This window comes from Lagenorhynchus albirostris, chromosome 11 (genome assembly GCF_949774975.1).
Source record: "Lagenorhynchus albirostris chromosome 11, mLagAlb1.1, whole genome shotgun sequence".
Lineage (NCBI taxonomy): Eukaryota > Metazoa > Chordata > Mammalia > Artiodactyla > Delphinidae > Lagenorhynchus > Lagenorhynchus albirostris.
Window position 1 is genome coordinate 75,708,876 of NC_083105.1, and position 144,179 is coordinate 75,853,054.

The 144,179-nt window shown below is 40.2% G+C and overlaps 1 protein-coding gene, 1 long non-coding RNA gene, 1 other non-coding gene and 1 pseudogene across 6 annotated transcripts; all 4 read right to left on the reverse strand.

The window, feature by feature from the left end:
* Window positions 1–36,554: 36,554 nt before the first annotated feature.
* Window positions 36,555–37,375, reverse strand: LOC132528956 (serine/arginine-rich splicing factor 3-like; annotated as a pseudogene).
* A 2,329-nt stretch (window positions 37,376–39,704) lies between these two features.
* On the reverse strand, window positions 39,705–47,701 carry LOC132529703 (uncharacterized). 3 transcript variants are annotated; one of them, XM_060166561.1, is made up of 7 exons: window positions 47,621–47,701; window positions 43,546–43,745; window positions 42,942–43,074; window positions 41,973–42,513; window positions 41,803–41,886; window positions 41,215–41,377; window positions 39,705–41,099 (listed from the first exon to the last, which is right to left on the reverse strand). In XM_060166561.1, exons 4-7 carry the CDS (start codon window positions 42,330–42,332, stop codon window positions 40,582–40,584), a joined length of 1,125 nt encoding a protein of 374 aa, XP_060022544.1. In that variant the 5' UTR covers window positions 42,333–42,513; window positions 42,942–43,074; window positions 43,546–43,745; window positions 47,621–47,701; the 3' UTR covers window positions 39,705–40,581. The 3 variants fall into 3 exon arrangements, with proteins under 3 accessions (XP_060022544.1, XP_060022545.1, XP_060022543.1); XM_060166562.1 differs by lacking the exon at window positions 47,621–47,701 and adding an exon at window positions 46,392–46,682 and having other exon boundaries at window positions 41,973–42,445; window positions 43,546–44,893; XM_060166560.1 differs by lacking the exon at window positions 47,621–47,701 and adding an exon at window positions 46,392–46,682 and having other exon boundaries at window positions 43,546–44,893.
* A 2,724-nt stretch (window positions 47,702–50,425) lies between these two features.
* LOC132529053 (uncharacterized) lies at window positions 50,426–82,909 on the reverse strand. 2 transcript variants are annotated; one of them, XR_009543365.1, is made up of 5 exons: window positions 82,568–82,909; window positions 66,244–66,371; window positions 63,103–63,178; window positions 59,770–59,891; window positions 50,426–50,828 (listed from the first exon to the last, which is right to left on the reverse strand). It is a non-coding gene; the product is annotated as an uncharacterized LOC132529053 (long non-coding RNA). The 2 variants fall into 2 exon arrangements; XR_009543364.1 differs by lacking the exon at window positions 63,103–63,178 and having other exon boundaries at window positions 82,568–82,904.
* A 23,341-nt stretch (window positions 82,910–106,250) lies between these two features.
* On the reverse strand, window positions 106,251–106,355 carry LOC132530169 (U6 spliceosomal RNA). The gene has a single exon (XR_009543721.1). It is a non-coding gene; the product is annotated as a U6 spliceosomal RNA (small nuclear RNA).
* Window positions 106,356–144,179: the final 37,824 nt, after the last annotated feature.

Below are 144,179 nucleotides of genomic sequence, written 5' to 3' on the forward strand. Positions count from 1 at the left end.
ACTCATCCACATTTCCATGTCCAGCTCCCAAATCTGCTTCTCCCCAACTTGTCTTATAAGCAGATTGAAAAGGAATTCCTTGATACTCCTATAAAACTCAGCAGTTTCCTCTAGGTTGCAACAAGATGTGTTGTATTTCCTGTTTTTTGGCTTCATCACACTAAGCTCCTTGACCTTATTTATACTTTGCAACCCAAGCACATCCTTAGGTAAGAATTCTTACTCAATAAACTATGGTTGAATAATAAATGATAGGATGAACACATTATCAAATTTTATTGAACATCTGCTATGTACTGGGCATGATCTAGATACAGTGAAAGCAGTATTAAACAAAAAACTAGCAAAATATTTTGTTGCCATGGAGATTATAATTGTTCCAAAGGTCTTAAACAGCTTCATATGATCCTGAAAGACTAAATCCTATTTCAAATTAGTTGAGTTTCCTGGCATCTGAGGCTGAAATAGACAATATTTACTAGTTTCAAAATGATGCAAATGTCAGTTCATTTAATTTTTTTAAAGGTCTAAACCTGTGAACCAAGCTTGTCAAGATGGTGCAACATAAGTCTTTCTCCATGCAGTTTAATTAGACTTTGTTAAGTAGAGTCATCTGTGCTTTTACTTACCACTTTTTTTTATCCCACATTAAATAGGGCTACTCTGCTGTCCTTATCTACTTTTTCTTTCTGTATTTTGTTTCCACTCTGTATAAACACCTAGTCTTTGACTATTTCAAGTCAATCATAAATTTAGTTTAAAAAAATCTTCTTCTGCATGATCAAACCTATTTGAAGTGCAGGAATCAGAAATCATCCTGGTCGATCTTATAGTTTTTGTCAGAACTGAATTTACCTCTGAGAAGGGAGCTAAGTGATTCATTGAAATATTATAGAGTTGTCTCCTAAAAACCTCAGTATACTTGTGTGATTCAACTCATCACAAAAATCATCTATTATTTTAAAAATATATGTACTTACCAAAGGAAATAATTTATTATATCATCTCTGAATAGATAAGTTCAGTTTTTACTACCTTTAATATCACTTGTATATATATGAACGTTTGCTAATTTATTTATAAAAATACATTTTAAAAATGCTTTAATTTTTCTATGCTTTGTCATTTTACGTTCTATAGCAATAGGGTGCTACAAACTACGAGCCAAATTATGTGTCTGAATTTACTTAGAGTTTGTGTACTTTCTGTGATACCTTGTGTTTTCTTTCTTTTTAAAGTTATCTAGTTGATTCCCGTTGGTGTGTTGAAAGACTTGCCATTTCTCAACCATATAATTTTAGGCCTTTTACTTAATATTGTAATGGCTTATTCCCTACTACCACCACTAATGTAGAGATAATAATACTTGCCTCAAAAGGTTATGGAAAATGAGTCATAATATTAAACAACTAAATGTGTGAAGTATTGCCTAACATGTAGTTAAGTATTTATTAAATCTAGTTTTATTTTCATATCCTGATTTCATTCATTCATTCATGAAATCTTTTTGGATAACTTTTCATGCCAAGAACTGCATAATGGTTGGAAATTTAAAAAATATATATATATATAATAAAACATTCTCTACTTCATGGTGCTCCCTGGGTATCATAGGCGTTTAAGATGATGACACAATACAATATGTTGAATGTCAGAAGTGGAATTATCTGCAGTCCCAAAGTATGCCATTCCATGTGTATGGGCACACAAAGAAGGGGCATTGATCCCAGTTAGAGAACTAGAGGGAAAGGAAGGAGAAGAATTGGGATTGGTAGGAAAGAACAAGAAAAGCAGGTACGTAGGATGAAAATGTGGTGACCACTAAAATCGCTGATGTAAATAGAGAAATCTAGAAAGCAGTTGAGATACATGTCAGAATCTAGAGAATTATTCTAAGCATGAAATATACTTGGAGATGTAATCAACATCTAGAGTGAATAATAGCATCAGGGGAGGAGGGCAAGTAGAGTGAAACAGCCAGTTAGTGGCTAGCGAAGGGAATGCTAGGGAACCCTAGCCTTTAAGGAGCATGGAGAGGAACTCTTGAAGAGTGAGAGGAGGCAGCCAGAGCTGTCTCAAAACTACATGATGGGGCTTCCCTGGTGGCACAGTGGTTGAGAGTCCGCCTACCGATGCTGGGGACACGGGTTTGTGCCCTGGTCCGGGAAGATCCCACATGCTGCGGAGTGGCTGCGCCCGTGAGCCATGGCCGCTGAGCCTGCGTGTCCGGAGCCTGTGCTCCGCAATGGGAGAGGCCACAACAGTGAGAGGTCTGTGTACTGCAAAACAAAAAACAAACAACAAACAAACAAGAAAACTACATGATGGGTATAAAGTTTCCAAATGCATAAGAACTGAGGAGCAAAAAATTTTGCAAAAAGGTCAGTCGATTTATATAAGGATTGAAAACCTTTTCAGATTTAGAATTAGAAGTTCCCCAGAGACTTCATTTTTTTTAGTAGTAATTTTAAAAAATTTTATTGGAGTATAGTTAATTTACAGTGTTGTGTTGGTTTCAGGTATACAGCAGAGTGATTCAGTTATACGTATGTTCATTCTTTTTCAAATTCTTTTCTCATATAGGTTATCACAAAATATTGAGTAGAGCTCCTTGTGCTATACAGGAGGTCCTTGTTAGTTATCTATTTTATATTTAGTAGTGTGTGTATGATAATCCCAAGCTCCTGATTTATCCCCCCCCCCCATTTTTCCCCTTTGGTAAACATAAGTCTGTTTTCAATATCTGTAAGTCTGTTTCTGCTTTGTAAATAAGTTATTTTGTGTCATTTTTTAAAAATTAGATTCCTTATATAAGTGATATCACATGATATTCGTCTTTGTCTGACATACTTCACTTAGTATGATAATCTCTAGGTCCATCCATGTTGCTGTAAATGGCATTATTTTGTTCCTTTTTATAGCTGAGCAATATTCCATTGCATACATGTACCACACCTTCTTTATCCATTCCTCTGTCAATGGACATTTAAGTTGCTTCCCTGTCTTGACTAGTGTAAATAGTGCTGCAACGAACACTGAGGTGCATGTATCTTTTCGAGTTATGGTTTTCTCCAGATATATGCCCAAGAGTGGGATTGCTGGCTCACACATTAGTTCTATTTTTAGTTTTTAAAGGAACTTCCATACTGTTCTCCATAGTAGTTGTACCAACTTACGTTCCCACCAACAATGTAGGAGGATTCCCTTTTCTCCACACCCTCTCCAGCATTTATTGTTTGTAGACTTTTTGGTGATGGCTGTTGATTTTACGTTTCTCTGATAATTAGTGATGTTGATCATCTTTTCGTGTACTTTTTGGCCATCTATATGTCTTCTTTGTAGAAATTCCATAATGATGAATATAAAAGCATCAAATCTCTTTGGACAAAAAAGTGTAGAGACTGTGAATGGCCTGTGTAGTGGAAAATACAAAACAGTGGAGGAAAGTGTAAGATACGGCATTCACAAAAACTGATCTAATTATATGCATAGAAGGATGGTTTATTATTGCCAAGTAAAGGACCTGACAATTATCATCCTGTTTTTCTTTCTTTTTATCCTCTCTCCAGAGACTTTAAAATTAGAAAATTTCAGTAGATTATTCCAGTAAGATTATTTTATAGATTATTTCAGTAGAGTAAATGTAAACTACTCTCTCAAAACACAAGATAAAAAGAGAACATATAGGTAAATTTTTCCATTTGGATTATCAGTCAATATTATCACTAAATATTGACCACATGCAATTTAAAAGCCTGTTTCTATATTTTTTCTATTTAATGTTTCTAAATATGAAAATGTATATATAAATGTAAATTTTAAAAAATTGTTATTAAATCTAAATATTTTCTGAAAAATGAAGATATTCCTTTTAAGTTCTTTGCTCAAACTCTCCTATTTGATAAATTCTCTAGTTGGATTTTAATGGGATTTTTCTTCCAAATTGTGCATTTATCCTATATAAAATTCAGGTTATTATCATTCATTTCTGCATTAAATTTCTTAATCTTTGAAAAATTTTTCATTTAAAAATTAATAACCTATATTCTGTATAAAATTCATATTCAATTTTTCAGAATAAAGAAAAAATTGAGTATTAGGACTTCAAATTGTAAAAATTTACATATACATTTTAAAATGTTTATCTTTGCTCTGATTTTTTCATAATCTATTGTTTTTTTCTTTACATGTACCCACTTACTTCCTGACCTAGTAAGGCAGCTATTCTATTTCATATACAAATGAAGAGAGGAAGGATGAGCAAATCTGAAATTTTAATTGTATGTGCTTTAAAAAGTCAAACAAAAACCCTTAAATGATCTTGGTGCTTAGACTATAAATTCAGTGACCCTATTTTGGTCTTTTTGGTGGTTAGTTTCTTAAAGTCTGAATATCATGTATGCTGAGTTGATAGTTATGGATTTTTTAAAAATCATAAACCACTCAGGTGATTGTGGGCTTCTATACTTTTTCTGCACCTATTATTCCTATATTCTACCCTGTCTTAATTTTTTTTTAAGTTATAAAAGGAATTCTTTGTATCATCTTTTTGTATTCTCTCTCCCACGTCTGCCTCTAACTGTAACCCATTCTCTCTCTATTATCACTCAATTTTAGCCTCTAATTATGTCCCTGTTGTCTTTTTATTTCTCCCTCTTTGTCCATATTAGCCCTTTGAACCATAACTTTCTGAGAAAATGGAAATGCCCTCCATCTGCACTGTTCAATATGGTAATGAGTAGCCATATGTAAATACTGAGCACTTGAAATGAGGCTAGCAAGTCTGAGGAAGTGAATTTTAAATTTTATTTAATTTTAATTAATTGAAATTTGAATAACTTCACATGGCTAATGGTTACCATATAGGACAGTGTAGCTTTATACCCCTTATTCGTTCTCATTTTCTCATTCTTTCTCCTCTGCCTTGGTATATATTTCTTCTTTGTCTCTGTCTCTAATTCTAACTGTAGTTATTTTTTTTTTCAGAACTTAGGGTCACTTGCTTAACCCAAATGAAAGGCAGAAGCTATACTTCAAGTGCAACCACAAGGCAATGATCCTGTTCATAACATTAACTCCTCTTCCAGCACCTCCAGGGGCTGCTGACTGGAGCTGTTTGAATCTTGCTGGTTCAGTTGTGATAAACTCTGAGGGGGTTTATCATACACTACTTTTTTTTTTGGTTATTGTTCTTGAACTCCACAAAAATCAGAAGCCATTAGGACACTTTCAAGTTTATGATTCTTGAAGTGAGTTGAAGGCAAGGAAATGTTGCAAACGACTTTAAGCTTGAACAATGTAGGCCTTTACTCTCATGATCTTTTACTCTTTCCAACATTGTTCCTCGCATTATTTGCCCTAACTCACTTATCGATCTTATACATTTTGCATCTTCTTTCAGATACTACTCTATTAAAATACATCTTCAGTCTATTCTTTCAATACTTAAGCCATGTCCAAAATTTGATATATCCCATATTTTAGAGATCAGGTGAAGCCTCAACTGAAGCAAAGACCATTCAATTTTAACTTTTACAGCATTATTTCTAAAACCACTGTATTATAAAGCTGTTTACTTTTCAAATGCTTAGATCCATGGGAAATTTTATTTTTGCTTATACACATTGTAGGATTTACTGCTTCGTTTAAGAAAAGTTAACTTACTAATCAGGAAAATGAATCAAAAGCCTTTAAGTATTTTGTATAACACTAGTAAGAACAGGCTAAGGATTTTTAAAAAGGGCTAGCTAAGCTTGGTCCCAGAAAACTTGTGAGCACATTACAATTGCATGTTAAGTTGTAATCTCTCAGTAAACTGATTATGTCATTTTAAATTGTGTGAATCTGTGCCTTCCTAATGATTTTATTTTTCTTTGTGATAGAATGCCTCCTTTTCCCTTTCTGTCACATATACATGTGCAGACACACACACAAAGGTTTTCAAATTCTTGTGCTGGATTTGAAAAGCTCTGAAAGCCAACCAAACTAGTTTCACTCCCTTTGAAATAAAATAAGCAACCTGTCATCTACTGAGTTTAAAGCACTATTCCAAAAATATGTTCAATAAAATTTATATGTTTTAAAGTTTAACTTTGGAGTTTTTTTCTTTTTGTTTCGTTGCTTTTTAAAAATGGAGACATTCATATTTCATGGCTATTTTTTTGGAAGAATTTTCAGAAACATTTTAAAGAAGAAACTTTAAATTTAATTCAAAATTAATTTATTTATACATTCACATTTATAGACAAGTTTTAAGATTCCTGAGAAGCCCCAGTTTCCCAAACAATACTAACGTATTTATTTTCACCACAAAATGAAATCGATCCAAAAAAATGACTTTTATGATTCTATAAAACCAATGCTTATCATCTTATCAACAATGACCAAAACTATATTTGCCTCTGAGGGGTGGATAGGGAGGGTGGGAGGGAGGTGCAAGAGGGAGAAGATATAGGGATATATGTATATGTATAGCTGATTCACTTTGTTATACAGCAGAAACTAACACACCATTGTAAAGCAATCATACTCCAATAAAGATGTTAAAAATAATAAAAGCTAAAGTGATATACACAGTGTTTCACTGCTCCAACTTCAGGTAGTGGGTAAATAAGAATGACAATAAAATACAGTGTGTGACAGGATGAAGTCAGGTAACAGGAATCCAGTAGATCTTACTGAAGTCACCATTCATCCTGCTTATACAGGTAACAAAGCTTGGGTGACATGCAGGTGATAGATGGCTGGCTCTATCCACTCACTGAGTGGAACATGTAGATGAATAATCATGATTCAGATCTGTGCCTTAGTTATTCAACAAGTTACTCTGTATAGTGAATTTGGGGGGTATCTTGTGAGTATCACAAGAATAAACACAAAAGTAAAATCTGCCAATATTAAACATGCAAATTCTAATTTTTTCTTATCTGGACTATTGTCTCCTGTAAATAAGAAAATTTAAAAACTGTCAGTGTTGGCTAAGAGAGTTTCATATATACTGTATCCATACTTTTTGTGCTCTTACTGTTGTTTTAAGATTTTATGATTTTTCTTGTTTCTGTTAACTCAGGCCAATTAAAGCAATTCCTTTTGTGGGCATTTGGGTCATTGTTTTCAAGTTTATTGATTCAATTGCATTCTATAAATATTTGTGAAAAATCACTTCTTGTCATACTCCATGCCAGATGCTGGCAAAATAAAGATAAATGAGGCACAATTACTATGGTGAAGGAAGTAACTAGATACCATAGTAGTTGATGGAGTTCTACAACTTGAGTACGGAAGAGGGCTGCAGTCTGTAGTACCTCATTACCCACAGAATTATGAAGACAGAACACATCAGAGCACACCTCCAGAAAGAATTGCAGTCTTTTTTTCCAGTTTGCCTGGTGCTATTAAGAAAGTACAAATCCACTGAATTCTGAATACTAATCTTGTGACAAGTACTTTCAAATGTATGACAACTATAGGTTTCATGTTGTGGACAGCTTGGCTACAAAACACTAAATAAATGGAGAGCCTAAGTATAGTGACACTAGGTGGGAACACTTAGGCTTTCCTGAGAGTAGAGTGATGAGTATCCACACAGATCTGCATTGGTATCAAGGAGCAAGGCTAACAGTTTGATTGATGTCACTCCCCACTCCTTGATTGCAAGTCTGTTAAATAAAACAATGTAGACTGTCTTGGACACATCATGTGCTATGTAAGATATTAAGTTTCAATTCCTTTTCCCATAAAGTTGACAAGTTCTTATATCATACCATAAAAAATCCTCTGTCTCTAGCAGAAACCAATCAACATATAGGAAAGAGAAGATACTTAATATTATAAAAAGAATGTAAAGTTAAAGGCAATGTAGTAAAGAATTATTGGTAAACAGTTGCTATTTGTGTTGATCTTTCTTTCCAAGTTTTGATTTTAGATTTTAAGGAGTTTTAGGTTAGCAACATCATATCTAGGTTTTCTCATATTTTTGTATATCAGCAAGATTTCACACTTCTTGATATGTTATGATTTTTGATGTTTGTGCTTTAAGAGTCCCCCCAAAATGTATCTTGGGTATTGAAATTCTAGACTTCAAATTCACAGAACAGGAACCATATCTTATTTTTTTTGTATCCCTCACAGATTGCTTTGTAAATAACTATTTATTTACTAAGATATAGGGTTTACTAAATAATATCTGAATGACAAGTCAAAAATCAGTAGTTTTTTTTTCTAATTTGTCCAGGCACTTAGGAAAAATTCTCGCTAACAATTTATAGCATAACACCAAATGTAACACGTAGGGAACATAATGCATATAAAAGGCGTGGAACATATTTAAATGCTATGTAAGCGGGATTAGACATGAATTATCTGTGGAAAGATCATGTTTTCCTTAATTTACAATCTCTAGGTACATATTATTTATTATATATGAAACATAGTGTTCTAACACACTGTTTTTCCAAATAGTCTGAGTCTTGGTAGGTAAATTAAATTTCACTGGTGCTACTTTCACTGGCCTAAGTCATTCCTAGTGATGGCTCACACTCTTGTTTCTTGAATTCAATGCTGCCCACAACCTGGGGGTTATGCTTTTGTTATTTGATAAAGCAATGACCATGTTATTGAGGAATAAACATCTAAGTCCCTAAAATAAGCTCATATTTTTCTCCACTTACCCCAAACATAACTACCGTGTAATATAATAGATGCTGAAGAGCTGAACATTTCCCACTGACCCTTGCTAAACACTTGCCCCAACTATTCCTCACTACCCCTCTTTTTTAAAATTATTTTTTTATACTGGAGTATAGTTGATTTACAATGTTGCATTAGTCTCAGGTGTATACGTATTCAGTTATACAAATACATATATCCATTCTTTTTCAGATTCTTTTCCCATATAGGTTATTACAGAATATTGAGTAGAGTTCCCTGTGCTATACAGGAGGTCCTTGTTGGTTATCTATTTTATATATAGTAGTGTGTATATGTTAATCCCAAACTCCTAATTTATCCCTACCCCACCATGTTTCTCCTTTGGTAAGCATAAGTTTTCAAAGCCTGTGAGTCTGTTTCTGTTTTGTAAATAAGTTAATTTTTATCATTTTTTTAAGATTCCACATATAAGTGATATCAAATGATATTTGTCTTTATCTGACTGACTTCACTTAATATGATAATCTCTAGGTCTATCCATGTTGCTGCAAATGGCATAATTTTGTTCTATTCTATGGCTAATATTCCATTGTATATATATACCACATCTTCTTTATCCATTCTTCTGTCAGTGGACATTTAAGTTGCTTCCATGTCTTGACTATTGTAAATAGTGCTGCAGTGAACACTGGGGTGCATGTATCTTTTCGAATGATGTTTTTCTCCAGATATATGCCCAAGAGTGGGATTGCTGGCTCACACGTTAGTTCTATTTTTAGTCTTTTAAGGAACTTCCATACTGTTCTCCATAGTGGTTGTACCAATTTACATTCCCACCAACAGTATAGGAGGATTCCCTTTTCTCCACACCCTCTCCAGCATTTATTTTTTGTTTGTAGAACTTTTGATGATGGCCATTCTGACCAGTGTGAGGTGATACCTCATTGTAGTTTTCATTTGACCACTCCTCTTGTTATACCCAAATTGACTCACCAACGGAGGCTAAGCCCGGCTTCAGACATAATGTCTTTATATATGATCCTGTATTTGTCATAGCCACATACAAATACGCAGAAAAAACAAATCTGACTGATCATCTTCAATCTAAGGTATATAGATTTGGCTGAGAATCAGAGGATGGCCAAGGAAGACAGAAGGAGAAACCAGAAAGTAGTTAGCTGAAATACAGGGCAAAGCTGATGAAATTGGAAACTTGAATTTATGTGGTTTTCAAGGTCACATATAATCTTTATCAAAATTGTCTATATTGGTTGCTGAGAAGTTATCAACAAAGATTGAAATCAGATATATATATATATTAATCTATATTTATCCCCTTTTCTATAAGTTATTTACATGTTAAAATGACCAAAAATTTTTGTTATATAAAGGAATGATCAGGGTTGAATCTGGAAACAATTTTAACTTTTATCTTTTGCACTCTCCTATATAGTAATATACACATATGTATATCTATATTTTAATGTGTATATGTTTATATACATATATGTACATATATAAAATATATCCATATGTGTGTCTATATACACACACATATATGCAAAGATGCACATTTTCTAGAAATATATCCCAAAATTTCTATCCCTGTGCTTCTCCTAAGTGTATAGTACCCCAAGTTAGTTTTCTTTGACTCTTAGAAGCATGTAATCTGTTGGAAGAGAAGATATTGCATTAATAAGTAATTTTTATCTTTAAATGTCTAACTTCCTATGGATACTTATGTTTGTATACTCAAAAATAGTTCAAGTCAACAAAACCCAGTAGCAAAAACTACAGTTGATGGCCAGATCTTGTTTTGTAATACCATTCTCCAAAATGCAACCAGTACTCTTTGGAGAAATGGCTGTTTCTAGGACTGGGACAGAAAATGTGTATGATGATTGTAGAGTATTTTGTAGTGCCAGAAAGTAAGGAAGTCTCACACACACACACACACACACACACACACACACACACACACACACACACACACACACACACAATGATGAAGAAATACAAAAGTGATACAGGGGCCAGCCAAAAGACCTGACACAATTTGAGAAACAAAATAGAATACTTTTAGATTATAAGGTATAAAATATCCATGCATTCATGTCGATATAAAGAAATGATTGAATAAATGAGGAATAATAGACAAATTTCCTGCACAGAAGAATTTAAAACCATTTATGTAGATATGCTACCCTTCAGAAGGTACAGATTAACTCCCCACACCTTAAGTGTGAGCTGTGCGTAGTGACTGTTTTCAGGAGTACAGTATTGGAAAGGGAAGAAAGTTACTTGACAGTGGAGAAACCTAATAAACACTACCTCAAGTTACATGAACAAGGTTAGCATCAAAAATGGTGTCATACTGACAGTATATACTCATGAAGCAATGTGCTAAGAATGGCATTTTACTTCTGAGATCTTCCTCCAAAAAATACACAACCCCAGTCTAATCATGGGACAAAAATCAGACAAATCCCAATTGAGAGACATTCTACAAAATGGTGAACAGTAATAAAAACTGTTAAGATCATCAAAACCAAGGAATGTCTGAGAAACTGTCATAGGCAAGAAGAGTCTAAAGAAACAACAGTTAGATGCAAGATGGTATCCTGGATGAAATCCTGAAACTGAAATGGGGCATTAAGAAAAAAATGAGGAAATCATAATAAAGCATGAACTTCAGTTAATAAAATATATCAATATTAATTGTGACAAATGTATCATACTAATATAAGATTTTAATAATATGGGGGACTGGGCATGGGGTATATGGGAACTCTTTATTTTCACAATAATTCTGTAAATCTAAAATTGTTCTAAGTTTATTAACATAAATAACTCAATTTACCAGAAAAATTATATTTATATCAGTCCTTAAAGCATATTTTTGTGTATATGTATTAGTTCATAATATTTTTTGCTTTCACCCACTATTCCATATCCCTTGGGGTATAGTATGCTTTTCTTCTGCACAGATTATGGATTTGCCTTTGACTTGGTTTGTTCAATGATCTGTGAGTGGTTTTGGTTCTTGTGTGGTTTGGCTTGAACTCTTTTACTCCTGGGTCGACCATGAAAGTCATATCCCTGGGTAGTGCTTGCCCACGGAGAATGTGAACACATGTGGAATATATCTGAACCCTACTCAAATCCCAGAGCCAAGTTGAGCTCACTGAAATATGATGCAGTGTCACCCAGTTGTTAAACAGACCATGAGTAGAAGAATAAATGCTTGCTAGATAGGCCACTGAATTTTCTGGTGGCCTGCTAGTTTATTGCAACAATAGCAGAATAATTTAGTGTGTAACACAAATCTTCATGGAGATGACCGTTGCTCTTTGCTGTAATGTATGTGCATCCCTATTAATTGTGTGTGTTCAGTATGAGCACAAGTCAACTTTCTAAAAAACTTGTTCTACTGGGAAAATGCCAGCTAAGTGTATAATACTATTTTAACTAGTATTCAATAAATCAGTAAAACCATATGTAACTGACATACTTTGATTATAGTCTTTTATTTAGGAAATAATTTTAGTTCATCATAGTTACGTGGTTTTTTTATTCAAGATTTTGTGAAGCAGACCCAGTCCAATTTCACAGTCATGCCATTTGTAAACTGGTGTAATCCAGTGAATTATGAATGTTGGAATGGACTCATATATTAGGGGCTCTCTCTCTCTGCGAATATTGAAATGTATTTTGCTGATATAAGTGATAATTGTTTAAAAAGAAATTTAACAGCATCAGCAGTAAATGAAGTACTATTTGAATATATGTATATGTCTTGATTTTTTAAATACATGGTGCATACTCACGATATGTTTTTGTGCATATATAACGTCATGCATTTAACACACAGAGATATATAAAATCTCATGTACGCCCCCCTCCAAATATGTGTAAATGAGTAAATACCTAGGCAGGGAGCTAGATGGCGATATAGCATATAAAAATGTAATTTTACTTTAGAATCCATGGATTATGACCCCACAGGTCTAGGTCTTGAGAAACTCTAGCAACAATAGTCTGTATGAAATGCATTAAGTATTATTTTTCTCTTATTGAATAGAATTTAATTGTAAATATATGGAATATAATCTTCCTGAGTCACATAAAAATGGCACTGATAGTAAAGGAAAAAGTTTTAGCAAAGAATATTTCTGTTATGCTCCTTATATGTTGAAACATTTTTCATAAGAGTTTATATAGTTAAATACTGAACTATCAAAATGTGTTATTTTTGGCAATGTGCTTTGCTGACGAGATAAGCATATGTTTATTGTTTTAATTTATATATTTTACTTTTTATTTTTACAAGCTTCTTTCTTTGAATAATGAAAAATATTTGGGGCATAATATTTAACTTAATATATGATATTACGTTGAATGGCAAGTAAAATGTTTAAAAGTTTTTCTTACTGTGGCTATTATATTAGCCATAATTTCAGGTTTCAGGGCCAAAAGAAGGATATCCTAAAAAGCACAGAATGTTTCATAGCTTTTCATCCTTCTTAACCTTCTACATTGTCCTCCTGGTAACGCATCACATACCAGGAGATCATTAGGCAAATGCAGATAATTGGCAATTTTGATTAAACGTGAAAAAAACTATTTTGTAAAGAAATAAAAACATGTATCATAGTGGACTAAGTGTCCCTAATAACTGTGAGTAGGTTGACACATATAGTAATTAAAATAAGACATTCTGTACACACACAGACACACACCCATAATTCCATTGATTTTTAAGTTACATGTAGCATCCTGAAGGAAAACTAACAAGAATAGTAAGTCAATACTTTTACAAAGGTCTGAAAATTTAAGGGACAAACTTAACAGTAATATCCAACATCAAATGTATGTGTGCAAAGCATTTCCTGAACAGAAAGGAAAGAAAAGGCATGGTGAGAATAGGTTGAGGATGGAATAATAATATTTGTGGACAGGGAAATTATTTGTCCAGTACTGTGTTAGTTTTCTTAATATTGATTATAATTATATCAAAACTCCTTTCATATTTATTTTCTAGGCATCTTTCAAATATGCCACTGAGAATTATTCTATTCCCAAAGTGATTTTCAATGTGTTTATTGAGATGTCAAATACCATAAAATTCGTGGCCCTTGTTTTCTAACAGTCACCATCGTGGAGGGTAAAAGTAGTTGGCTCTGTACTTTCATGATGCTGGATGTCAGCAGTGGAGGATTCCATGCTTTATAGTAGGAGATATGAACCTCCCTCCCCATTTTTTAAAAAATATTTATTTATTTATTTTTGGCTGCGTTGGGTCTTCATTGCTGCACGCAGGCTTTCTCTACTTGCGGCAAGAGGGGGCTACTGTTCGTTGCGGTGCACTGGCTTCTGATTGCGGTGGCTTCTCTTGTTGTGGAGCACAGGCTGTAGGTGCACAGGCTTCAGTAGTTGTGGCATGTGGGCTCAGTAGTTGTGGCTCGCGGGCTCTAGGGCGCAGGCTTAGCAGTTGTGGTGCACGGGCTTAGTTGCTCCGTGGCATGTGGGATCTTCCTGGACCAGGGCTTGAACCCGTGTCCCCTGCATTGGCAGGCGGATTCTTAACCACTGCGCCACCAGGGAAGCTCTCCCTCCCCATTTTTTTTACCCACTCTGTTATCTTAACACTCTTAGTCTTCAGTTGGCTCTATACTTAGGGCCACACGGAGACAATTCAGGTATCCCTTTTAAGTTGCACCCTATTAACAGAGCCTACTGAATTGAGAAGTAGGAGTGTAAGGCCAATTAATAATCAAATGCTTTTGCTTTTTGTTTTTGTTCATGTTTGATGTTTTTCTCTGTTGAGAATCTCAGGAGAAGGAGTGTTGTCTTATCTGGTAACAATCCAGTATTCAGTAGTCTTAGGATCATCATATCTTATATTACATTTTGCTTAAAATGTATAATTGTGGGCTCTAAAAATAAATCTAAGATTAAAATATGATTGAAGTAAAAAAAATATATAAACATTTTTGAATGCTGTCAGAGACAATTTTCTTAAATAATTTTCTCTAAAAGAGAATAATAATGATGGTTGAAAATGTTGTTTCATGATACAGGCAACGCAGGAAAGCAAAATTTTAGAATTGCTTAGAAAATAACACATTGATTAGAATTAAAAGTTTTATTTTCTGCTTTTTAAAAAAATTTTTGGTTTTATTGTCTTCACTCCTTTATGTCTTGCCTACTTTTGACTTTTTCTTTTTACCTGGATTCAGTTGTCATCTCCTAGATGAACCAATCTTGATTACCTAAACAAGTTATACTTAATTAATTGTAATATTTGTATTAGTGTTATAAGCTGAACTGTGTTCCTCCAAATTCATATGTTCAAGTCCTAACCTCCAGTACCTCAGAAAATGACTATATATGGAGGTAGGGTCTTTAAAGAGGTAGTTAAGTTAAAAATGAGGCTGGTTTGGTGGGCCCTAATCTATTCTGACTTGTGTCTTTATAAAAAGAGGAGATTATAACATACAGAGAGACACCAGGGGCACATGTGCACAAAGGGAAGACCAGGTGAAGACACAGAGAGAAGGTGGCTATTTGCAAGCCAAGGAAAGAGACCTCAGAAGAAATAACACCTGACCATATATTGATCATGGACTTCTGGCCTCCAGGATAGTGAAAAAATAAATTAGTCTTCTTTAAGCCACCTAGTCGGTGGTATGTTATTATGGCAGCCCTTGCAAACTAATACAAATAGTAAGCATTAACCTTAACATTTTGGAATGTTGACTGATACTTTATGCATTTTACGAGTCAATGCTCATGTGAAAAGTAGTTTTTCAATCACATAGCACATTTTTCTTCTTAGGAAATAGTAAGATGGGCTGTTTTGCCCAAGAATCATAGTAGTTCAATATTACTGGCATGGTGCACATTTGATCATGCTCGAGTTTCCTCCAGTTAAATATTATGAAAATGTAGATGTCGAACATGACTAATGATATCACTAGTTTATTCCTTTTGTATGTCCTGAATTTACATTTTACAATTTGATTATATTAATCAGTAAAAAAAAATATATATATTTTAAAAATTCTCTCTCTATATATAGATATATATAGATAGAGTTTTAATACTTTCAAAGCAAATGAAAACCCTGCCGCCCTCCACATAAAAGAGTTAGTTTCCTTATTGAACAATTTGTTTTCTGCTTTGTTTACTAAGTTCTTAAAATATCACAATAATATAAGGCAGGTCATAGAGGAATTAATTTCTAATATAGCAAAATTAACTTTAGTGTTAAATAAAACCCACCAATATTCATTCATTTATTCAAAAACATACTCAACACCTCTTAGGTACTAAGCACTGTGTTTTACATTGCAGATACAATTTTGAACCAGACAGAAATGGCCCCTAATCCCCTAGAGTACAAACCATATTGACTGAATAGAGCGTGTGATTTTCTTTTCCTGACACTGATAAGTAAAAAAGTTTTGAAACAGTGCCATTTATTAATATTCTTTTATACCTAATGATTATCTAATTTATACTTATACCTCAGAAAACCAAATATTAATAATGTAACCTGTTATTATGATTTAATAGAAGAGATTGCAAAATTTGGAACGAAGACATTCCTTAGTTTACAACCTAGCTTTGCTGTGTCATAGTTTTATTATTTTGGGCAAATTACTTAAACTATTCAAACCTGTTTGCTTATGTGTAAGCCCCCATTATTAATATTTACTTTGAAGCTTGACTTAAAGTCAGAGATCATAAGAAGTACATGGTGGGCATATAATAATTATTACCTTTATTTTTATATTAAAATTAATAGTATTAGGTTTAATCAGATAAAATTATGTCAGAACACATATGTCAGAATTACTTTCAAAGCAATCTTGGGTTCCAGATCAAGCTACTTGTTTTTTGATGGTCAGGCTTTTAACCATTGTGCATTTTACTTAGCAAATATATAAACTTTTTAAGAGACAAACAAAAAAACCTTTTATTATATTCACCAGAATTAAACACAGTATCCGATATGGCAATATGGTTCCAGTTTTTCATTTCCAAGTGTCATTCTAACAAGATTCAAATATAATATTTTTTAGTGAGGTTCTATATAAATTCACTAATGAGAACAGTTGTGTTGTTTTAGCTTAATTTTTTTTCTGCCTCACATTGTGCCTGAGAATTCTTGTTTTATTCTTATGGTGTGTGTGTGTGTGTGTGTGTGTGTGTGTGTGTGTATGTATGTATGTGTGTGTATGCATGCATGTGTTTGTGTGTGTTTAAAGTGTCCTGTTCTGTTTCTATTACCCTAGGGCTTGATTTTCTTTTGTGAGTTTTGAGATTCCGTAGAAAGAAGACTGCTTTCAACATGTAAATGCTTCTGCCACTTTACATTTAGTGAAGCAGGTCGTTTTAGCTTCCTTCCAGCAGTAAGATTCATTATTTTAGTGAGTTTTGACATAGGCTCTGATTGGTTAAAAAACCCATGTTCATCATTTGCAGTTTTACTTTTGTTTTGGTATTAGGAAGAATATAGAACATATTCAGCAGTAAAACCCTAGTCAAGTGATTTAATCTGTAAGAAAAATAAGCCTTACCTTGAAATGCTTTTAAATATGTTTTTTGTTTATTTAGGGGTTGGAGGAGGGAAAGGTCACTGTTAATAGAGAGCTTTAACCAATTCTGACAAATCTGTAAACTAAAATGATGGTTCATCATAAGATTATGAAAACTCCTAAAAAGGGCATAATGGAAATATTTAAACTTTCTACTTTAGGATAAATGGTATTAAATCATGACCCTCATAGTCATCCTACATAAAGTTATGCTGCGATCACTGATCTTTCCTCAATCTCCTCTGGAAAGTGGTATCAACAACATTGACACATTAAAAAAGGAAAGATAAACCCACTAGCATTTGATGAGTTAATGTGATAATAATTGGCATTGTGCTATTCATTTAGAAGTATTTAGAAAAAGAGTAAAAACCTGCAGAAACCTATCACCTTTATATGAGGCTCCCAAGCTGTCTCTAAGCAGACTGGCTGTACCTCAGTGGTCACATGAAGCCCCCTTTGTCATATGACTTTAGGGGCATGAACATATAACTACCCTCTTGAAAACTCTATCTGAATTTAAGTTTTAAATGATACTAATTAAAATGGTACTAATTAAACATAAATGGTACAATTACTCTCACAAGAATAGGTACAAAATATTTTTGAAGTAATCTGCACTTCTCAAATTTAGGACTATGTTTCTAATTATTTTTGTATATTTTCTTGAACATTCTTGTTTTTCCTATCTTCCAAATGATGCGCCACTGGTTCTTTTTTTTTTTTTTAAATCTTTATTTTTGGCTGCGTTGGGTCTTTGTTGTTGCGCGTGGGCTTTCTCTAGTTGCAGCGAGCGGAGGCTACTCTTTGTTGTGGTCCGCAGGCTTCTCATTGCGGTGGCTTCTCTTGTTGCAGACCATGGGCTCTAGGCATGCGGGCTTCAGTAATTGTGGCATGGGGGCTCAGTAGTTGTGGCACATGGGCTTAGTTGCTCCGTGGCATGGGAGATCTTCCCAGACCAGGGCTCAAACCCATGTCCCCTGCATTGGCAGGTGGATTCTTAACCACTGTGCCACCAGGGAAGTCCCATTCCACTGGTTCTTGTTTTGGATTTTCATATTACCATTACTCGTTTTAGTGACTCTAATTCTTATTGAAAAAATAAAAAAGCTACATACCCATTCCTAACAAAAACAATTGGACTTCCTAAAAAACATAAATGGACTCCATAGATCAAGAATCCCAACTTTGACAACCTTTAATAAACTTAGAAAATGATAACCCATTTGTCTTAATATATTTATTCTAATATTTTCTACAATATACATTTTTGAGGCTGCTAAATACTAAATACATATATATTTCTGAGATTAAATTTGACCAGCTCCTAAATCGGAGACTTGGAAGATTTGGATATACTTTTCTCTCTTTTTTTTTTTTTTTTGCGGTATGCGGGCCTCTCACTGCTGTGGCCTGGCCTCTCCCGTTGTGGAGCACAGGCTCCGGACGTGCAGACTCAGTGGCCATGGCTCATGGGCCCAGCCGCTCCGCGGCATGTGGGATCCTCCCGGACCGGGGCACAAACCCGTGTCCCCTGCATCGGCAGGCGGACTCTCAACCACTGCGCCACCAGGGAAGACCCTACTTTTCTCTTTATGTTAGAAAATGAAAGTCCCTTTGCACGCCGTGGAAAAATACACAATTCCCAGGCTTTTAAAATACTATATCCCATATAGTAGTATTTATTGATTTATTACAATATAACACAATTTCCACTTCATTGAGTGGACATTTATTACTATCTAGCCTTCAAGTTAATTTCAGTGATATTATTAGGTCAGTTTTAACATTTTGCACAAAATGTGAGCCCATATCCATTATTGGATGTCATTAACGTATCTAAAGGTGTAATCTGGCCATTGAATGTGAAAATAGGTATGCTTTTCATCGCCTGTCAGTGCTATTAAACTACAGTATTTTTCACTTCCATAGGAATTTAACTGTATGTTTTTAACTTGATGTTTCTACTATGATTTTTTTTAATTGAGCTTCATATTATGTCTGCCATCAAATTTCATCCAAAAACCTATCTCTGCCAGACTCAAATGGATACAATTATTTTCCTAGAAAAAATGTGAGCCTGGAATATGTCCACTTTGCTTCCGTTTGAACTAATCTAAGCTTTTATGATTTTAAAGTTCTCCATGGATATTCTTGGGCATGTCAGAGATCTTTTACCTTTGTTCATCAGTATATGTTGCTGTGAGTTGGTTCTGGTTTGTTAAGCACTTTAAAGAAATGGAAAACTTTAAATTCTACAGGGTTAAGAAAGGGAATCTTATAGAAGAAAATGTGCTTTACTGTTATCCATGAATTTAATCTTTATCTTTTAAATATTTATGATTTATACTAAGTGAATTTAACAATATATGTGATCAATAATGAACTTTTTAAGTATAGAAAGATGTGTGGAGAACATGAACTGAACGTTTTATGACTATTTGACCAATGTGAAACTACCCCTGGCTAAAGAAATTTCATTTTCTGGCTCCTAAATCTTGAAATAAAGAATGTTTAACATAAAAACATCTTTATAATTGGCTCTAATATAGGCAGAAGGAGACCGAACACACAATTAATACATAATCTCAATTTAGGAATGATTTCAGAAATTTCTGGAAAAACAAGTGATTTCACAAGAAAAATAATAGTTGTAGAGCATCTTGGTCTGATTTCTCTGAGCTTTATTTGCAAAGGAAAGAAGTTATGAATGACTGTTGAAAGAAGGTAAAGTCCTATCTGATCCAAAAAGACTAAGCTTCCTGAAACACTATTTTTTATAATACAGTCAGGCCACCATTCAGTATGGTGTTAAAATAACAATCTGAACTCTTTTATTTAACTGAATATTCGCAAATAATAGATTTTCCTGTGACCTCACCAAGCTCTACAATGTCAAGGCTACCTCCTTAAGAAAGGAGGCAGAATTAATGCCCAAGCATGCCTTCCAATTATATCTCACTTTGGCTTTCCTGTGTCCAAGGAAATACATTTCTGTCTCTTGTACCCTGCTTTGAGTGGCATTAATTTCTATTGATTGATTATTCCATTTCTAATTATTTCCATAAATGATACAGGGGAAAACATTAAATACATTTTATCTTCTAATTTGTGTCTGTAAGATATTTCGAGTAATCCACCTATTTGTTATTTGTGTTAAAATTTGACAGGTCAATTTGCCCAAATAAGGGTAACCTGGATGCCTCAGGATCTGAAAATAATATCAAATGAAAAATGATTTAAGAGTTGGAAAAGGCATTTAATCAAAAATCATGTGACATAAAAACCATGAATTTTTATCATCTGGAATCCTAAATTCCTGCTTCCAGCTCCACTATCTAGAGCCAAACCTGGCTAGTTCAAATCAGACAGGTTTAATTTTTCCCATATTGTGGAAGAGATACTCATATGCCTAAGAAGTTCAGTAAAAGACTGATGCAAAATAAAATCTTACCACATGGTGAGGGACATGAATATATCCTGATAAATTGTGGGAAGAAGGCAGAGGTTAAGCAAACAGTGAAATAGTGACCCCGTCTGCTCATATTACCTATGTAACTTGGAAGAGAATTAAAAGTTATCAAATGCTTTACAGAACATTGTCTTTAATATCCTATTCAAAATCAGTGCTTCAACTTGTCTTGGTAACAGAATATCTATTCCCATTTCCCAAATCTATGTTATAGAAAGGCAGGGCTCCATGCACTTAAACACAGCTGTACAATAATACTTATTGGTTTACTATTCAGTATTAGCCACCTGAATAATAGTTGGGATTTCTTAGAAGCTCTATTTGGTTTTAGTATATATTACACTAAAGACACAGAGTTAAAATGTTGTATTCTAAAGTCATTTGAAATAATTATCTTTTGTGCATGTATGTTTAGGTCCCCAATATGATATGTGGTTGGATTAATTTATTTTAGTTAGTTTTCAATTAGAGGAAATTGCTTTTGTAATTAATTTGGTTTTAATTTTTTTAATTGAAATACATTTGACATACATTGTTTAAGATGTACTACATATTAAATATGTATTGTAATATGACTGACATTGTAGTGATAATTAGTAGCTCTTTCACATCACATAAGTATTTCTTTAGTTGGAATAATTAAGATAAGTTTGATGATTATAATACAGTATTGTTGTCTATATTGACTATACTGTGCACTAGATCTCTAGGGCTTATCTACTGCTGGTTGCAAGTTTGTACCTTTCAACAACATCTATCCTATCCCTCCCACCTCCATTCTTAGCCCCATCCCCTGGTAACCACCATTTCACTCTCTGTTTTTACAAGTTTGGCTTTTTTAGATTCCACATATAAGTGATATCATATGGTATTTATCTTTGTTTGACTTGTTTCACTTAGCATAACATTCTCAAAGTCTATCCATGTCACACATGGCAGAATATTCTTATTTCTCATGGCTGAATAATATTATACACACACACACACACACACACTCACACCCCACATCTTCTTTATTCATTCTTCCATCGATGGACACATAGGTAGTTTCTGTATCTTGGCTATTGTGAATACTGCTGCAATAACATGGGAATGCATATATCTCTTCAATGTCATGTTTTTATTTGGGTATTTACCCAGGAGTGGAATTGCTGGATCATATGGTAGATCTATTTAATTTTTGGATAAACCTCCATATTGTTTTCCATAGTGGTTGAACCACTTTATATTCCCACCAACAGTGCAGAAGGGTTTCCTTTTCTCTATATCCTTGCCAACATTTGTTATCTCTTGTCATTTTGATGATAACCATTCTAACAGGTGTGAGGTGATATCTTACTGGGTTTTGATTTGCATTTCCTTGATGATTAGTGATGCTGAGCATACTTTCATGTACCTGTTGGTCATTTGGATGTCTTCTTTGGAAAATGTCTATTTAGTTCTTCAGGGCATTAAAATTTTTTTTGTTGTTATAGAGGTGTATGAGTTCTTTTTATATTTTGGATATTAATTCCTTATTGGATATACAGTTTACAAACATTTTCTTCCATTCTGTATGTTGCCTTTTTATTTTATTGTTTCTTTTGCTGTGCAGAAGTTTTTGGTTTTATATAGTCCCATTTGTTGAATTTTGCTTTTGTTTGTGTTTTTGGTGTCATATCCAAAAACTCATTGCCAAGATCAATTATTTTCTTCTAGGAGTTTTGTGGTATCAGGTGTTATGTTTAAGTTTTTGAAATTTCAAGTTAATTTTTGTGAGTGGTGTAATACAGGGGTCCAATTTTATTTTTCTGCATGTGTTTATCCAGTTTTCCCAGCACCATTTGAGGAAGAGACTATCCATTCCACAATGGGTGTTCTTGGTTCTCTTGTCATATATGAGTTGACTATATATATGGGGGTTTAATTCTGGGTTCTCTGTTCTGTTTATTTGTCTATGTCTATTTTTATGTCAGCATCATACTGTTATAATCACTATAGCTTTATAGTATAGTTTGAAATCAGAAAGTGTGATACCATAATTTGGTTTTTAAATATGTAAAATTATACCATTCCAAAGGCAAAACTATAAAATGATAAATATTTAGAAAAACAAACACCAAATTTCTCTTCCTATTCTCTCCAATCTATGCCTTTCACTCTTTAAAAGAAACAATTTGTATTATAATTGTGGTTATTTCAGTGTTTCCTTTTTTAAATATATATTTGCATATTTTCCTTCATTTCTTTCATAAAATGCAGCTAATATGTGTACATACACATACAAACTCTCTTGCACCTTTTCCTTGTCTTCTTAAGAATATTTGCATGAAGGTATGACTCCATACCAATGTATAAAAATTTTCCCCATTCATTTTTATGGATTCTTTGTATTCAATTGGGCAGGTATAACAAAACTTATTCATTCAAGCCCTTCCATTAATTTGGGGTTGTTTTAAAATTTTAATGTCATAAATAACGCCAAAATGAACATATTTGTGTATAAGTCATTCTTGGAGAAGAGATCATATTATCTTTTACAGCTTAAAATTTTTAATGTATTTTAGGTTTGAGAAGAGAAAATAAAATTTATATATTTGAGGTCAGTGTGTACAGACAAAAATGGTTAACAGGCTGATTTTATCTCTTGCAGCCTAGGTTAAGTTGGAGGTCCAATATTTAGGTGGACACTGTGATAATGCTTTTCTTGCGTTAGACTTGTGTCTCCATTGTTACACTGTAGTATTCATATATTGAGTAGAAGTACCCATATAATAGTCATATACTGAGTATAAGTACCATAGAATAACTAGTCCAAAGATAGAAGTTATACAGTGTTCAATTGCCAAAGACACTCCAAAAGTAAGCATTAAATGCCCTAACATAAGAAGAATGAGGTCATGTTGTTGAGTCCAGAAATTCCCTATGCACTAAATCACTTACAAGATTGTATTGAGTGAATTCTTAATTTTATAAAAGGAAGTTTTCAAGAAAAGATGAAGAAACTGTTGCACAAATATATATCTCATTATAAAAAGCAGAATGAGTAGATTCTTAGAATTGAAATTGCTAGGTGAAAGGGTAAATGTATATATTGTTGATATCATCAAAGGAATATAACATTTTTCATTTTATTGTGGAAAAATGCCTGTTTTCCCATAGCCTTGTCATTACAGTATATTCTCAAACTTGGATTTTTCCAGTCAGATAGGTAAGTAAATTTAATATTTATATGAGTTTAATATTTTTAAATTCTATATTCAGTTCTAAATATATACTTAATTTACATAATCTCATTTTCTTTATTGATATTACAGATTCTAAGTGTGTGACATAAATTACAAATACTTTTCCTTTGTTTCCTATTTGTGATTTCCTTTTTGATTTTTATTTTTAATGCATGTAAAGTCTGATTTGGTTTGTTTGTTTGCTTTTTAAATGAGTTGTATTTATCAATCACTATTACTATTGCTTTGGAATTTTACAATGGTATTACGCATTCCAAGATTACAAAGGAATTTAACCATTTTTAACATCTGTATTATTTCACTGTTTACTATTTAGATCACTCATCCATCTGGAATTTATCCTTTATACAATACCATACAGGTTCAATTCTATACTCATCTGAATATCTATTAAATAATTTATTTAAAAAGTTAACCTTCTTTCATTGTAATGTGATGCCAAGTTTATCAGCTAGCAAATTTTACTATCTTCTGTGTATATTCCTGGTATTTTAAATTTTGATATGTTGCTCTTATATTTGTGCATTAATACCACACACAATTAATTATAGAAGCTATACGTTTAAATAGCTGGAAGAACAACCCCTAATATTGCTTTTCTACTTTTTCTTTGTCTATTTATTTTGCTTACTCATGTTTTCCAAATGAACATCATAATCAAGTTAGCTGGCTCCATGAAAAGCAATTGTTGGAAATTTTATTTTATATGAATTTAATTAAATCTATAAATTAGGTTATGGAAAATTGACAGTTTATGAAGTTACAACTTCCTATTCAAGAGCATAGACATTTCTTTCTGTTTAATAATATATACTCTGTGCGTTCCAGTTTTGCACATTACTATTTAGGTTTGTACTGAGGCACTTTTCTGTAACTGTTTTTTGTTGTTAACTCAAATTGAATCTTCTCTCTCATTATATCCCGTATTTACTGTTTTACTTTTATTGTCACATTTCTGGTAGTTATTGTGTTGATATTGGTTTTATCCTAATATTCAGTCATATACTCTGATGATGAATGTAGTTTTATTTCCTTTCTAATTATTTAGATTAGAACTGAATTTTCTTACCTAATTGCATTAGTTAATACCTCGAATGCTGAGTAAAACTGTACTAGTCATAGTGAACATCTTTGTCTTATTCTTTAGTGAGGTAAGGGTTTTGTTTCTGACACTTGAAAAACAAAACAAGTATTTTCCTTTTCTTTTGACAAAAATAGTAATTACATTTTTATTGACAGATGTTGGAAGGAGCAAAGAAAAAGGCTTTATTAAAGAAACCAGTGAGCTTTACCAAGGAATTTTATTATATACAGGAATTTATCTCTCCCTATCAGAATCCATTTCAAATGGCAGAACAAATATAAAAATATTAAATCTGCAATAGTTCTAGAATTAAAAATCAGAACCCATTTGTTCTTGCTTTTAGCAGTACTTCATTTCTGTTAAGTTCTACAGCAAATTGGATCAGAAGGTGTTCAAATCCAAAGACCTATAAAATCTACCACTCAACACCAATAAGAATAAGTCCATCAAAAAAAATACTTAGTATAATTCCTCATTATTAGCAAAATATATGTGGGAGAGTTGAGAGCTGGGCGATGGAATGAGCCTTGGATTTTCATTCCCAAACAATTGACTAAAGAACAATGAAACCACTCTGATATAATGAATGTGAGAGTAGGATTAAAAAGTAGCTCCCCCTCTTTAAACAAAAGGGAGAGAGAATTCAATGGAAGAACCTGTTCAAATGTGAGTCCTCTCAACTCTCATGTAGAATCATGGAGCAAAGACATTTTATTTCTAGCAAAAAGATTACAACTTGTTGAAGGCTCAGATTATGTTTAGCATTTCTTAGCAATAAAGTATTTTTCAATTAAGGTATGTACATTGTCTTTTTAGACATAATGCTACTGCAATTTAACAGATTATAGTGTAAAAATAACTTTTATATGAACTGGGAATTTTTTTAAAATTTGGGACTCATTTTATCGTGGTATTTTCTTTATTGCAGTGGTCTGAAACCAAACCACAATACCTCCGAGGTATGCCTGTACATGTTCCATTCTCTTTGATCTAAAGACAAGCAATCACAAACTCTAAACCGCAGAACCACATATACCTCTTTAGCTCAAATCTAACTTGCTGAAAGCATTGTTTCCATTTAGGGTTCTGACTGCCGACTGCCTAACCTCCCATTTAGTAGTTCCACCCTCCTCTCCATTTTTCCCCGTCTCTCCAATTAAAATATCTACATCCCTTCCTTCAAATAATTGCTCCCTCTTTCAATCCTTTCTTCCCTTGACTTATATAGCACTAGAGTCTCTCACTTCTCCTACAAATGTTTTGTCTGAACTTTCTATCTGATAGATTTCTTCTCCATGATCTTATTTTGTAAATTGAGATTCTCATCTCACCAAAAATAGTTCAATGTTGACAGAATGCCCAGATATTATGTACAGCATCTGGCAGAGTATAGATGAGAAATATTTGTTGAAAGAGTAAAAGAAAAAATAAGGCAGGCAGGCAGGCAGACAGGTGAAGGAGAGGAAGAATTAATGAAGCTAATTTCCTAATTTTCCCATCAAAAGATAAAGTTTATTTCCTTTTAAGTAAAAGTAAGTCTCTTTTTCTATTAATTACTCTGACTGAATGTGCATATTGTCATTGCATTGAACCAAGCACTAGTTAGGACACAAGATTTTGTTTCCTAACATTGACAAATGGAAAATTTTAACTATTAGTGGCATATTTACTAAAGTCAGACATACAGAGTTCACAAATTGTATATTTTCACAAGGAAGGACACCCATCTAGCTATCAATAGATGGAGAAATTCGTCATAACTAGCATACCAGATTCTTCTCATATGAACCCTCCTGTGAACTAAACCTCATTCTCTTTAAAATAATTACTCCTACCAACAAAAAATCCTTTAAATTTATATAAGTGTACTCATGCCTTATGTGTTCTTTTTTCTCTAGCTTCTTTGGTCAACATTTAATTGGCTATGGTGGTGAGATAGATCTATATTACCGTGTTTTGATAATTTGGCTTATGAATTGGCAGTTACCTAAGTGAAAAAGTGGTGCAGAGTATCAGACTCACAATGATGCATTTCCTTCTTTTAGGACTTAGTCCATCAAATCTACTCTAGCTTTGTATCTCTCTGATGCCCACAAATAATATTCTTTTAATTTAACGAACTTACCTATTTTTTTTCCAGCAGTTGAATTAATCTGTTACAAGCTATTCCAGTATTGTAAAAAGCAGAAAATACCTAAATCCATTCTTACCTCCACAATTTTGCTATGTATCTTCCTCCCTGAAATGTTTCTTATGCAAGTCTTCAAATGCTTTCTGAAGTGACATCATTCAGTATGAGTAAAGGAAAGGCTGGTGTCAGATTTAATATAAAAGACATTCTTAGAAATAATACAGTGATGTATTCTTGCCCTTTGAGAAAGAAAAGCACAGCTCATACCAAAGAGGATTCAAACTTGCAGTAGGTTTAAGTCTAGAAAACACAATATGTCAGAGGCAGCTTGCCCAGTGAAATGTTGTGAGTTTTATCATTGTCATAAATATTTCTAAGAAACACTGAAGGATTTGAACCAAAAAGGATAAGCTCTCTATTTATAATAGTAATATGATAAAGTTAAAGAGGATATTGTATTGAAAACCTGGCTTTGCTCCAGTCATTAGAAAAAGAAGTTGCAGACAGAAATACAGAATGACTGAGAGAACCCCCACGAATATTATTGTTTTCTTTTTACTTTTATTGAGCATGCCACTCACTCTTATAAGGATATTACTTGTATTAACACCTTTGCATGCATTAACCTTCTACAGTAGTTGTCCCCATTTTGCAGATAGAAAAAAATGGCACAGAGACAGACAAAGTCAGAGCTGGGGTTAAAACCAATCTCAGGGATTGTAACAGCTCTGACATACTAAAGCTGGCATTGCATTGAGACAAAACTCAACCAGTAAACTGACCCTTTGAGAGAAGATCTAACAAATGAAGTAATGAAACTAGAAAAGTAATGACCCAGTGGGGCCATAACACCAACATACACACACCTCCAGTAATATCAATCCTAAGGGAGAATTCAGGAAGCATGAAGATTATCTACCTTGTCATCAAGTGGAAAAGGGGTTCCACTTATTTGCTGAATTTAATGAATATCTTTATTTACTAGCTCTTCAGTGCCAAGTTTTAGACTACTAAATTCAGTTGAAACATTTCAAAGGCTAGAAGGAAATAAAATAATATTTCTTAGTTTATGTTGCATTAAACTCCCTTCCCCAACAGTTATCAACTTGCAAGTCAAGTTCAAAGTAATTCTTTCTCAAAATGTCTCCCCTCCTTGCATTGGCCTCCATGGAACTCGCTCTATAAAAATCTATGTCTACACATTTTTTTGTTTCCATTTTAATGTTAATTCCAATCTTATAAAATAATATTCAAATAAATAAAAGGTATGGCTGGTAACTTTCAGGCACATACCAACTATGAGATTTTAAAAATTATTGGCATTTATATGCCTATAAAAAGAAAAGGAAGAAAAATTAGAGTTAGCAATTACAGTTCCTTTCGCCTCATAGATTTTAGATAACTACTCCTCTACAATTCCCCTCATTTCTATAAATTTCCATGTTTTTCATCTTCTTGGGAATTCACCCAGACCATTTATATATTGTTATTACTATAAACATATATAAATGTATATAAATATTAATAAAGAGTAACTTAATGAACTCATATATAAATAATATTAATTAAAATACATAGTAGGCTTCTATTAATTTATAAACTTTATATGAATAATATATTGTTGATATCCTTCTGGAACATGGGGTTTTTTTCGGTATTTTAATGTCAAGATGTGTATGTTTTATTTTTTTTAAAGGAATCTCATTATCTTTTTAATTTTTATTTATATTGGAGTATCATTGATTAACAATGTGGTGTTAGTTTCAGGTGTACAGCAAAGTGACTCAGTTATACATATACATGTATAAGTACTTATTCAAATTCCTTTCCCATTTAGGTTATTACGGAATATTGAGCAGAGTTCCCTGTGCTATACAGTAGGTCCTTGTTAGTTATGTATTTTAAATACAGCAGTGTGTACGTGTCAATCTCAAACTCCCTATCTATCCCTCCCCCCACCCCTCCCTCCCCAGTAACCAAAAGTTCATGCTCTAAGTCTGTCAGTCTGTTTGTTTTGTAAATAAGTTCATTTGTATCATTATTTTAAGATTCCACATATAAGCGATATCATATTATATTTGACTTTGACTTACTTCATTTAGTATGATAATCTACAGGTCCATCTATATTGCTGCAAATGGCATTATTTCATTCATTTTTTATGGCTGGGTAATATACCATTGTATATATGTACCACTTCATCTTTATCCATTCCTCTTTTGGTGGACATTTAGGTTGCTTCCATGTCTTGGATATTGTGGACAGTGCTGCCATGAACATTGGGTGCATGTATAATTTCGAACCATGTTTTTCTCCAGACATATGCCCAGGAGTGGGATTGCTGGATCATATGGTAGCTCCATTTTTAGTTTCTTAAGGAACCTCCATACTGTTCTCCATAGTGGCTGTACCAATTTACATTCCCACCAACAGTGTAGAAAGTTCCCTTTTCTTCACACCCTCTCCAGCATTTATTGTTTGCAGATTTTTTGATGATGGCCTTTCTGACTGCTGTGAGGTGATATCTCACTGTAGTTTGCTTTGCCTTTTTCTAATACTTAGCAATGTTGAGCAAATTTCATGTGACTCTTGGCCATCTGCATGTCTTCTTTGCAGAAATGTCAGTTTAGGTCTTCTGCCCATTTTTTGATTGGGTTGTTTGCTTTTTGATATTGAGCCACACGAGCTGCTTGTAAATTCTGGAGATTAATCCCTTGTTGGTCACATTGTTTGCAAATATTTTCTCCCATTCTATGGGTTGTCTGTTCATTTTGTTTATGGTTTCCATTGATGTGCAAAAGCTTTTGAGTCTAATTAGGCCCCATTTGTTTATTTTTGTTTTTATTTCCATTACTCTAGGAGATAAGGAAAAATATTACTGAAATTTATGTCGCAAAGCATTCTGCCTATGTTTTCCCCTAAGAGTTATATAGTATCTGGTCCTACATTTAGGTCTTTTATCCATGTTGAGTTTTTTTTTTTTAATTTACATGAAGCTGTCCAGTTTTCCCAGCACCATTTATTGAAGAGACTGTCTTTTCTCCATTGTATAGTCTTGCCTTCTTTGTCATAGATTAGGTGACGATAGGTGTGTGGCTTTATCTCTGGACTTTCTATCCTGTTCCATTGATCTATATTTCTGTTTTTGTGCCACTACCATACTGTTTTGATGACTGTGGCTTTGTAGTATAGTTAGAAATCAGGGAGCCTGATTGCTCCATCTCTGTTTCTCTTTCTCAAGGTTGCTTGGGTTATTCAGGATCTTTTGTGTCTCCATACAGATTTTAAGACTTTTTTGTTCTAGCTCTGTGAAAAGTGCCATTGGTAATTTGATAGGGATTACATTGAATCTGCAGATTGCCTTGGGTAATATAGTCATTTTGATAATATTCTTCCAATCCAAGAACATGGAATATCTTTCCATCCGTTTGTGTCACCTTTGATTTCTTTCATCAGTGTCTTATAGTTTTTGGACTACAGGTCTTTTGTCTTCTTAGGTAGGTTTATTCCTAGGTATTTTATTCTTTTTGAGGTGATGGTAAATGGGATTGTTTCTTTAATTTCTCTTTTCAATCTTTCATTGTTAGTATGTAGAAATGCAACAGACTTCTGGGTATCCTGCAACTTTACTGAGTCATTGATAAGCTCTAGTAGTTTTCTGGTAGCATCTTTACAATTTTCTATGTATAGTATCATGTCATCTGCAAACAGTGATAGTTTTACTTCTTCTTTTATAATTTGGGTCCATTTATTTGTTTTTTCTTTTCTGATTGCTGTGGCTAGGACTTCCAAAACTATGTTACATAAAAGTGGCAGGAGTGGACATCCTTGCCTTGTTCCTGATCTTAGAGGAAATGATACACACTTGCCTATGTATTTATATGTGTATGTACATGCACATATTTACATATAGGTGTGTATGTGTGTGTATACATTGTATATATGTATGTGTATGTATCCTATATGTGTATGTATATATACGATGAATTTATAGATGCAGTACATATATGTTTTTATTCTACATGCTTTTATATGTAGGTGTATATGTGTCTATATGTATGTACATGTATGTATTGCATATATTATATGTGTATGTATGTATACTGTATATATACACACCTAAATATCTTTGTATGTGTGTATATATGTATGATATAGACGTACCTAGGTGTGTATATTGCATATGTTATATGTATGTGAACATACTTTATATATAAACTATGCATTTCATATGTGTGTATGTATAGTGTATATGTATGTGTCTATTGTAAATATTATGTGTATATGTGTGTAGACATACTGTATATATACAAACTATGCATTATATATATGTGTGTATATATGTATTTGCGTATTGCATATACTATATGTGTATATGTCTGTATGCGTACTGCATATATACACAGCTGTATATTTTTGTATGCGTGTACATATGTACATGTGTGTGTATATACACACACACCCTATGGATTCTGTTTGTCTGGAGAACCCTCAATGATACGGACACTTATGACAATTGAGCACCTGCTCTTTGCCAGCCAGGGAGCCAAACGCTTGTCCTTTCTGTGTCTCCCTTAAGTGTCACAAGTCCCGGGAGGGAAGGTGATGCCGCTCCTACCAGTTGAGGTGCCTCAGGGTCACAGAGGTGCACAGGGCAGGGGGCTGGAGCCTGGTGGAGCCCAGGTGGAGTTCTAGCAGCAGTACAGCCTAGCAGTCCCACTTCCTCGGGTGCCTCTCACAAAGACGCCGAGGGAGAGACGGGGTCTGAAGGAGGGGATGAGGAAGCTTCCGTGGGTCTGCAAGCCCAGACCAAGGCTGACTCGTCAAGGGTGTTAGAGGTCAGGACTCTGGTTACCCTGGGGATGGGGTTACACAGAGCCATTCCCATTCTGAAAAAGTATCCATTCTGCTCTTGTTTGTATGTTTACCCCCCTCCCCCAAATCTTTTAAAAACAGATTCTCTTGGTTGCTGGGAGCGCACAAGGGGAAGTTGTGTGTGAGGGGGTGTGATCCAGGGGACAGGGAGGATAAGTCCCCCACTCGTAGGGCCAGGAGTGGCTCAGCTTTGTGAGCTAAGGATGGCCCGCGAGGTCCCAGAGAGAAGGATCCCTTCTCCGTCCCTGCTCCGTGCACCCCATTCCCAGCCTGAGAAGTCCAGAGCCCACCCCCCCCCCACCCCACACACAGACACCAGGGAGGAGAGCCAGTCATCCTGGCTCCCAGGCTCCGGCTCCAAGGCTCCCGGCACTAGGAGCTATTTCCAGCTTTCATGCCCTAGGACACGGCCAGAGCTAGTGTCTCCGGAAACTCTCTGTCTGTCTCTCGCCCGCCCGCCATCCCTCCCTCCCTCCTCCGCCTCTTCCCCTCCCGCTCCAGCTGTCCTGCCCTCCACCCTGCATTTCTACACAGGATGGCTCACAGACAGCTGCTCCCCGTGCCCACCCGCCACCATTCGATGGATGTCAAAGCAAGCCCTGGGGACTTCCCTGGAGGTCCAGCGATTATGACCCTGAGCTTCCACTGCAAGCGGTGTGGGTTCGATCCCTTGTCAGGGAAATAAGATCCCACATGCCGCCCGGCACTGCCAAAGAAATAAATGAATAAAAAATAAAGTTATAGTGATGAAACAGCTCTAGTGGTGCAAGGATGGGATGTATAGCTCTATGGTAGAGAATAAAGGTCCAGAAACAGATGAGAACTTGATATGACAGAAAGTGGGGAAATTAAGGAGTTTTCAATAAATGGCATTAGGACAATTGCATATCCATGTGGGAAAAAGTAAATTAGAAAAAAAGAAAGCAAGCCCTGAACAGGTGTGACCTTGGGCCCAGGGCCATTGGCACACGTTGTCGTGTGGGATGTTCTTCCTTAGACTCCTCCCTCCCTCCTGTGTCACTGTCACTTCCTCCAGAACCTTCCTGGACTCCCCTACACAAGCCCGGGGTGTGCCCTCACCCGCCCACCCTGGATCACCGGAATTCCAATCCCGGCCCACCCTTCCCCGCCAGTTAAAGAACTGGGCCTGGTCAATAAGACCGTAGAGGTCCTTGGCCATTGCTATTGCAGTTGGAATTGTTACTGTGTTTACACAGGGTGACCAACACCCGCCCCCAGTTTGCCCAGGACTGCTCAGGTTTGAGCACTGGAACTGTGGGGAAACCCTCATTTCCGGGGAACCCCAGAAGGCTGGTCAGCCTATTTAGGATGGATCTTTCACTTGATATCCCAACCCCCGAGAGCCAGAAAGGGAATCTCCCCCCTCCTTCCATGGTAACCTTCATTCATTCATCCACTCATCCCTTTATTCAACTCCTTTATTCAGCAAGTATTTATGAAGCATCTACTGCATAGCAGACACTCTTCTAGGTGCTGGGGACAGTAAACTGAGAAGGTGTGATTTGTTACGTGGGGATGATGTCTCAGAGACCACTGCAGGGCATGGGAGGTGGGAGAGGGAAGGAGCAGTTCTAAACGCAGGCTCTGACAGGATTGGGGCAGACCTTGCCCTAAGCCAGGCTGGTTGCTTCAACACAGCTGTCCTCACCCAGGGCCATCCTGCTTCCGCCTCACCCAGTTCTTCGGTGATGTCTGGGGAAAATCTGTGGTTGTCACAACTGGGGGGGAGGGGCCCCTGGAATCAAATGGGTGGGGACAGGGATGCTGCTGAACCCCACACAGTGCCCAGGAGGGGCCCCCAGCAGAGAATGACCCACCCCGAATAACCCCAGTGCCATGGGGGAGACCCTGCACTAATATTATTCAGACCCGCTGGTGCCCCTAGATTCCTGCACAGGCTGGGACTCTAACCGGGTCACCTCTGTATCCCGAGGTGACCTAGAGTGGGGCAGCCAGGAGGGCTGAGTATCAGGGATGAAATGACAAATCTCTGTGCCCACTCTCCCCGCCGCACCCCAGGGTCGATGGCCTCTATCTCCTCCCTGTGCAGGTAGCTTTTCCCTGAGCCATTTCTTGTCAAGGTCCCTGTCGCAGGTTGTGTTCCCCGAAGATGACGTTGAGAGCAAGGATTGGAGTGCAGGTGGTTGATATGAGACGTGCAGAGAACAGACACAGCTGCCATAGGCTCCCGCAATTCCACTCCTGGGTATAGATCTGGAGAAAACTCTAATTCAAAAATATACATACACCCCTGGGATTTCCCTGGTGGTCTAGTGGTTAAGACTCTGTGCTTCCGGTGCAGGGAGCATGGGTTCCATCTCTGGCCGGGGAACTAAGATCCCACATGCTGTGTGACAAAAAAAATAAAAGAAAGAAAGAAAAGGAAAGAAAGAAAGAAAGAAAAGATACATGCACCCCAATGTTCATTGCATCACTATTTATAATAGGCAAGATGTGGGAGCTACCTAAATGTCCACTGATGGATGAATGGATAAAGAAGATGTGGTACATATATACAATGGAATATATTCAGCCATAAAAAGAATGAAATAATGCTATTTGCAGCAACGTCGTGGATGGACCTAGAGATTATCATACTAAGTGAAGTAAGTCAGAAGAGAAAGACACATATATGATCTCTCTTATATGTGAAATCTAAAATACGACACAAATGAACTTGTCTACGAAACAAAAACAGACTCACAGACATAGAGAACAGACTTGTGGTTGCCAAGGGGGAGAAAGAGGGAGGGAGGGTTGGATTGGGAGTTTGGGGTTAGCAGACGCAAACTATTAAATATAGGATGGATAAGCTACAAGGTCCTACTGTCTAGCACAGGGAACTCTATTCAATATCCTGTGATAAGCCATAATGGAAAAGAAAAAGAGTTTTATTTATAGGTTCCATCCCTAACTGAGCTGGCCCATCCCCTCCCATGGTTCTAAGTGCAGCCCGAGGCTGCAGACTTCCCACCGTGGTCTTCAGCTCCAGAGCAAGCCACCTGCAAACCAGCCGCATCTTCCCAGGGGCTGGCAACTCTCCTTTGCTACTGATTCCAAGACATATCCAGATAGCACAAATGTGACCATGAAAACAAACTCAGGCATGTTCAAATCAGGGAAATAACATTCTTATCTCTGTTTAGTAGTTGCTTAATTTTAGAATAGTTTAGAGTTACAAAGAAGTTGCAAAGATCTGTACAGAGTGTACAGAGTGCTGTGGACCCCCGACCCAGTACCCCTATTTCCAACACGTTAGTACTTTAGTACGTTAGTACGACATGCTTATCCAACTAAGGAACCGAGATGGATATGTTATTATTAACTAAAGTCCACACTTTATTAGAATTTCCCTAGCTTTCCCCTAACAGCCTTTTTCTGTCCCAGTCTCCTCTGGGCTGTGACATTTCTCAGACGTCCCTGGGTTTTGATACCTTGAAAGTTTTGAGGAGGACTGGTCAGGTATTTTGTCCCTCAATTTGTTTGTCTGTTGGTTTTCTGATGTTTTTCTTATGGTTGGGCTGGAGTTATGGGGTTTGGGGCGGAAGATCCAGACACATAAAAATGTCATTCTCCTCAGGTCACATCATCAAGGATACACACCATCAAGGATACACACATCAAGGATACACACCATCAACGGGACTTGTGACAAACAATTTTACCCTTGATCACCTGGCCAGTATCGTCTTTTTTTTTTTTTTTTTTGCTGCGTTGGGTCTTCATTGCTGCACACAGGCTTTCTCTAGTTGCGGCGAGCAGGGGCTCCTCTTTGTTGCGGGCACGTGCTTCTCATTACAGTGGCTTCTTTCGGAGCATGGGCTCTAGCTGTTCGGGCTTCTGTAGTTGTGGCATGGGGGCTCAGTAGTTGTGGCTCCCAGGATCTAGAGCACAGGCTCAATAGTTGTGGCCCACGGGCTTAGCTGATCTGCGGCACATGGGATCTTCCCGGACCAGGGCTCGAACCCGCGTCCCCTGCATTGGCAGGTGGATCCTTTTTTTTTTTCTTTGTTCCTTTTGGAACCAAAACTTTAATCCCAAGGAGTCTCACAAAACATATTACAAATGACAGCATGAAAAAAAAAATTGCACAGTAACTCAAAGTTCAGCTCTACAATATACTCTTCATCTGGCAGGACATTGGTATCTTGATAATCTCAACTTCCAGAAAACATTACAAAGAGCTATGTATTCATGTACAGCAATCACAGAGGGGACTTATGACCTAACTCAAAGGGAAACTAACTTCCTTGAAACTTCTTAGATTCTAAACTCACTGGACAACCTCTTGTCCAGTGTGAAGACTAGTGGAATTCTTAAACCTCTAATCTAGGGTAAGGGTGCGGCTTTCATTTCTACCTGCTGGCTTGTGTTCACAGCACCTTTTAAAGACTGCTTGCTTAACTACAGCTGCATACCATATCCCAGCTACAGAAAGTCTTTTCAATGTTTGCCAGTGTTGTTTCCATAATAATAAACATCACACTTTGGGTGGGCAGGGGTTAGAGTATTATCAGTCTAGGCAAGACCAATAATTCAAAGCAAATTCAATTTTGCTTAAGAGAACATTGTAAAGAAACAATTCTTCATATTACATGCCTCATATGACCCATTTCAAACCATAGAGAATGACACCTTTATGTGTCACTGTCCCAAGAGACAAACAAATGTGAACAGCTAAAACATTTAAAAAGTGCATCAAGCTTCGGAAGTCTCAAACGAAACTTGCATTTTCTGTACATACTCCTGTCAAATGAAGTTATTTCCTGTGCACCACTCCTCTTGCAAAGTGGTCTGCTATTTCCTTTCATTTGACCTGGATCAGCTAGGAGACCTAGAGAAAGATCGGGACGGCTTGCGATTTCTCTCCTGGGACGGTGATCTCTCTCTTCTCCTATATCTACTAAAGGGACCTGCTCCGGCTGCGGGAGAAGCTTCTCCGTCTTGGAGATCTGTGGTGAGGGGGAGGACTCCTCCTCTGATAATCATCTCGAGGTCGACGACCCCAAGAAGGAGGCGGCCACGATTTCAACTTCTCCTTTCCCCATTCGACAGGTCCACTCTTACTCGGCAGCCACAGAGCGTTCTCCCGTCTAGTTCTCAGACAGCATCCGCTGCATCTCGGGGATCTTCATTTTCAACAAGGGCGAAGCCGGGAGGGTTTTTAGCAACCCACACACTTCGGAGTGGTCCATAATATCCTAAAGCTCGTTCGAATTCAGTCTTGTTACCACTGTTTCCAAGATTCCTTACATAAACGTTACAGTCCAACGGACAGGAATCCCGATGCAAGACCCTCCTGGCTCCTGGGTTTCATGGGCCACAGGGTGATCCCAGGCCTCTAGAATCTCGCAGCTGAATCGGCTCGCACAAGCTGTCCTGTGGGGATGCTTTTCCTTCTATGTGTCCAGCCCGGGGTCCTGCTGTCTAGGCCCGACCTCCAGGGTGACAGGGTGAACCCCAGGTCCCTGGAGCAAACACTCAGAGCCCTGGTGACCAGACTCAGGGGGCTGGGGCGGCAGCTGGACACGTGTGGCCACCCTGGTGTTTGGCCCCATCTGCAGTTCCAGTTCCAGCTGAGAAAGAGCCTCGCTGTGTTATTTTCTCCTGGTTGTGTAAGGATCCCCGGTGTCATTTGACAGAAATGTAGATGGTGTGTTCTCTCTTTTCTCCCTACTTCCTCTCGTCCCTCTCCCCCTCCCTCTCTCCCTCTCCCTCTCCCCTCTCCCTCCCCCCTTCCTCTCCCCCTCCCCATCCCTCTCCCCGTCCCTCTCCCAACTCCCTCTCCACCTCCGTCTCCCCCTCGCTCTCCCACATCCCTCTCCCTCTCCCCTCCCCCTCCCTCTACCTCCTCCCTCTCCCCCGTCTCTCTCCCGCCTCCCCCTCCCTCTTCCCGCCTCCCCCGTCCCTCTTCCCTGTCCCTCTCTCCCTTCCTCTCTCCCTGTCCCTGTTCCCCTGTTCTGCACGCCCTCCCTCTACCTCTTTCCCTCTCCCTGTCCCTCCACCTCCTTCCCTCTCCAGAGAGGGAAGGAGGTGGAGGGACAGGGAGAGAGAGCAGGAGGGGGGGGGAGAGGGAGAGAGAGGGGAGAGAGGGAGAGAGGAATAGAGGGAGGGAGCGAAAGACGTCTCTCTCTCTCCCTCCATCCCTCACTCCCTTTATCCCTCTCTCCCTCCCTCACTCTATCCCTCTCTCCCTCTCCCTCCCTCCTTCTCCTCCCTCTCTGTCTCCCTCCAACTCTCCATCTCCCTCACTCCCTCCCAGAGAGGGAGAGATGGAGAGGCAGAGACAAGGGAGAGAGAGAGAGAGGGAGAGGGAGAGATGGAGGGAGAGGGAGGGAGAGGAAGAGAGGGAGAGAGATATGGAGAGGAGAGGGGAGGGGGAGAGGGAGAGGGAAAGAGGTCTCTTCCTTCCTCCCTCTCCCTCTGTCCTCCTTCTCTCCCTCTCCCTCCCTCTGTCCTCCTTCTCTCCCTCTCCCTCCCTCTCTCCCTGTCCCTGTTTCCCTGTTCCGCTCTCCCTCTCCCTCTTTCCCTCTCCCTCTCCCTCCACCTCCTTCCCTCTCCAGAGACGGAAGGAGGTGGAGGGAGAGAGGGAAAGAGGGAGAGGGAGAGCAGGAGAGGGAGGGGGGAGAGGGAGAGAGGGGGGGAAAGGGAGAGAGGGATAGAGGGAGGGAGCGAAGACGTCTCTCCCTCTCTCCCTCCCTCTCTCCTTCTCCTCCCTCTCCCTCTTCCACCAACTCTCCCTCTCCCTCCATGTCTCCATCTCCCTCACTCCTTCCCACATAGGGAGAGATGGAGGGAGAGGCAGAGATAAGGGAGAGGGAGAGAGGGAGAGGGAGAGATGGAGGGAGAGGGAGAGAGGAAGAAAGAGAGGGACAGAGGGAGAGAGAGATAGAGAGGGAGAGAGAGATAGAGAGGGAGAGAGAGGGAGAGCGGGAGAGGGAAAATGGTCTCTTCTTCCCTCCCTCTCCCTCTCTCCTCCGACTCTCCCTCTCTCACCCTCCGTCTCCCCGTCTCCTTCCCTCGCCCTTTCCCTTCCTCTCTCCCTCTTCCTCCCTCTGTCACTCCCTCTCCCTCCATCTCTCCCTCGCCCTCACTCCCTCTCAGAGAGGGAGAGATGGAGGCAGAGGCAGAGACAAGGGAGAGGGAGAGAGGGAGAGGGAGACCGGAACAGGGAAACAGGGACAGGGAGAGAGGGAGAGGGAGAGAGGGAGAGAAGGAGGAGAGAGGGAGAGAGGGAGAGAGGAAGAGACCTCTTTCTCTCTCCCTCTCTCCCTCTCCCTCTCTCCCTCCCTCTCCCTCTCCCTCCCTCTCCCTCTCCCTCTCCCTCCATCTCTCCCTCTCCCTCTCTCCCTCTGCCTTATCTCTGCCTCTCTGGGAGGGAGTGAGGGAGATGAGGAGACGGAGGGAGAAGGAGAGTTGGAGCGAGAGGGAGAGGGAGGAGAAGGAGGGAGGGAGAGGGAGAGAGGGAGGGAGGTAGAGACATCTTTCGCTCCCTCCATCACTCTCTCCCTCTCCCCCCTCCCTCTCCCTCTCCCCCCTCCCTCTCCCTCTCCATCTCTCTCTCCCTCTCCCTCCACCTCCTTCCCTCTCCAGAGAGCGAAGGAGGTGGAGGGAGAGGGAGAGGGAAAGAGGTAGAGCCAGAGCGTGCGGAACAGGGAAACAGGGACAGGGAGAGAGGAAGGGAGAGAGGGAGAGGGGGAGAGGGAGAGGGAAAGGGAGAGAGGGAGAGGGGGAGGGAAAGAGGGAGAGAGAGAGAGAGAGGGACAGGGAAGGAGGGACAGGAAGAGAGGGAGGGAGAGAGGCAGGGGGAGAGATGGAGGGAGGGAGAGAGGCAGGGAGAGAGATGGAGGGAGAGGGAGAGTGAGAGGCAGCGAGGTAGAGGGAGAGAGGGAGAAAGGGAAAGAGAGAGGGAGAGCGGTAGAAGTGCTGAGGAGGGGGGCTCCCTCCCCCTCCCACTCCCATCCTCTCCCTACTGCTTTCTCTTTTTTCTGCTTCAACAAACACCAGGCGCCTTTTAGATCAGCCCTGAAGTCAACGTTGATGCTTGGACAGCCTGACCTCCCCGCTGGGAGAGAAGTCCCAGCCCAGGACCACCGCTGGGAGATGAAGTCTGCGGGGCCCTGGGCGCAGGCTGCACAGGCACCTCCCCTGATGCCCAATCTCTCCTCGTTTACGAGGCAGCCGACACTCCCCTTCCTGACTCCCCAAGATTTGGGGCCTTTTTAGTATGTGTCGATAATGCCATGAGCTACTATTTAACTCTTCCACGAGGACCCATCTCCCAAAATGCAGTGGTTTTCAGCCTTGGCTGCACTAGAGAACCCCCAGGGAAGGGAGAGCCGTCTCTCCCTCCCTCTCTCTTTCTCTCCCTCTGTACTTCTGTCTACCTCTCTCCCTCTCCCTCTCCCTCTGGGGTGATACCCGATGAGCTCAGAATCGCAGATGGCCCCCCCATCCCCTCTCTGTGGCTTGCATGGGGGATGCACCTTCTCACTGTGGCCCGGGCATGGCCTTGACGTTCAGACATCGGGTCCTGCATGGACACTTGTGTTTGTTCCATAGCGCATGTGGCTGCAGTCTGTGCTTCTGTGGATGGGGGCTGTGCGTGAGCCCTTCATCTTCCCTGCAGACACCACTGGTGCTCGCTTGGCCTCGCGGGTGATGCGGGGGGCACGGGGGACAGTCTTGTGTCCCCACCTTCTTGGGCTACAGACAGGCCACGCTGGTCCTGTGGTGACTGGGGGCTCCCAGGAGAACCCCACTGCAGACCAGAGAGGTGGCCCCAGAGAAGGTGGCGTATGCCTGGGGCCGGGCCTCATCAGTGAGCCACGGGCCACCTGCAGCAACAGGTGTCTCACCGTCCAGGGGCTGGGTGTTCGGGCGCCGTGGGGTTGAGCTACTGTCTGCATGGCAGCCGTGTTTGTCTTGTTGAGCCCGGGGAGGCCCCTTGGTGGCTCCTGGAAAGACTGGCCGCATTTCTTCCTGCCCTTGGCCTTAGAGCCCATCACGTTCATGCCGTTTCTGGTTCCAAAAGGACCTGTGTTAATAAAGACCACGTGTTAGGACAGCACCAAAGTGTCTAGAAATCCGGGCCAGGAGGAGGAGGGAGGGGGATTGGCTGTGCCCGCCAGTGGCCTGGGAGCCCTGCCCACCTGCAGAGACCTGGCCCGGGGCCCGCGGGGAGGGCGTGGCCCTCGGTCCCCAGCGCCTTCCGTCTCTGGGTTCCAGGAGAACTGCGTGATCCTCAGGGAGCTGGTGAGGCTGCAGGCCCTGAAGTCCCGCCTGCTGGGGTTCCACACGCATGCCGACTCCGTGCTGGAGATGAACATGGACAAGACCAGCCAGGTGGTGGTCACTGTCCTAGGTAACACCACCTCCCCCTGAGTCCCAGTGGGGACGGGGTCAGGCGGACCTTAACCGGACGTGGTGCTGCCTGAGACCCCACTGTGTCAGCCCTTGGGGGTCACCTTCCCAGACCCTTCATTCTGCCTCGAGGGGTGCGGGGTCGGGGGTGGCTGGGGGGCCGCCCCAGGGACGTAGCCGAGCCTCTCCCCTCCGCCCGCAGGTGAGCTGGCCCAGAAGCTGAAGCCCCTCGGGGAGCAGGAGTGGCCGTGATCCTGGAGCTAAAGAAGGCCGAGTGCCAGAGGCGGGGCCTGCACTTTGACGGCACCATCAACACCTGGGACCTGCGCTACTACATGAACCAGGGGGAGGAGACGCGCTACCACGTGAACCAGTACCTGCTCAATGAGTCTTTCCCCATGCAGGCGCTCACACGCGGGTTGCTGGGCATCTCCCAGGAGCTGCTGGGGCTGACCTTTGACCTGGAGGAGGGCACCAAGACGTGAGGCTCTAAACGGTCTGGGACGCGGCCTCGGGCAAGGTCATCCATCGGCAAGTTCTACCTGACCTCTATCCTCGGTGCATGCGTGGCGGAACCTGTCGGCCGTGGGCCGGGGCTCCTCTGTGGAAGCGGGGCCCCATCCACGTCCCTCCGCAGGGTGGGGAAGTCCGGGCACGAGGTCTGCTTCGGCCTGCAGCCGGGCTGCCTACAGCACGATGGGAGCTGCCAGATCGCCATCACGGCCATGGTGGCCAACTTCACCAAGCCTACGCCCAACCTGCCCTCTCTGCTGCAGCATGATGAGCGGGAGACCAACTTCCACGACGTCGGGCACGCGATGCACCAGCTCCACTCCCAGGCACAGGGCTGCAGGCAGGAGGCAGGGAGGGCCCGGGCGTGCGTGGTCCTCAGGCAGGCCCTCGCCATGGGATTCTTTCACTGACATCACCCCGCACGTGGTGACGCCCTCGGTGTCAGCTTCCATCATCAAACCCCAGACGCGTAAATAATGGAAATGGATGTCCTCGAGGCTCTAGAGGCTGGAAGACCCAGATCAAGGAGTCAGGGCTGGTTCCCTGCATGTTAAATACATGTACTCAAGAGTTGCCTTGAAAAAAGACAAAAGAAAAGAAAGGAACGTTGCCTGCAAGTCTGCTGACAGCCGGTGACGAGAACCAGAGGGAAGGCTCTGGGGCTGGGGGCGCAGTGCCCTGTGAGCTCGGGGGCTGCTGCCAGTCTCCGTGGAGGCTCAGCAAGTCCCAGTGACTTCCACACGTGGGGGGCGCCAGCTGAGCGTCTGGGCCCAGAACCCACTGCTCGTTCAGTCTTCCTGTGGTCAGCCCTTCAGCCTGAGAGCGATGCTCTCACAGGCTGCACCGGGGCGTGTGGGGACAGTTTACTGAGCTGTACAGACGTCACTACTGCTTTGGACCATTTCCGTCATCCCGAAAATGTCCCTCACGCCCTTAGCTATCACTCCGTCCCCTCGCCAGCCCCTGACAACCAGGAACCCACTCGCTGACTCTGTGGATCTACCTGCTCTGGACGTTTCTCCTCAGTGGGGTCACGCCCTGTGTGTCCTTCTGTGTATGACTTCTCTCGCTGAGCATCGTGTTCTCAGGGTGTATCGACGTGGCAGCAAGCGTCAGGGCTTCACCGCATTGCGTGGCTGAGGGACGTAAAGAAGACAAGAGAAAAGAAAAGAACGTTGCATGCAAGTCTGGTGACAGTCGGTGACGAGAACCAGAGGGAAGGCTCTGGGGCCGGGGGCGCCGTGCCCTGGGAGGCCCTGGCGCTGCTGCCAGTCTTGGTGGGGCACGGGCAGCACCGTCCCTCAGGAGCTGCTGGACAAGCTCATCAAGTCCCGGGAGGCCAACCCAGATGCGGCCGGACCGAGGGAAGGGAAGGGGGCTTCCGGTCTGCCCGGCTGGAAAGCGCGGCCTGGACACGGTGCCAGCCCCCCGTCTCCTTCCTCCCGCCCCCCAGGCCTCTTCAACCTGTGCCAGATCGTCCTGGCCAAGGTGGTTCAGGCCCTGCACACGCAGATGCCCGCGGACCCGGCCCAGGAGAATGCCCACCTCTGCCAGGAGATCCTGGGGTTCCCAGCCATGCCAGGTAGCCAAGCGCGCACCGGGCTCACCTCAGCGGTCGGTTGGTGGCTACTGCCCAGGTCAAGAGGATCGTCTGGCGCTGTGTGAATGGGGACCGACTGACGGGCTCCGGCCAAGGCCCACTGACCTCTGGCCTCTTCCTGCCATGGTTCCTTGGCTGGTCCCTCCAGCTGTGGCCCGTGGAGTCCAAGGGTGGGGTGGGAGGCTCTGCACATGCTTTCTAGAGAGCCTGGAAGAGGCAGGAGAGGGCTTCATACCCCGGACAGAAGGCATCGGCGAGGTTTACCCATGCGTGTCGGTGCGGACACGCGGTTCACTCCCTCGTGAGCGCTTTAACCAGCGATCTCCCCGTGGTGGAGGGCGAGCCCTGACTCATCTCTCGCAGCCTCGGCAGCTGACCTTGTAAGAGGCTTAGGAGTGAACCCTCGTGAGCTTCAGCAGAAAGTTGGCAAAGATTTATTTGTGTCCCTGCACTGAACTGCCAGCAAGGTCCCCGTTTTCTACAAGTGTTGGGCCAACACTCTCTCTAGTGGCAGGGGACTCAGACAAGGCTGCTTTGAGGCCCGCACCCCCGCTCTGGGGCAGGGGCACTGAGCGGCCAGGCGGCCGGGCAGGAGCCCCTTCGCGTGTGTCCCAGTGACCCACCTGCCTGCGACCTTCGGCCGCCTGGCAGGAAGCTACGACGCCCAGTCCTATGGTCAGTCATTCCTGCAAGAAACACTGGAACCAGTTTCTGCCAACCCACCAAAAAAAACGACTTCAAAGGCAACGTGGTGTCACAGGAAGGGCTTGTTTCTGTGTTTCTTTGTTTTTAGTTCATTAGGCCTCACTTAAAATTCTGATTCCACAATGCACTTGCTTTGGGATCTTGAACAACACTCATAACCTCTGCAAGTTTCAGTATAGTAAGTTTATGTGATTACCTTCATCTGTAATATCCCTGTGTTGCAAGCTTAATTAATTCAGATTAATTCATCTTAATCTTAATCTCAAGTTCAGATCAAAGACTAGTTCCTCTGTGACTTCTCGTCTGAACTAATTCAAAAGCCTCCTCTCCCGTCCTCATTTGGCTTCTCTTCTCTTCTCTTCTGGAATCTCATAAGAACTTCTATGACCTCTTTGGTTTTTTGTTGTTGCTGTTGTCTGTCTGTTTGGTTTTTAATTGAAATATAGTTGATTTACAATGTCGTGTCCGTTTCAGGTGTACAGCACAGTGATTCCGTTTTCAGATTCTTTTCCCTTATAAGTTATTACAAAATATTGAGTACAGTTCCCTGTGCCATAGAGGAGATCCTTGTTGTATCAATTCTATGCCTTCTTTGAATGACCGTAGCACTTGTTGTCTGTATCATTTTTATGTCTGTTGTGGCTTTGTGACTGAAAATTAAAATTTTCTATTTGTTCATGTCCTGGCCCTTCCTTAAAAATGTGTTCATTTACCTATTTCATATTTATTGACTACATCTTAGACACCGTGTTAGCTGCTTGTTCTAGATGTTAGTAAAACATAGACCTTCCTGCTCAAAGGGTCACAGTATTTGTGGGAAAACAAAAAAACGAACAACTTACGTCTCAAATAGCTTTGTACTTCCCAAAGAGAGCACACCTCGTAGGTACAATAAATATATGTATTATACATAAATGTATAAATAGTTAATGGCATTAAAAACTTGAGGTAACTGCTTTTCTATTCTGAGGAAATGATGATAATATTTCACCAGGAGCTCAACACCACTCTGAGAATGAGGGCTTAACCCCCGACCTGGCTCACTGCATCGCTTTCTTATATGAAAATAGACAAGTCTGTACATGCTCTCTACAAAAAGGCTTATCTGGCATGAATTTCAGATAGCAAGAAGAAAAATTCAAGAGGTTCAGAGAAGCATCCAGAAGCTCAGGTGATTCTCTGGCACTAATACAACTTGCTTGACAGGAAAATAGAGCTGTAAATCTCACAAAATTAGATGATCTTCTAAGAATTTCAAAACCGCCTGCTATTAATTAGAAATCCTAGAAGAACCGCTTCTTTTAAAGCATACTGATAATATGCTTTACAGCTTAATATTCAGAAGCCTAAAAAAAAAAAAAAAAGAAGCCTATGTTTTGGCTAAGTGAGCTTCAGGAATGAAGGAAACTTGTGGTTCAGTTCCATCTACTCTGGAACCTCTGGTCAAAACACCTACTTCTGTGCTCAGCCGTCTTATCATCTGTAAAATGGAGGCAACTCTAAGAAAACATAGTTACAGAGATGTTGCACAGTTTCCTGTGTCACTGTCTTCATTTGTTTCAGAAAACCAATAACGTCTAAGCTACTACTGCAAAGAGTGCAGTGTTACTTGGGGTCATCTAGTGCAGCTCTGTCAAAGTAAAGAAAAGGAAAGGGGCTTACAATAACTATAATTTTCCCAAGAGGACACTATTATTTTATGGCAAATCTGAGTCAAGAACCCTGATCTCTTTGATGCCATTCCATTGTTCTTTCGTTGGGTTCTCAACAACCCAGAGAAAGAAAGAGAAATAAAACTCCTATGTGCTGTGTCACTGGTACAGGACGTGGCAAGATTGGAATTGGAGAACTACATATTAACAGGTATTTGGGAAATTCTTCAAACTAATTAAGATATATACCAGGTACATAAAAAACAGTTATGTTTTCCCAAGATGATTCTGTGGAATGAACAGAACTGGTAACTGAAGGTGCCTGTGTGCTGCAGTTCCAAACAGGATGGGTGAATGCTTGTTTTCTGGCACCTTTAAGACTCCACCCCAATATACACATTAAAATAAAATTAACATTTCAACTGGGTCATATTTAATTCTGCATGCTCTTGTAAGTCAGCAAAATATTCCATATATCATTTAAGTTGTCACTCACTTTCTTTTCTTTTCTTTTTTTTGCGGTACACGGGCCTCTCACTGTTGTGGCCTCTCCTGTTGCGGAGCACAGGCTCCAGATGCGCAGGCTCAGCGGCCATGGCTCACGGGCCTAACCGCTCCGCGGCATGTGGGATCTTCCCGGACCGGGGCACGAACCCGTGTCCCCTGCATCGGCAGGCGGACTCTCAACCACTGAGCCACCAGGGAAGCCCGTCACTCACTTTTTAACTTGAGTTTTAATTTCTAAAAGTCTTTCCAGACACCAAACAGAGGTGGGAAAATGGTATATGGGAAGCTGCAGAGATGAAATAAGCTTACTTCATTCGGCATAAAGATGAATACCCAAACAACTTCTGCATAGCCGAAAGTGTCCAAATCTACTATCTTCGTTTTGTAGTCAAGGCTTCCGGAAAAATACGCTAACGGATTCCTAATTACCCAAATGCCCCGTATCTGTTTCAGTAAGTATCATTATATATCATGGAAATTTTTCTCAGTGACAGAGAAGACATCCTGGCCGAGCATGCCCCTGCCCATGACACAGAGATGATGGTCTCAAGCTACCTTGAAGGCGTTGGAGCCCACTTTATCCATTACTAATATTAATGGAGGACAAAACTTCATATTCTGTTTGCTCTGTGTTTGTTAAATCACTTCTTCCCTTCATTAAAATGGATGACACATAATTGAGTCTGTAGTGTGTGTATCACTGGAAACTGAACACATTTTTGTTGGTTTTATTAACGTCATAGGTTTCTAGGGAGGGTCTACTAAATAACTAAGTCTAGTTTCACAGTTACAAATAAATTATGATGTAATTTTGAATAAATTAAGCTCATCATAAAGGAAGGATACTGATAGTTGCTACTACCCCTTCCTTGAGGGGCTCTTGTAAAGCACTAAATAAAGTAACAGAGGTTTATATGCATGCATATATTTTCAATGATATTTGAACACACTTGTAAAGAACTCTACAGAATGCATTATAAAACCTCGATGCTGTGTGTCCCTAGTTCCCAGCTCTCTCGTTAAAACTATTTAAATGAACAAAATGTTATCTATTAGGATAGCTATCAGAGTACTCCAAATACTACTTCTTGCAGTACCCTGTCCCAACCATTTGCCTTCCTCTTCCCATTAGTCCTTAATTCAGAAACCCCAGAGATTTGTTCATTAATTTATGAACACATTTCTTCATTCAGCCAAGAAAATTGATGGATCCCTTACCAAATTTCAGGCACCCTTCTTCAGTATGTTTTCTAGGCATGTTCAGGAAACACAACAGTGATTAACACAGATGAATACAGCTGAGGGGAGAGACAAAAGTAAAGAAGCAAATATAAAATCATAAGTGTAAATATGTAAATAAAAATTGAATAAATGGGTAGAATAACTAGTATATCAGGTAAGTGCTGGAGAAAAACAGCAAGCAGGGAAGGGGGATGGAGATTGTTAGCTGGTAGGAGGAGGCTGCGATCTGAAACTAAGTGATCACTGAGGGCTTTCTGGGGAAGATAAAATTTAAGAGGGAACCTAAGGTTGTGAGAGGGAGCAAGGTGCATATCTGGGAAGTGAATAGTACAAGCAGAGGGAACAGTCAGATGGAAAGGCAATGAGGCAAGAGTGGGCTTGGAGTATCCAAGGAGCAGAAAGGATGTCAGTGTGTGGAAAACAGAGGGAGCAAAGTGGAGAGGAGAAGGAAACAGTCAGAGAGGAAACAGAGGCCCAGATTTCTAGGGCTGTGGAGGCACTTTGAGGACTTTGCTTTTCCTGTGAAGAAGCCATTGAAGAGACTTGAGTGACATGATCTGACTTATGTTTTAACAGGATCTCTCTGGATGCCATGTTGATTAGAGACTGCAGGAGAATAAGGACAAGCCCCAGAAGACCAATAGTTGATTCAAATGTCAAGAAACATTTATGCCTTCACCCTTCAACTTCACAAATGATGCCATTTCCATTGAGCTACTGAAAAATATAATCTGGCTTTCAAAACAATAAACCAGAAGGCATTTTCTCACATAAGCAAGGTCACAAACAACTGTCAGAAATAGCAACAAATCAAATAATAACAAAAAACGTTTTTTATAGATTTTAAAACCTTACAAAGCATTTTCTTGTCCATTATCTAAGTTAATCCTCAAATCAACGCCATGAGATAGTTATTATTTTCCCATTAGAAGTGACCGCATATTAAATCCTTAGTGATTGCTCAAGAAAAGCTGAAATCTTGAGTGTACATCTATTAATGCCAAGGTTGGGTTTTTTTACCCATGGGAACATTGGATGCTAAAATCCACAGGGATTTTCAGCTCAAGATGGCAGACTAGGAAATATATTTACTTTCTGGTCCTCCTGAAACCATGTTTAAATAAAACTGTAGAAATACCAAAATTAATCAACCAATAAAAGCCAAGACATTGTGGAAGTCATCAACCACAGAAAGATTTCAACACATTTCGAGAAGGCAAACAATGAAATGGAGGGGCCATGAATAAAATAATGAAGAAAAGACTACCCTAAGTAGGGTCTGCACAAAGCCAGTCAGCTTTTGCTGAGCCCTGGTTATAGTAAAGGACAGAGGAAAGAAGAGGGGCTGAAAACAAGGAGACAAAAGTCATTTTAGGAAAAAACGTTCACTTAATGAGCTCCAGGGAACACTCAGCCTGCTGCCATACTCACTCATGTATTACAGTGGATTGTTGGTAAGCAAGACAAGAAAACAGGGAACCAACAAACAAAAATCAAGACATTGTTTCTTACTGAACTCTTCTCAAATGAGATCAAGAAATTAGGGTTCAATGCCATAGCTGTAAATCATTTCTGCTCCTGGAGAGGTTAGAAAGGGTTTATAATAGTTACCCTTTTTTTTCAGACAGAATTTAGGTCTGAGCAAAAGCTTTTGTGTCCTCCAACCTCAAAGTTTACTGGGGATGGAAGTCCAAATTTGCTTTGACATACCATAAAAAGAATCTCATGAGCAGAGGGTCAAACTACTTTTGGAATATATGAATTATGCCCAGTGTGATTTTAAATAAACAAAAATATATCAATTTTTACTGATCTATATGATTCTGGGTTCTGAAACTTCTACATGTTACATGCCTGATATATAACACACAATGTCAGTCCCAGGAGAGAGAAAACACTCCAATGAAGCAAGCCAAAGAAACAAGATTCGAACAAGGTAAAGTGATGTGTAGACCAAGACCAGGATTTTTCAGTTCTTTCCTGTCATGCTGTAGCTTCCAGCTCCTGAATAACAACACATGTTTCCCTTGTCCTAGACACACAAGAGTATGTCTCCTCTATGGGGCGTAAGAAGCTCTAGAGTTACATATGTGTAGTAAAGAGTGGACCCAGCCGGCATACTCACAATGACCAAATTGTGTTGATCGTACTTTATTTTAAACCAATACATCGCTCCATGCTGAAGTTGCAATAAATGATATATTTGCTTTCTAGACATGAATGAGATGCCTTACTGGATATACTCCAGGAAGGCCAGAGAAACTGGCTTCTAATCCATACAGAATAATTCATTGATGAATTCCTTTCAGGATAGCCCCTGATTTATCTAGAATATAAGCTTTACATACCTGGATCCTTCAAACTAGACCAAAGGGAAAAATCTAGGCTGCAAGCCTCAATTAGAAATGTGGGATGGTGCTATGCTGACAACTGGTGGTCCCTGACCTATCTTCTGAGATTAGAACCCAGTGTGGTGGATGACCAATTCACGCGTTGAACAAAAGAACACCTCCTACAGGGCAGTGTATGTGTTCATTACAGGTATGGCACTTAGGGCTAAGTATCATAAGAACTTCAAGAAAAAAAAGAAAAAGTAACACATGAAGCATATATGACAAGGAGGCACCAGAGTCCAGAGCACGAGCTCTGGAATCACACAGGCTTGCTTCGAATCCCGGCTAAGCCATTACCATCTGTATACCCTGAAGAACAGTTGAAGGTTTAAATGTTCTTTTACCAAATTTCGAAAAACAAGTGAAGAAAGAACCTACCTGCCAGGAAGGGACATCGTGGGGTGCAGCATCCAGTCGCATCAGGGCTCTGCATCCCCTGCTCAGAAACCTTCACCGCCTGGCTCATGGTGATGCTGGCAGCTCAGCAGCCCTGGAGAAGGCGCTCCTGTCTCCAGGGCTCACGGACAAGCTGGGGAGGTCCACGGAGGAGGCGGGCCACAGCCTGGCAAGCTCTGGGTGCCTCCTCCACTCAGCTCTGGGCAGGCTCTGGCCTCTGGGCCCCGTTGCGGGGAAGGGCTGGCCGATACATACCCAGGGCTGAGGGGTCTGCAGAGCCGGTGCCCAGGCAGGGTGAGCTCTGGAGGAGGCGGCTTCCACAGTCCCCAACAGTCTCCGCATGGTGGCCCATCTGGTGCCAAACACCTGCCACCCACAGCGACAAGTCCCAGCCGCTAGAAAGTCCAGAAGGGGTCGGGCTCTTTGCCCTCGGGCTGGGTTTCTCCAGGGGCTGGGCTTGTGTGGGGCCTCCAGCCCACCCCCTGGCCCGCCCGCCCTTGCTCTATGACACGTACAATGCAATGTCAACACCCAGGCTGAGCCGGCCAGTGTTCAGTGCGTGCTAGACCTTGAGAAGAGTTAGCAGCTAGGGAGAAGCTCTCCCACTTTCACTCGCTTTTCTCAGATCACGCAGGCAGCCCATCTCACCCCAAAGCTATGGACACCACACCTCCTTCCCAGGCTATCGTTTTCCGTTCTGCCCCTGTTTTCCCTTTCCATTCTGCCCCTCTTTTCCCCAGCACCCCATTTACGGCTTCGGGTGTCATCGGTGCTGCAGCAGGCAGCACCTCTGACCCCGAAGCTATGGACACCACACCTCCTTCCCAGGCTATGGTTTTCCGTTCTGCCCCTGTTATCCCTTTCCATTCTGCCCCTCTTTTCCCCAGCACCCCATTTACGGCTTCGGGTGTCATCGGTGCTGCAGCAGGCAGTACCTCTTACCCCGAAGCTATGGACACCACACCTCCTTCCCAGGCTATCGTTTTCCGTTCTGCCCCTGTTTTCCCTTTCCATTCTGCCCCTCTTTTCCCCAGCACCCCATTTATGGCTTCGGGTGTCATCGGTGCTGCAGCAGGCAGCACCTCTGACCCCGAAGCTATGGACACCACACCTCCTTCCCAGGCTATCGTTTTCCGTTCTGCCCCTTTCCATTCTGCCCCTCTTTTCCCCAGCACCCCATTTACGGCTTCGGGTGTCATCGGTGCTGCAGCAGGCAGCACCTCTGACCCCGAAGCTATGGACACCACACCTCCTTCCCAGGCTATTGTTTTCCGTTCTGCCCCTGTTGTCCCTTTCCATTCTGCCCCCCTTTTCCCCAGCACCCCATTCACGGCTTCGGGTGTCATCGGTGCTGCAGCAGGCAGCACCTCTGACCCCGAAGCTATGGACACCACACCACCTTCCCAGGCTTTCGTTTTCCGTTCTGCCCCTGTTTTCCCTTTCCATTCTGCCCCCCTTTTCCCCAGCACCCCATTTACGGCTTCAGGTGTCATCGGTGCTGCAGCAGGCAGCACCTCTGACCCCGAAGCTATGGACACCACACCTCCTCCCTAGGCTATCTTTCTCCGTTCTTCCCCTGTTTTCCCTTTCCATTCTGCCCCTGTTTTCCCCAGCCCCCCCCCCCCCATTTACGCTTAGGGCGGCATCGGTGCTTCAGCAGGCAGCAGCTCTGACACCAAACCTATGGACACCACACCTCCTTCCCAGGGCTGTCATTTTCCAGTCTGCCCCGTCTCCAAGTAGAACCACTACCTATTTCACACGGCTGTTCCTAGTTCTGGGAACATACCACTCACTGGTAGCAATGCCTCAGCCCATGCCTCGACTCATTTACCTGCAACGCTGGCCAACAGATAGACCAACACTTCAAAGTTATGACAGAAAGTTGAGTAAGTTATACACTTGGAATTGCATTTATTATTATTAGCAAGCACAACTGTAGTGCTTAGACTATAACAAGTAATATTCTAAGTGCTTAGCAAATATTAACTCACTTAATCCTCATAATGGCAACCCTATAGGTAGGTAATGTTCATAATATTCACCTTTTTTGGGGGAAACTGAGGCCCAGAGGGGTTGAATAGCTTGTCTAATGCCACACAGTAAGTAGCGGGCAGAAACCCAGGATGAAAACCAGACCATCGAGACTTTCATCACTTTGCTGTGTCACCGTAATAGGTGTTGTGGTTAGGGAAGGGACTAAACTGACAAGACTCTGAACTTGAGAAGGGAGAAATTAGAAAGTGACTGATCCTAGAAACTAGAGAGGATTTCAGCTCAGAAATTTCTGGTGATGAGACCCAGAAGAACAAGAACATGGTTGGAATATTAACTTGGGGTAGTATCTGAATCCATTGAGAAATGGTTTTGTCTTGTTTTTTTTTTTTTTAACTTAGAAAGGCCAGTTGGATGAAGATTAATGAAAAAAAAAAAGTAGAAAGGAAAAGAGGAAGGTGCCTGAAGTGAGACATAACCTCTTCCCTGTAAGTACTAGGGGTGGGTGTCCTGTGGGAAAGGATGGAGCTCTCTCTACAGGTTTGTCACCAGGATGAACAAGGAGAAACATGGCAACCATTGTACTGGTTTTGATGATTCCTCAAAAACCAAGGCTTTAGTTTCCAAGAACTACCCACAGTAGCATACCTACCGTGTGTCAGACATGCCACCAAGTGTGTTTCCAGTCACACATTTTAATTGGAGAAATAGTTCCTATGAGGTACGCATTAGTTCCCTATGGCTGCTGTAACAAATTACTACCAATGAGCTTGCGTAAAACAAAACACACTCATTCTCTTATGGTTCTGGAAGACAGAGGTCCAAAACCAGTTTCCCTGGGCTGGAACCAGGAGTTGACAAGGCCGTCCATCCACCTTCTAGAGGCTCTAAGGGAGAATCTGTTTCCTTGACAGCATTCCTTGACTTCTGGCCACATCAATCCAACCCCAACTTCATCATCACATTCTCTTTGGAGTAAAAACTCCCTCTGCCTCTCTCTTACGAGAACACCAGTGGTTACATCTGGGTCCATCCAGGTAGTCCAGAAGAATCTCCCCATCTCAAAACCCTTACTTTCATCCCATTGGCAAAGTCCCTTCTGCCATTTAAGGTGACATTCACAGGTTCTGGGGATTAGAAGGTGGACATTTGGGGGCAACGGTATTATTCAGTCTACTACAAGGTAGATACAATTATCTTTCTCAGATGTAGGAAATGAAGTTTAGGGAAGTAATTTGTCTCAGGTCTACAATTTCCAGAGTAGAGATTTAAATTCTGCCAGTGAGACTTTAGGACACACTCTAAACAACTTTAACCTGTGTCCTTAATTACTGCATAATCCTTGGTTAAGAGTCACACTTAGGTATCAAGACCCAACTGAATATAACACAAGTACTGTCTCCTCTTTCACTATGTTTGCCTGGTGTATTTATGAATCTTGCCCAGAGCAGAAGAGTTCAGAAAATTGTTATGCACCTTTACTAGGAGAAAGCATTTACTGTTTGATGTGCACGGAGTAACGGAAGGCTATTTAAAATAAAATAAAATAAAATAAAATAAAATATGCCACCAAATCGTCAAGTGTCACAACAGAGGTAACCCCGTGGGAGTCTTGAGGAGACTAAAATTATCTCCAATTGTGCAGGTGAGAAAAGTTTCACTATAGGCAGGTGTAGTTCAGCCAAGCCCTACGGCACAGAAGTAGGAATCTGGATATGTACGAATGGGAAAAAAGACATTTTAGGCACGGGAAACAGTTTAATGCCGAATGCATGAGAAATATGCATTAGACCTTTCTAAATCAACTGGCTTATTAACTCAGTAAATCAGATTTGGTCAGTCAAACTAGCTTTAGCTGATTACTTATCCAGGGCATAGCTGTTGAGAGTAATTTTTGTCACAGAACAGTAAATAAAATTGTTGAACTATAGCTTTAGGCTTGCTAAGTGAAACAGATTGCTCTAGCTGATGTTCAAGTGACTTACTTGGTACTATTCACGAAATTGGGGGTTAACAACTGCTTAAGACAACATAAGAGAACTGATCTTAAATAGTACGTGAAGTAGTTACTGTGTAAAGTATCTGTTCAGTAGCTCATGGTAAATGGATGTTTATAATCCCCATTGGACAACCAACTGCTTTTTTGCAAATGGTAATGCGAACTGCTGTTGCATAAACTATAGTAATGACCACCTACCTAATTTGTTGTCCAAACCAGAAATCTTCTAACAATACTGGTCTCCTAATAAAAGTAAGCACGAAGCTAACACACACTGGGTGTCTCCCGTGTGCCTGTGCATGCATCTATATCTCACTGAACCCCCATAACAGCCCCCAAGACAGGGACTCTGAGTGTCCCCATGCTGCTGGTGGAGAAACAGGCACAGGAAGGTTCAATAGTCTATCTACATAAGATAACACAGAGGGTGGGAGAGCTTGTTTTTAAACCATCTGCCTCCAATTCCAGGTGCCAGGAGCCAGATTCAGCCTACAGGCCTCTTCTGCTCATCTGGAGGTGAAACCATGTGTAAGGATTAGTCAAATCCTGTCTTCACTCCTCAAGGTAGCTTGAACACTTGCACGTCCTCCAAATAGCATGTAGCATAAGCAATAAGATGTTTGCCCCGGGTATTGTCCAGGAATTTGGAATCAGCTGTGTCTAGTTAGGCTGAGCTGGTTAAGACTGGAGAGGACCACCTATCTTCCACCTGGGCCAGTGCCTTTTGACCTCCTGCCATCAGAGGGCCGAAAACTACAGCCTGAGAATGTGCTGAGCCCCGTAGCCTAGTTAAGCCAGCTCAGAACAATGATGAGCACACCTTTTTCCAATCACCTTTCCTCATGCTCCCCATGCCTCATACTGCCCTGCTTCTTTATTCTTTATCCCATAGATACCCCAAGCCCCTTGCCTTTGGGGAGGCGGATTTGAGACCTATTGTCACGTCACTTCCTCGCTTGGCTGCCTTGTGAATAAACCTCCTCTTTGCTGCAAACCTCAGCATGTCAGTGTTTTGGCTTGCTGCGCCTCAGACAAAATGGTAGGGAGCAGTGGTAAAGGTCCCTTGCCTGTGAGGGAAGCTGGTTACTAGTAGTCATGTTGCGGATGTTTTCTCCTCCCGGGGGGGCAGACGTCCTGCTCTTCCAGAAAGAAGGGAGAAAGGCAGGAGCTGGACCCTTGCTCTCAGGGTCACCGTGACCTAGGAGCTCGTTAGAAGCACAGAATCCAGGCCCCACCCAGAACTACTGAATTACAGCCTGCATTTAACAAGATCCATAAGAGAGGCATACCCATATTAAAGTTGGAGAGGCACCAAGCTGGAGTCCACGTAGCAGAGAAGCAGACAGGATTCTAGACCACGCAGAGTGTTAAAGGCCAACAGTTTGTTTTCTATTCTCGAAACAATGTTTTTGAGCCATGTTTATAAGCAATGTCCCAACTTGCTTTTAAGGTTTCTTGTGTGAAGAACGGATTGAAAGGAAACAAGATACATGGACACTAGTTAGGACCTAATTGCAACAGACAGGCAAGTTCAGTATTAGGATGTTGAGGAAGAGTTGACAGATTCAGAAGAAATTCAGGAGATAAACTGAAGCGGGCTTAACGGGGTATGAGATGGAGGAAAGGAAGGTCTTAGGGAATTAAAGGGTTTACTACACGTATGAGCAAAGCCTCAAAATTAATCCTTTGAACGTACAGAGGTAGAGCTCTCAAAGGACACCGGTTAGGAAGCAACAGTACGCCCTTTATAATTCCAAGAGACAACACAGATCAACTGTTTCGATGGAAAATTCGGCGGTACCGGTGCGTTTTTTCACTCAAACTTAGTTCCAGTGACTATTACTCACATTTTCTGTGCCTAAACAACACAGCTTGAGGAACTGAAGGGGATTCCATCCTGGTAATTAAGGAGGGTCCCCAACACTGACAGTCCCATCTTAAAAAGCAGTCCCCCTGCATTTTACCCGAGGAGCAATGGCCAGAGCCTCCCTTTTAAAACGATGGGGAGAAATCAGAACATCACACACTGTCCCTTTCAGCTACTGTGAACTGAGCCGCGAGACGACCAGTACCCCCTAGCACAGCGCGGACGGGCCAGCGCGCGGGGGCCACTGTGACAGGCGACAGCACAAGAGACGAAGCCCAGGCCCAGGGGCTCTGAGCTCCACCGGCAACGCCCAGGGGCCAAGGCGTATTACCTTTCCGGGATGTGCTTTCCGCCCTTCCTCTGGCCGACGAACTGGCTCACGTCACCCCCAAGATACCGCCCACCCAACCCCAGGAGTGCCAAAGTCGCCAACCCGGCATCCCCGGTGCCAGCACAAGGCCACGAACCACAGGCGCCTAGGCACAAGCCCACGCAGCTCGCGGACCTCCTTCTACCGCGCATGCGCCACCGCGTGTCGAGATGACTGTCACCACGCAGGCGGATTAACGCGCTTGATTAGTAAAGAGGATTCTGATGCCTGCAATTTCCCTCCTTAGCCGGAGGCTGGTAGCACACGTCCATTAGTTCGTGTGTGTACCCTGCAGAATTCCAATCATACGGGACATGGAAAGTTGTCCGACTCTCCCAGTTCCTTGTGTGGTTCTTCCAGATATTTCCCAAGTGCTTACATTCACACTTGTATCTTGTATGTAAGTATTTGTACGTAACAGGTATCCTGTAGTTTATAGAAGAGCAGCACACTATACACATACTATATACATAGTCTACAATGTGTCTTGGATAGTGACGCTGTTATCTTTCTAAAATATAAATTTGGCTGGATTGCTCTGTTGCTTGAACATCTTCACTTAGCACAGAATACAGCCCAGGTTGTTAGCATAGCATTGAGAACTCTTTATAAACAAATATCAGTCTGTCTCTCCAACTGAATTATATGTTCAAACTATGACTTACAAGGACCTACATCATCCACCTCCCTCCTTTGCTCTGCCAGCCTCCCCTGATCTCATTCTCTACTGCCCTGCCCTCACTCACTTTCCCCTGTCCAGCCACACTGGCTTCCTTACTAGTCCTCAAACATGCCAAGCACAGTCGTGCCTCAGGGACTTTGCACCTACTATTCCTTCTGCTTCAGAACACACCCTCCCACCCCATCTCCACTCTCCCAGAACACACCCTCCCACCCCATCTCCACTCTCCCAGAACACACCCTCCCACCCCATCTCCACTCTCCCAGATAGCCAATGGCTTGTTTCTCACTTCAAGGCTCTGCTCAATCGACATCTTAATAGAGGGGACTTCCCTGATCACCTACCACATTCCCTCACCTCTTCATCTTCTTTTGTTATTCTCCAAAGCATTTACCACCGCTTGACACTCCATATATTGACTTATTTATTCATCTCTCTCCCCCACTAGAATGGAAAGTACGTAAGGGCAAGAACTTTGTTCTCTTCCTACTTCCTAGAACAGTGCCTTCAACTTAGAAGGTGTTATACAAATATTTGCTGAAAATCAATGTATGACTTCTTTGCCCTTTCACACTACCCTCTAGTCACACCAGAGGCTGCCCCTCCAGAGCACAAGTTCAAGCCCTGTGCCTTCTGTACCTGTCCCCAATACCTGGGCTGTCCTTTCCTCATTCCGGCAAAATCCTCTTCCCCCAAGCCCAGCTCAAACGCTGTCTCCTCAGTCAGGCCTTCCTCAATTTCTCCTCTATATTCCTGCTGCACTTGATTCTTTTATCATAATTAACCCACTTATACTCACTACATGTTTCTCTTCCTAGATAACTGTAAGTTGCTACTGAACAAAGACTTCTACTCACCTCTGTATCCCCGTGCCCTAACAACAAACCTATAAGGCTCTCGGTGTTTTCTGAAACAATTTATTTTCTGAGTCTCTACCAATTCTAGGGAGTGCATAGTACAGTCTCCTCCTCATTATCAGTGAGCCTGGCACCTGTGGGAGGGCCTTACAGCAGAGGAAAGTCACCAATGGATCATAACTAAGGTCCTGAGACTGCAATGGCAGACAGCATGGTGAAGTTAGCCCACTGCATGCAGAAGACCCACAGAGGAGTCAGCATATGCAATGGACTACACTTGGTATAACATGTGAACAATCAAGGTTTACAAACGTGTTCTCATGCACTTGTAAGGATCTTCTAGCCCACGCGGAACAGACAGAACACACACAAAGGAGCCTGGAGGAAGTGAGTAGGCCGGCAGCTGCGCCCTAACATCTTAAGAGGTAACATTTCTGTGACTACAGTTTAAACAAATCAGATAATTTGCCTCCTTTCTAGACACCCTGGTTATCACAGGACAGGCCAAGCCTCTCAAGTTTTAAAGCTAAAGTACACAGAAGATCTGTGGATAGGGCTTAAGATATTTAAGAGCTAGTACCTGCATTAAGCAACCAGGTTATAGAATGAAAATTTATCTTGAAATTCCCGTCTCTCCCTCTCTCTCTCGCCTCCTATCCCCTATCTTCCCACCTCCATCTCTATCTATTCCTTCTCCCCTACTCCCTGTTTTATGTATATACGTGCATCATTTTATATATACAAGGAATATTTACTGTCTGTTACGTTTATTTAATAAAGTGCACACTCCTCAGGCTAAATTTAGAAAGAGGACAAAATGAACACTTTCACATGGGCGTCAGTGGTGTTCCAAAGACAAAAGATTCCTCAGTCTTAAAACATGGCAAACACCATGTTCCTTCTGATAGTTAGATGCTAGAAAAAGGCAAGTGGATCCTTAAAATTCACACGCTATTAAGACCTACTATCAACAGAGTAGATCTTAAAGTGGAAACAAGAAAACACCAGCCTTTTAAGTTCTTCCTGTCTGAAGATAAGAATAAGAGGTGGTAGTGTTCTTCCTTACTTGCACCCGAAGTGTAAAAGCAGCAAAAATACCTTAAACACATATATGATGAGGAAGCCGCTCTTCTGGTCCACTCTGTTTTGTTTTGCTTCTAGGGATCTGTCTCACTCCGAACCTTTGCTTTTTGTTTTCTCTTTTATGTATGCTAAGAACCTGAGAGTCTTAACGTTTTCTTCCACCTCTCAACCAATAAATAGGACAAAAGAACATTTTTATGTTTTTATGTATTTTCCATTCAAATTTTTAAAAAAGAGATAAGTAAGCTAGCTCAGTTCATATTTCTCACAAAAATCACTTTCCAAACGAAACTAAATTGCTTGTGACCATAAACAGGAAAAACACCGTACTCTATTAGCACCATCTGACATTTCCACCTTAATGTTACCAAACACAACTTGACACTAATGTCAGAACTATTAAAAATGTTAAAAATCCCCAACTCCACTCAAAATGCATACCAAAGTTCAGGTAAAGGAAAAACAAAAACAAAAGCAACTCACCGTTATCTTTATGTTCTTTCAGAAACCCATTAACAGCACACTGGAATTTAAAACTAGTGTCGTCATCTGGCCTGATGCCCAATTGTACAAATTTTTAAATAAGGAATAGTTTCTGGTAAGTCCTATAAGGCAAAACCATGAAAATATGTATTATTTCCTTTGTAGGGAAAGAATAAAAAATTAATTAGAGAAGGCAGAATATAAACCAGGAGAGTACATTAAACTTTGTATGTCAGTTATTCTGATGAGAGCCATTTTTTCCAAAGCTGCTTTAACCAGTAATTATCACTTGATTTTCATTAAAACTGCAGAACGGACAGTTACCAGGCATGCAAAAGGAAAAGCAAATCTATGTGAAAGAATGCACATGTAACTCAAAATGATATAAACAGTTCTACCTACATTTATGTTCTATCTTACATTTCAAGGGCCATAAAGCGGCTGTGATTTAAGGAGAGGAGTAGAATAGAGTCAGAAGAACTTGGATTCGAATTAGGAAATAGAGGCAATTTCAGGCATTGTTGAGAACTGGTATTCTTGGGGTGGGAGAAAGTAGACTATCAATAGAAGACAGAAAAGGATAAGTGAAAATTCTCTAGTTCTGAATTTAAATGGAAAGTAGCAGTAGGAACCTATGACATATTTTAAAAATATGAAAAACAAACATACATAGTTCCTAGCTCTGACCACTGAAAAAGTCTAGAAACAACTGATGTCATGTCAAAAGGACTCAGGAGTCACTGAGAAGCTCCAACTGGCCAAAGATAGGGCCTCAGTTAGAATAATAACTGTAACGGAGTCCACGGTGATAGGAATAAATAAAATTTTACAAAACTGGTCACCACTGGAGGATATCTGTGAATCAACTCATTATTTTGAAAACTGTTAAATAAAAGAAGAGAATCATGCCTCTACAACTGGGCAACCAAACAGTTGATGAGGGGAATCTTCTCCTCGTACAAATATACCCAGCTAATAAGTGAAAAAAAGAACAACAGAATTCACCATTCTTTGGAGCCTCAACTGAATTAATGGATGTAGGTATGAATCATCAGTGACTGCTAATACCACAGAAAGAGACAATTATATATGTCTCCATGGAAGAACACATCATCACCTATGAAACTGTCTTGCCAAAACAAACCATGCAAGCTTCATTCTGATCAACTACCAATTTACAGGAAATAAAAGGATTGAAGAATATGTTGCCAACACATGGAATGTAATCATCGACATCTAGATGGGACAAATTACCTGGTTTCTTTAAAAACAAAATTCAAGGAGGAAAAAAAAAGTGAGAGAGACATGGAGGGAGAACCTATAGATTAAACAAGACTTCAGAGACCTAACAATCCATGGCAAAGTGTGGACCTTATTTGGATCTAATTCAAAATTCTTATAAACAATTTTTTATGACGTTTAGGAGAGAACTGCAAATTTGAGCACTCACTGGGTATTTAATATTAAAAAATGATATTAAGGAATAAAAGTCCTATATTTTAAATGCACGTACCAAAAACGTACAGGTGTAATTACATGTTGTCTCGGAGCTGCTTCAAGATAATATGGAATGGGGTGAAACAGGTGGGGGTATAGATAAAACATGACAGCCATCAGTTGGTAAATAAGAAAGCTGGAGGAGTTCATGGGTATACAAGGAACACTCACAGTATTTTTATACTTTTGTATATGCTTAAAATTTGTGATAATTGTTTAAAAACAAGATGACACTGTAGAAAACAGTTTGGCACTTTCTCAAAGTGCCAAGTTAAACGTAGAGCTACCGTATGATCCAACAACTCTGCTACTACCTACACTGCACATCTAACAGAACTGAAAGCAGGTATTTGAACAAATATTCGTACACCAATGATCATAGCAGCATGATTCACAATACCTACAAGGTGGAAAAAAACCAAGTGTCAATCAACCGTTGAATAACAAACTATGGTCTATATACACACAATGGGATTTTCTAAGCCAAAAAAGAAATGGCATTTCGTTACGTGCTACAACATGGATGAACCTTGAAAACACGATGTTTAGTGCAATAAGCCAGACACAGAAGGACAAATACTGCAGATTCCACTTACACGAGGTACCTATAGTTTTTGACAGCACTAAGAACATTTCCATTATCGTGCAAAGTCCTATTGACCAGAGCTGACCCATAACATTTTTATTTAATTTTACATTTATTCCTCTTTGCTAAGCAAATCCTCTCTTACTAAAAAACAATATTAGCAAGATGGCTAGATATAAGCTCAAGATGCAAAAATCTATTGGATTTCTATAATCCAGGAACAAAGGGAGAGCTTAAAAATTATTTAAAATGGAAAAAAAAATACCTAGGAATAAATCTAAATAAAAATGTGCAAGACATTTATGGAGAAAATAAAACCTTATTGAAAGATATTAAAGAAGTCTTACATAAATGGAGAGATACATCTTGTTTATGGATAGAAAAGACTCATCATAATGATGTAAATTTTCCCCAACTTAATTTATATAGTCAATACAATTACAATAAAAATACTTAATAGAGGTTTTGCAGGGTTGCCAATTCTGCAATTTATTTGAGTGGTCAAGAACAGCTCAGACACACCTAAAAAATCCATTCATTCCAAAATGGTGCCGGAAAACTTAATTATTCATAAGAAAACAAAGAAATTGGGTAATACAGACAAGTCGATTGTAAGTGCATTAATAGCTCGAATATAAAACAAAGATACACTAGAACTTTCAGTAGAAAATATACTATATCTGGGTAGCATTAAACTAGGGAAGGACATTTTAAGTAGAACAAAAAGACACTAAGCTAAAAGATAAATTTGATTTCATTAAAATTGAGAGCTGCTATTTATCACAAGACAACATAAAAAAAGTGAGAAGGCATGAAATAACTTATTTGTGTCATATATAGCTGACCAAGGATTATTTGCTTGTATTTAAAGAACAATAGAAATAAGTAAGAAAAAGATAAACAGTAGAAAAATGGACAAAAGATATTCTCTGAACTTTCACAGAATAGGAAACATAGGCAACTATTAAACAAATGAAAGGATTCTCAACCTATCGGTAATTAGGGAAATACAAATTAAAATTGTTATGGACTGAATTGTGTTCCCTAAAATTCGTAGGTTGATGCCCCATATCCCAATGTGGCTGTTTGGAGACAGGGACTTTGAAAACATAAATATGGTTAAATGAGGTCATAATGGTGGGGCCCTAACTGATATGACTGGTGTCCTTGTAAGAAGAGGAAGAGATACGAGGGAAGTACACACACAGAGAAAAGGCCATGTGAGGACATAGCAAGAAAGCAGTGGTCACCTGCAAGTCAAGGAAAGAGGCCTCAGGAGGACCCCAAACTGCCAACATCTTGATCCCGGACTTCCAGCCTCCAGAACTGTGAGAAGATACATCTCTTGTTTTTTAAGCCACTGAATCTGACGTATTTTGCTAGGACAACCTGAGCAGACTAATAACAGGGAACAAAAGACTAGACTGGCCATTCTAACTGGTGAAGCTATAGAGCAAAAGGACTGAAAATTGATTCCATAACTTTGGAAAACATTATTTTTTAAAGCTGACTATTTGAATTCCCTACAACCCAGCAATTCTACTCTTAGTATGTCTACTCTTTTACTTATGTTAAATCTTGCACATGTGTACCAGGACACATTAAAATAAATGTTCATGGAAGTACTGTCCATAATAGGCCCAAAACAACCCAAATATCATTAATAGAATAATAAACACATTTTCTTGTATTTATACAATAAAATATTATACAGTAGTACAAATGAATGAACACTAGTTAAAGCAAAGTGGATGAATCTTAGAAGCATAATGTTGAGTAAAAAAAGCAAGCACAGAAGACTAAAGTATGATATCAATTTTATAAATCTCAATAATAAGCAAAATCAGATAAAAATTATGTGGATGTTGAACATAAAGCCAAGATCAGAGTGATTTCTTTGGTGAAAACAGGAAGGTGGGATCAGGGTAGAGAACAGAGAAGACTCAGCAGTTTTGATTCTAGTTCTTAGTTTTGGTGGTGTGTTTGCAGGAGTTTTTATTATTTCTCATAACTTACATACAATTAAATATATTCTTTTTTATATTATCTAATAATATTTGAAAAATCAAAATCCATTATATGCCAAAGATAACCCCTAGACATTAATTATAGAGAGTCCACTTTGAAACAACATACATAGTTACTCATAAATCTTCTGTAGTTTAAAGCTTTTAGCTATGAAATTCTTCCCCTTTCACATGAGGACTTTATGTTCCATAATGAAGGAAAATTGTTCCTACTTTGGGACAATTTGCCGTCTTTATTTAAGTGATACTAGTCCTTTGGCTGCCTAGAAATTTTAAAAACAACTGATAACTACATCTACTGCCTGCAGGAGAATAAAGGAAAAGGAGCATAGGAGGCAATCTCATACATTATTGATAAACACATACAAAGACAATATTGGTACAAAGCTATTTCTCCATATAGCAACTCTGAACTTTAATAATATATATATATATATCAATCAAACATTAATAAAAGAATAAAATTATCCAATATGAGTACATTTGCTCTTGTTTTGCAATTAGTTCCAGGATTCTATTTTAGATTACTACTTCATATCTGCGAGAGTTGGGTGTGTGTTTGGTTTTGTGGAAGCTGCATTGTGCTAAATTTTACATTTCTTTCTTGAATTAAATGGCTTTTGTTATCCCTTGGGAATACTGAAGACAGCAACAGCAGATTACTACCTACCAGTGGAAAAGTATAAATAGCAATTTTAGCCGCTAGTGATTCTGAAATTGCCCTTAACTTTGTCCTTATAAAAATGCTCCAAGAATTACATTTTGCAAATCCACAGATTTACTATCCATATTCAAGTCATTTATGTGGAGAAAGAATGTAGCCAGCCTTATCGGTAACACAGGATGTTATAGCCATCAAGCCGTCAGCCACTGAAGCCACACCCAAAGCCGCACCCTGAGGGGATTCAGGATGGAGAAAACAGGATACTGGCCCTAGATAATTGAAGTGCAAATCAAGGGACTGATTTCCATGAGACCAGATTCTTGCATCTCACCATATATACAAAAGTGCTAAATTTATTAACTTAAGATGTCTAGTTTCTTTAATTAACAGTAATCTTTTGATGTTCCAACTACCTGTTTTTTTTTTTTTGCAAGAACCCCTAAATACCCTGTGCCCTCCCTTACCTCTTCAGAACAGTCCCTCAGAGCTATCTGAGAGGCTGTCTCCTGACTTAAGTCCTCAGTATGTCCTCCACATAAAACATAATTCTCAACTTCTAGGTTGTGCATTGTTATTCAGTCAACATTTAATTGTATGGCTCATGTAGGTACTATGCCTAAATGTAATGGGATGAGCTGTAAATTATTAAAACTAGATAAATTCTGTCAGCTCTACCACTAGCTGAGATCCAGGCTTTCACCTCTGGATACTTCTGTCATAGACCTTGGCAGATATGGGGTCTGTGTTGGTCTTAAAATTATTCTTAGAATTATGGGGACTCATTCATTCTTTCAACAAATTTTATTGCTTATACTCTGTGTGTCAGTTACAGTGCTGGGTCTTGAAATACAGAAGTCAACACATGAAAATACAAGGATAAAACACATTTTCTACCATATTAACTTTTTTCATTCATTAATTCATCCCTAAGTCATTCAACACGCATCTTCTTATTGAATACTGATGAGGGGTCAAATGCTATGCTAAACACTCAGCATATAACTGCAAACGAGATGGATAGGCCCTGATTTGGATGTTACTACTATCTTTTGTCCTGCCATATAATGGGTCAGCTTCATTATTCCCTTTACCCTAAGTTTTTATCACAAATTGCTAATGAAAATAAAGCTGTCAGTGGAGTTTCAACATGCATAGGTAAATGAGAACACAGAACTCCCCTTTCGCATGCCCCATTCTCCTCCTTCTAACTCCCTATGTGAACTCACTTTGTGCCAAGACCAAGAAGCTGTGCCCCAATAAGAACCAAGCTGATTTCCTCACACTGACTGGGGCTATTGCTCACTTAGAAGACTTGATGCTTAATTTTGATAAGCAACTAGAAGACCATGGAGACAACCTATAAAAATGATTTGTCTTGGGAGAAAATACTAAAGAGGGTTAATGTGCTGTTCCACATGTCTAACCTCCTGGGATTAAACCACAGGCACCAAGATCACCAAGGGTACTTGGCAACAATGAGCTAAAAATAAAAAAAAAAAAGCATCATACTGTTATTGTATTCATTTCCCCCCAAGGCACTCTCTGATAAACACCACAACCTCTAAGGGAATTGAGAACAGCTTCCTTGTGGGGTAGGTTATATAATATATATGCATCTTTTTCCAAGCAGTTAAATCATATCCAGCTATCAGCACACCTTACTTAAGGTGATCGTAATGTATGAGATTAAATGTTCCTACCTGATTGGAAACCTTCTTGTCCTCAATTCATTGGCTGTACTGGATTTGTTTTTCTTGGGTCAGACCTTCAGACTTCTACCAGAAATCGTTCCTTTGGGGAAACCAGGCCTTCCCAGAAACTCAGGAGACTGAAATGGAGACAGCAAGAGAGAAGGAAATTATTTGGACGTATAGACCTCAATTGTTTGGTTTTAAGTAAACGTCCAAGCAAACATCTTCTAAATGGTATAATAACTTTAGGGAAATTCATGGTTTATAAGTTTGTGTACTCATAAACTGAACATATTATGATAAGAGTACAGGTTGCATTTTGTGTCTTCAACTCAAGCAAAGACTTCAAAAAAGGCCCAGTTATCCTTTGTTCATCAAGACACAAAAAGAGGGCAAGAAGGGCAAGTTTCGAAGTCTTTTTCCTTACAATTTACTTCCTTTCTTCAGTCTTCAACAAGATCATCAGGAAATTAACTTTACTGAAGTTAATTATTCATAAAATAAACATAGGAACCTGCAGAAGACTATTTCACAGAGACCTGTAATGTACAATATCCATTGCATACATGCACCATGAGCTTGTCTTTTCTAGCACTGGCATACACAAAACTCTGTGTGTGTGTGTGTGCGTGTGCGTGTGCACATGTGTGTCTTTTTTTGTGATGGAGCCATAGGGAGAAAATAAATCTATTGGCTGCAATTCAGTGATGTAGAAAGATTTAAGGGTAAAGGGGAAGGTTACATCAAGTGAAACAATAAAGTCATGAGGTTGTGGTTCCATAATAATAACAATAGCAGTCTTCTGTAACCAAGGGAGCAGGCTCCTCAAATTATAGTCACACCTGTAAGACCATCTGCCCATAAATTTCACACTATCATTAATGGAAAACAAATGGCACTGTCTCTCCTTCCCTTTATCCATTGGCCATCCTCATATAAACTCTTTTTCTCTTCAAGGTCATGCTCTTTCCTATCTGTTTAAAAATATTAGGATTTAGGAGGAGTGATACATAATGTGCCGTGCCTTGGTACTTGTACCAGTGACGGCTCTGTAAGGAGCACTGGGTTGTTAGGAGGCTATCAATTGAATTCCCCTAGAAGCAGAACTTGAGGCAATAATTTGAATGCAAACTGCTCATCTGGGAGGTGCTTCCAGAAAACTCAGAAGTGGAGTGGGAATTGAGAATGGAGGCATGGAAGGAAGCCAACAGAGGTGCATTACCGAATAAATTACTCCTGCAGGGAACTGCTGCCAGTACTTCAGGGGAGTTCTGTGAAACTCTACAGAACATGTCTCAGAGTTATCCCAAGAATCGGTGAGAAACTTGAAGTACGTATCTTCCAGTCCCCTCTGTCCTTGGTTGAAAGCTACACCCAGATACTCCTGTACACTTCTGGCCTGCCCTAAGGTGGATAATTGCAGGTGGCAGCATGATTCTATCAGCATATACTGGAATGATGAGTGCTGGGGAGATATGAGTGGAGCATCGAAACCATCTAATACAGTCGGGACAGGAGATATTAATTATTGGCTTGAAAGTCCAAATGGATAACCTTAAATTCCTGGGTTTATGGTTTTACTTTGAGGTATTTAAGCATGATGTATGAGTAAAAATTTCCTCTGTTAAATCAAGTTTAAGGTCCTAACTCCCTAATCTTCTGGAAAACTGTGGTATCTTTTAACAGATTTTGGAAAAGTAACATGATTAAGATTTCAAATTGACCATTCATTCATTCACTCATTCAACAAACATTTATTGAACACCTAAAGTATGTCATGGGTTAAACTAGGCACCAGTGTTACTGTTACTAAAATCATTATAGAGCCACCTAGAATTCAATGTACTGTGACACTCAAATAAGAAGATCCATAGTTACCGTAAAAGATATTACAGAGTGCTATAGGAAGACACGGTAAGACCTTAATTCATGCTGTGGACAGTAGTATATGGGCGATATCAGTAGGGCTTCCTGTAGAAGGCAATTGAAATGGATATGTAACATGAAGGAAGGGTGAAGTTTTGAGGAAAAGAGAAGATAAATTCATGGTTGCCAGAAAATGAATGGTTAAGGATCAGTCCAGAAAGGAGTTCCATTCATAATCAGTATAAGAAATGCTCACTGGGGCTTCCCTGGTGGCACAGTGTTTGAGAGTCCGCCTGCCGATGCAGGGGACATGGGTTCGTGTCCCGGTCCGGGAAGATCCCACATGCCGCGGAGCGGCTAGGCCCCGTGAGCCATGGACACTGAGCCTGCGCTCTGCAACGGGAGAGGCCACAACAGTGAGAGGCCCGCGTACCGCAAAAAAAAAAAAAAAAAAAAAAAGAGAAATGCTCGCTGGAGTGTAAGAAAAGAAGACAATGGAGAGGGTGGTAGAAGCCAGATCATTCATGGTCCATGTATGTATAGTAAGTGCTACGGTCTAGTCTTTGTGTTCCCCTCCAAATTCATACGTTGAAATCTTAATTTCCGTAGCTGATAGTATTAGTAGGTGGGGCCTTTGGGAAATCATTATGGTATTAGTGCTCTTATAAAAGAGACCCCACAGAGCTCCCTAAGCTCTTCTGCCATGTGAGGATACAATGAGAAGTCTGTGATTCAGAAGAGGGCCCTCATCTGACCATACTGGCACCCTATTCTTGAACTTGCAGCCTCCGGAACCGTGAGAAAAAAAATTCCTGGTGTTTATGAGCCACCCAACCTGCCGTATAAACTTACAGCAGCCCAAAAGGACAAAGAGAGTTTGGATGTGAGATTTTACTCCAAGAAAGATGGGAATCCATTGAAGGATTTTACCTGGTAACTTAGAAGAGAGAAAAGTTTCATAACACAATCAGGTATTTTTATAAGAAAAATTTGTTTCTTTTTCAGAAAGATCACTCTGGAAATACTGTGACTAGATTTTTGGAGAAGTGTGATGGCAGGCCCGGATATAGAAAGATGAGTTAGTAGTCCATTAATATAGTCAAACAAGAAAGTGGATATAAAAAGTGTGAATTTGTGGCTGAGAGTTCTTTTCTTTTAGTACTTGAAAAATGTTATGTCAATGCTTCTGACTCCATAGTTTTAGACAAGAAATACGCTGTCATTGGAATTGGTTTCTCAATAAGTGATGCATTGTTTCTGCCTGTCCACTTTCAAGATTTTTTTTGTCTCTACTTTTCAGAAGTTTAATTATGACGCGTCTTGACAAGGATACCTTTGTGTTTTTCCTCTTTGGGTTTGCTCAGATTCTTGAATTTGTGCTTATGTCTTCTAAAAAATTGGGAACTTTTTAGTCATTATTTCTTTGAATACTTTGTCAGTCCCACTTGCTCTCTTTTTTTATTCTGGAACTTTGATGATATGAATGTTAGTGCTTTTGTTACTGTTTACAGGTTCTTGAGATCCTGTTCTTTCTCCCATCTCTACCCCTCAGTCTATTTTTCTCTGTACATTTGGTACGTTGTATTGATCTCTTCTAAGTTCATGATTCTATGCTTTGTAATCTCCACTCTACTCTTGAGCAAAGTTTTTTGATTGTTGTATTTTTCAGTTCTACTGTTCTCATTTGTTTTTATTCTTATAACTTCTAGTTCTTTGTTTACATTTTCTGTTTCCCATTTCTGTCAAGGAACACATAATTGCTAATTGAAGCATTTACGTGACAGCTTATTTAAAATCCTTGTCTGATAATTTCAATAGATGTTTTCTCTCAGTGCTGGTGTAGGTTTATTGTCTTTTCTCATTTATTCTGTGATTTCCTGGTTCTTGGTGCCATGAGTATTTTTCAATTGTATTCTAAACATTGTGAGTTATTACATGACTCTGTATCCCATTTAATTTTATTATTACTTTTTAGGAGGAAGTCATCCTATTGGAGGTGTAGTATGAGGAGTGGGGGGTTACGTACAGATTTCCATTGGGCCCTACTGTCAATACCCCAGCAAAAGTGGGCACTTACATTGTCTCACTGCAGACAGATCAAGTAGAAGTTCAGCTATCCTATTGGCCCTTCTGACACCTTCCCCCCAAAAGTGGGAACACTAATATCATTGTGTTGCCTTTTAGTAGGAGTGCAAGTTCATCTCCCCAGTAGACTTCTTGACACCAGGGCAGGGGAGAAGTGAAGTGTTTGCTGTCCTTCCTCCCACTTCATTCCTTCTTGTTGATGCCGGGTGTGGGTAGAGGGTCAGCTACCTGCTGGCCCCACTGACACCAGGGTAAGAGGAAGAGAACTGCCAACTAGCCCTGCTGGTGCCATCTCGTTCTGTCTTACTGCCTCAGGACGGTTATGGGGATTCAGCACCCCATTGGGTCTCACTGGCACCATGTGTTGGGGGTTAGTGGGGTGCCTACTTCCTCCAACCTGTAACATCCTATTCTTATTGATGTCAGGGAGAGACGGAGGCTAGGTCCCACCACTGGACCCCACGACTGTGTGAGGGCAGCCCAGTGTTAACTAGCCTGTCAGGCACCACCTTTGAAAGTCTCTTTGCTAATGCAAAGGGGTGGAGGCTCAGCTCACCACTGCACCACACTGAAACAGCCCTGGTGGCGAATCAGAGCACTGCCTCTTCTGGAGGGCAGGAGTGGGGTGGTGTGGAAGATCAAATCCTAGCTTGGCCCAACTGAAACCACAGGACATAGGGGATGGGTGCAATATTCCACTGGCACTTGGCTCGAGTAGTGTGCATATTATTGTCCAAATGGTTTTCTGTCTTTGGCAACCCCTTTCCTCATACCTTGGCTAGGGGGAACGGGGGTTTTGTGTTTTCTTTTTTGAAGCTTTTTTGTCTGTTGTTCTGTTGGTGGTTATTGATTGGGGGTTCCTGTAATACCCTCTCCAGGATGTATGGGAAGCAACAGGAAACACAGGGGACTCACCACCATGTTATTCCTCAAGTCCCAAAGTTCCTAGTTAAGCCTGCCTTCTCATTTCCACCTTTCAGTGTCTTCCTATGTTTGTTTGTTGTTATGTTCAGGGCTTTAGTTTTAAGTGGAAGAACCTGGGAGAAACGGGCTACTTCATCTTCTTGGAAGATGGTCTGGAGGCCTGGAGGCCTATGGTCTGGAGGCCTATGGATGTTACAAAGTACTGCTGACTGTAAATTAAAATTTGATGATATACACCTTGCCCTTTAAGAATTATTCTGCTAGATGATGTGGCTTCCCAAAGTAGTTACAATTTGATTTTCATACTTCTAAAAGTCAAGTGTTTCGCTGGAGTTGAAATTTAAAGATAAGCAAGAGATGAGGCTAAGATGATCTATGTGGTAACAGATTAAAGTTGGAAACATCAATATACATTCATGTTTAGCTTAATATTGCTTCACATTACCTTAATACACATGGTTATGTAGAGAGATACTTATAGATATGTGCATATACATGGGTAATGTACACATATATTATCTCTTTGCTCTGTCAGCTGAGAAGACCTAGAAGTAATGACATCCGGGCAGCAATTAGCACACCCCACACCCAGATCCTGCTGTCTAATACTGTTCTCCACTAAAAAGACCTAGTTATCCTTGAAGAAATAGCTGATTCTAGGACTGGGGCAGTAAATATACAAGATTTATATACAAGACCATCTTATAGTGTCAGAAAGTAAGGAAGTTCCAAAAAAATATATAGGATGGGGATACCTCAGAGTGGCACACGAGCCACTGAACTGAAAAGAGTTCACAAGGGTCAGGACTAGAGCAATTTGAGGAACAAAGTAACTAACGTAGAATTAGATTATAACCCAAAGTATAAAATAAAAATCCATGAGTTCTTCTGATATAAATAAATAATTGGATACATAAATAAATGCGGGAGAATAGATAAATCCCCAGTGCAAAAGAATTCCAAATAGTTTATGTAGTACTCCATCTTAAGCATAACTCTCTATTCCTTAGTTGTGGGCTGAGCATATTGACTTCCTTCCAAAAAGTACAATATGGAGAAGGGAAAACAGTAATTTTACAATGGAGAAACCTGAAAAACACTACCTCAGCCTGGTGATCAAGGTCGACCTCAGCATTCATAATGCACATTGATAGTTTGTACACTTGACGTGATCTGACAAAATAACCCTTCTACTCTTGTGGTCTTCCTCCCCAAAACTCATAATCCCAATATTCATGAAAAACGCATCAAACAAATTCTAGTAGTGGGCATCCTACACAAACCTAACTACTCAAAATTGCCAAGGTCATGCAAGGAAAATCTGAGAAGCTATCAAACCCAAGAGGAGCCTAAGGAAACATGGCAACTAAATGTAATGTGATGCTTGGGATGAAATCCTGGAATAGAAAAAGGACATTAGGTAAAAACTAAGGAACTGGACTAATGTATGGACTATAGCAAACAATAATGTATCAATATTTGTTCATTGATTGTAACAATGTAACATACTAATATAAGTTGATCATCATAGAGGGAAATGGGTATAGTGTATATGGAAACACTTTATACTATCTCCTCAATTTTTCTGTAAAATTAAAACACTTCTAAAAAATAAAGTCTATAAAAATGTTGTGTTTTCTTGTTTTATGATTATGTGCCTGTATTTCCTAATAAATATGTAAATTTGCTTTGCCTTCCTTGATACTGATATTAAAGAAAATACTAAGTAACTCTGAAAGAATTTGTAACTCCAATTTAACAAGCAATAATTCTTGGTATTAACTTTTTAGGAGAACCCACTGAATAAATCAAAGCATATTGTCTTTAAATGCTGAATTGCTTTCCAGTGTTTAATCTTTTATATGATTAATGCATACCACAAGCATGGTTCTGTTTCAAAGGGCAGAAAACATTGATTGTAGGCCATGTCTAAAATACAGTGAAACATTAATGTATGATGCTATAACAACTTTAATGTATTTTATGTTTTCAAAATGATGAATTGTTATTTCACTCAATAAAGTATTCACTTTTATACATTTCCTACCCACCTTTTCCCAGAACACCCACAAGGAAATGATACTATCATCTGATATTAGGTTCATCAATTTAAATTGGAGTTTTTGGTAGCTGTGGTTGCCAACGGTACTGGAATGTGCGATACTTTTACAAATCCTCTCCATGGCAAAATCTGATCTTCACAAAGTAAAGCACAGTAGGTGCCTAAAGCCAAATGACCTAGAGCTTTGTAGCTAGATTACCAAGCATTTTACTTAGAGGCACGATAGAATGTAGAAAAGGCCATTTCTCTTTCTGTCTTTTTCTGCTCAAAGGTCACTCACCATCTCAAAAGTGTTCCATAAATTTAGACTATATAATGTCACTTAATGTGAATGTAGCTCAACATTCTGTTTTAGTACAGCTAATCTCACAGTATTTTATTGGTCCTAAATATGTAAATCATCAGCAAATTTTTGTACTTAACTTTTCTTTTTTTGATATGGACCACTTTTTAAAGTCTTCATTGAATTTGTTACAATACTGCTTCTGTTTTATGTTTTGGTTTTTTGGCTGTGAGGCATGTGGGACCATAGCTCCCCGACTAGGGATTGAACCCACACCCCCTGCACTGGAAGGCGAAGTCTTAACCACTGGACCACCAGGGAAGTCCCTGTACTTAACTTTTCAAAATAATTAAAATAAGCTATTCAACACATTTTTCCTTTAAAAAAAAAAAAGGCAATTCTTCTTAGGCTGGCCCTGGGCACATACATGACTTTGCCATTTTTTCCATGGATTATTTTCTTATCTGTTGTACTGTGTCACATTTGTTCTACCTTCTCAAAAAGAAGCATTTAAAAATTCATCTACGCGTTCATGCATTCATACATTTATGAAATAAATCTATTGAACACCTACATACGGCACAGAAAAAGAGGCAGAAAACTAATCTGGGTTGCACAGAAAGTAATGAACTCAGTTAAAATTTTGGTGAAAACAGGTGTTACTCAATCTACTGGAAATTACATTTCATTATGGGGACTCACAGACTCAAGGAAAACCAAGACCTAAATAATAATAAAGTAATAAAAGTACTAGCCATTTACTGAGTGCCTGCTTTTACCTGACTCTGAAACTCTAAAATCATTACGGATGTTTTGAGGATTGTCTGATATAATTGTAATTTCTATTTTACAGATGAAAATAACAAGGTTCAGAGACATTAGGTTACTTGCCTAAAGTGAAGTGGCCCAGAAACTACAGAACTGGAAATTGAACCGTAGATTTCATAATGCCAAAATCTGTGCTTTTAATCACAATGTGTGTGTGTGTGTGTGTGTGTGTGTGTGTGTGTGTGTGTGTGTGTGTGTGTGTGTGTGTGAGTGAGACAGAGAGAGAGAGAGAGAGAGAGAGAGGGAGGGAGGGAGGGAGGGAGGGAGGGAGGGAGGGAGGGAGGGAGGATGTGTTTAATAGAGAACTTCTGACAAATGGCAAGAAAACTGCCAGGTACCCATAAAACAATAAATGAGGAGCTTCTTACTATACAAGTAATTGTTAACCTTATGGCTGAACTAAGGATCTCTCACTTTTGAACTAAGAAATCAAAAGCTTCCAGAAGTTGAGTCTAAATTTTACACTTACATAAGATACTTCATACAGAATGCTAAAGTATACTAACTAAAGAGCTCTGAAAATACTGGAAGCATTCATACTAGTATGATTTCATAATGTGGATAATAGAGGATTTAAGAAATTGGCAGATGCAACTGCACACTCATTTGTTATCATTTCTGTGAAGGGCAAGATAAATCAATAAAATGAGAAAAATGAAAAAAGAATGGCTAGCAATTTTAGGTAGTTTGCTTAATCTCCATACTAGGAAAGACTAAGCAAAAAAAAAAAAATTCTCGAAATTTTATTTTGAAAGCGCCTACAAGTGTATATGGTCTTTTTATACCAAATAACCTGGAATTATGAACTGTCAAATAAGTCTAATCTTCTCTGATGATAAAATTGCTGACTTTATTTGAAACTATGAAATGAAAAATGAGGTAATAATCAGAAATTCTTAAGAAAAGGAGCAGACAAAACAAAATTATAAGAGTTATGTTAAAAAATATTTGGAAACAAACATAAAATCCCCATTACTGGTACAGAGCTTTTAAAACTTTATTTTGGTTGTAAGTTTTAATAAATATTGATATGTTTACATAATTACTGTCATAAGGAAGACACAATTTTAGGTCAGCTTTCTTCATTCTTTCTTTATTAAGCATTATTTTATTTTGCTCCATCATCTTGTAAGTATAATATAGTAACTGTGTCATTTTCTACTAAGTGGATATAATTTCCTAAACTGTTTTCCTATTGTTAACAATTAAAGGTGTTTCCAATTTTTTGTTATTACAAATGACATGACAATGAGCATCTTTATATAATAATTTTCTGGATTATAAATTATTTATCGGCATAAGCTTCCAGAATTAGAATTAATGTGTAAAAAGCTATTAACATTTTTATCTTGCTAGACATTGCCAAATTACTTGTCAAAAGATGGAACCAAATTATATTGCAAAAATCTTTGCCAACAGAAAACATTATATACAATTTTTGATTTTGCTAAATTAATAAGTTGGAATCCTATGTTCCATTTCTTTGAATTCTTTGATAACAGAGTGCTGCTGGAGGCTGGGAGGGCAGCCATGTCCATGAAGGCTCCCCAGAGTTGGAGCAGGGAAGTGGAAAAAGGTAAAAAAAATACTAATTGTATTTTCCCTCGATTGTTATCTCTCATTCTTTTCTGCCTCTGTGTAACTTATATCCAGGTAGCTGGAGAAAAATCATGTGGCAGGGCAAATTGGTATTCCAATAAATTAATAATCACCAACTTCAAATGGATTTTCAAGACTGGAAATATTGCTCTGACTTACAGTAAGTTCTTTCTAATTCTCCTTAAGGACTATTTTCTTAGAAGCTTTCCCTACCCTCCTCAAATTTTCCTCCATCCTCTCTACTTCCTTCACTCTGAGCTGGTGAGGCGCTTCATAACTCATTAGGAACACAGAAGTCAGTAAATAGTCCACTGCCAAATCCGTTAATTCATTAGCATTTGCATTGATCTTTGTATTCCCTTTCACTACAGGAGTTCAAGTTCAAAGGCCACGTGCACTACAGATAGCATTTCATTTTCTCTCATCTTCTCAAGTACTTCACAGCACTGCATTTTCTACAACCCATCTACTCCTTATGAATGATTCTTGCCAAAATTCAACCTCATTCTAGACTAGTAACTCCAACTTAAAATGTTAAAAACTATACGTGTAACATGAAAGCCTCCCTCCTCCTCTAATCCCTGCATATCTTCTTTAGCCAATTCATGTCTGAACTTTTCAAAATTGTTATCATCATATATTGTTTCCATTTCCTCACGTCCCATTTACTCTATAATTTACATCCACCTGACTTCTCTCACCATAATCTCTCTGCCCATTGTCCTGAAATTTTACTTATGAAGGTCACCAGCGATCTCCATGTCAGTATAGCCAATGAATAGTTTTTATCCTATTTCTAGGCTCTTTCCTTCTTTAAAAAAGAAAAAGAAAAACAAAAACCATTTTTTTTCCTCTATGGTTTCACACTCTCATCATCTTCTGTCCTGGTATATTTTACTGGCTTTCTGTGTTTAATCTGATTTCTAATATTCTATGAGTTTCCTTTACCTTCAGTGGAATAAACCACTATATGAAGGATTATTCTCAACAGTTAGTTCTCATAATAACAGTACTAGTAGCAGCAGTCAATACTTCTATAATGCTTATCACGTGCCAGACACTATTCTAAGACACTGTTTAAATACATATATATAGACACACACACATATATATATAGTTTTCCTCCTCATAGGCATATGAAATAAGCCTATTATTATACCCATGTTACAAATGAGAAAACTGAGGCAATGAGAGGCCAAGGTCCCATGATCAGTACTTGGTGAAGCCCCACCTGAGTTAATGCTGGAACTTTAGAGTAGACAAGTTAAATAATGTCTCACAGATTGGCCTTAAAAGTGAGCAACATTCAATTAATGACTTGTAAAAGTATCAGAAAAAAAGGAAACATTTTAGTTAACAGATTATTGGCAAAGATATAAAAATAATTAGAATGCCAATTTCCCTGGGTATTCCCTGTGTACTTTAGGGGTAAAAATAGTATTTGTAAAGTGATTTAAAAATGTGCAAATATTACCTGTGGGATATAACCTACGGGTGAAGAGCACTAACTCTAAAATTAATTTGCCTGGATCTTTTTTCCCCAGCTCCACCATTTATTAGTGGTGGGAGTTCAGGAGTGGTACTTCTTTGTGTTCCACTTCCTCTTTGAAAATCAAGGGCTTAATAACCTCACCCATTTTACAGGGCTGTGGCGTGGAATTAATACATGTAGAGTGGTTAGGAATCCACCCCACTCTTAAGTCTTTGAAAATCAATCTTACTATTGTTGTTACTACTATTATTAACTTGTTAGCTGTCCTTGAAAAAGTTTGCCAGCAGTACTCACTTGCTTTTCTTTTTGTTTTATATTCTCTACATCCCACTTAAGCGTTCTACCAAACCTTAAGAGGCTCTTTTCAGATATTTTACACCTCTTTACTTGTTTGTCACAGCAAAAGTAAAAGGAGTGTGGCTCCCCTTGATCAAACAAACCAGAACTTTGGTTTTCTCCCATTCATACACATTGGTGAACAGATGTGAAAAAACGACTCCATGGGGCTTTCAGTTTGGAGCCAAACATCCAGGCTCTGTGTAACTCGACACTATTATGCACACATGTTGGTCCCTTAGGACCCAAAAGAATCTCAACTAAGCCCATCATTATTTCAGGAATATGACGAATGCTTTTTGTGAAGTAGGTGAATGTAACAGAAATACAAGAAAAGACAGGGGTGTTTTGTATCACAACTTTTTGAGAAATGCTCAGTGCTCTAAGATGTAGCTGACAATTCCCCCATCAGCAAATGCTTTCAAAGTGACCATAAATTTCACCATAAAGACATTTTTTCAGCAATGGCAATAACGCGGTGACTATACTGCTCAATTCCTCACAGTGTCAGCATTAAATACATTAAAAGGGTAAGTTAAAATATCTGTCTGATTGCTTCTGACATAACCCCGAGATCTCTTTTACTTCTGTACTCCATCAATTATAATGTGGAACATTAAGACAAATTATTTCTAAACACTAACAAGGAATGTAGCAACAAGTGGCAGACAATCAAGGGGAATTTTGCCACAGCGTGGTGCTTATTTTGTTACAAGCCGGAGTGCAAACCCAAAGGATGTAATTTAGAGGAAACTCTGTCCTGTCTATTCTCTAGGAACTAGAACGAGGAGACTGAGAGAAGATGATTCTGGGTAAATCAAACCGTTTTCTCCTAATTACAGCTGACTAATAGGGAGCAAACTCCCACGGAAGGCTGTGATCTGCTTGAAGAAAGCTACGAGGTTGCCCTGGTTAGGGTCTTTCATATACAGTCATTCAAGCTCAGACTTGATCATCTGTCAGGGATGCTACAGTAGGGAGAGTTTTGCCGTAGCTCTGAGACTCAGCAAGATCACTTCCAACTCTAAAACCTACAATTTTAATCTAATCACCAACACCAGCCATCATTAAGAGCGACCTTAAATAACTCCAAATCTGTTCATCTACTCACATATTCTTTACACAGTCAACAGACCTCGAGTGATTACTACATGCCAGACACAGTTCTAAGACACAGAATAAGGGATAAGAAAGGTAACAACCTCTGTCACTGTGGGGCTTGAGTTCTTTGGGAAGAAGTTCATCTAAATACAAAGAGACACCAAAGATAATATTTGTTTTTATGATTACTCTGTGAAAGAAGTAAGGTAATCTGATAAACTGGGACTAAGTTAGGCCGGTAGGACAATCAAGGAAAAAATATCTTTAAGAGATGAGTGCCAAAGAATAGAAAGGAATCATTTATGGACAATTTTTCTGGAAATAATATTTCCAAAACATGGGAAAAACAAATGCAAAGGCCCTGAGGCAAGGTGGAGCTTAACTACAATCAAGGAACAAAAAGAAGCTAAAAGGTTAGCTTCTTGCACCCTCTTGCACTGCTGGTGGGAATGTAAATTGATACAGCCACTATGGAGAACAGTATGGAGGTTCCTTAAAAAACCAAAAATAGAATTACCATATGATCCAGCAATCCCACTACTGGGCGTATACCCAGAGAAAACCATAATTCAAAAAGACACACGCACCCCAATGTTCACTGCAGCACTATTTACAATAGCCAGGTCATGGAAGCAACCTAAATGCCCATCAACAGACGAATAGAAAAAGAAGTGGTGGTACATATACACAATGGAATATTACTCAGCCATAAAAGGAACGAAATTGAGTCATTTGTTGAGACGTGGATGCATCTAGAGACTGTCATACAGAGTGAAGTAAGTCAGAAAGAGAAAAACAAATATCGTACGTTAACGCATGTATGTGGAACTTAGAAAAATGGTACGGATGAACCGGTTTGCAGGGCAGAAGTTGAGACACAGATGTAGAGAACAAACATATGGACACCAAGTGGGGAAAGCCACGGGGGTGGGGTGGGGTGGGGATGGTGGTGTGCTGAACTGGGCGAGTCGGATTGACATGTATACACTGATGTGTATAAAACTGATGACTAATAAGAATGTGCTGTATAAAAAAATAAATTAAATTAAATTCAAAAATCAAAAAAAAAAGAATACTGTCTACTGTCCTCCGCGCCCCCTGGAACACTCACTCTAAATATCCAGGAGGTGCTTGCACAATGAATGAATCAATGAACAAACAAGCTCACTCATTTCAAACGTGCGGTCACATGAGTAATCTGACCTTCTAAGAAGTTAAGCTTCTGGAAGAAGCCCATTTTCTTAACGTATTCAGCATCGAGTCATCACAAAATATGAACTCTTAAAAGGAATGCCCCCTCACTTCCCATGAGAAAGCAAAATTCCTCAGCAGGGAAATGGGAGGGTAGCAGACATTACCCGCAAAGCTTTGGGAAGGCTGCGGCTCGCTGAGCACTTCACTAGGGCCCCTGACCGCCTGCCTGGTAGTAGGACAGACACACCAGGAACGGCTGCTGACCGGCAGAAAGAGCGCCCGGCCAGGCAGGCAGCACACCCCGCACCCTGCCAAGCGAGGTCCGGCCAGCAAGGGAAAGACGCTCTCTCCACTTCAGCACCGCCCACCACTAGAAAGCCAGGTCCTGCCAGGGCCTGGACACACGAAGCCTTCCTTACAAGGGTTACAAATCTGTGGCCTTGCTCTGCCTCGAATAAAAGACAGAGACGGGGACAACGTGACCATCTCCAGATGAACTTTCAACTTCATTTCAAGTCCCTGGGTGCTGGGTCACAGTGCATTTCTAAACTCTTCCAATACTCAAAAATACCAATTTCTAAGATGCAGAAGGGTTGTTAAACAATACGCTTCGCACAGATCCCAGTCCCACTCCTGAGTATTTTCTCAAGTGAGGTAAAAACCCAAGTTCACATGGAAACCTGCCCTGGGATGTTTACAGCAGCTTTATTCCTGATCCCTTCAAAACTGGAAACATCCCACAAGTCCTGCCACCCGCAGGTGAATGGACAAACGGAACATGGAATACAGCACAGCCAGAAAAAGGAGTGGCTTCTCATACCCGCAACAACAGGGATGACGGACTTCCCTGGTGGTCCAGTGGCTAAGACTCGGCGCTCCCAATGCAGGGGGCCCGGGGTCCATCCCTGCTCAGGGAACTAGATCCCGCACGCTGCAACGAAAACATACTGCACGCGCCAATGAAGATCCCATGTGCCGCAACTAAGACCCAGCACAGCCAAGTAAATAACTAACTAAATCAATGTTTAAAACAACAACAACAAAAAACAAACGCGGGATGAATCTCGCATAGGTTTTGCTGAGCTAAAGCAGCCAGAATCAAAAAGCTACATGCTGTTGTTCCGTTTATCTGGCTTTCTGGAACAGCCAAAACCTTAGGGACAGACAGGAGATTAGCGGCCAAGAAACTAGAGGCGCGCTGGCGCCAAAGGGCAGCCAATGGCATGACAGGATTGCTCTGCCTCCTGACGGCGATCATCTGTCAAAACTCCTACAACTGTGCACTACAAGTGAACTATGCTTCACGGCTACTAAGGATAAACAAATGATTACATTTTGAAAAATGTGCCGGCCAGCCAACCCGTGCATGACAAGTGCAGTAAGAGGGGCGGGGAGGCGAGGCAAGTGGATCAGCTGGACTTCTGAAGGTTCTCCCCACTTTCAGTGTCCCTCCCCTGGGATGTCTCCCCGCCCTGCCCACTGCTCAGGCCGCCCACCAGGGCCACCCGGAGTTACCCAACCAGAAAAGCCTGAGCTCAGGCTCAGCCGCGCCTCCAGGCACAGGAAAGGCAAAAAATAGAAAGCGCCAGTGCGCGGTGGCGGGCTGGAAACCCTCGGACCTCAGATAACTGCGGGGAACCGGGGCCCGGGAGTCAACATCGGCTCCCAGGCGGTCCCAGCGTCGCGACCCCGACCCCGGCCGCGACACACTTTCCACAAACTGACACACACGGAGCCCGCGCGAGGGCCGGGTCGCCTGGAGGACGGTCCCCCGCAAGCCGAGCGCACGAAAGGGCGCCCCAAAGGCGCCGGCCCAAGACGCCCGCTGCGCTTTCCCTCCGGAAGGTGGGCTGCGGGGCCCAAGCGTAAACCCTGAGACAAGGAACACGCGCACCACGCCGCCACGGGGGACGAGAGGCCGAGCGCCCACCTAGCCGGACACCCTGCATTTCTACAATCACCGGACGCCTGTGTAAATTTCCGACTGGCCTGTCATTTTCCAAAGGCCACTCAAGATCAGGGGACAGGACGCCTCCTCTCCAAGTGTCCTGCCAGCCCACCCACTCAAGATCAGAGGGACAAAATGCCTAACTAAAACAAAACAAAACAGAAACAAAAAAAAACTGGAGTGAGGGAGGAAAGGGTGCCCTGAAAAATAAAAAAAAAAAACAACTAAGCACGTTGACAGCGCTAAGAATACACTACCAGGAAAAAGAAACTCTACATGTCAGATCCTAAAGTACAGAAGGGCAAGCCCGCCGGCAGTCCAGGCCCGGGGGGACCGGGGTCCCCAGCCCTGCAGAGCCAACCGCAGACCGGCTCGGGCGCCCCTCGGAAGCGCGGGGTCCCCGCGGCCGAGTCGGCGCCCCCGGCCGGCGCCGGCTCCCCTCTGCCCACCCTGCGCGCAGGGGCTGGAAACTGCCGCGGAGAACCACGGCGGGGCGGGAAGGGGGGATCCAAAGAGGGTCTGGAGACTCGAGTCGCTCCGTTTCTCGGTGGGCTCAGCGCGCGCCGTGGGGGAAGAGGGGAGGGGGTCCGGGAGGAGGGGACGGGCGGCACTTACGTAGACCGGCAGCGGCCACGGGTAGACGGCGGGCTCGGTCCCCAAGAGCGACTCCAGCCTCAGCTCCAGCTTCTCCCGCATGTCTTCGCGCGCGGCCCCCGCACCGCGCTAGTCTGGCGATTGGGGGAGGGGCGCGGCGCCGCCGGCGGGGGCATGGCAGACGGGCAGGCGGGAGGCTGAGGGGAGGGGGCCTGGCCTGGGCCTCAGCTGCCGCCACCGTGCTCCCGCCTGGCCCTCGGCTCCCTCTTTGTGGTCACAGGCCCGGGGCCCCCAGCGCTGCTGCGAACTCGGGCCGGCGTGAGGCGAGCACAACGATCCGGGGTCCTGGCTGGAACACTCGCAGCGCGCACGGCCCACCCCGCGGCCTCGCACGCTCTCACGCACGCACGCACGTACGCATGTACGCACGTCTTCGGCTGCCCTCGGCCACGCCCACCGGCCCGAAGTGGGGACCCGGGGAGACCATTACTCTGGCTTGAGGTGCTTAAAGGGAAACTCTACATTCTTGTCCAAAGCAAGGAAAGTTCTTTTCAAGAGCGAAAATGTTGGAGTTGGAATGACTTGGGCTGGACTCCTACCTTTACGTTTTGGGTAATTGTTGCAGTTTCCCTGAACCCTAGTCTCTCATCTGACTGTGGAAATAAACATAACATAAATGAATAGCTCATTAAATAACTGATGTCTTCTCTCTCCCATCCTTGCTTTAATCAAGAATTGGTTCACTCAACACTGATTCTCCTTTGATTTGCTCTAACACAGAGACAAGAAAGCTAAGTATTCAATTTTCCGAGCTGCAATCCAGCTAGCGGTGGAGATATGACACAGTTCTGACCAATGGTATGTAAATTTAGTCTGATGGGAAGGGCTTCCATTAGGTAGAAGACCTGTGGTCCTCCTACCTTCTTCTTGATTGGGAAACAGGCATGATGGCTGAAGGTGCAACACATCTCCTGCCATCATGAGGATGAGAGTCATGTCATAAGGATGGTGGAACCAGAGGATAGAAAAAGCCTGGTCCCCAACAATACCGTAGAATGGATATTAAATGATACCGGACAGGCAGAAAGGTTCATTCAGGAAAAAACTTTTATTATCCTTCATGAGAGATTAGTTTTCTTCCTATTACCATAACACAGAACCCATTTCATATAAACAAATCATCTGGTTTTGCTATGCTAATAGAGAATGTGCCTCCTCATTGCCTAGAGTTACATTTCAGAATGACTGAATGCTGGAAATATCGTGTGGCTCAACCTTAAATATCTGACAGAAGCAGGACTCAGACCCAAGTCTTTCTGATTCCGGGGCCCATGTTATTTATCACTGCACTCACATGTTGCCCCGCTCCAGGTACTCAGTAAACTCTTAAAGAAAAGTTGCTGATTGATGATGAATTAAATAATTTCTCTCTATTTTTACATTTCTCTCTATTTTTACATTAAAGAGTCTCTTCTTTCAGCACAATCTCATACACTGAAACCAAATGTCTCCATTAGCGGATTCTTCTCTCTGTAGAAGTGAGAACTGAACTGGGAGACAGCTGAAATAAATTTGTGTGTGTGGCGTTGGCCTTGAATGTACTGATGAAAGGCACAACCCGGAGTTCTTTGGCTGGGCCCCGCAGGATAGCACACTTGTGGCCTTAGAGGCATGGGACTGGGGAACCACTCAGAGAAAACTGTCAAGTGCACACACAGCAAGAATAAGCCTCCACCTCGGATGGCCTTGCTTGGCTCCGTAATCGTAGCCCTTTTAAGGGATCATAGCAGAGACAGCAAATTCCACATTAATCCACTTTTTAAGAATAGAAGAGATGTTGTTCAGTATGAGCCAATAAGCTGTCGTGACTCAAAATGGGTCACAGACATTACCTTTTGCCCAGGTTGAAGGCCAAAAACATACTGGGCATTGTGTCCAAAATGGGAGTAAAGTAGTCTAAGTCCAGACAGCTTACATCCTTGATTCTATGGCTTAGTCAAGCATTGTGTTCATTGGAAATAGAATCTAGATTTCCTCCTACTTATCCAAATCCTGAAGTATTTGTTTCAGACACAAAATGCTTGGGACAGTTATATATTTCCCTCTAAGTGCTCTGTTGCTTCTTTCTAATAACATAATGAAAAAGCCTCAGTTAGACACTAATGATAGTAAATTTTTAGTCAGGAAAATAGTATACGCTCATAGTTGAATTTTCAAATAGTATCAAAAGGTCAAGAGGAGCATCCACTCTGTGCCTGGTGCTGGACCAGGACTTTTATCCGTTTGTGGTGTTTTCTCATGGATGAAACAAACTCATCCCGTTGTAGGAGACGGGCTGGAGAGTGTGACATGGAAGGTCTTTCTCTACCTCCAGGGACCTGGGAGACTAAGGAAGTCGTGAGAAAGAATGGTTCTGTCACAGGGTGATGCTGTGTCAGAAATGCTTTCCAACTCAGCCATGCTGGATGGGAGGTCTGTTTTGGGAAAGTGGCTGAGAGTGTGTGTCACTAAACTTACATATCATTGGTCAGAACTGTGTCACATCACCACTGCTAGCTAGATTGCAGCTAGGAAAATTGAATACTTAGTTTTATTGTCTCTATGCTAGAGTAAAGCAAAGGAGAATCAGTGCTGACTGAACCAATTCTTGGTTAAGGCAGGGATAGGGGAGAGAAGACATCAGTTATAACCTAAACATCAGCCAGGTAGCCTAAATGTTAGTAATATGAAAACTGACCCAAGAGATGGGATAGGCAAATGAAGCTTCCATAGCAACATATGCCTCCAGGGGAGACAGGTCCCTCCTGTATCATCCACAGAGGTTCTTTCTGCACCCATGCTGTGCGCCTGCTGACCACAGCAGCTGCACTGAGCCGGGCCCCATCTTGGCCTTGTGGGTTTGGTGGTCAGGGGCATGTGGCAGCACAGTGGGATGCTTTGGTAGTGAATTAGCCAAGGGGGGCAGGCGGCTTTTACTCTGAAACAGTGGCAGCTGCAGCCTCATTGAAAGTATGCAGCCACCTGTGGGACTGAGCAGCTTTTCTCTCTGTAAAACAAGGGCTAAATATTTGAACTGGGGAAAGCCCTGGGAGGAGTGGTAACCTGAAAGAGGCCAGAAGAAACTTCTTAAGATGTTAAGGTGAGGGGGCTGCGGGTGGTTAGAGAGGTTTAATTTAATTCAAATAGCTGGGTTTGAAGTTATTTTATACCCTACCTGGGTAAAGAAGGAAGACACCCATCACTGCCTTTAATCCTCAAAATATTCAGAGGTCCGTATTATTATCTACATTTTGTGTATGAAGAAATTGAACCTGAAAAAGATGAAGGGGGCTTGGCCAAGGTCACGTGGTTGGCCGGTAGGTGGACACCAGTTTGGCCCGTAAGATGCGTTTTTACCACAAGCCATAGCATCTCAAGACTGAGACATGCTACATGCTAGCCTGAACGTGCTAGTTTAGGGGCTAAGTGCCCAATTTTACCAGCATGAATATCCATTCCTCTGGGCCATCTGATAGCCAGGAGGATCACATAGCTTGGCAAGGAGATCCTATTACTGTGTTTTGTAACAGGTATTATTAGGGCAGAGCGGGATGACCTAAGATGTGGAATGGAATTGGTCCAACGTCTAGGAGCCATTCCTCTATCCTTAACCTTTCTCAAAATCATCAGGTCGAGTCTGGTTAGGCTATCATAGTAGAGTGAAGGTTCACTTGCCTTATAGGCAGCAGTTGGCAGGGACCCCAGTTAACTGTGTTCAGAGACTATCTCAAAATTGTTTCAGGGGTTGCCAGTAGCAGTGAAATTATACTAGGGTAGAGTTTCTGAACTTCATATTGTGACAGTCCTGTAGTCAGTGACTCTTTAAGTGCCTGCCTCACCATGAACTCCCTTTTGAGAAAAGTGCACGTAATTACATACTTTAGTGCTTGCCAACTCAGATGCCTACAAGGGTCAGGCATGTAAGTAAATCAGTGAAGCTGGTTGACAGTAGGGATATTGGAGACTATGTTGAACTGAGAGCTTATGGGTCTCTAAAGGGGTCACGGGTCACTCACTACTCAGTATCTGTTGACTGTGGCTAGTGTTGTCTGATATTCCAAATTTTCAAGGGCAGCTGGAAATCTGGAATTTTACATGAAAGCTTTCTATTTAAAAATGTTTTTAAGTTAACCTTTCTAATTAACTTAAAAACAACACTGTGTAAGTTTTCATGCTCCACCCACAGCACCACTGTGCCGCCTTCTGCTCTCCGGGGAGGAAATGTCATTGGGGTGATGGCAGGTCTCTTTAGCTTTTGCCCAGAAATGACCCGTTGGAAGCATGCTCTTCAACATGGAAGCCTAATACTAGAAGGTGACTGCTCGGCTCAGTCAGACCCTCGCTTTTGTGGAACTGGACCAGAAGATAGAGAGAGTTATGTCATAATAACAGGAGGAGAAGAAGCAGACCCTGAGACTTAATGCCAAGAAACCTTAATGGCAACGCATTCAGACTGGAGGCCTGCTGCTGAGAGGCTGATCACGTGATGGAATGGTTAGTGCTTCTGCTGTGTGCAGTGCATTGCTAGAGCTAATGTTTTCTGAATGAACATCAGGTTTTACTTAATGTCCCGTTTTATCTTTACAATAAAACCCACTGCCCAGGGTAAACCTGAGTATGTCTGGTGATCTTGTAATTTCAGAGATGCTGGTCAATGCAGCAACCTGTGCCCAGATACATATATTTGTTTGTGTTAGAACGCCCACTCTTCCTCATGATGATTGGCTCTGAAGACCATGTGATCCTGCCCCTCCTGCTGATTGGATAAGTGGGGACTACATCAGCCAAGTTGAACCAATCAGATTTTACACCTTGTGACTTCGAAGTCTTGTTAGTTCATTCATGATGAATGCTTGAAGAGACAATATAAACGCAGGACTTGAGGTTCTTCTGATGGGATGGCCATTTCTAGTAAAATTCATTAACATAGTTTAAAAGGCCCAGCCAGAAGTGACTTCTGTTTCCTTTTCTAACCTCATCCCTCGCCAGTCTCCCTGACACTCCCTCTGCTCCAGGCGTCCTGGCCTCCTTTCAGGTCTACACAAAGCTGTGCTCATCCTGCCTCAGGGCCTTTGCACGTGCTATCTTTCTTCCTGGTGACCAGTTAGCTCCTAGGCAACCTTTCAGATCTCAGCCCAAAGGTCACTTCTTCAGAGAGATCTATTCTTAAGCTTCAGGTTAGATCAGATCCCCGCATTCTTCCTTTGACCCTCATTACACACTTCTGTGGTACTATACATTTTCTGTTTCTTCGTAACATTAGTTCACTATTGCCTTTCATTATGGTTTTCCTTCCTGCCTCTTTTCCTTGTCACAGAAGTAGTTAAGAGCATTACTCTGGGGTCAGATTTTTGGGCTCAAATCCTTGTTCTACTATTTACTAGGTAGGTGACTGTGCACATGTTTCTTAACCTCTCATAATCTTAGTTTGGTCGCCTATGAAATAAGGATAGTAATGGTAACCAGAAAACTTCCTGTATTCTCATTTGGGGCAGCTACTGAGTTTGAGTGATTTTTCCATCTTTTTGTGTGCCCTCATCTTCTACTTGCAAAAGACTAATGCTTTTTGGAATGTCATTTTAAACGTTTTTATTCCTAGAATTTCGTTCTGCTATTATGTAACAGGAAAGAGGTTCTGAGCTCATTGTCTCAGGAATATGATGGCACATCAGAAGGCGAAAGAAAGAGTTTTTCCTTGATATTTGTATTTCAAAAGTCTAAGCATTCAGAGGGAATCTGAAAGGATACATATGAACAGACTATCCCAGAGATTTGGGAAAATGCAAAGGAGGAAAGAGTCATAAACAGCCCTAGTGAGTTTCCTGTAGTTCTGTCTGGCATAAGTACAAAGAATGACCCTGAGTGTTTAGGAAGTTAGCCAGGAGAAAGCCTAGAGTCAAGAGTGGAGACCATAGGGACTTCCCTGTTTGGTCCAGTGGGTAAGACTCTGTGCTCCCAATGCAGGGGGCCCGGGTTCCATCCCTGGCTGGGGAACTAGATCCCACGTGCATGCTGCAACTAAGAAGTCTGCATGCCACAACTAAGAGTCTACAATCCGCAACTAAAAGATCCCGCATGCTGCAATGGAGATCCCACGTGCCGCAACTAAGACCCGGCACAGCCAAAATAAATTTAAAAAATAAAGAATGGAGACCATCTATTCCAAACATGATTGAATCAATGATTGAAGACAGGAAAGGGGACCTAAAAAGGGAGACAGCTCAGTTGATGCCTGTGAGGTTAAATAAGCCAAATCAGATGCCTTCATCCCAACCATGCAGGATGCAGTAGCACTCCTTAAAATCCCCTCAAATTAGAGGTAACCCCTTTCAAAGGAGAGGGACTCCTCAATTTCTTAAGATTAAACCTCTAGTAATCTGGGAAATTGCAATAGAAATAAAGTCAAGAAATTAAAACAAACATATTTCTCACACATTTGAACTTGGAGACTATCTTTCTGACATATTTTCTAAGGAGAGAATGTAATGAGGTTTTTGGGGCACCATTTGATAAGAATCTCATCATTTTCCCTGTAGTTCATGATAGTTGCTCCAAAGGTAACCAGACCTTGTACAGCCCCTTGGGACAGTCTTGTCAGCAATGGCAAGGGTGACAGGTGACTATACCTTATTAACATTAATGACAACTCTGGCAAGGAAGGCCACCTGGGACCACTTTCCTACAAGAGTGACTGGGTTTGTGGCAGACACTTAAGAATTTATGAACTCCTTAGAGATAGGGTATCCTTGGACCATGAGGCTTTGAGGAGAGAGAAAGGACATTCAAGTGGATTAGGATGCATAATACAGAGTCCCATTGGGATCTCTGATTAATTTCATAGAGGTTTTGCTTAGTGTTTTCAGACGAGCATTGTTAGAGATTTCACACTCTATGTGAGGGTTGCGAGACTCTGAGGCAAGTTTGGGTGCCCATAAAGTGGAGGTTTCAAAACATAGGATTGGTGCAGAATGGAGAAATCTTAATTCGATTTTTGCTGCATTGATAGATTGAGGATGGTGAGATTTCCGGTCTTCTTGGTGAGGCCAGATGACAGTTGAAGAGGAACATGTATAAAGTAGAAAGCAATTAAGAGAGTGAACCATGTTATATGAAGGATGGCTGAAGGATCTGGGAATATTAACCCACAGAAAGAGAGCTCCATGTGACACGATTGTCAGCTTCAAATATTCAAAACCCTGTCACTTGGAAGAGAGATTACACTTATTCAGTATGGCCCTAGGCTACATCTAGGTTCAATAGGTAGGAGTTATAGAAAGGCAACTTTTAACACAGAGCAGAATACTCAAACAGAGATGTCTGAGGATTGGATAGACTGAGTTCATGGCCAAAAAAGGAAGTCAAGTGTAGGTTGGCAGCAGTATCATAGAAACAAAGTGGTGCAGAGTATTAGTTGGGACTTAGGGATGGAATTGAGTTCCAGTTTTGGCACTTACCAAGTATAGGACACATAGTAAGTTGCTTCATTTTTCTGCTTCAGTTTCATAATTCTTAAAATGAAGAAAAGGCATAATTGTTGGCAAGGCTTAAATTAAATAATTAACTTTAGTTCTTAGTTGTCTAGAAAGGAGGGGTGTGTGTGTGTGTGTGTGTGTGTGTGTGTGTGTATTATTTGTGTGTGTGTGTTTGGCATTTCTAGTTCCTCTTAACCTGAAATTCTATGATTCCAAAGTCTTTGTAGAGAAAAGTTGAAAGAATAAGCTATTCTGCATTCCTTAGGTACTGCTCAGTATTTTGAAATGAGCTTAAAAGCCTTTGGAAGTGTTCCATTTTCTTATGAAATTGTTTTGATGTGGTTTTCTCCAATGACAAATTCAGTTTAGAACAGGTGGAAAATACTTAACTCTCATTCTAGTGCCATCTAAGACTGAAAAATATCCCTCCCTTCGCCTGTGCAGAATGAGGTATGAGGATGTTTTACCAAGAAGTTGAAAAAGACAGAGAAGGATGAGCAATCACAACTCGATCTCCTGGTTAATAGTACGATTTGGTTATGTTTACATATTAGACTTGTGTTTGGGGACCTCTGAGCCTCTGTGCCCGTTTATCAAATTGCAAACAGCACCACTTATGCACAGCTGGTGATAAAGTACTACCACACAGTTGAATAGCTCTCCCAGTAGAAAATTATTATTTCCCAAGATAAAAGCTGGCTACATGATGCCAAAGCAATTCATCAATTCAATGACAAAAAAAAAAAAAATCAGACAAACCACTCTTTTGGTATAGTGTAGGGTGAACAATTGGTTGATTGACTGGGTTTTGGCTGCAAATACAGCCAAAGCAAACCTAAAGCAACATTAGTTCATGGGAATTTTCATTATAATGTAATTTTTCTGCTGAACTTTCCAATTTGCTCTCAAGTTAACTGTGGGAGTCGAAGTTAGGTGTTCTCATGATCATTAAGGGTATTGTGTTTGTTTGCAAACATGAATTGTGGTTTTCATTTCCAATTTGATAGTACTGTGCCATTTTCCATGATAATTTATCTGGACGGGGAGGTTTGGTTTGTAAAGGAAGAAACTCTATCCTGATATCAATACACCGCAGGGGAGACATCTTAAAATCTCAGAGCAAGTGCCGTTTGAGCTTTGTTTTTCTAGCCACAAGTAAGGTGGAGTAGGATAACCCTGGACTATGAAGTAAGAAAGAACTCATTCATTTGCTCATTTACTTAGCATATGTTCATTGAGCTCCTTTTAATGTGTCAAGTGCTATGTGACGCTCTGGGGATTCAGCAACAGACTGAAAAGCTGCTTGCTCCCCTAGATGTTACAACTTCTAGAACAGTGGAGGTGGAGAGACCAGATAATGAACATACAAATACTCCTTAACTCTTGGCCTCTGTATTTGCTTTCTTTTCTTATTTTGTGCCCTAGGGTAAGTTATTAACTTGTGCAACAGTGTCTAACACACAGCAGGGCTCAGCAAATGATAGCTTTCTCACCTCCTCTACTCCCTACCCTACCGGGCTCTAGAAAAAGAACAAACTGTCTCCTTTTCAGTTTGGTTGATGCCTTTCTTGAGGCCAGAAAAATGAAGATCCTTGTCATCTTATGAACTGTGGATTCAGGATGAATTGGGTTATTGTCTAATGTTCCTGTGAGGGTCTGTCTGTCTTTTAAGTCCTAGAGCTAATCAACTTTTTTTTTTGGCTAGCCGAAGAGAATACTTCCAGATGAACTACTTTCAACCCATAAATGATTTTTTTTTAAAAGCACCTACTGCAAATAGCTTGTCTTGACTGTAGACCCATTCTATCTTTTCCTGAATTTCCATCAGTTAAAGTGTTTAAGGAAAGATGTGAAAGGTAGCGGATTTTACAATCACTCTCCAGGAGGTAGAAGTTGCTTTGGGGGTATTGCTGGGATGACTGTGTAGTTACCTGGTTAGAAATTGGGACACAGAAGAACTAATGGTAAATCGATTGATAGGGAAATAAATATCGTTATTAATAATTATAATTTTAAGTGCAAACACAATTTATGATGGATAAAATATGTAGCCATAATGCTGTTTCTCAAATAAAATATGTCTGGTGTTTCACACGATTGAACTGAAACAAATATTTGTACTACATTGGCAGCCCACTGGGAAGTTGAGGGAGTGAATAAGATGTGAACTGAATATTCCCTTTACCCCTCTCATTACCCTTCCCATGCTCCAGTACTTATAGTTTATCCTTCATCCTTAGTATAGATTTCATATGTGCTACCAAAATCTTTTCTCCTCGAAAACTGAGTACATCTATATTATATAGAGGAAAAATTATTTGAAATCTTAACGTAACTCCCACTCTCCCCAGAAGATGCTTGTGCTGCTCTGATTGATAAATCAATCCAGCTCTTTAGCTGTGTTAATTGGACATGGTGCCAAAGGAAAATCTGGAAAAGCCTGGAAGAGACAACAGGGATTTTCATTGGAAAGGCAGAGTTACTGGTAGGAGGGAAAATATCCAGAAAGGATAAAGGAATCCAGAAAAGATGGAGACAGGGAGCCTGTTGGGAGAAATCTTGAAAGCTTAGGGTGGGTTGGAAAAGATTTTGTGAGTAGCTGCCGTATATGGAATACATAGAAAAAATGATGAAGGAAAGAAAGAGGCTTTTAAGAAGTCTGGCTCTGCATTGAAAATGTAATTTACTCCTGGCCTCTTTTTAGGAGAATACAGTAAAGATGTCAATTACATTCCAATTATTGTGGCTGATGGGTAGGGCTGTCTTTTTTCTTTTTTTTCCTTATGCAATACTAAGGAGAGATGGGTCCTTAGAATGGCTTTATAAAGTTTAACTTTGATAAAGCATTTAAGCCATTTTTGTGCCTTAAAATGCTTTGTTTCTCCAGGCATCCTTTAAGGCATTTCTTCCAGCTATAAAATAAATAAGTAACGAGACGTATTGTACAGCATAGAGCATATACTCAATAATATCATAATATCCCTATATGGTGACAAATGGTAACTAGATTTACCATGGGGATCATTTTGCAATGTGTAAAAATATGAAATCACTATATTGTACACCTGGAACTAATATCATATGTCAATTATAACTCAATAATAAAAAAGACATTTCTTCAGTGTTGAGGAGAAATAGCTAAAAATCCAAGGTCTTTGAAGTTAGACAAATCTGGGTTTGAATTCTAACTCCTCACTTGCTAGCTTGTCTCCTAGGACAAGTTATGTTGCCTCAGTAAGCTTCAATTTCCTCATCGTAACATGGGGTTAAGAGTACCTACCCTGTAGGGCTGTTGTAAACACTGAAATAAAGGGACATCTGGAAGAAAACCTTGAAAGGATTGGGCTTCATCAGCCTGAGTCCCTTTAGGAAACAGGTGGTCCATTCAGAGTAGGAAAATTTGAGGAAAGTGTAGTAGCAGGACTATTTAAAAAATGTATATGTAAAGTGTAGGAAAACCACAAAAGATAATGCAATACTCCATTTACAACAGCCAAGACATGGAAGCAACCCAGGTTTCCATCAACAGATGAATGGATAAAGATGTAGTGTATATATATATATATATATATATATATACTACAGATGAATGGGTAAAGATGTAGTGTGTGTGTGTATATATATATATATATATATATACACACACACACACACACACACACACACACATACATGCAATGGACTATTTCCAGCCTTTAAAAGAATGTAATAATGCCATTTGCAGCAACATGGATGGACCTAGAGATTATTGTACTAAGAAAAACAAATATCATATGATATCACTTATATGTGGAATCTAAAAAATGATACAAATCAGCTTATTTACAAAACCGAAACAGACACACAGACAGAAAACAAACTTATTGTTACCAAAGGGGAAAAGCAGGAGGTGGGATGGGGTGGGATGGGCGGGCTAAATTAGGAGTTTGGGATGAACAGGTACACACTACTGTATATAAAATAGACAAACAACAAGGACATACTGTAGAGTACGGGGAACTATGTTCAATATCTATAATGGAAAATAATTTGAAAAAGAATATATATATGTATATGTGTAACTGAATCACTTTGCTGTACACCTGAAACAAACACAACATTATAAATCAACTATACTTCAATAAAAAAATAAGATAGTGCAATACTCTAGGGATACCAGCTCCAGGCCTGAAAGTCTGGGTAAAAGCAGTGTTTCCTGGGACTTGGAGACGGAGAAAGCTGTGCCGAGGGAGCTGCCAGAGAGGTGCTGAGACCTCCGTGAGAGATATTGCCAGCCCTTGGCAACAACTGGGGGCCTGGGAAATGAACAGAGTAGCTTCCCTCCCTCCCTCTTGCTTTCTCTCCCTCCAATTCCTTCAGAATTCTCTAGTGGCCAAACCCAACTTGAAGCCATTTGGTAAGAGAGTCCATTAAGGTCACAGGAAGTGATCTGGGGAGCAGAGTAGAGAGAGATGGAGAGTGGATCTGGGGGCAAATGGAACATGCCCAGCATGCTCAGTAAGCGTATTTTCTTTATTTTTCTCTTTCGGAGACTGTAAACAAGAAGGTGTCTTTCCCTTGGAAGAAGAAGCAAACAGTAGAGCTGCCACTAGCCTCTGAAAGACTGTGCCTTATATGTGAGGTCTATAGATTATGAGACATCACAGACATAGCCCTGGAGTTGGAAACAAACACATATTAATCTTTATTTAAAGGACAATGGGAGAAGCACAGATGGTCTAGTTGTTGATTCTCCAAGAGAGTGAATGATGCAAAGAATCTGATATTCTGGTCAGACAAAAACAGGAGCTCTTATTTCAATAGTGGCTTTTCAAGTTTGCCTCTTGGCATGAAGCTAACTCTGGCAGAGGGTATCGTATAAACAGGGCACATGCCTAAGCATGTAAGCCAGTCACTACTTGTCGGATACATTTTCACCCTCTAGCCCATGACCCACAGTTAGCTGACAAAGCTGATGGCAAGGCATCTTTTCAGAGAATGTGTTATGGACCACTTAGATCTTTTCAAAATTTGTAAATGAGTTGAAGGTCATCTTTGGAAAAGAGTGCTTTGTCATCACTGGTGGTGCAGCAGATCTTTGATTCACTCCACTTGTAAGCCTTCTGACCTTCGGGTAAATAACTCTTCTCCTGTCAACACATAAATAAATAAATAATCCTTCTCCTTTGCCTCTCATAGTGTGCTCAATGGTGACCCCCCAAAAGATATATCCATGTCTTAATCCCCAGAACCTGGGCAGGTTATCTTATTTGGCAAAAGGGTCTTTGTAGATGTAATTAAGGTAAAAGATACTGAGATGAGAAGATCATTCTGGATTATCTGGGTGGGCCCTACATCCAATGCCGAGTATCCTTATAGGAGATATGCAGAGGGCAGGCACAATGAGAAGTCTATGTGAAGAAGGAGGAAGAGATTTGTGTGATATGTGGCCACAAGCTGAGAATGCCAGCAATCACTGGAAGCTGGAAGAGACATGGAATGGATCCTTCCTTAGAGCCTTTGGAGGGAGTATGACCCCTGGTTGTGGACTTCTGGCCTCCAGCATTGTGACAGAATAAATTTCCATTTTTGCAAGCCAACAAGTTTGTGGTATTTGTTACAGTAGCCCTGGAAACAAATACATTTCTTGTGAAACCATCTGTGCTGACACCTTGATTACTAAGCAGATTGAGTCTTCGCAGCCTGGAGAATTACAGAAATAGTGCAGAGAGTGAACATCTTAGAATATATATTTCTGACGATTATGAGAAGCCATCTCAAATCCAGGGAAGTTGTGCTATCTAAATTACACCTTAAGCATTTGCAATGAAACATCATTAAGTTGAATGAGAGGCAGAAGAAAGAGCATTGGAGGAAGGAATCAAGTGTCCTGGATTCTATTGCTGACTTTATTATTCACTGGCTATTTGACCTTTGAAAAGTCATTCAAATAGTCCAAGCCTAGATTTTCTTATCTCTAAAATACTTGTCCCACCTACTTTACAGTGTTGGCAAGAAAGTTAAATTATACAAGGTGCTCTGAAATAGTAAAGTGCTATCCATTAAACTGAAAAGTAGTATATGATACATTTACTTATTCATAATATAAATACGATATGTACTTGCTCAGCTAAATTAGATCCTATAACTCAGAATTTGCCATGATTGGGAAAAGGGATACATAGGAGTCAGGAAATCAGGGTTTTTGTCTTGGCTCTAAAGACTAAAGAGCCAAGTAATCTTGGACAAAGTATTGAACCTTTTAGAGACACAGTTTTCATAATTGTTAAGTGAAGGAGTTTGACTGGATGATCTCTAACGTTACTCCCATATCTCTCATTCTATAGAATTTTAAGAAAATTATGATTAGCAAGATGGTTCTCTCCCTTGGTGAATTTTTTTCTTCTCATCGATTAAATTTTCACTAAATTCTGTCAATCCTGAACTTGTCTGCTGAGCTTCAGATTTATATAACCAAGGATCTGGATGTCACATATAATATCAGCTGAGAAACTCTGAATGTAAAGGAAAGGAAAAACAAAATTTACTTACACAAGAAAGAAAAGAAAGAAAGAAGAAAAAGGAAAATAGAACTTATTGGCTCACTTAATTGGAAAGTCTATGAATAAAGTTAGTTTTAGCTACAGCTAGATTTATGGCTTAAATAATGTCATCTAGATTTACTTTCTTTCCATCTCTCTGTTCTGTTTTGCACAGGGCGGGCTCGCTCCATTCTGCAGCTTCACATGGTGTAATAGTGCTGTTGCATTATCTCTTAATTACAAGTATCAAGGAAAAATAAAAGTATCTTCCCAGATGCATAACAAGAATCTCTTTGCATCTCATTGGCTCTGATTGGCTAAAATGTCCATCTCTGAACCAGTCACCATGTTAAGAAGAAATTCAGTGTGCTGACTGGCTTAGATCTGGGTCATGTGATTCATCGCTAAACCAGAGATATAGTCCCATTGTACCAGGGCCAGTTGATTATAACATTCCAGTAATTTTCTGAGTTGGTTGTTAAACTGTTGGGAGAATTAAATTTGAAAAGGTGGGAGTCTTCACACTACAAACTAGGGCTTTATTTGTTTACTTATTTTGGAGAGATCATTTACCAGCACATCACTGGGTACGGCCCTGTCCAAGCAAAGTGGGTGAGGATAGGATCACCTTGTAAAAATGAGGCTGTTAACAAAATAAGACAAAAATAAATGCTGCAGTGGCAAGAAAAAACAAACAAAAACAAAAACCTACTACTATTCATTCACTAAAACTGGAAGCTCAAACTCAAAATATCTAATGCTGAATTTTCTCTTTCTCCTCAATCTGCTTTGTCTCATGGATTTTCCATCTTGATTGGTAACCATTACTCCAATCAGACACTCAAGTCTAAAATATGACATCTAATTTTTGAATGCTTTTATTTCTTTCATAACACAATTTTGCCTCCTTAGCATTTTTTAAACCCATCTCATACTCTATTGCTACAAGTTACTTAGACTTGTTTGATCTCTTTTTGGGATATTTCAGGATTCTTCTAATTTGTCTGCAGACCTTCAGTCTTACCTTTCTCAAATCTATCCAGCGTATCACCAGCAGGTTGATCTATCTAAAGTATGTCTGACCCAATTATTACTTCTTCCTAAATTTCTTTCCATTGCATAATAGATAAGGTCTGTGATGGCTTTCAACATGTTCACAAATTCTTCTCCCTTTAAGAGGTGGAGCTTAATTCTCTGGCTTTGAGTATGGGCTCAATGAATAGAATATAACAGAAGTGATGCTGTGTGGCTTCCATGACTAGGTCATAAAAGGAGTTGCAGTTTCTTCCTTGCCCTCTCTCTTGGATGACCCACTCTAGGGAAAGCCAGCTATCATTTTGTGAGAACACTCAAGCAGCACTGTGGAGGGGTCCATGTAGTAAAAAACTGAGGCCTCCTGCCAGCAACTATCTTGGAAGCGGAAGAGTTTAAACGATTGCAGTCCAGTCTGATGTGATGACTGCAGCCTCATGAGAGATTCTGAACCAGAACAACCTAGGTCACTCCTGAATTCCTAACCCACTGGAACTGTGAGAAAGCAAGTAATTATTATTTTAAGCTGTTAAATTTTGAGCATAGCGACAGGTCATTTGGTCTCAGCTTAACACTTTATTTTTCCTCCATCACTGAACTTACACTTTACAAAACCATATGGGTTTGTCTTCCTCATTATAGTCCGAGCTTCCTGAGGGCAGGTACTGTAATTCTGAGCTCACTGCTGTATCCCTGAGTAGTAGATTGTATTGCTATTTCACAAAGATGGCTGCAACAATATCTCCTATTTCAAGTATTCTTCTAGAACCTTGTCACTTCCCCATTCAGAGGTGGATTCCCTGTCTCCTCCCTTTGAAACTGGATGGAACTTTGTGACTGTCTCAAACAGTAGAGCTGAAGGGATGATATGTTATTTCCAAAGGTAGGTCATAGAAATGCCATGCACATTTGCTTCTCTCCTTTAGACCCTTGCTGTTGGAATCCAACCACTGTGCTGTGGGGAAACTCAAACAATCTGTAGAAATGTCCACAGGGAGAGGAAGCATGGGCCCCAGCTCACAGTGGGAGCCAATCTCCCAGGCGATAGCCAGTGCTAACTAGCCATGTGAGTGAACCATCCTGGAAGTCAATCTTCCAGCCCCTAGTTGAGTCTACCAAGCCAATGCCACGTGGATCAGAGATGAGCTGCCCCTGCTGAGCTCTGCTCAAATTGCAGCTTTGTGAGGAAGATAAATGATTGTGATTGTTTTAAGCCACTAAGTTTTAGGATAATCTGCTATGCAGCAGTATGTAACGGGAACATCCAGCACAGTATCTGTGACACCACAGGCATTTGACAAGCATTTGTAAACTGATTGAAGATGCTAGTTTCCTTATACAGCTACTTTCTGGGCACATTAGTATACGTGTCTTTCTTTAAACAAATCTTGAACTCATCTGACTCAAGATTTGTGTTCAAGCTGTTCCTTCTGCTATGAATTGCCTCCCTACTTTCCTTATACATTTACCTGCTCAAGTCTTATGCTTCTGAAAAAATGCTGTTGAAACTTCCTTTCCTCCCTTCCTTGCATCCTTTTAATAACTATGTCGTGAATGTCTACTATAAGCCCAGGATACCATATGGAGCAATATAGACAAAATCCCCATCTTCTTGGAGTTTTACATTTCAATGGGGATCCAGTCAACAAATAAATATGTCATTAAAAACTATAGAGTGTATTAGCACCTTAAAGGAATTAAACAGTGTGCAGTAATAGAAAAAAACGGGGTGGGTGGGAGGGGCAGGAGGAATGGGGTCCTATTTTAAATGAAGTGTCTTGGGAAGATCTCTTTAAGGAGGCGATATGTGAGATCTGAACAATAAGGAGGAACAAGTCTGGAAGAAAAGACCATGGCATCCTGGGCAGAGAAAACAGCAAGTGCAAAGCCATGAGATGAGATAAAAAATGTTTTCTGTTGGATAAAATAAAGGAAGCATTTATGGCTGCAGGATAATGAGTGGAGAGAAGACATTGACTAGATGAAGTGGGAATAATAAACAAACACCAGATCATGTATACGTAGAATCACGAAAGGAATTTAGATTTAATTCTAAATACAAATGATATTTACTGGAGGACTTTAAAGTGGGGGAGTGCCACAGTTGGATTTGCATTTTAAGCTTACCCTTGCTGTTGTGCAGAGAATGGATTTTAGGTTGGCAGAAAGGGGTGCAGGGAGATCAGTAGGGAAACCAAACTGAACATGAGATGGTGGCACTTTGGGTTAAGGTGGTAGCAGTAGATAGATAGATAAAAATGATGTATTGGGATAAAATTCGTGGCTATAACTTATAGGACTTGTTGGGGACTCAAGGAAAAGGAAAGGAATAGAGGATTTCTGGCTTTGGTAAAGGGTTTGTACTTTATTGTAAAGCAGTAAGGAGCCATGGGTGGATTAGCAGGGCAGTGCATGCTCCACTTTCTTCAAGAAGCCTCTCTAGATGCCTCCTGATAGAATTAATCTCTCTCTCTTCTGGGTATTTATTCATAGTTTTGATTCTCACAGGGAATGTAGCATAAAGTATGGATTAAAAGTGTAAGGAATTTTGGGGGCTGAATTGATATGAGTTGATCTGGGTTCCACCACTACTTTATGTGAGGTGTAAGACTTGGAGAAGCCCATTCATCTCTGTGGCCTCAACTTCTCCAAATGTGGGTAGCATCTATGTTACAGGCTTGTTGGGTTCATTAAATGAAACTCTGGAGGAGAAAGATATACTTCAGAAAGGATAGGGAGAAGACCTAGCTTTACATTAACTTTAAATTCGCTTAATAACTAACTCTAACATTTATGGAGCACCTACCCTGTGCCTGATACTAGGTGTTTTACTCTTCGTAACAACCTTGTGATTTAGCTACTTTTGTCATCCTCCTTTACAAACAGGCACAAAGAGCTTAAAAATGTACCCAAGGTCCTGCTGTAACACTTAACTTGTATAGATTTGTCTTTCTATATCCCTATTTCTCCCCATTTCTCTCAGATAACAGGGAGTGTGTGTGTCTTGTTCACAACTTTCTTCCTCATCTCTGACACATGGCAGAAAGTAACTTCATGTATGCTGAGTGAGTGAACTTTCAGGCATTGACTCACATGTCAAAGTTGAAAAGACAGAGGTCAGAGTTATGGGGTCTTGACAAGACAAAGGTCAGAGTTATGGGGTACTGGCTTTACTTGAGTGGGTCCACCCAGCTGAGCTGGGGAGAGTCCTGAGCCAGACTAGCTTTGAAAGCTGGTCAGATCCATGATGAGGTCAGATCCTCACGTGGTCAGATCAGATCCCCCCTGCTGCCTCATCTGTAGTACAATGATAATGTGCCTAATTTACTTATGCTGTTTCGTTTCAGAAGTGTAGCAATGGCACAATACAACCTTTATTAACAAGACTACTGAGAGAATGGCGTATTCCGACTACTCAGGCAGAGATGAAAGCTCCTTTGTTTAAACCCTTTTGGAAAATCTCTATAAGATGTAGTGGCCACTGTTTCGCCTTGGGAAGGACTGTGCAGTGAATATGATTTGTGTCTTGAAGTTGAAAAGCTGCTGATCCTCCTGTCTTACAGTGGTCTCCGTGCTTTATTCTAAATATGATTATTTCAGAGAGGAGAAGGTGGGAGGAGATTGGGCTAAACATATTCTTAGATGAGGCACTACCTTGAGATGCTCATTTTAAAATAACATTATGATATGGGCTTATGTTCCTTCAGAATTGACACTGTCCCTTAAAAAAATAGAGTGATGGGAAAAGGGAAAATTAATGAAAGATTCTGTTCCAAGTCTTTAAGTCTTCCTGTAAATATCAGCTTAATTTCTCCCATAAGAAGACTGTAAAATGATGTTTACTTATCAGAACTGGGCTTGCTGTGTGTGGTTTGGTATATGTAACATTTTCCCCCTGGTCTGTAGAGTACAAAAGAAGACAAAGGGGGGTAGTCACAGATGAGGGAAGAGTCGAGAAGGGACTGTTTTATATCCTTTAAAGGGAGTCTTGAGGGGATTTACCAGGACAGCAAAGTGCCCTGCGATAGAAGGGGACATGATGTGATTTTAGCAGGCACTGAGAAGGTCCTTCTGCCAAAAATAGACCCACCTGCTTGTGAATGTGTGGCATTCCTTTGACTGGGGACAATGCCAGAGAGGCCAGCTGTTCCCTCAAATACTCCTCCCACAGTCTGGCTGAGACCTGAAATTCCAGCCTTGAACTTAAGGCTAAATTTTCCTCCACAATCTACCCTAAAGCATGTGCTTCTCACTTCCTCCCCTTCCTTCTCACTCTAAAACAAAGGTGTTACCAGCTATTTACACCGAAGTATGAATTATATAGATTTGTGCAAAGAACAGAAATTATGGAAGCAGGAGAATCCTTGGTTCCCTCCTCCCCACTTAACTCTGTGACTTTTGGTCAAGTCCTTAACTACTTATGCAGTAGTTTCTTTTTCTATAAAATAAGACTAAGCCAAACCAACTGGACTCTTCGGAGGGCAAAATAAGACAAATGTAGAGAACCAATTAGCAAAAAGCTAGAAACAACCCAAATGTCTATCGAAGGGAGGCTAGTTAAATAAACTTTGGAGCATCCACACAATGCCATATTATGTAGCTGTGAAAAGGAATCAGGAAGACCTCTACGTCGTAATATAGAGTGACGGCTGAGACATATTGTTAAGTAACAAAAACAAAATGCATCACAGTGTTTGCACAATGCTATAGTTTAGATAAGAAAGGAGGAGACATAGTAAATACATACTTATTTATAATTTCAGTAGCTGGATAAACCAAAAATTAATTAAAAAATGGGATGGAGGGAAAAAGGAATTAGAGGATATGGAGGGGACATAGACTTCTCTATGAAATTTATTTTGTTTTTTTGACTTCAGAATCATGTAAATATTTTACATAATTAAAAACAAAGTTAAATCAAAGAGAAAAGCAAACAAAACACAGCAAGCCCTAAACCTTTAAAATAAACTGGAAAGAAGTGAACTTAACTTTGTATCAATTCTGTGGCATAACCATCTCAAGAATTATTTCAACTGATTTTAAAAGACATATTTCGATTTTACATTCCTAGGGAGATATATCCTAAGGACAAAAAAACCCCATAAAGATCTCTTACATAAATGAACTTTTCTACGAAACAGATACAGACTCACAGACATAGAGAACAGACTTGTGGTTGTCAAGGGGGAGGGGAGGTGAGGGAGGGATGGATTGGGAGTTTGGGGTTAGTAGATGAAAACTATTATATAGAGAATGGATAAACAACAAGGTCCTACTGTATAGCACAGGGAACTATATTCAATACCTTGTGATAACCATAATGGAAAAGAATATGGAAGAATGTATATGTATATATAACTGATCACTTTGCTGTACAGTAGAAATTAACACAACATTGTAAAGCAACTATACTTCAATAAAATAAATTTTAAAAAAGATCTTTTAGATTGAATTCTTTCAGCTAGTTGTTAGTGGTAATATTCACATTATTATTTTAAATACCATTATATAGACAGCAAGATAAAGCAACTAAGAAATTAAGTTAATACACTTAGGAGATAAGGTTTTCAGAGTAAAAAAAGACAAACAAAATAAAAGAATTGAAGTAAAAATTCTGTAATCTTTGATTTGAATTAGAAATATCAGTATTTATGATTTATTTTTCTCTTTCTAAAAACTACAAATTTCCTAGTCCTGTCCACTGAAAAGGCCTAGAAGCATGACCAACTCAGTTTAAATGATCACTCTGGGTACCCAGAATGTAAAATCTAAGTACCACTTCCATCTTAAAGGGAACAGGGCTCCTTAGAAAAATGCCTAATTTTACTTCTGGGGAAGAAAGTGTTTGAGATGGATTAGGGGCATATTATTATGCCCCAGAGCAAGATTATATGAGACAACTTGAAGGATTTCCCACTGGCCAAATTTGGGAAGAATGTAAAAACAAATAATGATTACAACACTTTGAAACACATCAAGTATGTAAAATCAACAAGTTAGTTTGGAGGTTGTGTGGGCACCAGTTCACTATTCTGAAAATAGACAAATAGACAGTAAGAAAGAAGCATCTACACCGCCTCTTTTGTTTCAGGTAATTCAACAATTGTTGAGAGAACATTCTTTATTGGATAATTCTAGCTAATAAATGCAGGAGGAATGATAGGATTAAAAAATCTCCATTCTTGGTGGAAATCATTCTGCAACATACAAATGTATCAATTCAACAGGCATCCACCTTAAACTTACAGAATGTTATATGTCAATTAAATCTCTATAAAGCTGGAAATAAAAAAAGCCCTCCATTCTGATGACTCCATCCCAGTCATCAATGTCTGCCAAAACCATTAAGCGAAGACCTATGAGAAACTTTACGATGGAAGTGGCCATGTGATGCTCAAAACAAAACAAATAGCAAGCAGTTTTACTACTACAACAGACAAGGTTGTAGCACAGAAATGGCTGTCTCTACTGTAAACACAGACGTGAGCTGCCCAATCATCGTGGGTGGTGGTAGGGAACAGTTGCAGGCTGTGGTCTCAGTTTGGCAGCGGGTAGGACCCACGTTTCTCCACCTCCCACTCTTCTGATTCTTTCCGTCAGCGGAACCGGATGGAGAACCACCTATCGGAGGAGAGGGGCAGGTGCCTGCGCTGAATTCAGAGCCCTCAGTGGCTGGTGTTATCTCCTCTCACTTTGCCACGTCTTGCCCTGGAGGAGGAAAGAGTCTTGGTCTTGGACCCTGCATTTCTTTTTCCTTGTTTTTTACAGTCTTTATTGAATTTGTTGCAATATTGCTTCTGTTTTATGTTTCGGTTTTTTGGCTGGGAGGCGTGTGGGATCTTACCTCCGCGGACCGGGGATCCAACCCATAACCCCTGCTTCTAACATGCTGTCCTCGGGAGTATCAGGTGAGTTGATGGAATTCAAGTGTTTAGCACATCCAATGCCTGGAGAGCTTTCCCAAGGCCGGAGACAACTTGTGGATCTCTTCATTCAGAGAGAATAGGAGCCAGGGGTTGTGTCCTTGCTTTTACATAGGCTTTATTTGCATACTAGTTTCTCTCTCAGAGGGACGATTGTGATTGGTCAATTAGAGCAGAACGCTGGCTAAGAGAACTCAGCCCAAATCAGTGAAACAGCAGTTACCGATTTTGATCTTTTGGATAAATCACTTTTTCTCTTTTTACACTGGCTGTTTTTCTTCTTCAAACGGGCCTTATTTTATTTCGTTCCAGCTTTACTTTTGAAAATGTCTCCCTTCTCCTCTTGTAACATCGTCCTTGGTTCCACTCAAAGGGAGCAAACTTAAGTCTTGTTAAGTCTATACATGTCAAAATGTTACTTAGGTAACATTTCACCCAATGTATCCTTGAGTTACCTAAAATCATTACTTACCTAATCTTAAATCAGATGCATGATCTACTGCAAGGCCATATTTGCTACAGTACTTTCTTTATACCTCCAGTATCACTTGAATAGTCAAAGGCCTGTGATACAGCAATGGAAGAACACTTTGACAGCATTCTGTTCTTCAGGAGATATTGTTCTATTGTTCTTTGGAATCCTCACATACTGAATACCCAGGGGCATTTTTTTCCAAATGGGCTATCAGATGGGGAACAATGGAGAAAAATGAAAATTGAAGCCTATTGAAAGACTGTTTCATGTGACTCACCTTCCACGCTTTACTTTCCCAAGTGTGGACCCGGCTCTGCCTTAAAAAAAAAAAAAAATCAGTCCCAGCCTGGACTACGCAGTTATTTGCCAACTGCTGTCATCTAATGGTGATATGTAGTAATGCAGGATGAAGTAAAGACCTGGGGTGATTTTCTGTTCCCTGGAATATGGGTAGACTTAAGACTTACTGATTATATGATGTCATTTTAAGGGTGATAGGAAAGCTGCAAACTCCCTAAACACCATTTGTACCTACTGATTGGTGCCAGGTAGATCAACATTGGGCTTTGATTTTCTAGCTCTGCATTTTGAACCCATTATCTTTGGGAAGAATAACCCTGTGTCAATGAGATGCTAACATATCCCCTAGGGGCTCATATCAGCTGAAGACAGTAAGTTTCCTTCATGGCAGGTGCTAGAGTAGGATCAATACCCACCAATTCCTGAGGAAACAACCTCAACAGTCCCACATGTCACCAATATATTTTTCCTCTCTCTACTTTGGACAAATAATGTCACCTGCTATATCAGTAAACAAAGGATGTCATGACCATGAAGACATCAGCCCCTGAAGCTGCCCTGACTGCACTACATGGGCACCTACTATGTGCTAAGGACTTTGTGTATACCATCTCTAATCCTCAAAACAATTTTTATTCCACTTTAGTATGAAGACTCCAAAAACTCCGATTAAATGCATTGACTACAAACACAGTGTGTTATGTTGCATAGCTGTTATTTAACTTAGTTATGTTTATTTTACTAAAGAAGCCTGTCAGTTTCCTGCATTTAATGTTATTAATTGGGGGAAGGGGATCCAATTGCTCCCCCCACCCAACTTACCCAATTTTTTTCTTTTATTGAAGTCTAGTTCATTTACAATGTTGTGTTAGCTTAAGGTGTATAGCAAAGTGATTCAGTTTCACATATGTATATATATATATCTATTATTTTTCAGATTCTAAAAATATGGAACACTTCATGAATGTGCGTGTCATCTTTGCTCAGGGGCCATGCTAATCTTCTCTGTACTGTTCCAATTTCAGTACATGTGCTGCCAAAGTGAGCCTCCAACATATGTTCTTTCAATTAAACCTATCCCTTCTAAAAGAAACTCAAATACTACTTCCTCTCAGCTTAATGCTGATGTCTGGGTAGATCAGATATTTTCTTCAGATGATACTCTATGTCTTTTGTGGGGATCTTGCCCACTTTCCATGGGGAAAAAAGTGAAAACTTGGCTCCTGTTTGAGTCCAGAGTGGGATAAGTACCTTAGTTTAGACTAGTATAAGACATAAATTAATATATTACATATATTATCTTGCCATAACCAAAGATTTCCAGTTTTCTCCTGGCTGAAATTCTTTAAAGTCAAATCCTTTTAAAGTGAAGTCCTTTGGTTCCCCTTTGAGATGTGACTTCTACTGCAAATGTCCTTGAGAAAGGGGACATTGTCATTGTCATAGCTGTAGTGTCAATTTTGTTTAAATCTAAAAACTAACAGCTCTTTATTTGACAAAAGGTTTGATTTTGGGTTGATCAATGGGGCAAAATGCTAGACATGGGGATGAACTAGATTTCCCATTATTTGGTCATATTAATCATGGCCATTTTTGTTCCCTGGAAGCTATTCGTTTCCTTATTATGCAAAATTCTGCAACCCTTTCCTCCAAACCTTAAAATCAAACATGTTGTCTGACGTTGGTTTTTGTTCCCCTCTCAAATGCCAGGGACGGTCTGAGATATAGTGTTTGAATGTTAAAGTGTTGGTTTTAGACATTATGATGGTGTGTAACACGAAGGTCAAATGCATTCAATCTCATGTCAACTCTGTTTAGCTGCTAGTGGTTGCCCCAGTTGCAGGGTTGAGGAGGATTCTGAAGCTGTGTCTGGGCTCAGCAGGAAAGAGCGATAAGTGATACCTGTCACAGAGGCTGCAACCACGGAGGTGTGGCACAATTTTAACCCTGTTTCTGAGGATTGGAGGACAAAGTATTCAAACCCAGAAATGATCAGGAAAATCAGGGCCATAGAAGTGTTAAGTCTTTTCTTGGAAATCAGTTGTTCTGTGGTTGGTGAATAGAATTGTGGAGATGCAGAGAGATAGGGAAGCAAATGATTATTACGTGAAGGCTGGTGGGCTGATGACAAGACTTAGGAACTCATTGCTTTCCCCATAGAGGGCTCTAGACTTTGTAGGTCTGGTAATGGTGGAAGTGGTAGCATTAGAGATGGTGGTGATATGGAAGGTGAGTAGAGAAGGAGCTCTGATCATTTCTGTTCTTCAATTTCAAAAATTTCTCTGATACTGACTGAAGGACACCAAGGAAAGCCAACCATAGGACTAAAATATCAGACACGTTGAAGGTTTTCTGTTTTTTGTTTGTTTTTTGCCTCGAAGTCCATACTATGAGAACTGATTGATTACTGATTAGTTTTGAGTATTGATATTTTTCGCTCCAAATCATATTTTGTACAGAAAATTCTAAAGCTATCAAAACATCATTTACCCAATGTCATGTCTCTAAAAGTGTGAGCTAAGATTAAACTTTTGTCATAAGGGAGGAAGCTATTTATTTATTTATTTATTTTAAGTAGGTGTTTCTAAGTTATGTAAGTGCAAAAACAGTAATAAAATTTTATGTGGTGTCACATGACATTTTTCTACACCCTTAACCTTCAACCACTTGAATTGCTTAAATAAATTTCTTTGGCAAATAATAAGACCATAATGTTCCAATTATTGTTAGTGCTTTACAAATATACAAATAAACCATATAAATGCCTGACATTTCCAACTTTGAAAAATGCCTGAGGATGGCTGAATATATGGTCTATAAGCTCACCTACTGGTTGAAAATACAACCTGTCTCTTTAAGGCTTGTAATTTGTTTATTCTTTTTCAATGTGTGACATAAATTTTATGATTAGCAAAATGAGGCAGTATGTGTTGGAGGATAAAATGACTTGTCTCCTCAATGAAAGAAAAAAAATCCAACAAGTCTTTGGGAAGAATAATAAACACTAAAGAGTAAAAATTGTACTCTTGTTCCAGATTTGCTGATAACATATAGGTAAAGACTTGGTTTGTCCATGACAGCAACATATTTGAACAACGCATGAAAATTCCATTCTGGTAATTCATCTTATGATGTACATACCTGATTTTCAACAGGCTAGATTGGAAATCAAAAAGTATAATTGAGCAACTAATCTTTTTGAGAAGATTAAAGAGTATCACCTAAATCAGTGTTTTTTGAGATATTTAGATTGAGGCGCACTGTAAGAAATGCATTTTACATCACAATACAGAGAGTGCTGAGGACTTAAATAGACGAGTGCGCGCACGTGCGCGTGTGAAACAAAGGTTTACTTGAAAATATCCTTACTATGTGTACCTATATGGTGTTTTACATTTTATCTATTTCATTTTTTAATTTATTATTTATTTATTTTTGCGGTACGCGGGCCTCTCACTGTTGTGGCCTCTCCCGTTGTGGAGTACAGGCTCCGGACGCGCAGGCTCAGCGGCCATGGCTCACGGGCCCAGCCGCTCCGCGGCATGTGGGATCTTCCCGGACCGGGGCACGAACCCGTGTCCCCTGAATCGGCAGGCGGACTCTCAACCACTGCGCCACCAGGGAAGCCCTATTTCATCTTTTTAAAAGAAGCTGATTACCATTGACCAAATTGGTTTCACAACTCCCTAATGGGTTGCTATTTCCCCTAATATGAAAAACAACTAGGTAGGTGATTTGAAATCTTATTTTTCACTGATCAATTGTTTTGGCATCATATTGGTGCAGTTTGGGTGTAATGATCAAATTTGAATCACAGAGATTAAATCAAGTAATTCTGAATGAGAGGTACATGGAGGGGAAGAAATGAGAAGTCTGGGTTCGGATTCTGGCTTCCAACACTTGCCTTCTGTGCACAACTAACTGAGGGCTAGTTTCCTGTTGTGACTAAGAACACAGATTCTGCAGTCAGACTGCCTGGGTCTGAATTCTGGCTCACACAGACTGCATGAATGAACACGGGCGAGCTACTTCTTCGGGCCTCAGTTTCCTCATCTGTAAAATGGAAATAATATTACCCCTTTTTGACATATTGTGACGATTTAACATAAGGTGAAGAGAGTAAGCACTCGATAGTAGCTATTATTATTGAACAATCCCATAAAAACGTAAGAATCAAGGTGTTTTCAAATCTGTGTCTATAATGTCACATGGATCAAAACTGACATAGGGGGCTTCCCTGGTGGCGCAGTGGTTGAGAGGCCGCCTGCCGATGTAGGGGACACGGGGTCATGCCCCGGTCCGGGAAGATCCCACATGCCGCGGAGCGGCTGGGCGCGTGAGCCATGGCGGCTGAGCCTGCGCGTCCGGAGCCTGTGCTCCGCAATGGGAGAGGCCACAACAGTGAGAGGCCCACAAACCGCAAAAAAAAAAACAACTGACATAGGTAATAGCTAATGTTTATTGTTTTTTTTAATTGAAAGATAGTTGATTTACAATGTATCAACTTCAGGTATACAACAAAGTGATTCATAAATAAATAAATAAATAAATAAATATATACATATATATATATATATATACACATATATATATACACACACACATACTTTTTCAGATTCTTTTCCCTTATGGGTTATTACAAAATATTGAGTAGAGTTCCCTGTGTTACACAGTAGGTCCTCGTTGGTTTTCTATTTTATATATAGTAGTGTGTACATGCTAATCCCAAACTCCTCATTTATCCCTCCCGCCCCCACTTTTGTATACAAGCCACGTGCCTGGCACTGTGCAAAGCACTTTATATGCATATAACCTTTGCAACATTTTATCCCCATTTGATCTTCCAAGAGTATAACAAAGAAAGCATTTTAATTCTCATTTTGTAGTTGAAGAAATGCAAGCTTGGAGAGATCAAGTAAACAGAGTTGGTAAATGATAAGCTGGGGTTCTAGCTCAAGTGTGTCTGACTCCAGAGCCTGAGCACCTCTGTCTCTTAGTCCCCTTTGGGTTTGTTTTCCCCCTAAAGCCACATGACTCACTCCCTCACTTCATGTCTCTGCTCATTTTCATTCTATCCATCCCAGATAAAACAGTAATGCCCTCTCTCACCCCCATGTTTCCTATCTGCCACATCCTGCTTTGGTTAGTATTGTAGCACCCAATCCCAATTGGCACTTTATACTTACTTGTTTATTTCTGGATTGTTTATCTTCCACTGAAACAGAAGCTTCATTGGTCAGGAGCTGCTGTATCTCCCACCCACAGAGTGCTATTTGGGGCACATCATGTATGTTCAATAAATATTCTTTGTTGAATGAATAAATGAATTAATTGAGGTAAATGAAACAGAAGTCACAGGAAACTTAATATTAAGAAAGCTTTACTTACAAATGTCATAATTTTTAGATTTGTTCTGAATGTTTTCAGGTGTATCTCATCTTTGTAATGTTTGGAATGTTCTATGAGCCATTGTTTCCCCTCGGAAGAATTGGGAAACCTCATTCCATACATTGGGCTTTTCCCGCTATTTAATTTCACTTGGTTCGTTACAAATGTACCGAGAAAGTGAAGTTACTGTTTGCAGTTACTGTGCAGTTGAGAGAGAGGAAGAAGGCGTCAGAAGCCATCAGCTGCACTATCCTTTTACGCCACAAGATGGCGCTCCTATCATACAGACACTAGCTTGTATTTCCCGCTCCCCCCCACCCCCCCACCCCCAGCTTGTTTCGCTCACCCTGCCTGGTTTTTCTTTCTTTGTAATTTGTTTGTGTTTGTCTCTGCCTCTGCCTTTTCCTTGAAATTTTTGTTCTCCGTTTCTATTTCTCTTCTATCCTCTTTCTTTCCCTTCTATTTAGACCTTTATTTATTACCGGGGCAGTCTATTATATAAATCTCTTTATTGTTTAACATAAAAGGTGACTTTCATGTTTCTTGATCTTATCTTTAAAACCCACTGGATGCACCATAATATAGATTATATATTTATTCCTCTAATGAAAACCAATACCTAATTAAGTTGCTTCTGAAGTCACTCATGTGACCGTTGACTGTTTTTTTTTTCCTTTGTTAGGTCAATTTTGTAAGTTTTTAAAGGAGTGTTAAGGCTTAAAAGTTATGAGGTCATTTGTCCCAAGTTCATACAGCTTCCAGGAAGAACCCGCTGACCTGAAGTCTACCCCACACTCCCTCTGCCTCACAGATGTCCTGCTCTTTGATTCCTTTAATCAATCCTAATATTCAAGAGAGAAGTTTAAAAAGTAGATTAATGAAAAAGACAGAAGGAGATGATTACTGACAACTGAGACAAAACCAAAACATGTAGGTCAGCTGCTGTGATATGCTCCACTTTGGTACTGTAATGTCCATCCACTGTTTGTTTTTTGTTTGTTTCTCTTTTCCAGCATCCCTTCCTTAGGGGAAATGTTCTTTCCCACTTTTACATAATTATGGTAGGACCATCAGGACCCTCAATCCTGGGGCTTGGTCTCCTTCAATTTGAGAATGTGTAAGTGACTCAGACTGACTAATCAGACAAACTTTTCTGTGTGGGCTCTATGCCTCTTAAAATACTTTGTGTGTCAGTGGGGGGCATTAATATTAGCGTGATTGGGGTTTGTAAACACTTAGTTCCACAAGTAACTGTTTTCTTGATTGAATTAATTGAATACAAAGAGGAAATAACATTCTTTTCTGCCTACTGCTGCCTTCTTTGATGTGTCTTTCTTCCCTGTCCCTTGATAACAGCTTGGAAAAAATCCCATAGCTGCCAAGTCACTTTAACAGAAAGAAACAGTCTGATTTCAGGTATTGAAAAATATAGTCTGGTCCAAGTCAAGACTTCAATCTTATATCCTAATCAGAGTTGTTTCCCTTTCCCCTCCATCAAGCTCAGACTTGCTCTGTGGTCCACGGTCATATGACGGGTAGAGGCACCCCACCCTTGATTCTGTTGCCTATCAGGTTCTCTTCTTTCTTCTCCAGTTGTTGGGTCCAGGACGAGCAGATGGGGAAGAGCAGGAGGATGTCACACGCTTGGTGTCACACTGACCTTCCCAAGATGGCTCTATCAGAGACGCCCCCTGGGTTTTCAGATCCTTGACGTGAGCAATGCATGATACAATTGTCTCTGAAGTGGGTTCATCCATCTTGTTCTTTGTTCTCTGGGGTCCAGTCCCTGTCTCTGGACTTTTCAGCACCTTAATAATTGCTTCTCCCATCTTGCCCTTGTTCTCTCGGTTTCAAAATGTTTCAGGGTGGTCAGTGATTTTCGATATCTATTTTTTTTCTTTTATTTGTTTTTTTATATAGCAGGTTCTTATTAGTCATCAGTTTTATACACATCTGTGTATACATGTCAATCCCAATCACCCAATTCATCCCACTACCATCCCAACCCCCCCGCGGCTTTCCCCCCTTGATGTCCATACGTTTGTTTTCTACATCTGTGTCTCAAATTCTGCCCTGCAAACCGGTTCATCTGTACCATTTTTCTAGGTTCCACATACATGTGTTAATATACGATTTTGTTTTTCTCTTTCTGACTTACTTCACTCTGTATGACAGTCTCTAGATCCATCCACCTCTCAACAAATGACCCAATTTCGTTCCTTTTTATGGTTGAGTAATATTCCATTGTATATATGTACCACATCTTCTTTATCCATTCATCTGTCGATGGGCATTTGGGTTGCTTCCATGACCTGGCTATTGTAAATAGTGCTGCAATGAACATTGGGGTGCATGTGTCTTTTTGAATTATGGTTTTCTCTTGGCATATGCCCAGTAGTAGGATTGCTGGATCATATGGTAATTCTATTTTTAGTTTTTTAAGGAATCTCCATACTGTTCTCCATAGTGGCTGTATCAGTCTACATTCCCACCAACAGTGCAAGAGGGTTCCCTTTTCTCTGCACCCTCTCCAGCATTTGTTGTTTGTAGATTTTCTGATGATGCCCATTCTAACTGCTGTGAGGTGATACCTCATTGTAGTTTTGATTTGCATTTCCCTAATAGTTAGTGATGTTGAGCAGCTGTTCCTGTGCTTCTTGGCCATCTGTATGTCTTCTTTGGAGAAATGTCTACTTAGGTCTTCTGCCCATTTTTGGATTGGGTTGTTTGTTTCTTTAATATTGAGCTACATGAGCTGTTTATATATTTTGGAGATTAATCCTTTGTCTGATGATTCATTTGCAAATATTTTCTCCCATTCTGAGGGTTGTCTTTTCGTCTTGTTTATGGTTTCCTTTGCTGTGCAAAAGCTTTTAAGTTTCATTAGGTCCCATTTGTTTATTTTTGTTTTTATTACCATTACTCTGGGAGGTGGATCAAAAAAGATCTTGCTGTGATTTATGTCAAAGAGTGTTCTTCCTATGTTTTCCTCTAAGAGTTTTATAGTGTCCAGTCTTAAATTTACGTCTGGAATCCATTTTGAGTTTATTTTTGTGTATGGTGTTAGGAAGTATCCTAATTTCATTCTTTTACATGTAGCTGTCCAGTTTTCCCAGCACCACTTATTAAAGAGACTGTCCTTTCTCCATTGTATATCCTTGCCTCCTTTGTCATAGATTAGCTGACCATAGGTGCGTGGGTTTATCTGTGGGCTTTCTATCTTGTTCCATTGATCTGTGTTTCTGTTTTTGTGGCAGTACCAAATTGTCTGATTACTGTAGCTTTGTAGTATAGTTTGAAGTCAGGGAGTCTGATTCCTCCCGCTCCATTTTTTTTCCCTCAAGACTGCTTTAGCTATTCGGGGTCTTTTGTGTCTCCATACAAATTTTAAGATTTTTTGTTCTAGTTCTATATAAAATGCCACTGGTAATTTGATAGGGATTGCATTGAATCTGTAGGTTGATTTGGATAGCATAGTCATTTTCACAATATTGATTCTTCCAATCCAAGAACATGGTATATCTCTCCATCTGTTGGTATCATCTTTAATTTCTTTCATCAGTGTCTTATAGTTTTCTGCATACAGGTCTTTTGTCTCCCCAGGTAGGTTTATACCTAGGTATTTTATTCATTTTGTTGCAGTGGTAAATGGGAGTGTTTCCTTAATTTGTCTTTCAGATTTTTCATTAGTGGATAGCTATTTAAAAAATCTTTTTTTATTGAGGTAGAGTTGATTTACAACGTTGTGCCGATCACCGCTGCACAGCAAAGTGACGTAAAATCTTTTGGCTTAAAGTGTGTCCTTATCATTTTCAAATCTCCACCTCCCTTTATGCTATTTTAACCTAATTTAAAATGACTTCTTTTTTGGAATGAACAGACTAGGTAGGTTTTAATGAATGATGTAACTTTTTTTTTTGTTTCCATATTACACAACTGATCACATCACTGTGCTATTTTATAGTTGACTCTATAAACACTACTTTTATGAGGTTTTTGTGGGTTTCTGTTTTGTGTTCTGTCAGATCTTGACATCAAGATCAGTGATTTTTCAGCCTGTGTATAGTCGTATAATCCCATTATACCATGATTTAATTACACAGACTGTTTTAACTGTGGGTGAAATTATTATGATTTTCATTATTATACCAAAAATCTGACAAAGAGTAATTTTCCTATAGCAGCTAGGTTGGGTTCTGTTCCACTACCAGAGTCATAAAAGACCCTCTAGTCCAACTAGACACTTTGGACTTGCATTGTGTTCAAGTTTTCTTTTATTTTTAATTTATTTATTTTTAAATTTATGGCTGCGTTGCGTCTTCATTGCTGTGCGCAGGCTTTCTCTAGTTGTGGTGAGCGGGGGCTACTCTTCGTTGGGGTGCGTGGGCTTCTTGTTGCAGTGGCTTCTCTTGTTGTGGAGCATGGGCTCTAGGAGTGTGGGCTTCAGTAGTTGTGGCATGCAGGTTCAGTAGTTGTGGCTTGCGGGCTGAGTTGCTCCACGGCATGTGGGATCTTCCCAGACAAGGGATCGAACCCGTGTCCCCTGCATTGGCTGGCAGATTCTTAACCACTGTGCCACCAGGGAAGTCCCGCATTGTGTTCAAGTTTAATTACTGGGTTTAAATTGTCTTTTTTAAAGACTGGGCCTATGGTAAAATATCAATAACATGATTGGGTAAACAGGGGACTATCTAATCATCTGATTGTTACTTTAAGAGTTTGGTAATTGTTTCCACTAAAATGACTGATTTTCGACAGGTTATTTTAGAGTCAGCCTGACTCGGCCCGTGTGACCCTTCTAACTCCAGGACTCTAACTGCTCTCCTAAAGGGATGCCAGTAATGCCTTGGGCACACCACCTGCCCCAGCATCAGCTGCTGTTCAAATGGCTCTGTGCTCCCAGACGCTGCACCAGGTAAATTACCAGCTTTGTGTTCACAAGGTGCTGCTCTCTACAAGCCAATACCAGCACCTGGAGGCTTGTACAGATGCTGCTGCAAAATGTTGGAAATCCCACGTAAAAGTGGCACTTTCCTTTTTTTCATTTTTTAATGCATGTGTATAAACCTCTAAAAGTCTACTACCTCTTAGGGTTTGAAACCCTAAAGACAAACAATATTTCTTTGCCCAATTTACCATGCATTATAAACTTAATGGGGAGGGAGACCCAGGAATTAAAGATAACATATGAAGTTACATACAGTGTCATGTAACAGTGAATTGCAGGATTCACTGGAATTGCTCGGAACACGGGATGTTGTGCATTCCAAACTCTGCTAAACCAGGAGGCTTAGAGAGACCGTATTGGAATTCAGGGGTGCAAGATCCATGATTATACCATAAAGATAAGACAACTCTTGACTTGGAAACTACTTAGCAGTCTGGTTCGCTCCATTCAGTTCAAAGCAATTCAATTCCATTCTGTTTCATTCAATTCAATTTAGTGGATCCATTTTCATGGGTGTTTATGGCCCACTGTTTCTGTGCCAGGCACTGAGGGGGATGCAAAGAAATGTAGAGCTAGGAAAACCTCTGCTGGTGCTGGTACCACTCCAAATCTACCCTCCCTTCTTCTCCACCCTGCTCTGCACCCTGGAAACCTGGTTTAGATGGACCACATCACTGTACTTCCTTGTCCTGTGGCTTTGGATTTTTTCAGGCAATGGAAGACACCAACAGGAGATGGGGGTGGAGAGGAGGGAGAAGTTCAGGTATTCATTCCCTGACTCCCTGCTGAATTGCAGGTTCATATCAGCTTTTCTTCTGCTCAGGTATCCTTCTCTGTGCAGCCCTATCTCTGAGTAGATCCTGACCCAGGCTCCCTTCTGTTCCCCTTTGTGCCTTGGGGTGGTAAGTGCTTCCTTAGGTACATGTCTTAGGATGCTGTTCCACCCTTGCTGCTTTCCTTAGGCTGTGCCCACAGTTTGGAAAAAATACACCTTTTATTCAGTTCTTTTTGATTATTCAGCTTGTGTCCTGCAGAGGACCATGCCAGATACCCTTAAGCAGCCTTCAATCCAAGTTTAGGAATTCGTTTATAGTTAAATCCTCATTATGTATTTATTATTCTGGGTTAAGTGACTAAGTGCTAGGTCTTGAGGATATAAACCCATGTAAATATGGCAGATGCAATTCTAACTCTCAGCGGAACCATGGCCTATGAGAGAGCACAGAAATTAAATCAGTGATTGCAAAATAGTATAATGAGTGTATGACAGGTGATGGACGGGTCCATGGGGCCCTTGCCCTGTCTCAGGAGGGGGACCTCCCTGAGGGATTGTAATAGATTAGACTGCAATCTGAAGAATGGGCAGACACTGATTAGGTGAAGGGGGAGGCAGATGTGATAGGACTGGGCATGGCGGAGCGTATGTTGGAAAATGGGAACACGTGTGTGGAGACCTAATGTGGAGAGTGCGGCTAGTTGGAGATAGGTAAACATTCAGTGCAGCTAAGATGGGAGAGGAAGTGGAGGACCAAATGAAGGTAGACACTAAGAAGAAACCAGATGCCATTTCACAGCCCCGTGAGTAGCTTTAGAGCTTACCCTCAGGGTGCGGGAAATCACTGAAAGGTTTTTAAGCAATTGGATGTGGGTTTTAGAAGGAGTCCTTGGGCTGCAGGTGGAGAATGAGTTGGAGGAGAGTGGGAGGCAGGGAGCTGGAAGGCGAGAGCTCATGGGGACAGGAATGAAGATAAATTGAGGTGTCCAGAGGCATTTAGTTGCCTCCTCTGTATTCTAATTCTTTCTCCACTCCCCATGACGGGTAAGCCCCGGAGACCTCTATCCTGAATGGCTTAGTTGCTCGGATAGAAGCCTCAGAAACAAAAGGCTCTGGCAACATCAGAGTGGCGGAGAGGAGAAAGGGTGCAGAAGTGGGTGTACAGGCAGATCTTGCAAACCAGGGAGTCATGTGAAGAGGGCTCTGCGGGTTCCACCAGTGGAGCCTCCTGGGCTCCTTGCCCCTCAGAGAGGAAAATCTGCGTCCATAAGAAGGAGAGCAGGGGGTATCCCAGGAGCCACCACGTCCCTCCCCACCTCAACCTAGAAAGAGCAAGTGCAGACCACGGCCCCCTCTCCATCTGAGGGCCTCTAAGCTGGGGCATTGCCTGGGGTTGGAGCCGGAGAGAGCCCCAAAGCAGAGAACAAACTCTGTTTTAAAATGAAAAGACTGAGTTTCCAAATCACTGAAAGAATCCAGAAATTATGGACTCTGCCTAGGGTATCAACATGGGAGGGAAAAGGGAGATTTGACAAAATAAGAATGAAATGATTTCTTATTTATGCCCCATTGAGTTTAAAATTCTCAATAAACGCACACACGAATACATACAAACTTAAATGTGCAAAATTTAAAAAATCATTTATGTGTATGTATATATATATATACATGTGTGTATGTATAGCAATATATGTGTTTATATGTATGTACATACACACACATTGTCCTGTAGATACTCACTGTAAAAATTTGGAAAATACAGACATGTAAACATGTTTACATGTATACATGTAAACAAAGAAGATGAAAATCATCCTATCACCTAATAACTGCCTTGCGTTTTATCATATAAATGTAATGTATTTTTAAAACACTTCCCCACTGAGACAAGTTATAATGACATTTTTTAAGGTGTTTGTTACATATTATTAAAGTGTTTGCTACAGAATTACTCAGTGCATTCAGTGTTGTAATAGTATTGATACAACTAAAAAACTTTTGTCAATGTGGTATGTGAAAATAGAAACTCATAGTTTATTTAATTTGTATTTCTTTCATTATTAGAGAACCTGTATTTTTAAATTAGATGTATTCTTCCCCTATCTATTACTTCTGTGATTTGACTGTACGACTGTTGAGTATATTTTTATATTGAAGTGTTGATTAATATTTTTATTTCAGAAGAAATATGTATATACTAAAACTATCTTGCATAATGTATTTTGGAAATATTTTTCCTGTTTGTTTTTGGATTCAATTCATAGTACTTTTTGTGCTACAGATGTTTTTAATAGGTATGCAGTCAAATATATCAATAATGTCTTTTAAGGTGCTTCCTTTGTTTAGCTTAGAAAGGCTTTCCCCACCCTGAGATCAGAAAAATCTTGCCTATATTTTATTCTACTTGGTTATTGCTTCATTTTTAAACATTGAACTCTTTAATCTACCTTGAATTTGCGTTGATGTATGTTCAGTGGCAGAAATTTACCCCTCCCTCCCATAGTTAAACCGTTTATTATCAAGTAATGTTTATTAAAAGTGTTTTCTGATTTAAGTCCATTAAGGATATGTTTCTTCCCCCATTGCAGAGGATGGATATGATGTGGGGTAAAGAACATAGACTTGGCATTCCAAACGATCTGGTGTTGCATCATCTTGTTTTTCTAATTTGTTAGCTGAGACACAAGACAATTTACTTGAAATTCTCATTTACTTCATAGTGTTAAATAAGCCTAATAGTATCCCAGATGGCTATGAAGAGGATTCAATGAGATAAGGGGTCTATAATACTTCATTAGTAAGTGTTAAAGCATTTGGTTTTATGCTTTTGTGTGTTGTTTACTTAAAAGCATTCTCGGCTGGAGCCAGAAAATCTGAGGACATTTACAATGCCATTCTTTTTCTAAGCACCTCATTTCACTTTTTTTCTGTGTTCAATAGCTATTTATGTCACAGAGTTGGAGAGCTGTTTGTTTTATTTTAGTCTCAGTTGAGAATGATTCTCTCTTTCTCTATTCTTCTCCACACACACACACACACATACACACACACACGCACGTGTATATATGAATGCGTACTTATATATATGCACATGCTGTGTGTGTGTGTGTGTGTGTGTGTGTGTGTGTAGAGAGAGAGAGAGAGAGAGAGAGAGAGTACTTTAAAGCCTGGGAAGTGCCACACAAATATAATGTACATTTACAAAGATTTCCTTGAAGATTGGAAGCATAGACCATCTTTAGAGACCAGTTACATCCTTGAGTTGGCTTTATTTAACTGAGAAAAAAATGAACCTATTATGCAGCTGCTTGGTTTCAAGTATCAGAAACTGACTCTGGTTAACTGATGCAAAGAATGAATTTATTGGAAGGATGTGGAATTACTCATGGAACAGAAGGGAGGCTGATGAACAGGACAACAGCATGCGTCTGTGTGTGCTGGGGGCAGTAGAAGGTGGATAAGTGGACTCTTTAGAGCAGGAACTGATAATGTGTCTTCCCCTAAACAGTCCTCTTCCTCAAGAAAAAAATCTGTGTTCAGTTTTTCTAATCATCCTGCTGAAGAGTAAAATTTGGGGGAGGGAGGGTATGTGGCCCCAGCTTATGTCATGTGCTCACCCATCGGTTAGAGGTGGGCAGGGTGATTCGTTGCCAGTTGCCAGTCTGTGTCTAGAGAGGGTAGATGGAACTCCTTAAAAGCCTATTGAGGTGACATTTGTATAAGAAGAAGGATATGATTATTGGGTAGCCTACATACAATAAATGTCACAAAGCATCCTCAGGCCTGTTTTCCTACTCTAGCTTTAGGCTGGCCCAACAGAGAGAAGCAATCAGGAGAGGAGACCAAGAATAGAAGCCAAAAAGCTCTTAACCTAGCTTATCTAATGAAGTTCCAGCCCTAGGATGTAGCCAGCATTGCCCTTGACCCTGACTCAATAACACACTGCCTCTTCAAGAAGGTAGAGTATAGGTAGAGGGATCTGTGATGCTGATGCTGTGAGGCCCATGAGGTCCGAGCTGAAGGAAGTTTGGATATTGGGATACTGTAGCCTAGGAGCATGGCTGCAAGCGTCAAATTCCCCACAGCTGAGAAATGACAGAGAGGAACCACAGTTGATTGCTGTCTTAGTCTTAAGACTCAAGATTTTTCTGCTTCAGCATAATTAAATCTCCTTAAGTCTGTTTCTAAAGAGAAGAAAAGAAATGGAAACAGGAATTCATAAGGCTGCACCTTTCCCCCTGTGCGTATTCCCCCGGGAAGGTGATCCATTAGAAACAGAGGCAGACATGCCAAGAGCAATAAAGGGGCAGGCTCTGTGGGCTAAGCAGACTGTAGTTAAAGGCTTTCCCTGAGAATCCTGCTCATTCATTAATTCTAGCCTTGGAAGTGGGCCAAGCCGTGTGGTTTCACCACAGCAAGGGGCAAGATCCTAATGATTAAATGCTCTTTGTTGCCTTGCATTTCACTTTTTCTGGTAATGCACTTTGAAGAATGGAAAATTGAGTTTTCAATACTTGGTTGTTTGTTGAAGCTAAATCTAGAGGTAATTGAAGCCAGTTGAAAGCTGAGGGGAACAGCCAAGGTAAAGCTTTGAGCACAGAGGAGGCTGGAGGACTCAAGTTTGGTGCCTCAGTGTGTCATGCTATCACCTTCTGTGCCATTTCTCCCTCTTTCTTGTGTTGGAAACTGTAGCGAAACTCGTGTTTGGAGAATCAGGTTATTCATTGGAGAATAAATTCCTTTCAACATTCTCTTTGGATAAATACTTTAGTGTGTACAGAAGACATAGGACCAGAGTAATATGAAATGGTTTCTCAATGGACAGTCAAGTGTCATCATTCTTTGCTTAAAAATCTTAAGCAGCTAGAATATGCTTTTTACTTTTTCTGGATAGCTTACCAGACCTTAATTTAATTAAATTTGCATTCCTATTTGATCTCCAGGAGCACATGAGAGTCATCTTGAGGAGATAAAATGCTTCTGTTTGATGTTGTCCAAGTAGATCAATAATCTGAGTATATGCAACACTTGGACTAGTGCTTGGCACTGAGTAGGTGATCTAAAAATATTAACTAAATGAATGAATAAGTTATGTTATGTTTCTTTTCTTCAACAACCCATAAACACAGAGGAAAAATTCATTCAAACAATGGTGTGACTGAATAAGTCATTAAAATCTTTTAGTCTGGTCACCTTGTTAAAACAACGTTCTGATCTTCAGGCTGTTTGGTTGTGTATGGAAGAGAGTGTGTGTATTTGTAGGTGAGAGATTATTGCTTATTTAGACCAAAGAGCCAGCCAGCAAGGGTCTAGTTCCTACATCAATACCTACTGCAAGAAAAATGTACCCACTTTCAACTTCTTTAGGTTGACTTTGGCACTTGATTCAACTTGATTTCTGGCTAGGAGGGGAAGGAAAACTCTTTGGCAATGGCAGGACATTTCAGAGGAAAAGTTAGGCTTCTCTATTTTGCTCTTCATTCAATAGCTACATTTTGAATGTTCATAACACACAAACCAATATATTCGACATCCCAGCCAGGAACCTACAGTAGATGTAGTTACCATTCAATACACACATACCTAGTTTTATTGTGTTTCACAGATATTGCGGTTTTTTACAAATTAAGTGTTTGTGGCAACCCTGAGTTGTCAGATGATGGTTAATATTCTTTAGCAATAAAATTGTTTTTAATTAAGGTACGTACATTCTTTTTTTAGACACAATGCTATTGCACACTTAACAGACTACTATAGTGGAAACGTAACTTTTATATGCACTGGGAAACCAAAAAATTCATGTGACTTACTTTATTGTAATATTCACTTTATTGTGGTGGTCTGGAACCAAACTTGAAATATCTCTGTAGTGTGCCTATATATTCTTCGTAGACAGCTTTATTGAGATGTAATTTACATACCATACAATTCACCCGTTTTAAGTGTATAATTCAATGGTTTTTAGTGTGCTTACAGAGTTAGGCAGCCATCCTCACAATAGAATTTTGGAATATTTTCATTACCCCCAAAAGAAACCTCGCACCAGTTTACACCTCATCTCCCCGCCACTAGTTCTTGGCAACCACTAATCTATAGATACTTCCAATCTCTGTAGACTTGCCTATTCTGGATATTCCATACAAATGGAATCACACATGTACATACTGCCACATATAAAATAGATAACCAACAAGGACCTACTGTATAGCACAGGGAACTATACTCAATATTTTGTAATGAGCTATAAGGGAAAAATATGAAAAAGGATATATATAAAACCTTTATATATATAACTGAATCACTGTGCTGTACACCTGAAACTAACATGACATTGTAAATCAACTATTCTTCAGTTAAAAGAAAATGGAATCATACAATATGTATGATATTTGTGTCTGGTTTCTTTCACTTAGCATATAGTTTTTGAGGTCCATCCATGTTATAGAATGTATTAGTACTTCATTTCTTTTTATTGCTGAATAGTATTTGATAGTGTTCATTCATCAGTTGATGGACATTTGGGTTGTTTTCACATTTTGGATATTATGACTCAAGCTCCTACAAACATTTGTGTACATGTTTTTGTGTGGACATATATTTTCATTTTGGAGGGAGTATTTACCTAGCAGTAGAGTTGCTGGATCACATAGCAATCCTATAGTTAACTTTTTGAGGAACTGCCAAACTGTTTTCCATAGTGATTGCATCATTTTACGTTTACATTGACCATGTCTTTATTTGAAGAAAAAATGAGAATCCGTTACAAGGCTTAAAGGATTTCTGTACTCACCAAAGACTTATTACGTTTATAAAATGTTTAGCACAGTGTCTGTCACATCAGATTTAATCCTCACAGTAATCCTATAAAAGTGGTATTGTTATAAAGTTCATTTAAATATAAGAATGCTGAGCAGTGGAGAAGTTCAGCGACTTGCCCAAGGCCACACAGAATGTGGGATTCTTAATATTTGTCTATCTGGCTCCAAAACTAAGCTTTTAACAACTGTACTATAAAGCCTTTTTCCCTCTTTTAGTTCTGGAGGTACAAATTAGCATCACACTAATCACATGCTGGGTGAACAGGATAAACCTATTTGGGGGGATATACTTTCTGGAGCCATGGGCCACCCTCGTGATACAGGATGAGAGGCAGATTCTACCCACAGATTGATCATCATACTGTAGTGATTGATGGGCTCAAGATATTAGAAAGAGGAAATTTCTGTCTGATCCATTATGCAGGCCCTAAATCTAAGAAAACAAATGGGAAAATAAAATGTCTTCTTACCTTACACAATCCAGGGAGTGGTTACCAAGCATTATGCTGAGTGATCACATCGGTTACCCTCAGTCCTTTAATCTCCACAGCAACACTCTAAAACAGGCACTGGATTTGTCCCCATTCTACAGATTGGGAAATACTGGCTTAGAGAAAGTAAATCCCTTTGCCCTTGTTGCACAGCTAGCAGGAATGACAGAACTGGAATTTAAGCATATGCAACTTGGCTCCAATGCCTGGGCTTGTAAGCACCATGCCATGAAATCCTTTCAGAAGGAGCAACCACTGTGAAATTTACTCTGATATGAGGCTTCACTGTAAAAAATTGGTCTGTGGTTACTTTGAAAATAGAGGTTTCTAAATCTATGTCCAGTAAATGTAATTTTAGTTTTCAACTTCAAAGTAGTATATGAATAGAATTATAGCTTTTTATTCTTGACAGATGTCACCATTTGATGGTAAACTTTTAGGGAGAAATGTTGTGTTCCAAAAGCTGCAAGGACATTAAATCTTTGGGTCAAAAGCCAAAAACCTTTTTCTCTCAGTAGGGTGTTTTATTGTGGAATTCCTGGATAACCCACAGCAAGGATTATCTAGAAAGTGAGATAATCTAGAGACAGCATCATACAAGCCAAAATAACAGCCCATATGTTGTCTTGCCAGCAAAGGCTGGCATCCTGGGGGACAGCTCAATTCTGCTACTGGGATAACTGGTAGAAGATATCCTTTGAGGCTGATCTCAGAACTTGGCTTTAGGGTTGCACGCAGAGTTGGAAGGGTCCTGGGAAGTTGTCAGGATCAGGAACTGGGGGTGGAGGGGCAGGTTCTGATCAGACACACGCTCTAAAGGGTGTTATTATAAAGCCCATTTAAAGATAAGAATGTTGAGCAGTGGAGAAGTTCAGTGACTTGCCCAAGGTCACACAGAACAAGCTGTTTGATCCTTCTGGGTCATGTTTTGTCTATCAAATAATAGGACTCACTTCATAGAGTTGTTTTGAGGATGAAGTGATTTGAAACATGGACAGCATAGGGGCAATACTGAGCTCTTGGCTGGCTTTGTGATTACTGGTGTTTAGAAGCATGGACTCTGGAGACAGACAGACCTGGATTGGAATCATGCCTTTGGTACTTAATTTTTGTCTAGAGAAGACTGGAGACACAAATATTTGCGCTTCCATTCCATAGGACAGAATTATGCGCAGGAGGTGGCTGCCCAGCCAGGGTCTACATTCCCCATTTCTCCCTGGAGTTAAGAGTGACCACGTGTCTAAATTCTAGACTATGGAAAATTAGCAGAAGGGACGTGCACCACTTTCAGGTCTGGCCCACTAAATCTCCCATGTACCTGTCTAAATCCTCTTTCTCCTCCCTATTTTATTAAAATATACATGTTGACAGAGCTTCTGGCAACCTGTATCTCTGCCTTCCTGTTCTCCTACTCAGTATTATTATGTAAGCAAGAGTGAAACTTCTCTTGTGTTTGTGACATTACACAACTTCGAGTTTATTTGTTAGAGCAATTGCATTTGATATGTAACTTGGTTACACTTAAAGTTGGAGGAAGTTATCAAGAGGATGTGACTGCTGGTTGACCAGAGAGCTGGACCCGGGCAATCGGAGGCTCCTCACTCACTTCTCTGTCCTTGAAATATACATTCCACCCATAGTTTCCATAACTGGAGCCATTTCAAGGACTGAGCCTTGAGAGAATTTAGGTATCGGGACTATCTGCCTGGTATATGTGACTGAAACTGGTTAAGGCCTCTCTCTGCATATATATATATAAACTTTTAAGATTTTGGAAGGCGGGTGCTGAGATCTACGCATCTTGTAGCCACCGAAGATGAGCCTTGTGCGTAGGTTCCCTTGGTTATTACACCTGCCACCTACCAATCTGGAGGGCTCTGTCTCTTTCTTTGGTCTCCCTTTGTCCTCCATATATGGGGTCACTTTCAGACTTTACCCAAGAAGCTCCCAAGGTTGTGAACCAGCAATTGAATTCCTTCAGCCAGGAGACAAGAAATGGGTTTTGGGATAGATGCACCCACAGGGGAAATCCCGAGTTGGCCATCAACCTCTATGTGGGGAGGGGTGGCCAGTATGTCAGATGTTTGTGGACCGCTGAGCAGGTATTGGGATGTCCCAAAAATGTTGGCTGGTTTGATGTGCTTGTTTGAGGAACTTCAAGAAGTTCTTTGCAGGAAGGCAAAGAAGGGAAATGCCTGGCTGGGCGGTGGGCTGACCTCCACTGTGGGCAGTTCTGTGGCCACTGATGCCCAACTAGAGGCTGAAGATCTTGTGAGAAGGTTGGAAGAAAAGCTGAGGTTGGAGAAGGACCTGCAGTGTCCAGTGCTCTGCTAGCTTTGGGCTGGCAGACAAGGTGGGGGAACAGGCTGATAAGTCAGAGACCTTGGTGTGCCATTTTGCAAAGCTAGGAGGGCGAAAGCTGCTCGGATTAAGGTCTGAGCCCTTGTGACACAGCCTGATTGGGATGCCAGGAGGTGGAATTCCTGGGAAAGTGAGAACAAAGAGGAAGATGCTGTGCTGGCCCCATGCCATCTGATTTCTAAGACAAAGGAAAGCAAAAGCACAGCAACAACCATGCCAGCCAACAGGGCAGTCCCTAATTCAGGAAGTGTTCATGATGAGAGAATATACTCCTGCTGAGCTTATTGGCTTAGCAGCCAAGTTCCAGCAAAAGGCCAGGGAAAGTATCCAGGCATGGTTAGTGCAGTTATGGGATACACTTGATATGTGACCTCGGGCAATTATTTATCTTTTCTGAACTTCAATCTGTAAATAGAGGGTAACTATCCTTGTTTTGCAATTTTGTTGTAAGGATTAAATGAGATCAAATATAGAATTTTCAGCATGGTAAGGTTATTATTATTACTATTATTATCTGTATCCAAATTACATCCAAGAGCTGAAGAGTTAGAAGCCACTTAACAGTCCATTTACATGGCTGCTGTAAAAATTCTTTTTCTCTCAATTGTGTGCTGGTCCAGAGCTCTGAAGGAACAATGGAGGGAAAGTGTAACTATCCCTGTTATCATTGTTACCCAGATTGAGATCCTTTCTGCCTAGAATCTAAATTCTATGAGGGTTGGGATTGGGTCTTGTCTCTCTTCCACAGCAGCTAGCTGAGTTTCTGGTATACAGCAGGTGATTAGCAAATGTTTCTTCGGCTTTTTAAATTTTCTAGTATTTATTATTTACTGTGTTCCCACCACCATACATGTGTTCCATTTTCTTGCATTATCTTCAAACATAGCATCTCATGTGCACCTCACAGCAATGCTGTAAAGTGAGCTGTATTGTTTTCCTATTACAGAGCTAAAGTAATAAGGCATTGAGCAGTTAAGTTACATGTGGGTCACATAGCAATGATGGAAGAATTAGGATATGATTCTAGGTGATCTGGCTTCAGAGTCACTCTTCTGCCTCTTGTAGATAAATAATGTAATATTTAGCTTATTGAGTACATATCATGTAAACGCTAAACTCCCTACAGGTGTAAACTCATTTCATACTCATTGCAAGAATTGTACATTAGGTGAGATTGGGTTATTAAAAAATGCAAAAGGATGCCTTAGTGTGTGTGGTCTTTGGAAAAATACCCACATCAGAGGAAAAAATCTACCCATGAAAATTGGATAATCACATGGAGAAGAAAACTGGCTGTGCATCCTGTTATGAGAACTCTTAAATTCTCATTCATTCCTTCATCATTGAATGAGCACCTACTGTATGTCAGGCGCTGAAGTAGTTGCTGAAGATACAACAAGGAAGAAGTCAGTCCCTGCCCTGAATGTCTTTTCTTTCTAGTGGGAGAGGGACACATATACACCTAGTGAACCTAAGGAATATCCAAGCCAGAGCCAGCCGAATTCCTTATGCCAGAACAGGTGGACTTAACATGGCCAGTTTGCACCATCAGTAGCAGCCTAGTAGGAGGTAACCACTGTGCTTATACATAAAATGGATGATTTATGAGTGTTTTGTTGTTGTTGTTGGGGGCAGGGAAGCAAGAAAAACAAATGTGATTTACAAGTATTTGTTGGGTTCACTTATTTTAACATTTCCCATATGCTCAGAAGACAGCATACATGGAATATATTTTCTTGGTTACATACTGAAGGCTCTGGCAGGTTTTCCTATTTACTCCGTGTTATGATGTCTGCTAATATTTGTTATACGTTTGTGCAAAAACTGACAACAACAAAACACATACACACAAGGATGACAATTCAAGTGGTTTCTAATCCACATTTTTCTGGGAATATATTTGCTATAAGGAAGTAAATTAATTCTGTAGGATCAAAAATTACAGACCACTAAGGTATGTAGCACTGCTAATAAGATCTTTGATTTTTAGAGCACTTTGGAGCCCCTCAAGGCTTGCTGTGTACTTGTTCATCTCCTGCCCCATATAATGATTTTGGGAAGTTTGCAAAGCAAATAAAATTATGTTCATTTTCAAGGAAACAAAATCTCAGAGAAGCTAAATTACTTGTTTCAGATCAGATTAATAGTAAGTTGCAGAATCATGATTTGAACCAAAATCTTTCTATACAACTTTGTTCCAATGCTGCAGTTATATTGATTTGAATTATGGCCAGAAACCAGTGTTTTAATAATTGTCATATATTTTTGTATCAAAAATTTTACAATTTAAAAAAAAATTCCTCCTAGACAAATGATGCTTTGGGTATTTAAACAGATCCTGCAAGGGCATTAAAAATTTTTTTCCTACTTCCTACCCATCTATCAATTTAAAAACTGATGCTTTCCTTAGTCTTTTATGGAAATTATGTAAAAAGATTTTCTGGGTGAGTTCACCCAGTTTGCCCAGCTCTTGGCAAGGATTAGGTGTTTCAGACCCATCTACACCTCAGCAGCCCAGCAGTTTGACTGAAACAAACATGGGCAGCTCAGGGTAGGTCCTTCTGTTCTCCACCATGGCAGCCATGATTGTACCTTGCTGACAGCTCCCCTGTGGATCTTGTTGGTGGGGGTCTGTGTTTGTTCATTGCTTGGCAAGGCACAAGAACAATCTTTCTAATTTTGGCATTGAGTTCTCCAGGAGAGCTGCATGAATATTTATAAGCCATCCACCCAGTTTCCTAAGAGGGTAAATATCATGTTAAGTTTTCTTAGCGCACGGGTGCACACACACACACACACCCCCCGCACACACGCGCTACTAAAGAGGGGCAGGAGGGAACTTTAGGAAGTGATGGACGTGTTTATGGCCTTAATGCTTTCACGGGTATATATTTATCCCCAAACTCATCATGTTGTGTAAATTAAATACATACAGATCTTTACATGTCAATCGTACTTCTCAATAAAGTGGTTTTTAAAAATTAAAAAAAAAAGAAATACGTGGGCTTCCCTGGTGGCACAGTGGTTGAGAGTCCGCCTGCTGATGCAGGGGACACGGGTTCATGCCCTGGTCTGGGAGGATCCCACATGCCACGGAGCGCCTGGGCCTGTGAGCCATGGCCGCTGAGCCTGCGCGTCCGGAGCCTGTGCTCCGCAACGGGAGAGGCCACAACAGTGAGAGGCCCGCGTACAACAACAACAACAACAACAAAAGAAATACGTGCACTCTTGGCAATTCTTTTTCATTTTCAAAGAAGGAAGGCCACTACAGTGTCTTCCATCTGTCTCCTTTCTATCTGTAGCCTGGAGCCCCAACTTCTTACCCATGGACGTTATTAACTATTTCCTGATAGTTTTCTCTGTCTCTGGTCCCTTTCTTCTCTGATCCATTTGCCACATTACAACTGGAGTTATTTTTCTCTCTGGAATCCTAGAACTGATTATATAATTCTCCTACCTAAAAACCTTGGAATGTTTAGTATATCCAAATCAAGATAAAGTCCAAATTTAAGGAATTCAGGCTCCCAGGACACCCCAGTAATTGACCTTAAATGACCTTTCTGGGTTCATCACCACCACGTCACCTACAGCACTCTGCATTCTAACCACTGTAGCTTTCCTGCCTCTCCTCTATCAAAGCCAACATTCTCACATCACAAATTTTTTCTTGTGTAGTTTCCCAGCCAAGTATGCATTTGGTCACCCTCTCTCCCTATAAAAATGTCTTCACTCATTTAAAGTCCAGTTTAACTACTTCCTATTGTCAGTTGCTTACCCTGATTATCGTTTAGAATTACATGTCTATACGATAAGTTGTTACTTGTTCAGATGTTTAACATAAGTTCTTTGTTGCTTTATCAGGTAGCTAACTTTTGTCTATGTCATCCACTAGATTATGAGGGCTGGCTTCCATGGACATGAGTTGCACAGTACCCCGTGTTTAGAAGGACCTCACACTTAGTTGAATGTTATGTTATCACCATCTTGAAAATCTTAAGAATTTTCCAACAAGTGGTCCTGCATTTTCATTTTGCACCGAGTTCTGCAAATATTGTAAGTGGTGCTGTCCATACGGAGAAGGGCTATTTCAGATTCATCTTTATCTGTACCAGCACCATGCCTTTCTCCTAGTTGCTGCCTATTTTAAAATGCTTGTTGGAAAAACCATGAAAATGAGTAGTCAAGTAACTTGCTTAATTAAAACATGTCAAAGCAGAAAATAGGCTTTGAACCCATCCGAGAAGGCTGGCTATCAAGGGAAATAAGATATCCCAAGGTCTAGTCTCTATGGCATTAAGTTCCAAGGATTTTCCAAAAACCACATTTACTACTTATTAGGGAGCAACATATTTCTACCAGAAGCAAATAACAGGCTTCAAGATGAAGCTACCTCTGGGACTGCCCAGTGAAGCTCTGAGGCATGGGATTGGAGTCACTTGTAAAGATGGGAGGCAATGAATTTCCTTCCAAAAGCTCACATGATGTGAGAGATTCTTGGCAACTAGCCCACACATTTGGTTTCCTAAAGAATCATCTTTTGATTGTTTCTAGACCAAGTTGCTTCAGGGAGATGGAATAGAATTATTCCTAGAAAGGATTGCCTCTGAGTGAGAATGAGTATGAAGTATAGGAAGCAGGAGGTAGAAATCTGTAAAAAGAACAACCGTTTTATTTCTAAACAGCATAAACATTCCTCTCAGTCATGTCTAAATTACTATCCCCAAGTTGAACACAAGGATTTCCCTTTACCTTTCAGAGTGTTTGAAATTTAATGTTCTTGCTTTCAAGAAAAGGGAATTATTTTTTAAAAGCAATTGCTAATAATTCCGGGTGGTTCTTTAAGAGACTATAAAGATGGTGATTTTTTTCAAAAAAGGGAAAAAACTAGACTATTTGGAGGGATACAGAGATTTTGTGTTGCGGTCTGGGTGAAGGAGGCACCATTCAAGAGAGCGAATGGGATCCTGTGATACAGTGGTGGGAAGCAACCATAGACAATATGTAAATGAATGAACGTGACTATTTTCTAATAAAGCTTTATTTACAAAAACTGATGGCAGGCTGGATTTGGCCCTTGGGATGTAATTTGCTGACTCCTGCTCTAGAACAACTGACAATGATACACTGGGAGAAGCTGTACAGAAGTGCTTCTTTTAATACTGTTCATAAGAACAAGGATCTCAAATGGCCACATCACCAGTAGAATGGTTACATATGTTGTTTTATATTCAATCAGTGGAATGCTAGATAGCAGTGAAAAGAAGTGATCTCCAGCCACATACATCAATGTGAACTAATTCTAGACACAGTGTGGAACAAGTGCAATAAGGCACACATAACATTATTCTACAGTTCAGAGCAGGTAAGCCCATAAGTATAAATATAATATAAGTATATAAGTATAAGTATAAATATAAGTATAAATATAAGTATAAATATAAGTATAAATATAAGTATAAATAAATATAAGTGTATTTAGGGATACATACAGGGGTGAGGAAGGGAAGGGAATGATTAAGAGAGGCTTGGAGTTACCACCACGGAGGAAGGGAATATGAGAATGGGTCAAGTTCTAGGATCTTCAAGAGTACTGGTCAGATGTATACACTGATGTGTATAAAATTATAAGTATAAGTATAAATATAAGTATATTTATAAGTATAAATATAAGTATAAATATAAGTATAAATAAATATAAGTGTATTTAGGGATACATACAGGGGTGAGGAAGGGAAGGGAATGATTAAGAGAGGCTTGGAGTTACCACCACAGAGGAAGGGAATATGAGAATGGGTCAAGTTCTAGGATCTTCAAGAGTACTGGTCAGATGTATACACTGATGTGTATAAAATTGATGACTAATAAGTACCTGCTGTATAAAAAAAATAAATAAAATTAAATAAAAAATTTAAAAAAGAAGGTGGACTTTCTTCTAGTCTTAGGTAGAGTCAAACCTTTTCAAATCTCATGTTTCAGACTCTTCTGATAGAGGATGATAAACTGTCCTTTACACACAGGTAGTTCAAGTGCAGTCGCATAGTACAGAATAGTTAATACATAAAATCTGAATTCAGAATCAGAGACTGAAGTGTGATCATTCCTTCATCACTCAATCTATCTCCTAAATCAGTGATTTAAACCCTCATATACAGGCTTCCATGGTGGCGCAGTGGTTAACAATCCGCCTGCGGAGGCAGGAGATACGGGTTCGAGCCCTGGTCCACGAAGATCCCACATGCCGCGGAGCAACTAAGTCCGTGCGCCACAATTACTGGGCTTGCGCTCTACAGCCCGCGAGCCACGACTACTGACTGCCCCCCCCCCCCCGCCAAAAAAAAGAAAGAGTACTGGTCAGTTTCATTTCTTAAGCTGGTAGGTTGAACAGAAATTTATTTATTTCCTGTAAGAAGCAGGGTTCTTCCTCCTCCCCTTCCACCTCCCGGGCTACAGCGGGCGAAGGGCTGAGCGCTGCTGTATTTTGTCCCACGAGGCGACCCCTTCTCCCGCGGAGGTTGCGCGCGGCGGCAGCGGCCGCCATAGCGGTGGTGGCGACGGGGACAGTGGAGCGCTGACAGCAGGCCTGGCCGCCCACCTGCCCCATCCTGTCGCCGGTGGCGGGGAAGAAGCACACACCTTTAAAAACGCATTTTTGGGTAAATATATAGTTTAAGATAAAGTAGGGCTAAGTACACTCATCCCTTGGCTGGCGGGGGATTGGTTTCAGGACCCTTAACAGGTACCAAAATCTGAGGATGCTCAAGTCCCTTATATGCAATGACACAGTACAGAAGGCGCTCTTTATCTGCTGGTTCTGCAACCGCGGATACGGGAAGCTGACTGTAACTTTTTGAAGGCGTTTTAACGAGGAAGTCGCAGAACTGGGATTTGAACTTTGGTCTCTTTGGCTCCAAAGCTCAAAATCGTTCTACTCACTCCTCATGTTCCTGGGTTTAAGCCAGTATTATTTTATTGTAGTCCTTGGACTTAATCACTTAATCACTTCTTTATATCTACCGAGATACTACAAAACAGATTTGTACGGTCTCCATTTCTACCCGAATCAGTGAAGCCTGACACTCAGCTTCCAGAATGTGTAATTATCAGCTGTATTGAGTGGGAAGCTCAGATGACAGTTAATAGTACATGTAGAGGGAAATCTGTGTGTTGCAGTAACTGAAGAACGAGCCAAGAATGTAACATTAATCAAAACGTCCATATAGTGTACCAGAAAGTTTCTATGTGGAAATGCAAGCCAGAGCGTTTCTATATCTATAAACATTCCTAATTATAATTCACAGTTAATCTCTGTGCATCTTGTTCTCCTTTGAACCGCAGATATGGAAGACCAGTATATCCAACTGGGCACAGATGGAAAAATATCCCTATCCCAGCTTCACAATGAAACCAGTTTTTGTGCTTGACACCTGCAGCACCTGATAGGTGAATGTGGCTGATCAGTCAGCTAAGCAACTTTTCAAATATGAGCAGCCAAAGCTCTGGAAATAGCATCAGGCACTTGATAATGTGTCAGGAGTTCTTGTACCACAGGCAGTGGGTGGAATTTTGCAGCCAGACAACTTGAGTTTGTGTTCTGCTTTTGCCACTTGAAAGATACGTGCTCTTGAGCAAATGACTTCACCTGAGTCTGTATTCTCAGTGGTAAAAATTTGTAAAATAGCTCATAGTTTCAATCCTGGCTGCTCGTTAGAAGTTTTTTTAAAAACCACCAATACAATGAATGGTTTCATCTGCCTTGGACCAATGATCAGTTTGGGGAGAAGAGGAAAGCCCTGGGTATTGGCATTTTTGGAAAGCTCAATAAATTTTATAAAGTGGATCAGAACTTCTACCTTATGGTTGGCTGTGTGACTCCTGCCCTGGAAGAGAGGACCTTACAAAAGTGTCTGTGTTGTTTCTCTCCTTTATGATGGGAAAGTGACATCCAGAGAGGTGAAGTGACTCAGCCAGTGTCCAAGCCAGTTAAGTAGCAGAACCAACTCTAGACCAAAGGTCTCCTAACCTGTAGCCTTATTATACTCATTAGAGAGACACTGGATCTTCAAGCTAAAAACACCAATGAAATAGTATACCTCCTCACTTTCAAAAATGTCTGGTTTGGGTGATAAATTATATGTTACTTATATGTTAAAAAATGCATTATAGGCAAACAAGTAAAACATACTAAGTGCTTGTGTTTGTGCATATGTGTGTGTGTGTGTGTATTTGGGAAGTACTAGCAGTGAGAAATAGGACTTGAGAAGTTTTGAAGAGAACTGGTGTATATTAATCAGTTTGGGCTGCCATAACAAAGTACCATAGATTGTGTAGCTTAAATAACAAATATTTATTTCTAACAGTTCTGGAGGCTGGGAAGTCCAAGATCAAGGTGCAAACAGGTAGTTTCATTCTGAGGCCTCTTCTCTTGGTTTGTAGATGGTCATTGTCCTTCTCTGTGCTCTTATGACCTCTTTATTTGTGGGAGTGTGGAGAGGGAGAGAAGCAAGCTTTCTGGTGTCTCTTATAAGGGTAGTAATCCCATCGTGGATGCCTCACCCTCATGACCTCATCTAATTAGGTACTAATTCCACCTTGCAGGTCCCACCTCATGACCTCATGCAACCCTAATTAACCACCCGAAGGCCCCATCTGCAAATACCATTATGTTGGGAGTTAGGGCTTCAATATATGAGTTTTGGGAGGGGCAAAAACATTCAGTCCATAACAAATAGTATGTAAATCTCCTTATTTTCAGAGTGGTTTGCTAGACCAAAAATTATGTCTATTATCCTGGTCCATGGAATATTATAAAAAATCCTATGTTAGCGATTCTCAGTCTTGGATGTAAATTAGAATAACCTGGGAGCTTTTATATAGTACTAATCCTCAACACCTCTTCTCCCAATAACTGAATCAGAATCTTGGAAGAGGGTTGGGGACCAGGGTTGAGGGTTACAGCCGAGGTTGGGAACCACTGATCTCTGGGCAGCTGGGCCCTGGAGTAGAAGGAGGTAGTCAGTGACTTGTCACCTAGTGACAAGAAGGAAGTGAGACTCATATGCCATAAATGTCTGAATAGAAGGGGAGAAGTTTCTCCAAAATCATCCCTCCTAAAAGAGGAAGGAGTATGTTCCAGTCCTTACAAAGTTTCTCATGTTATTGGGCACTCTCTCATTTGCTGTGTTTTGTGCGATGTTGATTTTACATCTGTCTTAATGCTATGCAAATTCAGTGGCTTGGGATTGCTTTATATTTAGACATATATGATTTATATTATCACCAGACCTTCCTTTCTTTTCACCACACTCCTTAACTGACACATTAGCAGGTTATGTACTGGTCCACAGACTTTCAGGACCTTGAGCAAGTTACTTCTCCTCCCTGGGCTTCAGTTCTTTTCCTCTCAAAAAATGAGGGCATTGAGCATGACTAGGGAATTGATAAAATTATAGAAGCCCCCAATCGTAGTAACTTTAACTGTACCCTTTTATCTCTTCCACACACATGCCTTAGGCACACCATTTATATCATTTTATTTTTTCTTTATGTTTGCCATTGTTCACTGTGGAAGATTGTATTTTATTCAAAATACTTGCTGCCCCTCCTTGGGGGCAATTATACTTTCTCACCCTACTGAACTCAGGAGTGGATATGAGACCAGAAGTGACAAGCATCATTTCTGAACAGAAACTTTTAAGAGCCAGCTTGTGTTTTTGCAACATCTGTTTTTTTCTTTGCCAGGAAATCATCAATAACCCAGATAGGAAAAGTGACATATAATTTATTGTCCAAACCAGGCATTTTTGAAAGTGAGAAGATGAACTCTTGAGAGTGAAAAGATAAGCTATTAATAATTACTCTGGGACATAGACATAAGCTAGGACTGTGTTGGATAAACTGGAATGTGGAGTCCAGATTAGAGGCTGCTTTGTCAGCTTGGTTTCTGGAGAGAAGATGGCAGGGAGCAGGGCCAGAGCCAGCCCATAATGGACACACATGAGAGAGAAATCACCCTCTGTAAGTCACTAGGATTTTGGGGTCCATTGTTACTACAGCACAGCTCAGCCAACTGGTAACAGAAGTTTAATCAATACAGCTGATTGATGCAGAAAACTCATTGAAAAGTGGCCTTCTGTTGGCCTGAGTAACTGGGTCATTCAAGTGACTGCTGAACACTAAAGATATGTTCAGAGGTTTCTGGAGTTACTGGCAGCTTCTTCCAATTTAAAACAAGGAAAGCTATCCCCTACTGTCTAAATGGGCCTTGTTATTATGTCCTGGACAGACCAAATTTGAGAGTACCTGCATCACCCAAAATATCATTCCCAGGGATTTCTTTTGTAAACATTGATGTTCATTCATTTGACCAGTTTACTCTGGCCAAAGCTGATAGAATCATGGTAGAGACTCAAGTGTGAGCAATCTGCAGGCTGGCCAGCAGCCTACTTAGTGGCATTGTGTAAATGCTTTGCTAATCAGACAAGATGTTACCACTGGAGTGTTCAGATCCTCCCTGGAAAATATCTGACCTAGATACATGAGGAGATAATGTAATGAGTTTGCAGAAGTTGAAAGTCACACAGAAAAAGGGGCAAAGGATATAATTGAGCCATGCTAACAGTGGTTAATAGAGCATGGTTTAGCAAACTTGGGCTGCTGAAAATACAAAGCAATTTACTTGACTACTAGAGATGTTGCTAAGTGAAATCTATGTATATCCTGATCTTGGTGAGGCCGTCATGGTGGTTCTTCCTGGGTTCCCATGAAACTTGACTTCCCCTCTTCCTTGCTCTCCCTAATGCTGGTAGCACAGATAAGATCCTCATCAGTCTTCCTTCTATGCGTCCTTTCAATGCCATCCCTTCCCCTTTCCAAAATATGAACCAGTATGTCCCTGTTCTTGAAACCACAAAATGTTCTAACACAGGCCAGAAAGGACAACAAAGGCTAATTACAAATATCGTAATTGACAATAGCAAAACCACACATGTAAAGTTAAAATTCCTGTCTATTTTGAGAGTGGAGCTTCTGGGTCCAACTTGGCAAGAACCTTGCACCATTTGCCTTCCCCTAAATGAAACTGCTTTGCATTGGAATGGACTTTCACTTTGTCTGAATTTTGTTTTGTTTTGAGGGGTTGGCTCGAATCTCCTCATAAAAAAAGTATTTCCTCTTACTTCATGTGGTTTGTCCCACATCCAGAGAGTATCCTTTTATATTGTTTCTGAGCCAATATTTCTTTTTCTTATGTCTTTAAAGCTGTTGCTTAGAAATGCTGTGGCTCTTTCCTCCTGGCCTCAGTTAGGAAAGGGATTCTTGTACCCTAGAACTTCATTAGCATGTGAATTAACTCTTGCAGCACACAGAGACTTAGGTCATTGGTTAGCTTGTTGATGTCTTTCAAGCCCTATAGTATGTTAGAATAGGAAGTGATGTCAGAGATCCTTGGGTTTAAGAGTACTGAGGAGTAAACTTACACCTTTATAACCACATGGCTAGTGAATGGCATAGATGGAGTAACGCTCAGGTGTATGGATTATTAATGCAGTGCTATTTCTCCAAATCAGATTCTTATTCTCCTTTGCAACTTTTACATTTATTTAATTCATGCTATGCATACTTTCCTTCAGATACCTTTTCTAATCTTCATAAAAGTTATGTATGCCAGGTAAAGTGCCAAGCACTGGGGTTACAAAGATAAAGATAACACAACTTTTACTCCTGAGGAATGGCAGGAATTGAAAAATAGATATCACAATTCAATGTATCAAGTGCTGTGGGAACTCAGAGTAGAAATCAACCAACTGGGCTGCTGGGAGTGGGAAAAATGAGCTTTTGTAGAGGAAGTTACATTTAGCAGTATTTTGGAGAATGTGTAAGAGATTGACAGATGGAGTAGGATTGGGAAGAGGACAGAAGAGCAGCTTGTACAAAGGATCATGAAAGGAATGGTGCTGATGTCAGGTTGGCAGAAGTATAGACTGTGATAAGAGAAGTGAGCTAGATGCACTTGGAAAAGAAGGTCAAGAGAGTGTCAGGCCTGACCTGTCATTTAAGGAGTTTGGAGTTTATTCTACAGGAAATGTAGATGAGAGATCCCTAAACAAGGAGAAAGGAGAGGTAGAAACAGAGGGACCAGTTGGGAAGATGGTACATACAATTATAAGGTAAAAAGTTCCAGCTCTCCCAAACTACCAGTGGTAGGAAAGGTTTGAGGCAGGGGGCTAAACTCAATCTATCTTGAAACAATGTATTATGGGTTGAAGGGGAGAAGAGGATGAAAGATAACTGAGGATATGAATTTTGGGGACCTGTGTGGATGATGTCAGCACACTGTGAAAAAAAAGGAGTGGAAAGAGCAACAAAGTTTGGGGCAAAAATTATCGGAGGTTTAGATCTGTCCTAAAGAAGGTGATGCTGAAGTGGTAGTTATAATTATTTGATTCTCATTTGCTGAAAAGGATCAAAATAAGATCTGGATTGAAGGAAGCAGTAATTAACATTTTAGTTTTGGTTCTAAATTTAAGAGGAGAGAAATAAAGATACTTGAGTGTTCTTCCAAATTTCCTGGGTTAGGTCACATAAAAAGAAGGAGAAAAGGAATTTAGGGCAGTTTGTACAGTGGCTAAGCATAGGAAAGGACCTAAGCTTAAAAACAGCATGGTCTTTAAGTTAATCACCTCTCTGCAATACATTCCAGGACTGTGATGAGGATTAGTAGAGACATCAGAAAGGAAAGTGTCCTAGACAACATAGGCTTTGCTCCATTGTGGTAAACAGACAAACAAACAAAACTCCCCAAATTGCAGTGGTTTAAGATAACCAATGTTTTCTTTCACTTAATAACTTTATGAAAAAGATAGATCATCTTCATTTTGTGGATAAAAAAACAGACTTGTTCAAGAGCATACAAGAGGTAGAGCTCTGAGATCTCTCATACTCCAAAGGCTGGGTATTCTCTTTCCATTCCATTGTGCAGAAATGCCTCCCACAAGGAGGACACCCCCAGTCCCAGACTATGTGCTTCTGGCCAGAATGGAGCTCTGAAGCTGAAATATCTACACTATTTTCTTTGTGTTTCCTAACTGTGAAGTTCTTCCCTGGGCAGAGAGGGAGGAGAGAATTTATCTCCCACCTCCTCTGTCTCATTGTTTCCCAAGGAGGAGGGCAGGGTAGGCCAGTGTCCACAGAGTTGACAGGGTAAGTTGACATATTTGGGTTTAAATCCTGATTAGCTGCTTGTCAGCTGTGTGGACCTAGATAAGATACTTAACATCTCTGTATCTCACTTTCCTTGGCCTCTGTAATGGGAGTACTAATGGTATTTATTTCAAATGTTTGTTGTGAGGATTAAATGAAATAATACACCTAGAGGCCTTAGCACATTGCTTAATGTAGAGTAAATAATCTTCATATTTGCCACTATTATGATGACTGTTTTAGAAACTCTTGACCTCTTGCTTTCCATTTCTTTACATGATGATTTCCACAAAGCATTGACCAGAGAAAGCTGAATTGCAGACAGTTCAGCTTATATTTATAAGTGTTTTTTTGGAAAAAGGTGGTCTTGTGGGTATGGAGTATGAAAATGTTCTGTGTGGACGGGTGAATTCCAATCATACTTATGTTTATTCTAAAGTCACAGAGTTGGTTATATGGAATCCATGAGTCTTAATTAGAGGTGTGAAGAAGGATGTGGATTTTTTTGTGTGTATTTTTTATGGAAGTGTAAAGTACATTTCGTAAACTGAACAAATCTTAAGTTACAACTTGATTAGCTTTTACCTAAAGTGAACGTATTTGTGTAATACTCAAGTGATACTCCCGATAAAAACAGAGAATGTTGCCCATACCACAGAATATCCCCATGCATCTCCTGGTCAGCCCCTTCCTCCACCAAAGATAACCACTCTGTTGGCTTCTATTGCGCTAGATTAGTTTTTCCCCTCTTTGAACTTTATAAAAAAGGAATCATGGAACATGTATTTTTGATCACTATTATGCTTGTGAAGTTCATCCATGCCATTGTGTATAGCAGTAGTTTATTCCTTTTTATTGTTGTTTGATATTCTATCATATGAATCTACCACCATGATTTTATTTTCCAATGTTTATGAGCTTTTGCATTGTTTTATCATTTTTGGCTATTACAATGACTGCTTTGAATATTCTTAAATATACCCTTTTCTCTTATGTGGACACATTCCTTTCTATTAGGAATATACCCTGGAGAGGAATTTCTGGGTAATGAATATGTGTGTCTCTTCAGGTTTAGTAGATAGCATCGAATAGTTTCTAAAGTAGTGACAATTTTCACTCCCACCAGTGAGATAGGAGAGTTCCAGTTCCCTATACTCTCTAACACTGATCCATTCCATTGTTACTGTTAAATTTTAGCCATTTTAATGGGTATGTAGAACTTTTTGACTGTGATTTGAATCAGCAGTTCTCTAATGCCTTGTAATGTTGAGCATCTTTTCATGTGCTTATTGGAATTTAGATTTCCTCGTTTATGAACTATCAAAGTTTTTTACCTATTTTAAAAACTTGGGTTGTCCTTTCCTATTAATATAAAGTAGATTTCAAAAAAATCTGAATTTAAGTTCTTTGTCAGATTTATATAATGCAAATATATTTTTGTAGCTTTTTCACTGTCTTAGTGATATCTTTTGATGAACAGAAGTTCTTAATTTTACTAAAGTTCAATTTTCAGTATTTCCCTTTGTGATAGTGTTCAGTTGTCCTGTTTTGTATGCTGGATATTAGACACTTGTGAAACAGCTACTGCTGCTGATGGGTGATTGGAATAAAAGGGAAGAGATGAAAATGTTTGATTAAACTGAAGGGAGTGAGGATATACTTTTGAAGCCAGAGGGGAAGAACATCACAAAGACCAGAGGGGTCACGATTTGGGGTCAGGGAGATACAGTAGGGCAGGACAACCTTGAAGAGACTGTAGAGGTTCCCACATGGGCAAGGATATGATTACTCCTTTATTTTGCCAAAGAGAGACATTTTCTAAGACTTTAACTTCAAGACAAGACCCTGGATAGAGTCCAGAGTTATGGTTTGATTTTTCTCTTTATTTTTATACTTGTGCCCAATCTATGGCAAGGTGGTACAGTGCTGATTCAAAGCTTCTGAAGTCTGAGAGGTTGTATATGGTGTAAAACCAAACCTAAATTGCTTTCAGGATCCAATGAATTAGCAGAGGTCATGTTCTCATGGATTATATGCTTAATAAATGCCTCTTCCTTTCCTTGTACATAATTATATTAACTTAAGTAATAGCATGGGGGTGATTTAGTATTGTGATTGGGCGAAAGCCAAAATAAGGTTTTTGTTTTTTGGTTTTGTGCGTGTGTGTGTGTTCTTCTTATTTGTTTTATTTAAAGCATGGACCATAGTTTCCCTTTTATTTTAAAAGAGAATCTCACATTTATTTAATTAGTATTACTAATTAGTATTACTAATTTTACATGTGTCACCTAGGTGCTTTCACATAGGTTATCTCATTTAATCTCCACAATAAAGGGTGTGTTATTGTCACTATTTTACAAATGGGGAAGTAGAGGCTAAGAGAGATGAAATTATTTGCCCAAGAACCCTTGACTAGTAAGATATTTAAGAATTCAGATTTAAGCTATATTTTTGTAATGAAAGTCTCTGTCACAGTTTTGAATTTTAGGATTAAGAATTATTCATTTTAAGGGAGGGTGGGAGAGAGACACAAGAGGGAGAGGATATGGGGATATATGTATACATATAGCGGATTCACTTTGTTATACAGCAGAAACTAACACAACATTGTACAGCAATTATACTCCAATAAAGATGTTAAAAAAAGGAATTATTCACTAAAATAGGCCTCTATTTTATTTTTATTTATGAATAACAACTTATATTTTCAATTATTTGAATATTCTAGTACCATTAATAAATTATTTTTGTATTTCATAGGCTCCAGAATATAAGCATGAATGTGAAAGAGAGCTTCACTGTATAAAATATAGCAAGAATAACTTTTAAACATATGCTGAACTCAATGGTAACCATATATCCATGGATAGGTAACTTTTTAGGAAGACGTATCATGATAATAGGGGAAATTCTGGAAGGGTTCTTATACCTTGCTTGGAACATCAACTCAATAGGGAGAAATGTAATATGCTAGTGTGATTAAGGTCAAGTGTCATTCTATAATTACAGGGACACATATAGTCCCAATGGTCCCAGGGCTGACTTTTCCCTAAAAAAAGTAGTTGGGCTGGATTTTGGTCGTCAACTTTGCACTGCTGTCACTCTTTTCTAAGGTTTTCTCTGCTTTCAAGAAGCATATTTGAACAAGATTTCTTTACAAGATAGTTATGAGTTAGGATTTTCCAATGATAGGTATTTGAACAATACTTGAAAGGTACAGAGAAAGAAAGGCTGTTATTCTCAGGAGATTATTGAAACTTCGCACTCATGATGGCATCTCAGACAGCTCTTTCAGCTCCTATTTTGCGGCTTGGATGACCAGAAATGGTAGATTTTCAGACTTCTCTGCAAGTACCATTTTACTCTTTGGTGGCCAGATGTGGAGGCATCTCCGATTTTCCCATGAGCTTCCACTTCAAGGACACTGTAGGCAAGCACAATAGTTTTCTGATTTCCCTGAGCCCTTGCATCTCTACTTGTGTTTTTGCCTTAGTAACTCTATCTCCACTATGTTGAACAAGCCTCTATTTTAACGCACCACATTTCAAAGCACTCAACTAAGAGGTTGAGTCCTCAGTTAAAATTCTCAGTTGCAGACTTATGCTGATTTAACTAAGCTATTCAGCCTCTGTACCTCATTTTTCTTAATTGTTAAACGGGATTCAACAATGCCTACCTTAAAAAGTAGTTCTACAGGGAGACCTTCAAGATGGCAGATGAGTAAGATGTGGAGATCACCTTCCTCCCCACAAACACATCAAAAATACATCTACATGTGGAACAACTCCTACAGGACACCTACTGAACGCTGGCAGAAGACCTCAGGCTTCCCAAAAGATATCTCTTTTTTTTTTCCTTTTTCTCTTTTTGTGAGTGTGTATGTGTATGCTTCTTTGTGTGATTTTGTCTATATAGGTTTGCTTTTACCATTTGTCCTAGTGTTCTGTCTGTCCATTTTTTTTTTGTATAGTTTTTAGCGCTTGTTATCATTGGTGGATTTGTTTTTTGGTTTGGTTGCACTCTTTCTTTTTTATTACTTTTTAATTTTTAATAATTTTTATTTTAATAACTTACTTTTTCACTTATTTTTTTCTTTCTTTTTTTCTCCCTTCTGAGCCGTGTGGCTGATGGGTTTTGGTGCTCTGGCTGGGTGTCAGGCCTGTGTGTCTGAGGTGGGAGAGCTGAGTTCAGGACATTGGTCCACAAGAGACCTCCCAGCTCCAACTAGTGACAGAAACACAACCCCACGCATCAGCAGAGAGGGTACCTAAAATCATAATAAGGTCACAGACACCCCAAAACACTACCAGACGTGGTCCTGCCCACCAGAAAGACAAGATCCAGCCTCATCCACCAGAACACAGGCACTAGTCCCCTCTACCAGGAAGCCTACACAACCCACTAAACCAACCTAAGCCACTGGGGGCAGACACCAAAAACAACAGGAACTATGAACCTGCAGGTTGTGAAAAGGAGACCCCAAACACAGTAAATTAAGCAAAATGCGAAGACAGAGAAACACACAGCAGATGAAGGAGCAAGGTAAAAACTCACCAGACCAAACAAATGAAGAGGAAATAAGCAGTGTACCTGAAAAAGAATTCAGAGTAATGAGAGTAAAGATGACACAAAATCTTGGAAATAGAATGGAGAAAATACAAGAAACGTTTAACAAGGACCTAGAAGAACTGAAGAGCAAACAAACAATGATGAACAACACAATAAATGAAATTTAAAATTCTCTAGAAGGAGTCAATAGTGGAATAACTGAGGCAGAAGAACGAACAAATGATCTAGAAGATAAAATAGTGGGAATAACTACTGCAGAGCAGAAAAAAGAAAAAAGAATGAAAACAATTGAGGACAGTCTCAGAGACCTCTGGGACAACATTA

What these genes read in the sequence shown, in the direction of transcription:
- LOC132529703 (XM_060166561.1), bottom strand. Translation starts at nt 42,332, where the DNA reads ATGGCGAGGGCCTGCCTGAGGACCACGCACGCCCGGGCCCTCCCTGCC. An exon ending in CGCATGCACCGAGGATAGAG is followed by an intron (nt 41,887 to 41,972) that starts GTCAGGTAGAAC and finishes GCCCTCCTCCAG; the next exon opens with GTCAAAGGTCAGCCCCAGCA. An exon ending in GGGAAAGACTCATTGAGCAG is followed by an intron (nt 41,378 to 41,802) that starts GTACTGGTTCAC and finishes GTTCATCTCCAG; the next exon opens with CACGGAGTCGGCATGCGTGT.